Raw genomic sequence first — 143,733 nt, forward strand, 5'->3', positions numbered from 1 at the left:
TTTTGAGATGGAGTTTTGCTCTGTTGCCCAGGCTATGGGCAATGTCGGCTCACTGCAACCTCCACCTCCCGGGTTCAAGCAGTTCTCTGTCTCAGCCTCCAGAGTAGCTGGGATTACAGGCACCCGCCACCACGCCCAGCTAATTTTTGTATTTTTAGTAGAGACAGGGTTTCACTATCTTGGTCAGGCTGGTCTTGAACTCCTGACCTCGTGATCCACCCACCTCAGCTTCCCAAAGTGCTGGGATTACAGGTGTGAGCCACCACGCCCAGCCACCTTTTACTTTTCATTTGGTACCTTTGGATAATGGTTGAAGTTTTAATCGTGTATTTTTTTAATTTTTAGAAAAATTAATTTGAATTCACCAACCATCCACTTAAAACCCAAACACAGTATATTCCAAAATATCTGAACCTCTAATTTATGTATGTTACATCAATCCTTTCCTTTACATCTTTCAAAGTGTGATCCAAGAACCACCTGCATTAAAATCACCTGGAATATTTGTTTATAATGTGTGTCCATGGGTCCCAATTCCAAAGATTGTGTTTCAGAGGGCCTGCAATAGAAGCTAGGACTCTATTTGTTTCCTTGATTCTTAGGGGCAGTAAAGTTTGTCAGTCACATAGTTTTCCTTTTTCGCTAGTTAATGAGTTATGTGTTGGCTGAATGAATTTCAACTAACCAGCCTTAAGACTTCCAGCAGTGCAGAGCCTTGGAAAAAACTCTAGTAACATGACATTTTGGCTGCTCTGTGGACAATGATCTTACTCAATTTTTCCTTCAACATTTAGAAAATACTGGATCTGAGTGGAAGAGGGTTATTTCATGCCTAAACCTGTAGTTGGGCCCCAAAGAGAACTATCTTTCATGTAAATGACAAAGAAAGGCCAGGGACAGAAAATTTCTAAGGATTTGGGAGGAGCTAGGAGGATCTAGAGGATCTTGTACATTAACAGAACAACAACTTCTTTAGCTTTTAAAGGCCAAGTAAATGCCCAAAGGATAGGTCAAAATGATAGATCTGTGGAGATGAGGGCACAGGAAAAAAAAAAATGATACCAGAGTGAGAAAGACTTTTTAAAAAATCAACTCTTATGACTATATGACAAGAACTACAGCTGCAATAAGTCAATTATACCATTTATTGATGGAATTATACTGGAAAACAATCACTGAAAAAAGAGTAGCCTTTTGAATAGAATAGTCTACCAAGTGAACCATTTATTTGAAACACAACATGCAAAAGATTGTGAAATACGTCAGTATAGAAGCCTGTGGGTTTATATATAGACATCTCAGCAGTGCTTTTCACAAGTTCCACTCCATGTCACATCAAGCAACTGTTTGGTGATTTTGGGGGACTTAATAGTACCTGTGTCTTGGAATAATTAACCATATCTTAGTTGGGCTTCTTAGAGTAGATGTGTTCACATTGAGATGTATGAAAGAAAAGAGTTATTTTTGTTCAATGGGTGAGCAGCACTTATCCTTAGCAATAAGGGAAGGCGACAAACAGTTTAGCTTCTGAATAGAGAACAGTCTATTCAACACTATATTTTGTCAGTAAAGTTTCTTTTTGGTCCCAAAGTTTCTCTTCGGTGCCTTAATTTCTTCCTTCTGATTTTCGGGAAAAGTCAGAGGTATAGGTGAAACTGGCATTGGAGACCTCGATGGCAGACATCTTGTGGAGACCATTTTAACCATTGATTGATTTGTATGGCCAATAGTAGGTTTGAATGAGAGTTCTTGGCATGGACTTAAAATAGAACTTTTGGGATTCTTATCATAAGTTTCAATCAATTGTTTTGTGGTGGAGGAACTTTTTAGAGACAGTGGTCTAGAATTCCATCTATATTTGCCAGCATTGCTCCAATTCCGTTTTAAAGCATTTTGTTCAAGCTTACAAGAACCAGAGTTGTTTTTACTTTTTTCTTGACTTTTATCTACACAAGGTATCTGAAGACTCAAAGAGTCGCAAAGTTTTGGCTGTCTTACTTTTGGTGTAGCTTTGGAGGAAGAGGGTCGTTCAGTAACTGCTGGAGTACAGAAAGTCATTTGTAGTCTTGGCCTCTCTTTTTGAATAGTCATATGTTGTAATCGTTCTAGTTCCAGTAAACGAGTTATCAAGTGTTCAACAGAGGTTTCTGCAGGGTCCACTGTCGCTTTCCAATTGTCAGATTTGGAGAGGGCTAAATTGTGCAAGTCTAGAGTACTGAAAGGAGGAGGGAGAAAATCAGGATATGGAAATACTTCATTTGGCTCCTCGGTGAAAGGTTCCTCAACATTTTTTATTGTTTCTGGCTTCAAGTTCAGGTCCACCTTTTTAAAATAGCTGAGTAAAGTATCATTTGTCTTCTCATTTTCTGATAAATCACTTTCATCTGTGAAATTTTCTTCCACACTGCTGTTTCCATGTTTCAAATTCCAATTTGGAGCAGGTAACGTTTCACCATCATTGTTTTCTATAGTTGAACATGAACTAATATGAATCTCATTTCTGTTCTTAAAAAAGTCTCCATCAGCATAGGGCCAGCAGAGACCTAACGGCATTGGCAGTCCAGGGTAAGGACCAACTTGCTTATCAACCGAAGCAATTGTTAATGGGTGGTTCAGAGTGAAGACCCTTATAGGATGATTGATTACATTAAAGCCAGTTTCCACTGAAGATTTTTTGAATTCCCTTTAAAAAATAATTTAATTAATGAATGGTTTATTGACTAGAATTAAAATGCTATTAAAATGATACAGTTAAGTACCCTTTATCAAAGATTGGTTAATGTTTAGTTCCCAATGGCATATGTGTATCTAGCTACCTGTAACAGAAATATGTTAGTTTCCAAAAATGCTCTAATATACAACTACATAAATTTTAAAAATATAGATTAAAATATTAACTGGGCATCCCTTTGTGCAAGCACAGGTGACTAGATTATGATACCTAAGACGGCTAACTGTAGCTGTGAATAGACAAAGGTTAAAAGTGGCTAACTATATGTTTGTCTATAGTGTACATGCAATTATTATGTTTGAAAATGAGGATATCTAACTCAAACTGAAATTAAAGTGAAATGTTTATTGATCCAGAATTAGATAAAAGGAAACTCAAAAAATGTAATTAGGTTACTTTAAAAAGCCTTCTATGTTAGCCACTGTGGTTTTTAAAAATTACTGTAACAAAAACGGAAGCAAACAATACCTATTAAAAATTATCCCAGATATAGTCCCTAGTAATTTTCATATAATGATGCTCTTCTATTTTAGGAGTAATTCTAGGTATTATGTTAAAATGAAAACTACAAAAAAGCCATAGAATACTGAGTTTCTAGTTAGTTTTTGTTTTTTAAAGATAACTAGAAATACTGAGATTAAAAGATTTGATGCATTAGTTGACATATAGTCTTGATATCCTCTTGTTTCTTTTTAAGCCAGTTGACATTAAAGATAACAAAGTAATCTGGAAAAGTTTTGAAAAATACTTTCGAGGCCAGGCACAGTGGCTCACACCTGTAATCCCAACACTTTGGGAGGCCAAGGCAGGCGGGTTGCTTGTGCCTGGGATTCTGAGACCAGCCTGAGCAACATGGCAAAATTCTTGTCTACAAAAAATTAGCTGGGCATGGAGGCATGCACCTGTAGTCCCTGCTCCTCTGGAGGCTGAGTTGGGAAGACTGCTTCAGCCTCAGAGGTTGAGGCTGCAGTAAGCCATGACTGCACCACTACACCCCAGCCTGGGTGACAGAATGAGGCCCTGTTGCAAAAAAAAAAAAGAGAAAAAGAAAAAGAAAAAAATACTAATTTAGCTAAATACTAGGCATACTGCTTTGCCTTTGAAAAACCACAGGAAAATCACTTTAAATCTACAACTGTTAATAGACACATACCTGTAGTATGAAGAGTGTGAAATCTGGAAAGGGAGGGCCTAGGTTTGAACCCCTTTGCTACCAGTGAGTGAGCAAAATGGAAATGATAATACCTACCTTGGAGGTAGTCTGAGAAGCAAGAGAATTTATATGAATATGCTTTGCAAAATGTTAAACACTAAGTTATCATTACTTTTATTCTTTTTACTTGTTGATGGTATATTGAGGAGAAAAATCTTTCATTGATACCAAACTTCCATCTCTGCAACATTATTAAACCTACCCAATATTAATAGCAAATGCCTGCCAAACACATTGTTCTGTTTAGTCCTCACAGCCTCATGAGATAGGCACTTTTATTTTCCACCTTTTGCAGATAAGGGAACGGGGGTGTAGAGTGGCTGAGGGCACACATCTAGGAAGTGGGAGAGCTGGAACTGCACGTGGTGGACTCCCATGCCCCGGGTCCTAACCGCTGCATTCTACCGCCTCCATTTGTTCGCTCCTCTGCTACTGCGATAAAATTCAGTTCACTTCATTTGACCACTTACCTTGAAATACTTTTTCCCAGCTGAGGTTTTTTCTCATAAAAATAGCCTTTCTTATCCCCATCAGCACCAATATTCCTTTAGGTCATCAGTCACCACAACTGCCATAGAACTTGATTTCCCCCTTGAATTTTAACATAAAGTGAACTGTATCCCAGGCCTCACAGAGGTAAAATTCTCTGACTAGGAGATGGCTGATATCAAGTGAACCACTCTCCTGCTAAATAAACTACACAAAAGAGCCATGGAACTCAGGATCCATGAGCTAAGACACTATGTAAAAGCTCCACAAAGCAGCCCTCAAAAAGCATTCATTTCCAAATACTAGTAACCTGTGTTTCCAAGAAGCCTTCTAGCTCGTCTTAATGCACGATAAAGTTTAAGAATCAAAAAAATAAGAATTAACATTCAGGGGCCGGGCACGGTGGCTCACGCCTGTAATCCCAGCACTTTGGGAGGCCGAGGCGGGTGAATCACAAGGTCAGGAGTTCAAGACCAGCCTGGCCAAGATGGTAAAACCCCATCTCTACTAAAAATACAAAAATTAGCCAGGCATGGTGGCAGGCACCTGTAATCCTAGCTACTCGGGCAGCTGAGGCAGAGAATTGCTTGAACCTGGGAGGCAGAGGTTGCAGTGAGCTGAGATCGTGCCATTGCACTCCAGCATGGGCAACAAGAGTGAAACTTTGTCACAAAAAAAAAAAAAAAGAATTAAAACTCAGGTAAGGTTGGGTGCAGCAAACCACCATGGCACGTGTATACCTATGTAACAAACCTGCAAGTTCTGCACATGTATCCCAGAACTTAAAAAAGTATTTAAAAAAAAAAAAAAAGCGGCCTGGCATGGTGGCTCACACCTGTAATCCCAGAACTTTGGGAGGCCGAGGTGGGTGGATCACCTGAGGTCGGGAGTTTGAGACCAGCGTGACCAACATGGAGAAACCCCGTCTCTACTAAAAATACAAAATTAGCTGGGCGTGGTGGCCCATGCCTGTAATCCCAGTTACTCCAGAGGCTGAGGCAGGAGAATTGCTTCAACCCAGGAGGCAGAGGTTGTGATGAGCTGAGATTGCATCTTTGCACTCCAGCCTGGGCAACAAGAGCAAAACTCCGTCTCAAAAAAAAAAAACCTCAGGTAAGGTCTGAGAGGCTACTTTCATATCCTGGCTCTCCCTTTCATTAATATTGTGTGACTTTGAGCAAGTTACTTAACTTGTCACCATGCCTCAGTGTCCTCATCTGCAAAACAGGGATGATGATAACTACCTTCCTTATATGGTCGGTTGTGAGTTAAATGAATTACTACATATAAGGAATTAACATAGTCCCTGGAATGCAATACTACTTTCCTATTACAGTTCCTTTTGCTTTCAACAGGAAGTCCATACTTCATCCATCTAAAACCTTCATTGTCAGAACATGGTCAACTCTTGACTCCTACCTATCCTAATTGTCTCGTGGTATCTGCAGCCACTTCCTTGCCCACTATTCCCACAGAATACTATTTTCTTCTGGTTGTTCATGGTCCTTGTATTTCAAATAGTTATCTCATGTGTATCTAAATTTATTTCAGTAATTTAGGGTGTTACAAAATAACTACTCGCTTACCTCTTCTCTATGGTACTTCCTTCATTAAGAAGACAATTCCATAATTGAAAGATCCCTTGTTTACTATTCTGATGACAGAAAAATAATGGGTAATAGTTTAGTAGCTGCATATATTTTTAAAATATAATATTTTAAGGGTATGAAGAATAAAATCCCACCTGTGTACTTTTTTGACTATGCACCGACAAATTAGGTTCTAGCATCAGTTGCTCCACTGGAATTTCCAAATAGTTCTATAAGGCAGCAGAAGACTTTTAAACATAATATATCTCTGTTCCCTATTCTTGTTCTAACAATGTATAGTTCTTGTTCTAATCAAGAAATGTATGGTAAAACTGAATGACACTTTGTTTATATACAAAGAAATCATTTGTTTTTACTGATTTCAGCAGAAATTAGTAAAACCTATTTATTATAAATACCAACTAAACTGTTAACTAATAAGACTTGAATATCATTAAGATTGTCTTTATTTTGCAGTGAAATGTTTTATGTTTTGATCAAAAAGGATAAACAAAAAGATTAGTTTTCCACTACTTCAGAACAAGATATTGGTCATTTCAACTGCTTCAAGACGTTTTGTTGTTGTTGAGACAGGGTCTCGTTCTGTCGCCCAGCCTGGAGTACAGGGGCATGATCTCGGCTCACTGAAACCTCTGTTTCCTGGGCTCAAGCGATTCTCCTGCTGAGCTCAGCCTCTCGAGTAGCTGGGACTACAGCCATGTGCCACCATGCCCGGCTAATTTTTTTGTATTTTTGGTAGAGATGGGGTTTCACCATATTGCCCAGGCTGGTCTCAAACTCCTGACCTCAAGTGATCCACTTGCCTCAGCCTCCTAAAGTGCTGGGATTACAGGCGTGAGCCACTGCACCCGGCCTGCTTCAAGACATTTTAAAGGACAGGACTACTTCCCTTTCGGCAATGACTAAAAAATACTATACTCAATTTTCATTTATACTATTGTTATACTGAAAAATACTTAATATAACAAAATATTCATTTAATAACCAACTTGAAACTCTAAAATATTTGACTTCGACTTGTGTGAAGAACTCTACAGAAATGAAATTTAAAGTTTAACTTTCAGGAAGAAAATTTTTTTAAAGAACATACTTATTTTAAAATAGTATGTTTTATGAATACCTTAAAACCAAACATTCATCCTTACCTTGTTAATTTTGCCTGAAATGTGTATAAAAAATGACAATTAATAGTTACATAAAACTGATTATATTCAAAACAAACCCCCTTTTAATATGAGTGATTCTTTCAGTATAAGTATACACATCTAGGATTTCTTACCACCTGCTGCTCCATCCCTTCCAGCTGGGAGGTTTTTATTTTCAGAAACAGGTACTTCTGAATCCAAATTCCAGTGAGATAAGTTCTAAAACAATATTTGTTTTAGGATAAACTTAACATTAAGAAAACATAAAAAGCTCAATAATTTCACATGTTCTTGGGGTAAAGTATGACGAAAGGCACAAAGCTTCATGACTCTCACCCCTCATTATAAAGAACTTATCAGCATCTTTGAGGAGAAAGCAATTTTCTCTTAACCAAGCCCTTATCAGTTTGATAATGCCTATTGTTGAGGAATTAGAAAGGCTTTTACAATAATTTGTGGTTTCATTCACATTTTCTTAAATATAATAACACAGGTTTTCAAAATTGATTTTTAAAATGTAATAAAATGTCCTGTTCAGTGTGCCTCTGGAACACAATGGTGCATTCATCAAACTTTCTATATCTGAGTATCAGATCTAAAAGTCTATAAAAAGCCAGGTGTGGTGGCTCATGCCTGTACTCCCAGCACTTTGGGAGGCCGGGGCAGGTCAGGATCACCTGAGGTCTGGAGTTTGAGACCAGCCTGGCCAACATGGTGAAACCCTGTCTCCAATAAAAACACAAAAATCAGCCAGGTGTGGCGGCACGCACCTGTAATCCCAGCTGTTCGGGAGGCTGAGGCAGGAGAATCGCTTGAACCCAGGAGGTGGAGGTTGCAGTGAGCTGCAATCACACCACTGCACTCCAGCCTGGGCCACAGAGTGAGACTCTGTCTCAAAATAAATACATAAATAAATAAAATTAAAAAAATAAAAGCCTGTAAAAATCTTTCCATCAACCACAGGAAGTCTCTAACCCTCATATTATATTCAACATTAACCAGCCCACTACTCATTCTGGCTTCCAGATGTGGAGGAACACTTAGGAAATATTCAAAAGAAAGCCAAAAATAAAACGGGAAAGGTGCTAATAACAACTGAGTATTTATGTTCCAGACATTGTGCAGAGTGCTATGGGGGAAAATGTGGGAGGTGTGTAGAAGATTATAACAATTTATTCTGGAAAACAGAAAGTGAAGAGGTGATTCATTTATAAGAAAGTAACTTTTTAGGAATGAACCCAATTGTTTTCTGTCTCAAAAAAGCATTGTAAATTAAACTCTAAGCAAATGAAATGTTAGGTATTATTAGATACAATCTCTTCACTAAGGAGGAACAGAGAGAAATAAGCTTCAATACAGCATGAGGATTAATTTATCCACAAAGAGATATACCTCCTGATAGGAAGGGTAGTTGAACATTGGAAGGGAGACTGCAGATTATCATTCTCTATAGATTTATGAAAAATATAATTAATAAAATTAATTCTCTGCTCTCTGGCATGATATGTACAAGGGCTAATCTCTACATGAGAATCACCTGGGGAGCTTTTTAAAAATAATAGTTGCAAAAAAATGCTGCAAATCCTGATTTTAAAGAACGAGGGTGAGGGCCGGGCACAGTGGCTCAAGTGGCAGTAATCCCAGCATTTTGGGAGGCCGAGGTGGGCAGATCACCTCAAGTCAGGAGCTCTAGACCAGCCTGGCCAACATGTCAAAACCCCATTTCTACTAAAAATACAAAAATCAGCTGGGCACGGTGGTGGGTGCCTGTAATCCCAGCTACTTGGGAGGCTGAGGCAGGAGAATCACTTGAATCCAAGACGCAGAAGTTGCAGTGAGCCACGATGGCACCACTGCACTCCACCCTGGGTGACAGAGTGAGACTCCGTCTCAAAAAAAAAAGAAAAAAAAAAAAAAAAAAAAAGAATGAGGGTGAGGCCCAGTTATTTGTATTTTAAAGATCCTTTTGTAGTTCACAGCACGATGACTGGGTTTTTATGTTCATGTGTGAGATGCACCCCTTCAGACTTTTTTACGATGTCTGGTGGATTTTTAAGCTTTTTTCAGCTATATAATCCTGATACTTTTGTATGAAATGCACGTGAGAGAAATATCCTCAGCTGATGAAACTGTGTTGTTGCAATTCTAAAATAAAATTAATGAAACCAGGCCAGGCATGGTAGCTCACACCTGTAATCCCAGCACTTTGGAAAGCCAAGGCGGGTGGATCACTTGAGGTCAGGAGTTCGAGACCAGCCTGGCCAACATGTCGCTACTAAAAATACAAAAATTAGCCGGGCGTGGTGGCACATGCCTGTAGTCCCAGCTACTCGGGAGGCTGAGGCAGGAGAATCGCTTGAACCCGGGAGGTGGGGGTTATAGTGAGCTGAGATCGTGCCACAGCACTCCAGCCTGGGAGACAGAGGAAGACTAAGTCTCGTCTCCAAAACAAACAAACAAAAAACACCAAAACAACAAAAAATTAACATAACCAAATTGATCAACTGGTAAAGAACGCTCATTAACTAAACATGAAGTCTGACAGTTTGCAAATTTCTTAAGAGTTGGGACTTGATTATGCTTTGTGATATCCCACCTGCCTTACCAATATTTTTCACAAAGGGTGTGTGTGTGAAAACAAAAGAAGTGAGCACTGCCTGGTTGATAACAAGGCAGCACCTTCAACAAAGCCAAATTGCAATTAGAAATGTTTGACATTTGGAGAAGAGCTGGCTAATTTTCCCTTTGTTAAAAGAAATAGAAAATTTCCATTTGCTGTTCCAAATGTGCCAAAAGGAAAACACAGGATAAACTGCCCACGATGCAAACGCAGCAAGGGCATCACTACAAGAAAACTCCATGGGAGTTACGTCTTAGCAACAGGAGCCGCTGCCCAAACACTCAAGTTCAACAGCGCCTGCCATACCTCCTGAGAGATGTTTGACACACGTAGGCTGTTAGCACAGTTCTCATTTCTTCTCCCCATTTTGTTGTAGCTGTTGCTCTGTTTCCTTAAAATCCTACACAGATTGTGGGATAGGCACATTTATGGGTAAGGGTCAACATTTATAAAAAAGAAAGTGTGAGTTTTGATTTCCCATCTAAAGGAGGTAAGAGAATGCTTAGAAAGCAGAAGAGAGGGGCTAGGAGAGCAGGGTGGGGGTGACAGTACGAAACCAACCAGAAGCAAGGGGCAAGCCTGACTCAAAAGGAGCACAGACAACAGCAAACTGGCAGATCTCAGAACAGAAGATTAGGAAATTGAGATCAGAGGTGAGAAAGCAAATATCAGCTAAGAAGATGAAATACACATTGGAACAAACTATGGTGAATTATCTGGAACTTAGAAAACAGGGGCACAAAGTCTCCTTTTATTCATTCAAAACAATTGCTCCATTTGAAAGCAGGGTTGAACCCTTACAACTAGGCCAGGCAAGCACCCCGTGCATATTTCGGAGACAACAAAATGCCCCCAGGACCAAACAATATTTTCCGCACCAATCAATCAAGGTACCTAAAGGGTTTTAACCCACTGCCGTTTAAGGTAAAAGAATTAGAGAACTCTAAGGTAACAAGCAAAACAGTCACTGGATTAAGGTATGGCTATCTGGAAAGAATCACTTTTTTTTTTTTTTTTTTTGAGACAGTCTCGCTCTGTTGCCCAGACTGGAGTGCAGTGGCACGATCTCGGTTCACTGCAACCTCTGCCTCCCGGGTTCAAGCGATTCTCCTGCCTCAGCCTCCCGAGCAGCTGGGATTACAGGCCAGCACCACTACGCCCAGCTAATTTTTATATTTTTAGTAGAGATGGGGTTTCACCATGTTGGCCAGGCTGGTCTTGAACTCCTGACCTCGTGATCCACCTGCCTCAGTCTCCCAAAGTGCTGGGATTACAGGCGTGATCCACTGCACCCGGCCAAGAATCACAAATTAAAGCCATCGCAGTAATCGGTCTATCTGCTAATCGTTTACAATTGATTGTCTCCTACAGAAAAGTGTATGAAGAAACAGGAGATTTAGTTTAGGTAGGTTTTCAGCCAACACCGGTTATTGGTCCACGGGTGTGTGCATGCCAGACACTGGGTCTGAATGCAGGAGGAAGGCGGTTGCTGAGCAGGTGGCGCTGCCTGGGGCCACCGGGTGTGTGTCAAGAAGGAGGGCATGCAGCTCCTGGAAAAGGCCACCGCACCTGAAGGACGGCCCTGGGGACAAAGGACGCCTTGGGGACTGCGAGTTGGGGGACAGGAGCTTTAGGGGCCAGAGTGCTTGAAGGCGCGTGTCTCAAGGGAGCCGCAAGGCCCCCGTGAAGAGGAATCCCCTTTTCCTCCTGAGCTGTGGCCGGACTGGGTGGGGAGCCCAGTTCCAGGGGTAGCAGGAGGGGGCTGCGGGATTCCCCGGGGCCGGGGCTCTTAACCCACCGCGCCAAGGCCCACGTGTCCTCCCCGGCGTGCTCTCCCAGTGCGCCGCCCCGAGGCCCGAGCGCCTCCGCGTGCGTGGCTGACGGCTTGGAGGGCGCCCCCTGTGCCGCGGCCTTCCTGCAGCGGGGGGACAAAGAGGGCGGCGGGCGGCTGGCGGCCTTGAGCGCAGCCCGGTCGGCAGTGCAGGGCCTGCGAAGCCCGCGGGCCGGCGCAGGGGTGGGAGTCGGGCCCGGGGCCCAGAGAGACCTGCCGGGGCCGGGGCTGCGGCTCCGCGGGCTTCCCCACCGGCCGGGTCTCCCGGCAACTACCAGAGAGCGGGGGCGCCCGGGGAGGCCCGGCGTTCCACAAGGTCCACGCGTATTCGCGGGCCGCGGGGTCGCCGCCGGCCGCCCAGGCGCGGAGCCTCTCGGGGGTCACCCGGCCGCCGGGCCCTCGGGACGCACGGGGCCGCCAGGGGAGGACAACAAGCCTCAGGCCCTGTCCCTGCGCCCCGCCCGGCCTCCTCCGGGGTTGCGCAGCCCACTCGGCCATCCTGGCCTGAAGGGGCCGCCCCCGGCCTCGCGGGAAAGCCTGAGCCTCCCGGGCCTTCTCGGGCCTTCTCGGACTTTCCCCCAGGCGTCCTGGACCTTCTTCGGCCTTCCTGGGCCTCCTCCGGCTTCCTTGACCCTCCCCGGGCCTTCCCCGAGGCCAACAGGCCCTTCCCTGGGCCTCTCCAGGCTGAGCTCTCTGCGAGATGGCCAGTAGGCCTCTGGGACCCGGGGCCTGGCCCACCCGCCTCCACTCCCACCGCCTGCTCACATCAAGCCAGGAGCACCGCCCGGTACGTAGTCCTCCAGACTAAGCTAAAATACATACGCATTGATACATGTAAAGTTATATCTATGCTTGTACAATATATTAACATAGAAGAAGAGGCATCCTTGTTGACACCAAGCCCATCCGGTCAGTTTCAGGTCCGTCGTCGGCCTTTCAATAGGAAAAACAAAAGATGATTTTTTTCTTTTTTCATGTAGAGGATACATGTAAATCACACAGCCCAATTTTGTACCCCTAAATGCGTATCTCCTATTACAGCTTCATGAAATAAGTGGAGGGGTGGGGGAAGAATATCTATCTAGTTAGATATATCTACATAGCTATCACCCCCACCTTTTGATATAGAGAAAAATTTAAAACAAAATTAATTATATATGTAAGTACAGCAAATGAATACTAAACATTTGGGGGGATGAGATCACGGCCATGTCCCTCTGAGAATCTCCCCATAAAAATGCACTTATATACCACATGTTGAAAACAATGTCAGGGGTTTCTCAGGTTCTTTGATCCCTGACTCCTGACTCTTTCCTCTGCATTTCCATTTTCTCCTCAGAAAGACCTTCCCTTTAAAGAAGCTCTTCCCACCTTCCACCTACCTTACTCTATTTCATGACACCCCGTTGTTATTCACTTCTTTGTACTCCTCATAATCTTGCTGTTTACTTGTTTGTTTTTGTATTGTCTGTCTCTCCCCAGTAGAATATCAAACTCCATGTGGGCCGGGGCCTTGCCTGTCTAGTTCATTTCTGTATCCCCAACCCTTTAAAACTGTGCTGGGCACATAGTAGAAGCACAGTGGTAGAAGCACAATCGATGTAAGTGAACGAACAAGATTTGTGCAGGCCTCATTCCTTGCAGCCTCCTTGGAGGTTTCCCTTCTAGGCCCTCTCCTCCTTCGGCTGTTTTCCATACTGCTGCTCTAAAATACAGACCTGCTCAACTGCCTCCTAATGCCTGAAGAAGGAAACCCTAATTCTGCAGCCATCCCTTAGGTATCTGCTCATCACCTTCCCAGCGCCCACTACATGTCGAGCACATCGGACATTTTACAATTTTCCTAAACACTCTCCTCCAGGGCATACATCATTGTTACTCTTCCTGTAATACTACCTCCTTTTTATCTCCTTTTCTTTTTTAACCTGCCTAAATTCTAGTCATTACACTTCTAACTCACAAGTCATTTTTCCTGATTGTTCAGGAAGTGTAATTACTAGAAAAAATACAAAAAAAAAAAAGAGAGAAAACAAAAGTTGCTATCTCCTCCAAGATCCCTGCTTCGTTATAATGATTTAATTACAGTCCCTTACTCAGTTACATTGTAATTATTCATTTACAATGTCTCAATCACTTTCTTTTCAACACCTTGAAGGTGATATCTGCCCATATTCTATCTAACAGAGTGCCTGGCATGTACTGTAGTAGGTAAGGCACTCAATAAATGTTTCAATTGATTTAATTATTGCAAAAATAGTATTTTCTGAAATGTATGGTGTGGTGACTATATGCCAGGCATAGTGCTGAACATTTTATATGGATTAACCAATGTATATGCCTAATAATCCAATGAAGCAGGTACCACCAGTTATTCCTATTTTATTTCTTATTTTTAATTTTTATTTATTTATTTTTTTGAGACAGAGTCTTGCTCTGTCACCCAGGCTAGAGTGCAATCGTGTGATCTCGGCTTACTGCAACCTCTGCCTCCCAGGTTCAAGCAATTCTCCTGCCTCAGCCTCCCTAGTTCCCTAGTGGCTGGGATTACAGGCACCAGCCACCATGCCCAGCTAATTTTTTGTATTTTTAGTAGAGACGGGTTTCGCCATGTTGGCCAGGCTGGTCTCGAACTCCTGACCTCAGGTGATCTGCTGGCCTCAGCCTCCCAAAGTGCTGGAATTACAGGCATGAGTCTCTGAGCTCAGCCTAGTTATTCCTATTTTATAATTGAGTAACCTGAGCCTTAGATGTATTATATAACCTTTTCCACCTTACAACTACTAGAAAAATTGTGAATGGGAGTAAATATTGGGGTGCATGTATTTCCAGCTAATGCTTTCTACAAATGTATCTAGCTGGGAAATGTTCCCCGCTCTTGAGACAAATTATGTGTGCTTGTGTGTGCACATGCACACGTGTGTGTAAATTCCAAATATCTGGCTTACACATTTCCCCTCTTCCTTGCTTTATGTTTCTGTTCATGCCTTTTTCTGTTATTTCAGAACTCAAACTGATTCCTGATCCCTTAGAGTCCTTCTGAGATTTGTCATCCATGTATACATCCTCTAAGATTCTTTTTTTTTCTTAACAGAACTTATTCTTAAAAATGTTCCTTTCATATTATCACCCCCACTCAACTGGTCTTCCTTTCTCTGGAGACTTTTGAATGCTTTGACATCAGCATCAAAATCATGGCTGGCCATTCCCTCATTGCTAAATGTGCACGGCTGTGGAGATGTGAAATATGAAAGCGACAACTTGGAAATTGTGCCCTCTCCAAACCCTTGGGTCTGGTCTGGCTCCGGCCCAGCGTAGGAGGTTGGACAGTGGGTCATTTTCTACAGCAGCTCAGACCCAGCTTAACATCAATCCCAAGGCCAAAGAAAATGCACCTTCCTTCTGTTGGGGCTCGGAAAACAGTACCCCAAAATGAAGGCTTCGGAAATAGCCTCAGAAGCACCTTTTTCTCTGACCTTCTTCTGCCCTCCTGTCTCTCAGTCCCAGTCTCCCTCCGAGGCTAGCCTGAGAAACTAGAATCCCTCTTCTCCAATGCAGGTTACAGAAATCAGAATGCTTTTTTCCCAAAGCCAGCCATAAAACCTAAAAATATTACTCCAATTTTCCCTTTGCCTTTCTGTGTAAAAACTGGCCATAAAGAAATTATCTGACCCCCATTCCAGAGAGTGGCCCATACCCAGAAGGAAGGAATGCTGCTCAGAGAGGCCAAGAAGAATCTAGAGAGACAGGCCTTGCTGGGTTCCCCCACTCAGGCTGTTAGTGTTAGATCAGACCTTTTTTGTCCTATCGTATTTCTACACAGCTGTCCATACTTTGTTGAACCTAAGCATAAAAATGGAAACTCTCCCCTGTATTTCTGAGTTTTCATTCTGTACACTCCCATGTATAAACACATGCTAAATAAATGTGTATGCCTTTTCCCCAGTTTCTCTGCCTTTTGTACTTGAGTACTTCTCCTGTCTCAGCCTCTCAAGTTGCTGGGACTACAGGTGCAGGCCACCACGCCTGGCTAATTTTGATTTTTCAGCAAATCTTCAGAGGGCCAAACCCTTGGCCCCTACACCTCCAGCCATCTCATGGCCATGCCCAGGATTCAGATTTTAGTGGTAGCCTCAGCTTGCCTTACTTTAAATCTGCACCTCTTTAGCTGATCCTGAGTGAAACCATTGTTTCATAAACACAGTAGGATGAGGCAGATGCTCTCTATTTCAGGCATTTAGCAAGCTCTTACGTTAATTACAAGGGAGGCAGGCTAAGGAAACAAAGGCAAGCCTTGGGCCAGTCACTTAGTAGTCCAGTAAGCACAGCTTGCTGCCCACCTCAGTTTCTCCTCCTATAACAAAGGCGATGACACTGACTACCACGTAACTACTTTGGAAAGCACCTTGAGATAACGTTCCTTTTCATTGTCCTGAATTATGCAAAGATATGTCAGTAGCAACATTACTTAGTTTCTAATTATTCTGGAGGGAAAAGCCTTCTATTTCAGTCTACCTCCTTCAGTATCTTTCACCTTTTGATATTACCCATGCATTTGTCCTCATCTTCCTTTGTTTTTCCCTTTAGAATTGCCAAGGTCATGGCTGGTCACGTACAGCAGAATCTTTTTGTTTCTTTCTTTTCTTTTCTTTTCTTTTGAGACAGAGTCCCACTCCGTTGCCCAGGGTGGAGTGCAATGGCACATTCTCAGCTCACTGCAACCTCTGCCTCCCAGGTTCAAGTACTTCTCCTGTCTCAATCTCCCAAGTTGCTGGGACTACAGGCGCATGCCACCACGCCTGGCTAATTTTTTTGTATTTATAGTAGAGACGGGGTTTCACCATATTGGTCAGGCTGGTCTCAAACTCCTGACCTCAGGTGGTCCACCCGTGTCGGCCTCTCAAAGTGCTAGGATTACAGCTGTGAGCCACTGCGCCCAGCCTACAGCAGAATCTTGTTCAATATAATTATGTAACATTTTCTGAAAGTTAGGACACTATTTTCTAAATAATAATATGCATTTTTGTTCTCAAATAAGATGCTAAGTCAGTGGGAAACATTTCATTTCAATTATGGGCAATTTGTATTTAGCATATGGTTTAGCGATCTGGTCTTATTTTTGTTTTTCCTTTTTGAGAACTGCTTTGTGTTTCAGTAGTGACTAATTTATCCTGATTTAGAACTCTATTCTATGAGCATTCATCTTAAATATACTTTCTTGTGTTTGTATAATTCCTTTTTAAGAAATATATATGCAAATATTTCTAATTTGAAGTTTTAAAAATTAACCTTTAACACTCTGCTCCCATAGCAATGTCCTATTTGGGAGGCCATTGTTTTGTTGCAAATAGATAAGAAATATTGTTTAAAAACTATTTATTCCTGGAACGTGCGATAGTGATGTATATTAACATATTTCCAAAAGGAAGCAAAATAAACACATCAGTCACTGAATTTCACATCTGCATATGTTGCAGCTAGTGCTTTTGAATACATTCTCAATCATATATTTTCTCCTTTATTTTGATTTAAGACTTGATTTCTGCAATTTGAATTGCTTCATAAGCCTTTCTGTTTTTCAGATGCCTATACACTGTAACTCTATTTTCCTAGCCTTATATCACAAATTCACTTTAAATTTTGGTTCAAGTCTCAGTGTCAGAACTTACTTTCTGGTGCCAGGAAAGGTGTAACCTGAAGTCCCTTTCTGGTCGTCAGACCCCTCCCACCTCATTTGTTGTGAACGGAACACTTTCTTTAGAATGCTTTCCGTAAAAAACTTGGAGCTAATCTTCTCTCTTTGAACATGACTGAACACCTTGCCTTCTGGAAGCCAGCTGATCTTGTCACACCCACCATGGCGAGGGGGAAGAAGAAGGTATTCAGGAGACACAGAAACCCTCTTAGGAACAGAAAAAGGAATTGCATTTACCTAAAAGTCATGAATAAAAGATCAGCCTAACTAGAAAAACAATCCAGAGTCATGCAGCTGCTGCGCTGCGGGATCAATTTAGTTAATAATACACTGCTAGCACCTACGTGGGCTGCTGCTGCCCGGCATAGCAGCTCTCATCACAACAAGAAAAAACTTGCGAGAAAATAATATGTTAGAAGCCCAGTTTTGAAAAGGTAAATATATTATACACTGAATAATAGAATTGGAAATCAGAGGAATACAAAACAAAATACAAAATGAAAGCATTTGTTCCATCCAAGAATATTAGCACCATGGGCTGAGACCTGGTTGGCTCAGATCAAGATCACACAGCTGGTTAGCAGCAGAATATTTGCCAGGCGTCATTCATGACGGGTCTCTCCCATCCTAAACAGTGTTCTTTAATTACACTATAATTAGAGAAAATGAATGAGATTGGTTCCTAGAAGTGTTATTCATTGTAAAAAATATATATATATAAAATATGTAAAAATATATATCCATCTGATAGTTTATTTAAAAACAAAATTTAATAATTGTGACCTACTTCAGATTTCAACCAAAGTCAGCATGCATCAGATAACTATAAACATTCATCAGTTGCTATTGAGAGCAATGACTAAGAACGTATGAGTCAATTTACATGAAGTATAAAGAATTACATTTTAGTAGATCACTTCCTTGGCATGTTGAATGGCTTAAAACATGGTTTGTTTTTTACTATTTATATAAATGAAGGTTTAGAGGAATGCACTCAACTTTGCCTGGAAGAAAGAAGCTGGGGATATGTCTTCCGGCTGCCAGAATATTCTACCCCCTTCTCCCCACCAAAAACACCTGTAAAATTATGAGAATCACATTGAATTCAAGTGGTTCTTGTTAGTTATATAACATATTTTAAATATGTACTTGCATTTAAGGTATTTTTTTTTAAGTTTTACTTTTTGAGTTTGCAAGTTGAAAGTTAAGAAAAGGAGTAGGCCAGACATAGTGGCTTGCGCTTGTAATCACAGCAGTCTGGGAGGCCGAGGCAAGAGGATTGCTTGAGGTCAGGAGTTTGAGACCAGCCAGGGTAACATAGCGAGACCCTGTCTCTACAAAAGAAAAATAACAAAAATTAGCTGGGCGTAGTGATGCACACCTATAGACTCAGCTACTTGTGGTGCTGAGGTGGGAGGATTGCTTGAGCCCAGGAGGTCGAGGCTACAGTGAGCTGCACTGCAGCCTGGGCCACAGAGCAAAATTCTGTCTCAAAAAGAAAGAAAAAAGGAAGGAAGGGAAGGAAGGGAAAAAAGGAAAAAAGAGAAAAGAAAGAAAGCTAGGCGAGGTGGCTCACACCTGTAAACCCAGCACTTTGGGAGGCCGAGGTGGGTGGCTCACCTGAGGTCGGGAGTTCAAGACCAGCCTGACCAACATGGAGAAACCTTGTGTCTACTAAAAATACAAAATTAGCTGGGCATGGTGGTGCATGCCTGTACTCCCTGCTACTCAGGAGGCCAAGGCAGGAGAATCGCTTGAACTAGGGAGGCAGAGGTTGCAGTGAGCCAAGATCACGCCATTACACTCCTGCCTGGGCAACAAGAGCAAAACTCTGTCTCAAAAAAAAAAAAAAATCGATCTATCTATATATATGCATATATGAATGGAATTTTATATCTGCCACTCTGGCCACTAATGTATCATATGGTATAATCATGATGCTTTAATAGTCTTGGCCAAAGGTTTTTAAGGTTGGTGAAAAGCTAGCCCACGCTCCCAGATTTGCCATAGCATACTAGGCTCACACGCCTTCTCTGCTTCTCACCAGCCTGCAGTGTGGTTCTCTAGCTGGTTCATGAAGAGTAGAGCAATTATGGGGAACCTGGCTCCTGGTAGAGCATGCTGAAATCTAAAAGTAGCTGTAACAAACTCTATTATTTGCATTTTTGTTCCAAATCTGATACTAGTTCTTGGCAGCTTCTGTCTTGCTCTGGACTGTGCTATCAAGTGTGGTGATTTAAGATTATTTAATACTTCTATTGTTCTCTGCTTTTTGGTCTGCAATGAAGAATGGCTTCTTACCGGGAAAGCTCCGGTTGAGCATTTGTTTACTTTGTTTTCTTGGTATTAGTTTGGATAAGAACATAAGGAGTAACTAGTTTGGCTTCTTACCTGTGTTAATCTGGGCATTTCCTCAGTTTTGGACGATGAAGCTCTTTCCTCAGTTCTGCTGAGGACTGCACTGATGTAACCACTCTCTCTTGGGGCCTCGTAGGTCTGTGGAGCCTTAATTAGGTACATACTGGGAGCAAGGCTTCTACAAAGTACCAGATGGGAAAATATCACTGGATACATGCGCCCCCGCTTTCCCCTCTTCCTTTTAGCAAAGCTCTCAGTTTTCCCCAGAAATGGTCCATGTCCAGACACAAGACTGGAGTTTCTGCCACAAATCCCCAAATGACTTGGCAGGATATTTTCAACGGGCTGGTTTTCTCTGCTTGGAAAATGCAGGATGAACACGCAGGGTTCCGGACCAATACCTGGGCCATTGTGACTCTCAGAATGCCAGGCAATAAGAGATAAGAAAGCTGGTTCCACTTCATCTTGGAGATGGAGGAAAGCTTGCCAGAACAACTGCACACCCCATCCACTCCTCATGTTCTCAGTTTGTTCTTCTCTGTGATACAACCAGCATCATGAGAACAGCCAGCAGCAGCTCCAGCGTGATGAAATTTTCACTCCTTGACAAGTGTAAGAAGCCGAAAAACTATGCCCAGCCAGAAGTTCTGTGTCACACCTTTGAGGTGCTGTCTAACCTCCACAAGCTGCTTCCGAATCACCTGGTGGAGATGCTTTATTCCCACAAGAGGGAAGAGGACAAGAAAAAATGTACGTGGGCCGAGGGTGGGCATGAGTGCTTTTCAGCAAGCATACGCTTTATCTTGATACAAACTGCCTCTACTTTAAGACGCAAGGAAGAACTTTTACTCTTTATTTTACTTAGTGTATTTTTATTATTTTTTGAGACGAGGCTCTCGCTTTATCCCCCAGGCTGGAGTGCAGGAGTGCAATAATCATGGCTCACCACAGCTTCAAACTCCTGGGCTCACGCGATCCTCCCACCTCAACCTCCCCAGTAGCTGGGACTACAGGCGCCCGCCACCACACCCGGCTAATTTGTTTGTATTTTTAGCAGACATGGGGTTTCACTGTGTTAGCCAGGATGGTCTTGATCTCCTGACCTCATGATATGCCCGCCTCGGCCTCCCAAAGTGCTGGGATTACAGGCGTGAGCCACCACACACGGCCAGGCCCGACTCTCTTCTTTAGGCAAAGCTTACCTGTGGGAATATGGAAAGGGTACTGAGAGGGAAATGCCGCTAAATTTACAATTTAAGCTTTATATTTGATTTTAAGATGAGTGAGAGAACTTCCAAGTGGAAAGTCAGGTTTTGAACTTTGTTCCTTTGCTCTGTTTCCTATGATTCCTTCCTCCTATGGCCATGATTGCACCAGGAAGAAGCTGGATATTTTCTTTCCTCCTGGCGATTATAAGCAACCTGTACTGTTTGCAGTATGGAGTGGCCTGACACTCCTGAAATTCTGTCAGGGTCAATGATAATAGGGCCGATTTGCAGCATTGGGTGGAGTCTGCCTCCTGAATTGTTCCTGCTTAAGTGGAGGACAAAGATAGAGGCAGCCACCTGTGCTCATGAACTTAGAAAACAAAATAGCAGCCGCCACAGAGATTAAGATGCAATTCCGAAGCCAGGCGCGGTGGGCTCACGCCTGTAATCCCAGCACTTTGGGAGGCCAAGACGGGTGGATCACCTGAAGTCAGGAGTTCAAGACCAGCCTGACCAACATGGTGAAACCCCATGTTTACAAAAAGTAGCTGGGCATGATGGCGGGTGCCTGTAATTTCAGCTATTCAGGAGGTTGAGGCGGGAGAATCCTTTGAACCCAGGAGGTGGAGGTTGCACTGAGCCGAGATCGCACCACTGTACTCCAGCCTGGCAACAGAGTGAGACTCTGTCTCCAAAAAAAAAAAAAAAAAAAAAAAAAAAAAGGGCAGACTGTCTCCTGGGGGTGTTTGTGTGGGTTCTTTGGCTATTTCCCAGGCTGACAGTTTTCACAGCCTCCTGCTGAGATTTCTTCTCTTCAGGTGCCTTAGTCTGTTTGGGCTGCTATAACAAAATACCGTAGACTGAGGCCGGGCACAGTGGCTCGCGCCTGTAATCCCAGCACTTTGGGAGGCTGAAGCGGGTGGATCTGAGGTCAGGAGTTCGAGACCAGCCTGGCCAACATGGTGAAACCCCATCTCTACTATAAATACAAAAATCAGCCGGGCGTGGTGATGGGTGCCCGTAATCCCAGCTACTTGGGAGGCTGAGGCAGGAGAATCGCTTGAACCTGGGAAGTGGAGGTTGCAGTGAGCCAAGATTGTGCCATTACACTCCAGCCTGGGCAACAAGAGTGAGACTCCATCTCAAAAAAACAAAAACAACAAATACTATAGACTGGGTAGCTTATAAACAGAAAAATTTATTTCTCATAGTTCTGGAGGCTGGGAAGTCTAAAATCAAGGTAGATACCATGTCTGGAGAAAACTTTCTGGTTCATAGATGGCACCTTCTTGCTGTGTCCTCACATAGTGGAAGTGAGAGGTGACAGCATGCTGGTAGCCCTTGCAGCCCTCACTCGCTCTGGGCGCCTCCTCGGCCTTGGCGCCCACTCTGGCCACGCTTGACGAGCCCTTCAGCCTGCCGCTGCACTGTGGGAGCCCCTTTCTGGGCTGGCCAAGGCTGGAGCTGCTTCCCTCAGCTTGCAGGAAGGTGTTGGGGGAGAGGCGCGGGCGGGAACCCGGGCTGCCCGCGGCACTTGTGGGCCAGCGCCAGTTCCGGGTGGGCCTGGGCTCGGCAGGTCCCGCACTGGGAGCTGCAGGCCGGCCCCGCCGCCCCGGGCAGTGAAGGGCTTAGCACCTGGGCCAGCAGCTGCTGTGCTCGATTTCTCCCGGGACTTTAGCTGCCTCCCTGCAGGGCAGGGCTCGGTACCTGCAGCCTGCTGTGCCTGAGCCTCCCCTCGGGCTCCTGTGCAGCCAGAGACTCTCCAACCAGCGCCGCCCCCTGCTCCACGGCACCCAGTCCCATCGATCACCCAAGGGCTGAGGAGTGCGGGCACATGGCTTGGGACTGGCAGGCAGCACCACCTGCGGCCCCGGTGTGGGATCCACTGGGTGAAGCCAGCTGGGCTTCTGAGTCTGGTGGGGACTTGGAGAATATGTTTAGCTAAGGGATTGTAAATACACCAATCAGCACTCTGTATCTAGCTTAAGGTTTGTAAACACACCAATCAGCACCCTGTGTCTAGCTCAGGGTTTGTGAATGCACCAATCGGCACTCTGTGTCTAGTTAATCTGGTGGGGACTTGGAGAACCTTTATGTCTAGCTAAGGGATTGTGAATGCATCAATTGGCACTCTGTATCTAGCTCAAGGTTTGTAAATGCACCAATCAGCACTGCTCAGGGTTTGTAAATACACCAATCGACACTCTGTATCTAGTTAATCTAGTGGGGAGATGGAGAACTTTTGTGTCTCGCTCAGGGATTGTAAACGCACCAATCAGCACCTTGTCAAAACGGACCAATCAGTTCTCTGTAAAACAGACCAATCGGCTCTCTGTAAAATGGACCAATTAGCAGGATGTGGGTGGGGCCAGATAACAGAATAAAAGCAGGCTGCCTGAGGCAGCTGTGGCAACTTGCTGGGGTCCTTTTGCACGCTGTGGAAGCTTCGTTCTTTCACTCTTTGCAGTAAATCTTGCTGCTGCTTACTTTTTGGGTTTGCAGTCCCTTTATGAGCTGTAACACTGGCCGCGAGGGTCTGCAGCTGCGTTCTGGAGGCCACTGAGGCCACAAACCCACCGGAGGAACAAACAACTCTAGATATGCCACCTTAAGAGCTTAGAACACTCACCGTGAAGATCTACAGTTTCACTCCTGAGTCAGCGAGACCGTGAATCCCCCAGAAGGAAGAAAGTACGAACACATCCGAACGTCAGAAGACACAAACTCTGGAGGCTGCGCTGCCTTTAAGAACTGTAACACTGACTGTGAGAGTCCGTAGCTTCATTCTTGAAGTCAGTGAGACCAAGAACCTACCAGTTCTGAACACAGAAAGGGGGGGTGGGGGGCATCTCTCCCACGCCTAGTTTATAAGGCACTGCTCCCGTGACCTGATCACTTCTAAAAGGCACACCCCACCATGCAATGCCATCACCTTGGGGGCTAGGATTTAACATGAATTTTGAGAGACATAAACATTCAGACCATAGCACCACCCTACCCAGCTTTTGTAAGGTTCACTTCCATCCGATTTCAATAGAAATTGCATAATCTTTTGACGGAAATGCTCCTGAGATCCTCCTATATTCAAGCAGACTCCAAATGACTACAGCTGACTCTTGAACAACTTACTTGAACTGTGCAGGTCCACTTGTAGTGTGGCAGAAAATTAAAGAAAAATAAAACCAATTAAAGAAATAAGCTTTCCTGGATTAGGCTGACTTGTCCCAGAGGCAGCGACAGCCACAGCCCAGACACAGAAAAAGTCTTAATAATACTATCTACTGTGCTCTGGAAACACTCCCAGCACTCCCTCAACATAGCGAGAAGAAAAACCAATTTTCCTTTGTTTTATGGAATAAGTTTATAGATTTCTGTTCTCTGTAACTGGTAACTTTAAAGTATTCTGTTTTATCTAAGCAGTAGAGTGAAGGTCATGAGCCTCTGAACAGGCCTGAGTTATGGCCACCTGGGCGCCGTAATGAAGGTTATAGGATAAGCCCGTACCTGGGCAAAGTCTAGATAACAGACATCTGGGTTGCTTAGCGATGGTCATGTGTAATCCTGAGTTATGAACCTGTTACAACTTAATTAACTGTCTTTATCCTGCCTCTGTATCCCTGCTTTCACGCCAGTATACGCTTGCTTCAAGCTAGCCTACCCCCTTTTATGAAGTTTGTATAAAAGGCAAGTACTGTCTTTGTTCTGCGCCCAGTCTTTGGACGTTAAATCTGCTGGGTCTAAGTGCACTCAATAATAAAGATATCCTGTATACACCCCAAGGTCTCTCTCTGGTCCTCCTGATCCGGCAACAATGGGTGGATTTTTTTCAGTAAATATATTGGAAATTTTTTTGAAGATGTGCCACAATTTGAAAAAATTTGTAGACCAATCGTATAGTCCAGAAATAACAAAAAATTAAGAAAAAGTTAGGGTAGTGGGCGTGGTGGCTCATGCCTGTAATTCCAGCACTTTGGGAGGCTGAGGCAGGCGGATGATTTGAGGTAAGGCGTTCCAGACCTGTCTGACCAACATGGTGAAACCCTGTCTTTACTGAAAATACAAAATTAGGCAGTGTGGTGGTACATGCCTGTAATCCCAGCTACTTGGGAGACTGAGGCAGGAGAATTGCTTGAACCTGGGAGTTGGAGGTTGCAGCGAGCTGAGATTGTGCCACTGCACTCCAGCCTGGGTGACAAAGTGGGACTCAAGAAAAATTAAAAGAGATGTTGTGAATGCATAGAATATATGTAGATACTAGTCTACTTTATCATTTAGTACCATAAAATGTACACAAACCTATTAGGAAAAGTTAAAATTTATAAAAACTTACACACAGAAACACTTACAGACTGTACTTGGTGCCATTCACAGTCAAGGGAAATGTAAATGAGAATAAAGATGCAGTATTAGGCCGAGAGTGGTGGCTCACACCTGTAATCCCAGCACTTTGGGAGTACGAGGAGGTAGATCACCTGAGGTCAGGAGTTCAAGACCAGCCTGGCCAACATGTTGAAACCCCGTCTCTACTAAAAATACAAAAGGTAGCCAGACGTGGTGGCCGGCACCTGTAATCCCAGCTACTCAGTAGGCTGAGGCAGGAGAATCTTTTGAACACGGGAGTCAGAGACTGCAGTGAACTGAGATCATGCCATTGCACTCCAGCTTGGGCAACAAAAGCAAAACTCCACCTCAAAAAAAAAAAAAAGATGCAGTATTCAATCATAACTGTAGAAAATTAACTGTAGTAATACTGTAGTGCTGTAGTAATTTCATAGCCACCTCCCGTTGCTCTTGCTGTGAGCTCAAGTGGTGTGAATATCCACTTAAAATGCCATGTGATGCTAATCATCTCTGTGGGAGCAGCTCATCTCTCTAGTAAATTGCATATCACAGTAAAGTGATTTCACAGTTCTCAGGTATTTTTTGTGTTTAGTGCAATACCATAAAACTTGAATAACACCATGGGACCCACAAAAAGTGCCGTTAGTGATGCTAGAAGTACTCCCAAGAAGCAGAGAAAAGTCATGATGTTACAAGAAAAAGTTGAGTTGCTTGATATGTACTGTACATTGAATAGTTGCCTGCCACTTCAGACAGACGATTTTTCTTGTAAACAGATGGTGTAAACTTATAGTGTTGATAAATACAGTGCTGTCAATGTATTTCTCTTCCTTATGATTTTCTTTTTATTTTTTTGAGACAGAGTCTCACTCTGTCTTCCAGGCTGGAGTGCAGTGGTGCTATCTCAGCTCGCTGCAACCTGCACCTCCCAGTTTCAAGTGATTCTCCATCTCAGCCTCCCGAGTAGTTGGGATTACAGGCACCCGCTACCACACCCGGCTAATTTTTGTAATTTTAGCAGAGATGGGGTTTCACCATGTTGGTCAGCTATTCTTGAACTCCTGACCTCAAGCAATCCACCTGCCTTGGCCTCCCAAAGTGCTGGGATTACAGGCATGAGCCATCGCGCCCGGCCATGATTTTCTTAATAACATTTTTTTGCTTACTTTACTCTAAGGATGTGATATATAATACAGATAACATATACAATATGTGTTAACCGTTTATGTTAGCAGTAAGGCTTCTGGCCAACAGTAGGCTATTAGTAAAAGTTTTGAGGGAATCAAAAGTCAAAAAAGTAGCTGGGTGTAGTGGCATGGTACAGGTGCTAGACTACCACGCTCAACTACTCGGAAGGCTGTGGCAGGAGGATTGCTTGAGCCCAGGAGTTCGAGACCAGCCTGGGCAACATAGCAAGACTTTTTTTTTTTTTTTTGCGACAGAGTTTTGCACTTGTTGCCCAGGCTGGAGTGCAATGGCGTGATCTCAGCTCACTGCAACCTCCACTCCCACGTTCAAGCGATTCTCCTGTCTCAGACTCCCAAATAGCTGGGATTATAGGCATGCTCCACCACGCTCAGCTTTTTGTATTTTTAGTAGAGACAGGGTTTCATCATGTTGGCCAGAATGGTCTCGATCTCTTGACCTTGTGATCCACCTGCCTTGGCCTCCCAAAGTGCTGGGATTACAGGCATGAGCCACCGAGCCTGGCCAAGACTCTTTAACAAAAGAAACTTATGTGTTTATTTTCAACTGAGCAGGGGTCAGTGCCCCTAACTTCCATGTTATTCAAGGGTCAGTTGTATTTTCCAAGGGGTTTACATATTTATTTATTTACTTATTTATTTATTTTTGAGACAGAGTCTCACTCTGTCGCCCAGGCTGGAGTGCAGTGGTGCGATCTCGGCTCACTGCAACCTCCACCTCCCGGGTTCAAGTGATTCTCCTGCGTCAGCCTCCCGAGTAGCTGGGATTACAGGCACGCGCCACCACACCTGGCTAATTTTTGTATTGTAGTAGAGACAGGGTTTTGCCATTTTGGCCAGGCTGGTATCAAACTCCTGACCTCAAGTGGTCCACCCACCTCGGCTTCCCAAAGTGCTGGGATTACAGGCATGAACCGCCAAGTCCGGCTGGGGTTTACATTTAGCTCATAGAAAATCTGTGCCCTTGCTCCCCATACCTTCACCCCGTTGATAAAAGCACAGTTGGCTTCCAACACTGCCCTCTTTTCTCTGTGGCCACAGGCAGCTGTGATCCCAGCCACTCACCATTGTGTTTCAAGGTGTTACAGGCTCAACAAAATATATGGCTATATATTGGTGATTTTGCCTCAACAACATATATTGTCCCTCAACAAGATATATTGAAGTCCTAACTCCCAGCACCCCAGAATGTGACTAGATTTGGAAATAGGATCGTTACATGGTGCAGATGTAATTAATTAAACTTAGGTGAACATAATATGTGTAGAGAGGGTTCTTCATCCAGTATGACTGGTGACCTTATAAGAAGAAAGAGACACGCAGGAGACGATGGCCTTGTGACAGTAGAGACAGAGATGGGAGTGATGCATCCATAGGCAAGGAATACCAAGGATTGCAGGCAAACACCAGAAAGTAGGAAGAGACAAAGAAAGATTCTCCCCTCAAGGTTTCAGCGTGGCCTTGCCGACACCTTGATATCTGACTTCCAGCCTCCTGAATCGTGAGACAATAAATTTGTTGTTTTAAGTGACCCACTTTGTGGTACTGTTAGGACAGCCCTAGGAGACTGACGCACCAGTGTTAGGAGACATAGTCCCATTCCGCAGGTACTTCTCTAAAGTCCCCTTAAAGCCAAGGGTGGGAAGGGGAATGACATAGTACACAGCACTGCCCTGACTCTGTGCCTAAAGAAATCCTCAAGTGCCTTAAGGAATCCTGAATGAATCCTCCGTTTTTTCACATATTGATAGGGATGCTGTGCACGCATAGGTGTCTGGCACCTACTCGAGTTTTCTCAGACTTGCGGCCTTGGACAAAACAAGACAACAGAAAAATGTATATTTTCACATCCTGTTACTTGTATATGTCCTTCAACTTAGCAATTCCACTTCTAGTTATTATCCTACAGAAACAACTTGTACCTGAGCCCAAAGATGGATAAATATGGCCGTGCACTGAAGCATTGTTTATAATAGTCAAAAATTTAAACAACCTATGACATTCAGTAGCAGAAGAATTAAACGAAGGCATATATCCACATAGTGGAATACTATCAAAAAGAAGGTTGACATTAACATGTCTACAATACAGATTATAGAGTTTTAATAAGCTGCAAAGGAAGATACACAATATGGATCCATGTATGCCAAAAGAAAACTATACATTTGTACATATATATGTGTATATAAATGCATAGAAAAGAGTTTTGAAGGAGACTTAGGAAATTCAGGACAGTGGCTACCTCTGGAGAAAGGATAGAGCTTGAAGAGGGAAAATGAAGCAAAACTTTCCCTTTTTGCTATGTAGATTTCGCTGAGTTGTTTCATTTTAATTATTCCAATGGAAACCTTTTACTTTTGTAATTAAAATGCAACATTAACACTGAAAATGCAGTAATTATGTGAAGTTGGAGAAATGAGTTTTGATTTTCTAGAGACATTCTCATTCTGTGTTGATTTAGATTTTCTCTCCGTAGCCTTCCAGTGTAGACGGTGATAGACGTCGGTACACGTTTAGCAGCCGGTAATTCCTGCCATGTACAACTGCCAAGCAGCAGTGGGGTGCCTTTGTTTCAGAGGGATTTGGGTGCAGTGATTCTTTGCTATGGTTGGAAGCCAGTTTAAGGAGGTTCATGCAGCTGAGGTGAACAGCATTAAGGGGTAAGAAATGACTCCTCAGAGTTCTGAGTTTGTGCCTTCAGGGAACTGGCCTCAGGATGAGTCCAGTCACTGGGAGCACATTGGCCTTTGAGGTCTTAAATTCATCACTAAAAATGTGCTCCGTTGCCAAGATGCCATTTCCAAACATATAGTGATTTCCTTGCATATGCATCCTGAAGACATGACCCTATTGCTCTGACTTTCATCCATCAGACCAAGAATTTAAGAATAGATACTGCTGTCTTGCTGCTGCTGGGTCTAAAGCCTTCCTTCTAGAAGAAATTTCTTTTGACCTTAAAAATAGGTTTTGTTCCTTTTCCTGTCAATCCCCTCTTCACCTGCAAGATGCTTTGCCTGTATTACACTATATTGGTTACCCAGAAATGATTACATGAAGAAAGAAAGAAAAAGAACTAAACATCCATATTTTTTTTTAAAAAAACCCAGGTTTTTATTTTATATTTTAAATATAAAGTTAACTTTGGGAGGCTGAGGCAGGAGGATCACTTGAGGCTATGAATGAGATCAGCCTAGGCAACAAAGACGCTCATCTCTGCAAAAAATAACAAAAATTAGCCGGGTCTAGTGGTGCATGCCTGTAGTCCCAGCTGCTGAGGAGGCTGAGGTCAGAGGATCACTTGAGCCCAGGAGGTCGAGGCTGGAGTGAGCTATGATTGCACCACTGCACTCCATCCTGGAGCTCTCATGGAGGTGCTGGCTGACCAGGGAGGGATGCCATTCCATTTCTGATAACATAGGATCTAAGCCCCTCTGGTATTGACTTCATCTTCTCCAAGTGGCTCTACCATGCAGTTGTAACTGTACCGCTGGCCATCCAGAGCTCCTACAGTAGGCCGCAACAGTCCAAACCTCAAGTCTCAGTTATTGGAACACCCAAAAGAAGGAAGGCATTTCCCACCGGCATTGCTGAAAATAGACATGCTTATAACAGAGCGAGAAAAAACAGTTCATTTCTGGCCAGAAATGAATTTTGTGGAATCAAAAAGAACGGTAAGTGACACTCCCACATTCTAACTGACAAAGCATGCTGGAAGTTCAGTCCTATGTTGTAATCCTTGCTCAGACAAAATCACCAATAAAACGGGGCTCCAAGTTATGCGGCCTGACAATAATGTTAACATTCACCCTATTTCTTCTGGGAAGTTTCAAAATGTGCATCTCCAATTAAGTATGCAATTAAAGGGAAAATGAGAATCACAATAATAATAATTGTAAGGTAACTTGCCATTAGTTTGAGAATCATGCACACATAACCAACTCTATTTGTGTGGTCCCAGCATGCCTGCTTGTTTGCTCATTCTTTTTTTTTTTTTTTGAGACAGAGTCTCACTGTCGCCCAGGCTGGAGTGCAGTGGCGCGATCTCGGCTCACTGCAAGCTCCACCTCCTGGGTTCACGCCATTCTCCTGCCTCAGCCTCCCGAGTAGCTGGGACTACAGGCCCCCGCCACCATGCCCGGCTAATTTATTGTATTTTTAGTAGAGACGGGGTTTCACCGTGTTAGCCAGGACGGTCTTGATCTCCTGACCTCATGATCCGCCCACCTTGGCCTCCCAAATGCTGGGAGGTGTGAGCCACCGCATCCGGCCTTGTTCATTCTTTTATTTACTTACAATGTATCTGCTAGATGTCTAGGACCAGGCTAAGATCTGAATGATGCTCAGTAATATTGTTGGAATAAAGGAATGACAAAGCTAAATAGGAATTATTATTATTATTATTTTGAGATGGAGTCTCGCACTGTCACCCAGGTTGGAGTGCAATGGCATGATCTTGGCTCACTGCAGGCTCTCCCTCTCGGGTTCACACCATTCTCCTGCCTCAGCCTCCTGAGTAGCTGGGACTACAGGTGCCCGCCACCATGCCTGGCTAATTTTTTGTATTTTTAGTAGAGACGGGGTTTCACCGTGTTAGCCAGGATGGTCTCGATCTCCTGACCTTGTGATCCTCCCGCCTCAGCCTCCCAAAGTGCTGGGATTACAGGCGTGAGCCACCGCACCCGGCCCAATAGGAATTATTAAGCTGCATATATATGTTTTCTCAAATCAGTGCTTTGTTACTCTTGCTATGCAAAGATGGAGAGGAACATTGAATGTATTAATGCTTATTCTATTACCAGGTGAGAATCCTGAGCTCTCTGGCTTAGAAAGAATCTTAGCAAGACATCAGTTGCCAAAAGAGATTAATCTGACCCCAAAGCCGAACAGAATGCCCCCGTGGAAAAGAAAAATCATCAACAATGTAACTGACAGGTGGAAGAAATGTCACTTGTTGAAGAGAAACACGAAAGAGCCTCCAATGTCCACCATAGTTGTCAGGTAGACTCTAATTTCTGCCTTATGTGGATATATTTAGAGATACACAGGGTGATCACAAAATCTCTATATGCCTTAGCTAAAAAATGATAAGCACTGTTCTATATAAAAGCACATGGGCCCCATTTTTACCCACCCCCAAGCTGCTAGAGGAGCCCTCATTGGGAGTAAACTCATGGAAATGGGAGCAGGAGTGTGGATCCTCCATGGCCCATTGCAGTCTACAATAGAGAGCAGAAATCTAGCAAGAACAGAGTGGGATTCTTGGAGAGAAACCCAACCACTGAGCTGTGGGGCTTTTTGGCTGCGTAAGTTGGGAAGCAGCTTGGTTTTTCACACCCACCATTGGCATGACCAGGGGCTAGGATACCATAGCAGGACATGGTGGACCTTTGGCTTTATCCCTGGTCTGCCAGACTGTACATGGAGAGAACTGGAGCACCATTGGACAGTCTTAACAAGAGGAGTGACATCATCTGACCCAAATCCTCTCTAGCCTCCCAAAGAATGCATGGGTGGAGGAGAGCTGTTGGGAGATTTTACAGCTCTGCAGGTAAGGGATGGTGGCCCAGGTGGTAACAGTGGGGATGTGGAATTGGTTGGATTCCGGTGCTCAAAGTCATAAGCTTTGGTTCCTTGGCAAATTATCTTTTTTGGTGCACTTCTTTCCCTGCTTATGCCAGATAGATGGTGTTTCTATATTTGTTTCTTTTCTTTTCTTTTCTTTTCTTTTGAGACAGAGTCTCACACTGTCACCCAGGCTGGAGTGCCGTGGCGCGATCTCAGCTCACTGCAACCTCCGACTCCTGGGTTCCAGTGATTCTCCTGCCTCAGCCTCCCGAGTAGCTGGGATTACAGGCATGTGCCACAACACCTGGCTAATTTTTTTTGGTATTTTTAGTGGAAACGGGGTTTTGCCATGTTGGCCAGGCTAATCTCAAACTCCTGACCTCAGGTGATACAACTGCTTGGCCTCCCAAAGTGCTGGGATTACAGGCGTGAGCCACCGTGCCTGGTCTATATTTGTTTCTTTCGTATTGCTGCATGTATGGCAATGATGCCTACACTTTGTACATAGTAAGTATTCAAGCAATTTTGCCGGGCTGTCAGGATAAATGTAGATGTTGCTACAAAGACAGGATCATTTCTGATTTGAAGGTAACATAACCGGGAGAGAGTTCCAGCTCATGAATTTGCCTGAACTGGAAGCTTCCCCTGGGATCATTGCCCTGGTGAAACAGAGTCCTTGTCTACATTTTTTTCAGTGTCCCCAGTGGCATAATTTGCCAATTTGATTTAAATATTGGTAGCCAAAGAAGGCAAAGGTATTATTATAAAAGAAGGTGGTCAATGGATCCATGGTGTTTTCTGGACAAAGCAAAGACACTACATTTTTGTCCAGAAGTAGGTAAAGGTTATATTAAGTGATGATATCTGATTACTCAAGTGAAGATTATTTGACCATGCTTTGGAAGCCTGATATGATTTGGCTCTGTCCCCACCCAAATCCCATTTTGAATCGTAATCCCCACATGTTGGAGGAGGGGCCTGGTGGGAGGTGATTGGATCATGGGAACAGATTTCCTTCTTGCTGTTCTCATGATAGTGAGTGAGTTCTCAAGAGATCTGTTGGTTTTAAGGTGTTGCACTTCCCCCCTCGCTCTCCCTCTCTCTCCTGCTCCACCACGATAAGATGTGCCTGGCTTCCCCTTTGCTTTCTGCCCTGATTGTAAGTTTCCTGAGGCTTCCCAATCATGCTTCCTGTTAAGCCTGTGGATCTATGATTCAGTTAAACCTCTTTTCTTCGTAAATTACCCAGTCTCATGTAGTTCTTTATAGCAATGTGAAGACAGAATAACACAAGACCTATTTTTAAAAATTCAAGTTTCACAACCATAGAAAGTTTGTACACCTCAATTTTAGGTCCTGATGTCTTCATATGAAGTTATAGATCTTTATATCCTAGTTTGCTTTCTGAAAATATAGCTAGAGTATCAGAACATAGGAAATGATACTTTTTTTTAAACATTTTATTTTACAAACATTTATTTGCTTTCCTTAAAAGCAGGGACTATCAGCCTATCTTATTTATTTTTGTATTCCTAGTGTTACAGGTTGGAGTCTCAAGTGCTGAGATAGCAATAAGAATGCAAAAGGTTTCCTGGGAGTCGTGTTGCATCAAAGTGGAAGCGGGAAAACAGTGTTGGGCAGGGATTCAAGAGGTGGAGAAACAGGCTTCGCCTCAGTGGAAGGAGCTGCAAAGTCATGTTGCAGGGGGCTTGGGTACAGGACAGGTGGGAGGATTAGGCCCATTTTGCAGTCAATCAATCATGAACCTTGTCTTGGTTGCTGTGACTCCAGATTCCTGAAGGATCTGCTGAATTAACTGTTCTAGTTCTGATGATGCCTCCTGGCATTAATGATTCTTCTCCTATTACCTGGTAACATGGTAAATATTGTCATTTGATAACTGTATCATTCTTAATTCTTTGTGACTTAACTGACACCCTTGAGAGAATTCATTCTTTAGCCAAAGCAAGCCTGACTATTATTAAGAATCATCTATAATAGCTTTGTCCTTAAAACTAGAACTACCATATGACCCAGCAATCCCACTACTAGGTGTGAACCCAAAGGAAAGTAAATCAGTATGTCAAAGAGCTCTCTGCCCTCCCATGTGCATTGCAGCACTATTCACAACAGCCAAGATATGCAATCAACCTAGGTTTCCATCAACAGATGAATGAATTAAAAATGTGGTGTGTATACACAAGAGAATACTTTTTAGCATAAAAAAGAAGGAAATCCTGTCATACGAGGCTGCATGGATGAGCCTAGAGGACATTATATTAAGTGAAATAAGGCCCAGAAAGACAAACTTCAAAAGGTTCTCACTCATTTGTGGGCGCTAAAAATTAAAACAGTTGTATTCATGGAGGTAGAGAGTAGAAAAATGGTTTCTAGAGGCTGGGAAGGGTAGTGGGGGTAGTGAGAGGAAGTGGGGAAGAATACTGCATGCTCTCATTCATATGTGGAAGCTAAAAACGCTGATCTCACAGAAGTAGAGAGTTGAATAGTGGTTGCCAGAGGTTGGGAAGGGTAACGGGAAGGGGTGGATAGCCAGAGGTTGGTTACCCGATACAAAAGTACAGCTAGACAGGAGGAATAAGTTCTGGTGTTCTATAACACTGTAGGGTGGTTATAGCCAACAATAATTTTTTGTTTATTTTCAAATAGCTAGAAGAGGGCATCTTGAATGTTCCCAACACAAAGAAATGAAGATTGTTTGAGCTGATGACATGCTCATTACCTTTATTTGATCATTACACATTGTAAACATGCATCAAAACATCCCACTGTATCCCATAAATATGTGCAGTTATTATGTCAATTTAATCGAAGAATAGCTTTGTTTTTGTCTAAGAGCTATTGAACACTACTGATTCGTGTGCCCTTGACCACCTGTAAAATGGTGTTGCTAATACCTCATGTTGTATCAGAAAGAGTTGTGACACTGATAGAAAAATGACTGTGAAATTGAGTTTTGACAAGTATGAAGTACTATTTGAATGCATTGTACAGTATTTTCACATGTTAGATTGAGGCAACTGTAGGTCCTAACCTTGAACCTGCCCTGGCAAACATTTGCTCAGTTTATGCTGTGTATCCCCGCTAGCACAGAGAGGATAAGGCCCCTCTCTCACATGGCAATAGCAGTTTTAGGGCCACAAAACAGGCAGATCATACATGAGGCCTGCTGGCTTTGACAAAGTTCCTTCAGTGCTGTGCTATGTAAACAGATCAGCAGGCACAAAAGCCAGGAGTCCTGGGACCATGCTGGTAAACAGATTTTCTAAGTCTAGAGCTGCAGATGGTGGTGTCTTATCCCTGTTGGTGAACCAGGCAGGATTCCAACCCCCAGCTCAATAATACTATAAATCCCTACTGGATACTGCATGTAAATTATAATTACTTGTAAACTGTGTTTACTGGCTCAATATGCCATATTTATATGGACTCTAGGGCTTAATTTTTTTTCTCTTGATAAGTGTGACAAAAGCAGTACTTGAACAGAAGAGAGCTGTGTGTTCCATGTGAGAACTTTAGTTTAGATTCCATAATGTTTTTGTTGCATCGATGTGGTAGCAACTGAAGACGGGGCCTGGTAGTTGATGGGTTTTATTTTGCCCACCTCTCTGCCATAGACATTTGCAATTTATCCTGACTTGGGGCCACTCCTCCTCTATACTGAAATTCATCTTTTATTGTACTTACCATGTTATAGTGTCTGTGTTGATTTGCTACTCCACTTGTGTGCTGTGTAAGCATTTAAGAAAAACGTTTAATGTTTTCTTTTTCTTTTTCTTTTCTTTTCTTTTTCTTTTTTTTTTTTTTTGAGATGGAGTCTCACTCTTGTTGCCCAGGCTGGAGTGCAATGGCTCAATCTTGGCTCACTGCAACCTCTGGCTCCCAGGTTCAAGCGATTCTCCTGCCTCGGCCTCCCGAGTAGCTGGGATTACAGGCATGCACCACCACACCCAGCTACTTTTTGTATTTTTGGTAGAGACGGGGTTTCACCATGTTAGCCAGGCTGGTCTCGAACTCCTGACCTTGGATGATCCTCCCGCCTCAGCCTCACAAAGTGTTGGGATTACTGGCGTGAGACACCGTGCCTGGCCATTTTTCTTTTCTTTTCTTTTCTTTTTTTTTTTTTTTGAGATGGAGTCTTGCTCTGTCACCTGGGCTAGAGTGATCCCCCCAAAAGTGGGGTCAGAAATCCTGAAGCAGTAGCCGCAAGCCAATCTACATGGAAAGGCAGGAAAACAATGCTTGAGTGCCTGGGTACAAGGGAACCGAGGCAGGTTTGGAGAAAAAGACCTGGCACGTGGTGTGGAGGCTCCTTTTGGAGACTTGGCACTGGATTTTATGTGGGAATGAAGGTGACTGGGCTGGTCAGGGCGTGTGTTATCCCTCTGGAATTTAGAGGCAGGTCTTGGCAAATACTTGCTGACACTTCCTACACCTGCTGACTTTCACGTACCCCTGCTGATTTCAATGGAAGGGACACGTGTATGTTCTGATCTTGGGGAGCATCATTCCATGCCCCTACTAGAAAAGATGTCTCAAACACTTTCTGTGACGTGACTGGTTCACATCTTCTGCTTGCTTTAAATTTTCTTTGCCTTATTAAGTTGTGAGAGTTCTTTTCATATTTTCAATACAAAATTCTTTGATAAAAGCATTGCAAATATTTTCTCCCAGATGGTAGCTTGCCTTTCATTATTTCATGATAACACAGAAGAACAAAGGTTTTACCTTCCCAATGCATCAATTTTTTTCTTTCACAGTTTTTGCATTTTATATTCTCAGAATCCTTTGACAAGTCCAAAGTTGCAAAGACTTGCTCCTATATTTCCTTACTGAAGTTTTGTAGTTTTAAGCTTCAAATTTAGGTTGGTAGGCCGGGCACGGTGGCTCACGCCTGTAATCCCAGCACTTTGGGAGGCTGAGGCGGGCGGATCACAAGGTCAGGAGTTCGAGACCATCCTGGCTAACACGGTGAAACCCCATCTCTACTAAAAATACAAAAATTTAGCTGGGCGTGGTGGCGGGTGCCTGTAGTCCCAGCTGCTCGGGAGGCTGAGGCAGGAGAATAGTGTGAACCCGGGAGGTGGAGCTTGCAGTGAGCCGAGATTGCCCCACCGCACTCCAACCTGGGCGACAGAGCAAGACTCTGTCTCAAAAAAAAAAAAAAAAAAAGTTTAGGTTGGTAGGCCATTTTACTTTATTTTTGTATAGGGTTTGATATTCATTGGTTTGATGTTAATTTCTTTTTTCTATTTGGCTATCTAGTTGACCCATTGGCATGAGTTAAAAAGATTTTCCTTTCCGTATTGAATTGTTTTGGCACTTTTTTTTTTTTTTTTTTGAGATGGAGTCTTGCTCTGTCATCCAGACTGGAGTGCAGTGGTGCGATCTTGACTCACTGCAACCTCTGCCTCCCAGGTTCAAGCAATTCTTCTGCTTCAGCCTCCAGAGTAGCTGGGTTTACAGGTGCCTACCACCACACCCAACTAATTTTTGTATTTTTAGTAAAGACGGTTTCACCGTGTTGGCCGGGCTGGTCTCAAACTCCTGACCTCAAGTGATCCACCCACCTTGGCCTCTCAAAGTGCTGGGATTACAGGCATGAGCCACTGTACCCGGCCTGTTTTGGCACATTCATAAAAAATGAATTTCCACATATATTTGAGTGTATTTCTGAATCCTATTTTGCTCCATTTATCTACATGTCTTTGCCCAAACAAGACTTTCTTATTGTGGCCAGGTCCTGAAATAAGGTAGTGTTAGGCATCTGACTTTGATCTTCTGCTTTAAAAATTGCTTTGATTATTTTAGGTTCTTTGTATTGCCATAAAAATTTAGAACCAATTTGTTAGTTTCTACAAAAGGACTACTAGAATTTGTTTGGGATTGAGTTGAATCAAGATCAATAGGGGAGAACTTCCATCTTAATAACACTGAGACTTTCAACGTGGACAGGATATATTTGCCCTTTGGTTAGGTCTTCTTTAATGTCTCCTAACAATGTTTTGTAGTTTTCAGTGAAGAAGTCGTGGATATTTTTTGTTATATTTATTACTAGCACAGGGGTAAAAGGAGCTTTCCTTTTTCCCTCTGAAGGTTGATGAAAGGCATCTGCTAAACTTGACAACAGACAGATTAACAGGAGCAAAGGCATACAGATTTATTAAGGTGCAAGTGCTGAGAGGCACACAAGGTATGAAAATTCAAAGAAGGGCCAGGTGGTTGACGATTAAATGCCTGCTTCATAGGGGAGAGGAAGGTGAGGGATGTAAGGAATTTTAGAGGAAAAGTAAATTATATTTAGGGAAGATGACTGGGCCTAAACAAGAGACAATAGCCTGGGACAAAGTCCCTCTGAACTCTGGGAGAGATGGCAACAAGTTATGGGAAGGTGAGGGGAGGAACTGCACCATGAACAAAGTTTGCCTTATGCAGATAAAGTCCCTCAGAATAGCCCTCAGAAGAGTACATGAAAAGTCTGTCTAGGGGGGTGTGGTGACAACCTTTATTTTATCTTTGGTGATTAATCTTTCCTGGTTAATGAGAGTTCAGACAGAATATTAAAGGCAATTGTTTTTCTCGGAGAGTAACTTCCCTCAGTCAGATATGGGAACTTCAGAGACAGCCCCTCCCTGCACTTGTGGGAAGAAACAAGGGAAGGTTAGAGAGACCTTGGTTTGGAGGCAGAGTCTAAGGGCTTTCATTTAATTCAAAGCATTCAGCGTGCCAAAGTGCCATACTCTAGAGTATCGTTTTCTGAGCCTCAAAACTAGGTATTTTATAGTTTATAGCACCACTGTAAATGAAAAATATTAAATATAAGGATACAATTGATTTTTGTTATTGTGGTATACTACAAACTTTTACATTAATTTATTAGTTCTAGTAGCTATTTTTTAGATTCCCTGGGATTTCTCTTTTATTGTGATAAGAACACTTTACATGAGGTCTTAACAAACCTCTCAACAATTTTTAAGCGTGCAATACATTATTGTGAACAGTGTTGTAAGCAGGTATTTAGAGCTGATTCATCCTGATTGCCTGAAACTTTAAGCCTGTTGATCATTAATTCCCATTTCCCCCTCCCACAACGCCCTGGGATGTAACCATCATTACGCTCTTTGATTCTATGAATTTGACTGTTTTAGATGCCTCATATAAATGGAATCATGCATTATTTCTGTGACTGGCTTATTTCACTTAGCGTGTCCTCAAGGTGCGTCTACGTTGTCACATATTACAGAATTTCTGTCTTTTAAAAGGCTGACTAGTACTTCATTGTACGTATATACCACATTTTCTTTATCCGCTTCTCTGTCAATGAAGATTTACATTTTTCCCATACTTTGGCTATTGTGAATGGTGCTGCAATGAATATAGAGGTGTTAATGTCTCTTCAAGATTTTGATTTCAATTCTTTTGGATAAATACCCAGAAGTGGCATTGCTGGATCATATAATTCCTTGGGATTTTTTTTTAATGTAAATAGTCATATTATCTGCAAATAGAGAAACATTTTTACATCTTGTTTTCCATTCTTTGTCTTTTATTTCCTTTCTTTGCCTTATTGCAATGACTAAGATTTTCAGCACAATGTTGAACAGATGTGGTAAAAGCAGACATCTTTCATTTTTTTTCTCAATCTCAGAGAAAAAACAATTCAGTGTTTTATTTACTCTAGGTTTCTGCAGATTCCTTTTATAAGTTTGAGAAGTTCCCTACTGTTTCTAGTTTGTTTTTATCACACATGAATGTAGAATTTTGTCAAATGCTTTCTCTGTATCTATTAATAATATGTTTATTCTATTAATATGGTGAATTGCATTGCTTTTTAAAAATATTTCTTATAGTAAAATGTGCATAACATAAGATTTACCATTTTAAGTGCTTAAGTGTAATTAAGTTAGTGGCATTAAGCACATTCCCATTGTTATGCAACCATCGTCACTATCCTTCTCCAGAACATTTTCATCATCCTATAATGAAACTGTCTCTCCTTTAAACATTAATTTTCTACCCCTTTTTCTTCTCAGCACCTGGTAACCATTATTCTATTTTCTGACTCTATGAATTTGCCTATTGAATCATACAATATTTGTCCTTTTGTGTCTGGCTTATTTCACTTGGCATAATGTCTTCAAGGTTCATCCATGTTGTAGCATGTATCAGAATTTTATTCTTTTTTAAGGCTGATAATATTTCATTCTATGTATAGACTACATTTTGTTGATCCATTCATCTGTTGATGGACACTTGGGTTGTTTTTACTTTTCTATCTTGTGAATAATGCTTTGTATGCAAATATCTGTTCAAGTCTCTGCTAGTCAATTATTTGCGGTATATACTCTGCTATGGTTTAAAGTTCTTCTCCAAAACTCATGTTGAAATTTAATTGCCATGTCACTTTACTGTTTGAGTAACGTTGGTGTGAAGCTTAATTGATGCCTTTTGCTTTATGTCCTGCTTAAGTCTGTGTGAAGGATTTGTGTTTTTCTGCCTTACAAACATAATTTAATTTATTGGACAGGAATTCATGGATAGTAATGCTGTCTGCCCCTTTACTTCAGAAAACACAGTGACTCTAGTGGATTTGAATAAGTGAAACTGCTCTGAAATGCTATGGAAAGCCGACTCCCCAAAGAGTGGTTTCTTCTAGAAGTTTGAATTTGTAGCTACAGTTTCCAGGAAGAAAAATAGTAGTTGGATAACTTGGTAAAATAATAACATCATTTTCATTTTCTTCCCTTTTCTTAACTTTGGTTTCCTAAAGGAAGAAAATAAGTGCGTAGCACATAATCTATTTAAATAGATTTAAAGAGAGTTGCAAAATAAATCACCCGGTCTAGCTCTTAAGTGAATAAAACAGATTTTGTTTGTGAATAAAATCTGTTGATTGCCAACACTACCACTACAGTATCCCACCAAGGGCTTCATGTGTCAGCTCAGTGCCACCTCCTTTAACTCTGCAGCACCGCTGCAGCTGCCGATGTAGCCTTGGTAGGTGGCTATTAGAGCTCTACCATATACAGTGGTGCATCTTCAGATTTATGCATCAAACTAAAGACGTGTCCAAGTCCATTTTAATTTCCTCAGTGTTTTTATGAGAAGTTTTATGGACCTCCCCCAGTTGTCTTTTTATTTGGGGTTATGACGATCATGTTTGATAATTACAGTGATAATGTTTCCACGTGATGCTTTTGTTTGAACCTGATAAAATTTAGTGAAACTTTGTAATGATCTATGTGCACTTTTACTTGTAAAATGGAATTTATGTATGTTTATACTTGTAAATATATTGTTGTTAGTGCTCCTGTTGCTCATGGTGTCCTGCCTCGCATTTGTGATTCTGTTAACGACTTGTATCTTAACTAAGTTCTTAGTGGTGTTGTAATAGGGAGATGGGGCAGGTGGGGGGTTATTTGTACCACTGAATCTTCATTAATTTGGTTCTTTACTGTTTTGAGGGGAGAAATAATGTGAAATGGTTTGTGTATTATTGAATTTTAAGCAATATTTTAGAAGCTGTGTGACTGCTTTAATAACTTTTTCCCAGTGTTATTTGAATCATACTACCAGTTTTACTAAAGCCGAATGACAATTGTGTGAAAGTTACTGCCTTCATAAGATCAAGTCACCACTGTTACACAGCTGACATATATTGTATTACCTTTGCAGCTACAGGGTTATTTATATAATGTGACGTTATTCAGTACTGACAGACTACATGAAGTAGTTTTAAAATCTAGTGCTATTTTTATTTTAAAGGTTAGCAATGAGGAGGAAATGTGATCTGGCTGTGTTTGTCTTCTGTACAAAGCCTGAAATGCTTATGGTTTTTTGGTTAACAGCCACAGAGGGCAAAGTTTAAGACTTTCTTGTAAGGACTAACTGTTCTTTTCAAGCCACTGTTTGTTTTTCTAAAAGCAGGATTTGCTTCTGTAGCAGGCAAGTTCCTTGACGTGGAATAGTGCAACCTGTATATGGGCTATTATAATAGGAAAGACATCAGTATTTGCACAGTTTAAATCATTCTTAAATTTTAAACATGTGAAATGTCCCCAAAAATCTTTAATTTTTTGGTAATTTTTACTCTTTTTGTGCACATGTTGATTTCTTAATGGTAAATCCTTCATTTAAAGGTAGTGTTTTCTGTTGAGAATATTTTCATGGAATAAAACAATCTTTTCGTGGCAAAAAAAGAAAAGAAATTTAATTGCTATGTGATGTATTGAAAGGTGAGACCTTTAAGGTGTGATTAGGTCATGAGGGTTCTGCTCTCCTGAGTGGATTAATGCCATTATTGTGGGAGTGGGTTAGTATGTCAGAAGGTCAATCTCCTTTTTCTCTCTGTTTCACGTCTGTGGTTCCTTGACATGCTATGCCTTTGCCGTGATATGATGCAGCAAGAAGACCCTTACCACATGTGGCCCCTCAATCTTGGATTCCCAGGCTCCAGAACCATGAGCCAAATAAATATATTTTCTTTATAAATTACTCAGTTTATGGTATTCTATCATAGCAAGAAAAATGGACTAAGACATACCCAGAAGTGGAACTGTGGGATTGTATGGTAATTATGCCTATCTGGGGTCCCTTAAGGTTCCATATGCATTTTAGAATACATTTTACATATCTGCAAACACATTGTTGGGACCTTGATAGAATTACATTAAATCTGCAAATCACCTTGGATAGTATTAATATCTCAATAATACTAAGTCTTTTAATCCGTGAACATGTAAAGTCTTCCCATTTATTTATATGTCTTCTGTAATTTATTTCAGTAATGTTTTGTAGTTTTCACTAAGTATTATGCCTCATTGGATAAACTCATTCCTAAATTTGGTTATTTTTGATGTTATTATAATTTGAATGGTTTTTCTCAATTTCGTTTTTGGAATTTTCATTGCTAGTATTTATTTATCTTTAATCTTTATTTTTTCCTTCTTTCTGCTAGTTTTGGATTTAGTTTGTTCTTTTTCTAGTTTCTTATGGTGTAAATCTAGGCTGTTTATTCAAAATCTTTCTTTTTTCTTAATGTGTTTGCAGCTGCAAATTTACATTTTAGCACTGCTTTCAGATCCTCCCGTAAGTTTTGGTTTGTCGTGTTTTCATTTGTGTCAAGATATTTTAAATTTTTTCTTTGTGATTTTTCTTGACCCATTGGTTATTTAAAAGTGTGTTAATTTCTACATACTTGTGAATTGTCCAGGTTTTTGCTGTTAACTTCTAGTTTCATTTCATTGTGATGAGAAATGATATTTTGTATTTCAATTTTTAAATCTATTAAGATGTCCTATGGCTTAACATATGGAAAATGCTCCATGTGTACTTAAAAAATACATATTCTGTTGTCGTTAAGTGCAGTGTACTGTATGTGTCTGTTGGGTCCAGTGGGTCTATAGTCTTTTTTAAGTCCTATATTCCCCTATGATCTTCTACCTGGTTCTCTATCCACTGAAGAAAGTGGAGGTATTGAAGTTTTCTACTATTATTGTAGAGCCATTTATTCTTCAATTCTGTCAATGTTTGCTTCATATATTTTGGAGCTCTAATATTTAGTGCATATGTTTATAATTGTCATATCTTCTTGGTAAATTGAGACTTTTAGCATTATATTATGTCTGTCTTTGTCTCTTTTAACAGTTTTTGACTTAAAGTCTATTTTGTCAATTAGTATAGCCATTTCTGCTCTCTTTTTATTACTATTGGCATGGAATATCTTTTTAATCCTTCCACTTTCACCCTACTCATATCCTTAGATCTAAAGTGAGACTCTTTTAGACAGTATATAGTTGATCCTGGTTTTATATCCACTCTGCCAACTTATGATTTTTGATATGTTTTCAATCCAATTACATTTAAATTGCTGAAAAGAAAGCAATTAGTTTTGCCATTTTGTTGTTTTCTCTGTCCCTTACAGGTTTTTTTCTCCCTCATTTCCTTGATTACTGCCTTCCTTCATGTTTAAAGTTGTTGTAATGGCATATTTTGATTCCTTTCTCACTTCTGCTTGCGTATATTTTCTTGGTGTTTACCATGGGCATTACATATAACATCCTAGAGTTATGATGATCTATCTTAATTGATACCAACTTAACTTCAATTGCATATAAAAACTCTACTTCCTTAAAGCTTTTCTCCCTTTATGTTATTGATGTCACAAATTATACCGTTTAATATTATATATCCATTAACATAGATTCATAATTATTTTATGCAATTGTCTCTTAAATCCTGTAGAAAATCAAAAGTGGAGTTATAAACCAAAATTACATTAATACTGTTTTTACATTTGTTCATATATTTACCTTTACTGGAGAACTTTATATTTTCATCTGTCTTCCAGTTACTATCTAGCATTATTTCATTTCAAACTGAAGGACTTCCTTTAACATTTCTTGTAGGGCAAGTGTAGTAATAATAAATTCCCTCAGCTTTTGTTTTTATGGGAATGTCTTAATTTCTCCCTCATTTTTGAAGAAACATTTTACCAGGTATAGAACTCTCAGTTGACAGTTTTTTTTTTTTAATTTTCAGCACTTTAAATATATCACCCCACTGCCTCTAGTCTCCAAGGTTCTTGCTGAAATAATACTCTGATAGTCTTATCGCAGATCTCTTGTACATAGTCACTTTTCTCTTGATGCCTTCCAAGATTCTCTTTATCTTGCACTTTTGTCAGCTTTGATTATGTGTCTTCGTATGGGTCTCTTCAGGTTTGTCCTACTTGGAGACCATTGAGCTTGGATTTGTATATCCATGTCTTTCCTCATATTTGGCAGGTTTTCAGCTATTATTTATTCAAATAGTCTCTCTTCTCATTTTTCTCACCTCCTTCTGGGACTCCCATTATGCATATATTGGTCAGTGTGATGGCATCTCATAAGTCCCTAAGCCTCTGTTCACTTTATTTTTTCTTCTGTATGCTTCTCAAATTCAATAATTTCAAATGAGCTGTTTTCAAATTTGCTTATTCTTTCTTCTACTTATTTGAGTTTGCTGTTGAACTCCTCTAATAAAATTTTCAAATCAGTTATTGTACTTTTCAGCTCAATTTTTTTTTATAATTTCTTTGTTGATATTCTCATTTTGTTCATATGTTTTCTTGACTTTCCTTTGTTCTTTGTTCATGTTTTTCTACAGTTCTGGGAGTATATTTGACAGTTGTGGGTTTTTTTGTTGTTGTTTTGAGACAGACTCTCACTCTGTTGCCCAGGCTGAAGCACAGTCATGTGATCTTGGCTCACTGCAACCTCTGCCTCCTGGGTTCCAGTGATTCTCATGCCTCAGCCTCCTGAGTAGCTGGGATTACAGGTGTGCAGCGCCATGCTCTGCTAATTTTTTTGTATTTTTAGTAGAGATGGGGTTTCACTATGTTGGCCAGGCTAGTCTCAAACTCCTGGCCTCAAGTGATCTGACTGCCTTGGCCTCCCAAAGTGCTGGGATTATAGGCATAAGCCATCGCACCTGGCTGACAGTTGTTTTAAAGTCTAGTAAGCCTGATGCCTGTGTTTCTTCCAGAACTGTTTCTGGAGATGCGTTTTGTTTATTTGAATGGGCCATCTTTCCCTGGTTCTTTGCATGCCTTATCATCTTTTTTTGAAAATTGGGTATTTAAAAAAAATATGGCCACTCTCCCAGTCTTTGCAGACTGGCATGTAAGACCTCACTAATTTGTAAGTCCATGAGGTCTTCACTAATCTGAGATTAGTCCAGGTCTTCTCAGGTCTTTTCTAGGCATGCTTCCTTCCTGTGAATGTGTGTGTGCTCCCTGTCCCCATCACAGGTGATTTTAAAGGTCTTCATTTCCTAAACAGTCTCACTGCAGCTTTTTCTTAGGGCCTTAGATATTCTATTGTATTCCTCTGTAATCTCCTGCCCTCAGAAGTCCACAGGGCAGCAATCCCTGTGTAGTTTTCATGTGCTGCCTTGCTCACCACTGCCTTCTGTGGCTTCCAGCCTGAAATCAAAACTATTTGCTGTCTCCAGTCTGATATCTGAGTCGGACATTACAGACACCATTTCTGTAGGCAGCCCACAGACAGGCCAGGATGTTGCAACAAGTTTCACTCTGCTCCTTCTGTCCAAGTGTTCACATTTCCATGTTTCTTTTTATGTCACATCATTTTGTAAATATTATGTCATATGGATCCTGGATCCATATGACAGCTTCTTCTCAGGGCCTTAGATATTCTATTGTATGGATGGATCCAATATTATGTCATATGGATCCTGGATCCATATGATAGCTTCTTCTCAGGGCCTTAGATATTCTATTGTATGGATGGATCCAATATTATGTCATATGGATCCTGGATATTTACTATATTTACTATATTGTGGCATTGGATGGAAGTTATGTTTTTGTGGATCATGTTACAATCATCTGGAAAATGCCGTTTTTGTTTTAGCAAGAATCAATCTGGTTAGGTTCAGACTACAAGCTGTCTTGATCTTCTGTGGGTGGTGGTGAAAATCCCAGTACACTTCCCAAAGCCTTTGCTATGCTGGTTTGAGTCTGTCTCACTTATGAATCAGACTTATCTAGGTTCATACACAGAATTAGAGCTTCTTTCTCTTGGCTCTGGGATTCTCTCCTTGCTTTCACTCTTTAGCCCCCAGAGGGCCCTTTTCCTTTTCAAAGTGTTTTTGTTTTCCTCAACTTCTATTTGGCTGGCCACTCCACGGTCACCGCAGCACCACCCCACAATAGGGGTGTGCCTCTGAGGCAAAAGTATTAGGTTGGTGCAAAAGTAATTGCAGTTTTGCCTTACTTCTAATACCATGCTCAGGAGTTAGATTCCAGCAATTGTGTTTATTTCTCGTAATCTGGGAAACTTATCCTTGTGCAGTTGCTTCTCTGTATTTTGACACCCTTTCACAATCCACCTGCTTTTGATTAATTTCAGCATGCTCAAGTAGTTCTTTTTCGTATTTCTTCTAGAGATTTTAGTTGTAATTTGTGGGAGGAATGGGCAGTAGTTGGCTTGTGCTGCCATTGTGGAATGAGAACTCTGCCTAGATTTTTATCTTCATTTTGACATTTACTGGGAGTTTGACTCTGGAGAAGCTCGTTTAATCTCCATGCCTCCTCAGGATGCCTACTTGAAAATGGGTAGTAGCAACAGACCTACCTCATTTTTAATTTTTGGCATTGTTTTTGGTGGATAAAATATGATAATGGGCATTAAGCACTAGTAACTGCTCAATTGAAACTAATGCTTATTTCTATTCTTATATTTTCTATAAAACTGAACATCTTGGATTACAATTACTGGAATAAAAAATTTAGAACTAAAAAGTTAAGCGATTTGGTGAGTTAGCTAACTTTGACCTTGAAGGAAAGGTCAAAAGGAAGACTAAGAAAAGCAAAATATCCCATCCTTTTCTGTAGCCCTTGGAATTACACCCTCAGTCCTTGTCAAGTGATAGCTATGAAATCAAAACAGGGTGTTACAAGGACAATCAAGGCAGCTTGCAGGGATGCCTTTCATAAAGTACCACATTAAACAAGAATGGGACTCTAACAAATAAGAAAACAATTACTCATACAGAGCATTGCTTTCCTATGAAATGACCCAGTTTTCCCTTCATGCCTCTTTATTAAATTGTGCAAAAAAACCCAACTAAGATTCTTATTTGGGTTCTTATTCTTATTCTTGATTCTTATTTGTTTTCTAGTAATACTATTCCTTCCATTTTGCTCCCTTGCTAGATGGCTGAAAAAGAACATGCAACCCACTGAAGACCTCAAGTCAGTGATCTGTAGGCTGTCAGCATTTGGCCCAATTCAGTCAGTCACTGTTTGTGGACATCAAAGTGCTATAGTGGCATTCAAAGACATGACTTCAGCCTGTAATGCTGTGAGTGCTTTTCAAAGCAGGACCCCAGGCACCATGTTCCAGTGTTCCTGGCAACAACAATTCATGTCAAAAGACGTAAGTCTCTCTACTACCAAACACCTGTGTGAATTCTTAAGCTTCTTTTACAAAACTTTTTATTCATCAGGGCTGTAGTGAAATATCATCATTGTAATTGATATTCTAGCACTACAAAAGGCACAATGAAGCTTATTTAGTTCCAGTACTGGAAATCAGAGGTAACAGCACATCCTTCCTTGGACATGCTTTACTCTGCTGTAGTGGTCATCACAGTTTTGATTTTCTGGATAAGAAGTTCACCACAGCATTTGTGCATTCATCTGATAGCCATCTTCCCTGAAGGACATTGCATTCTTCAGCATTAACAGTGTGTAGTTTTTCTCTCTCTCTCTTCCTGATTACCTCTTTTGAAATTCTCACGGCCTGGAAAAACAAAACCAACAGTAAGGTTAAGAGTTGACCTAGGCTGGACGTGGGCTCATGCCTGTAATCCCAGCACTTGGGGAGGCCGAGGCGGGCAGATCAGTTGAGGTCAGGAGTTCATGACCAGCCTGGCCAACATGGTGAAACCCCATCTCTACTAAAAATACAAAAATTAGCTGGTTGTGGTGGTGCATGCCTGTGATCCCAGCTACTCAGGAGGCTGAGTCAAGAGAATTGCTTGAACCCGGGAGGCGGAGGTTGCAGTGAGCTGAGATCGCACCATTGCATTCCAGCCTGGGTGACAAGTGAGACTCTGTCTCAAAAAGAAAAAAAAAAGAGTTAATCTAATAGGAGTGAGATTATTCTATGATTCTGGTTCTTGTTTCTCCCATGTTCATTTAATAAATCCTGTTAAATCTTTTTTTTTTTTCTGAGACACAGTCTCACTCTGTCGCCCAGGCTGGAGTGCAGTGGTGCAATCTTGGCTCATTGCAACCTCTGCCTCCCGGGTTCAAGCAATTCTCCCTGCCTCAGCATCCAGAGTAGCTGGGATTACAGGCGCCCACGACCACGCCTGGCTAATTTTTGTATTTTTTAAATAGAGATGTGGTTTTGCCATGTTGGCCAGGCTGTTCTTGAACTCCTCACCTCAGGTGATCTGCCCTTCTTGGCCTCCCAAAGTACTGAGACTACAGGCGTGAGCCACCGTTCTCGGCCCTAATGCTGTTAAATCTTAAGCTGCATGTGTAATATAAGACAGTGCTTCTCAAAATTCAGTGTGCATATAAATCGCTTCAGTAGGTGTGGGGCAGGCCTGTGATAATACATTTCCAAAAAGCCTCAGGTAGCTGCTCAAGCTTCTGGCTCCAGGACTACATTTTGAATAGCAAGAATATAAAAGCTATCACTCACTACCACATACAAAAACAAAAGTGCTATACAATAAGACTCTCAAAGTAGCTAATCCACGCTTCTCACCTGGATTCCAAAGTAAAAGTGCTCAGCAAATACTGCCTAGCATCCTGCTCAAGTAATCCCCATACAGAATTGCCCCTCTGTCCCCACACAGAAATGGAAGGTCTATTTGATAAGTTTTGTAAAAATCAGTACTGTATTTCCAACATTACTACAGTTATTTTTTAATTCCAAATTTAGATGTGCTTAGAGGTAACTAAGATGTGTCTTGTGCTTTTTATGACTTATTCTCTGAAGGCAAATAAATTTTTCCCTTAGGAAATCATTTTCAAGGTTCTTAGAAGTAAAAGATGAATACTAACATTTGGGGGAAGCTTTGCAAATGCCTTCAGCCTGGTCCAGACTTCTTTCTGAAAAGTGCTATCAGGGAAAACTTCAGTAACAAGTCCTTGAGCACATGCCTCTCCCGCTGTTAACTTCTTTCCAAAAATAAGCATCTCTGTTGCCTGAAATGAAAAGCAAGAAGCAAGGTTAAGATACTAACTTAATAAAACAAAGCTTCAGTTAACTGCTTTCAGGAGGCTTAGAGAGATTTACTCATGGTCTTTTGAGGTTGCTGGTATTTCTCAGTAAGGGAGAAGCTGATGACCTCAATAGGCAATGGTTTGCAAACTGTGTGCTGAGACAGGCTCCTGGGAAGGTCTATAAGGGCTGCTGCTTCTGTGTGTCATTGTTGGAGGGGCAAGATCAGGGGGTCCAGGGCAGAAATGATCTGAAGCAGATGCTTGATTCTATAACCCACAGCAGCTATGATTTTCCATTTTATACACTATAAACTATTATTTTAAAGAGGAAAAAAGGAGAGAAAAATCACGGTCATTGGGTCAACCTTTAGAAACTTTCAAAATTCCATTCTCTGGAAACTACCCAGTGATCTGGCTCTGAGAGTTTTCTTTACCTGCATTGGTACTCAAATTAGTTCTATTTGACTAAAGGAAAGCAAAGACTTATAGTTAGCTTCCAAAAAAACTGAGGACATTAAGTGGATATCCTCTCTCCATTTGCAATTTCTTTTCCAGAAAAGGAATGCTCTTCTTTTTTTTGAGACAGAGTCTCACTGTGTTGCCCAGGCTGGAGTGCAGAGGCACGATCTTGGCTCACTGTAACCTCCACCTCCTGGGTTCAAATGATTCTCCTGCCTCGGCCTCTTGAGTAGCTGGGATTACAGGTGCCCGTCACCATGCCCCAGCTAATTTTTGTATTTTTAGTAGAGACAGGATTTCACTATGTTGGCCCGGCTGGTCTTGAACTCCTGATCTCAAGTGATCCACCAGCCTTGGCCTCCCAAAGTGCTGGGAATACAGGTGTGAGCCACTGCACCCAGCCAAGGAATGCTCTAATAGCCAAATGCTCTAAGACTTGTAGAGTCAGTTCTGCCCCCTTCCCAAGTTCAATTCAGGGTATGTGATAGCCTAATGAGAGTAAAAACATACATATATAAGTTTTTAACAAAATCCTAATAGGCAATGAAAACAGGCTCAATTCCCACTGCCCCACTTTGAGATCTTGCAGCAATATTTGCTAAGCCTTTTCCTATAACTCAGCTTCTAGTCTTGTCACAATCCCCTTCGAGTCATGCCACAGGGCGTGGGCAACTAGGAAACACAGTGAAAGACCTGAGCAGCCATTTAACCAGCCTGGGAGAGAATACACCCATGAGCAGGCTGCTGGAAGGGCTGCTGTGATTGGGGGTGGCTCTGGCAGCCGTAAGCCCCCACAAAACCTCCCATCTGTTGGTACTTACTGTAACTCTGAAAGTGAAGACGTCATCATGTCTCTCCTTAGGAGATACTGGTCATCCATAAAGGAACCGAGTGGCCTCCAAACTCAGGGGACCAAGGGAGGCTGGCACAGCCCTGGTCCTTCAAGTGACTAATGCCACACAGCTGCAAGGCTGAGGTGCTGTGCTGCTTGCAGTGCAGCTAGCACTAAGCAGCCAGCTGAAGAGGAGGATCCTAGTTCTGGGAACTGCAGAGAGAATTTCTAATTTTCCTGCATAGCAGATACTTCCCATAGCCTGATTCCTCCATTGGTAAAACTCTTAGAGTTGAAAAGCAAATCATTAGCTTCTCTTTTGTCCATATTACCAAGGGAAAGAAGGGAGAGTATATGAGATTACTCTTCCTTCTCTCTTGAGATGACTCATAAAATTTTATATTTAAACATTCCAAAAGTTACCTTGGCTGGGCTCATTATCTTCGGAAAAGTATAAGAGGAGCATCCTTCCGGACTTTGGCCTAGGTGACTAAATGGTGTATGAAATGTTGCCTGCAGGGGCAGGAAAGAAAAGAAAACCATCTTTTCATGTGTGATTTTTGTTTTTTTTTTTTTTTTTTCAGACAAAGAGTTTCGCTCTTTTGCCCAGGCTGCAGTGAAGTGGCGCGATCTCGGCTCACTGCAACCTCCACCCCTTGGGTTCAAGCGATTCTCCTGCCTCAGCCTCCCCAGCAGCTACGATTACAGGCATGCGCTGCCATGCCTGGCTAATTTTTGTATTTTTAGTAGAGACGGGGTTTCGCCCTGTTGGCCAGGTTGGTTTCAAACTTCTTACCTCAGGTGATCCACCTGCCTCGGCCTCCCAAAGTGCTAGGATCACAGGCGTGAGCCACCATGCCTGGCTTCATGTGTTATTTTTAAAAATCACGATTTGCTTATAACTTCACAATACTTAATAATATTTATTTAAAAATTAAGATTATGTGGTTAATATGCACACACAATTCACCCTTTAAAAGTGTATAGTTGGATGAGTTTGAACAAATAGAGAGTTACATAGCCACCACCACTACTGACATGCGGAACATTTCCGCCACCCTGAAAGGTTCCGGGGGCCCTTCTATAGTCAGTCCCTCCTTCCCACCCCCAAGCAACTGCTAATCTGTTTTCTGTCCCTACAGTTTTGACTTTTATAGAATGTTGTATAAGTGGAATCCTACATTCTGTAGCCTTTTGAGTCTGACTTCTGAGAGTCACCATGCTGTTGTATGTATTAGTAGTTTGTTCCTCGCTATTTCTGAGTAGTATTCCTTTGTATGGATGCACAATAATATGTTTATCATTCACCAGTTAATGCCATTGGTGTTGTTTCTAGCATTCAAATGGTTGTACCATTTGACACTGCCACTAGCAACGTATGAAAGGCTACTATGAAGAAGGCTGCTATGAAAAACAAGTTGAACACCTTAAATATATATAGTCGTGTGTTGCTTAACAATGGGGATATGTTCTGAGAAATGCATAATTAGGCAATTTTGTCATTGTGCCAATATCATGGAGTATACTTACATATACTTGGATGCCACAGCCTACTGCACACCTAGCTATGTGGTATTGCCTACTGCTTCCAGGCTACCAATTTGGACAGCATGTTACTATACTTAATACTCTAGGCAGTTATAACAAATGGCATTTGTGTATCTAAATATATCAAACATAGAAAAGGTAGGCCGGGTGTGGTGGCTCATGCCTGTAATCCCAACACTTTGGGAGGCAGAGGTGGGCAAATCACCTGAGGTCAGCAGTTCAAGACCAGCCTGGCCAACGTAGTGAGACCCCATCTCTACTAAAAATACAAAAATTAGCCTGGTGTGGTGGTGTGCACCTGGAGTCCCAGCTACTCGGGAGGCTGAGGCACAAGAATTGCTTGAACCCGGGAGGAGGAGGCTGCAGTGAGCCGAGATCATGCCACTGTACTCCAGCCTGGATGACAGAGTGAAAAAAAAAAAAAAGAAAAGGTATAGTAAGATATGGTGTTATAATCTTAGGAGACCAGCGTTTTACATGCAGTCTGCCATTGACTAAAATGTTGTTATGCAGCACCTGACTGTACAATTCTTATTTGTCAAGTATACCTCAATGAAACTGAAAAAAAAATTTAAAAATAAAAATGTTCAGATAATGTTAACAAAAAGGCAGTTAGGAACACTTGTGTACAGGTCACTGGGTGAATCTGTTTTCAATTATCATAGGTAAATACCTAAGTGGTATGGCTGGTCTGTGTGGTAAATGTATATTTAGCTTAGAAGCTGCTAGACTGTTTTCTAGAGTGGTTGTACCATTTGACATTCCCACCAGCAATGTATGAAAGTTCCAATTGCTCCACATCCTCACTAAACCTAGCTATTAAAAGTCTTTTTCATTTTAACCATGCTAGTATGTATGTAGTGGGGTCTCACTGTGGTTTTAATTTACATGTCCCTAACCATTAATGGTATTAAGTCTCTTACCATGTACTTATTAGACATACGTATATTTTCTTTGGTGAAGCAACTGTTAAGATATTTTCTCCACTATTTTTTTAAGTTAGGCTGTTTACCTTCCTATTATATAGTTGTAAGATACACATTCAGATTGCAAGTCTTTTATTAGAGCGTCAGGCAAATCTTTTCTCCTGGTCTGTGGCTTATCTTTTCATTTTCTCAGTGGTTTCTCTCATATGGTTTTAATAGCCCTTTATATTTCATTTTGTCTGACCTACTCATTCCTCACCATTGCCCATTTTTATTTTAGCTTGTTGATCTATCGCTTTATAGACAAACTTTAAAAAATATCGTGGAGAGATCAGCTTTTGTTACATGAGTTGAAAAATTGTTTCCTCAATCTGTCATTTGTCTTGATTTTGCCCCAGTGGTTTTTTTGGTTGGCTTTAACTACTGGAATTAATTCAATATTGGTTATTTAGTATATAGTCATTTTTAGTTTTTTTTTTTACATTTAAGACATATTTTTGTGTTTCTTAATGAATAAATTATGAAAGAATGTTAATTTAAAATTCATAATATGTAAAAGAATATTTAGATTTCATTTCCTATAATCAGACACGCTGTTGTTTTCACTACATAACTGTTAGAAGATGTAAATCTATAACATATGCAGCATATACATGAAAATAATCACAATATTTTTTAAAGTTTCTGTTAATGTCATGTATCTTCTTTTTTTATCCAAAAGAAAACTTATTCAAAAAAATGTACCCAGAAGACACAGCCTAAGGAATACAAGCAGGAAACTGAGAAAACTGCCAACAACAGCTAAAGGGACACAAACAGGTACATGCAAAGTTGCCAGTAAGCAGCATTTAAAATGCTGATTTTCAGAAAGAGAGCAGCAGGTGGAGTTAAGGGTTTAGGCTCTGGAGTCAGACTACTTAGGGACGTTGGGAAAGTTTCTTACCCTCTCTGTACCACAGTTTTCTCATTTGTAAAATGGGAACCAATCCTTCTTTCCTTTTTTTTTTTTTTTTTTTGAGATGGAGTCTTACTTGGTTGCCCAGCCTTGAGTGCAGTGGCGCAATCTCAACTCGCTGCAACCTCCGCCTCCCGGGTTCAAGCGATTCTCCTGCCTCAGCCTCCCGAGCAGTTGGGATTATAGGCGTGCACCACCACACCCAGCTCATTTTTGTATTTTTAGTAGAGACGGGGCTTCACCATGTTGGCCAGGCTGGTCTCGAATTCCTGACCTCAAGTGATCCACCTGCCTTGGCCTCCCAAAGTGCTGAGATTACAGGCATGAGCCACCATGCCCAGCCTAGATTGTAAAACTTATTTTTGCCACATTGGAGGAGAATGTTTGTTTTTATAGACAGGGTCTCACTCTGTTGCCCAGCCTTACTCTTGCCTCAGCCTACCAAGTAGCTGGGACTACAGGCGCCTGCCACCACACCGGGCTAATTTTTGTATTTTTAGTAGAGAAGGGGTTTCACCACATTGGCCAGGCTGGTCTTGAACTCCCGACCTCAGGTGATCCACTTGCCCTGGCCTCCCAAAGTGCCAGGATTAGAGGCGTGAGCCACTGTGCCTGGCCAAGTCCTTCTTTCATCGGGCTACTCTGTACATTACGTGAATATGTGTGTGTGTATGCGTATATTTATAATATACATAATGCATGTGAATAGAGTGCCTAAACAGTGACCACTCAAAGATTTATTATTGTTATGATTTCTACCTTTTTCTTAACTCATACAGGAAATGTATCATTTGCTGACAGAGCTAACAGGCATTATTAACCATTGCCCACAGTATAAAATAGATTAAATGTACTGATTAATATTTTGGTTATATGGGTTAAATATTAACCCATCATTTAATATGATATTTATTCTTGAAGCCAATAATGGTAAATCTTATAAAACAATTTTTTCTACAGCCTTTTCCTTTAGCATATTTCCTTTATTTTATTTATTTTTTACTTATATATTTTTTTGAGACAGAGTCTCGCTCTGTCACCTAGGCTGGAGTGCAGTGGTACAATCTCGGCTCACTGCAACCTCTACCTCCTGGGTTCAAGCAATTCTCCTGCCTCAGCCTCCAATGTAGCTGGGATTACAGACACCCGCCACCAAGCCCGGCTAATTTTTATATTTTTAGTAGAGATGGTGTTTCACCATGTTGGCCAGGCTGGTCTTGAACTCCTGAACTCAGGTGATCTGCCCACCTCAATTTCCTTTATTTTAAATGATGCTTGATTTGTTTGGTTGGGTAAACTTTTATCAGAAGACACTATTTGACAAATAAATTTTACTTTTGGCCAAATTTTTTAGCATTTAATATATATATGCAATATACATATATTTTAATATATATAGAATAGATATGTTTTATATATATTATGTATATATGTTCTCTGATTTCAACATTTATTACAATTTATATCATAAGACGGAAGTCATCAAAATTTTTAAAAGGTTGATGCAGGCCAGGCTCAGTGGCTCACACCTGTACTCCCAGCACTTCAGGAGGCCAACGCAGGTGAATCACTTGAGGTCAGGAGTTCGAGACCAGCCTGGCCAACACAGTGAAACCCTGTCTCTACTAAAAATACAAAAAAATTAGCTCGATGTGGTGGCACGCACCTGTAATCCCAGCTACTCAGGAGGCTGAGTGGGAGAATCACTTGAACCCGGGAGGTGGTGGTTGCAGTGAGCCAAGATCGTGCCACTGCATTCCAGCTTGGGTGACAGAGTGAGACTCCCATCTCTTAAAAAAAAAATAAGGATGATGTATATTGAAAGTAATTTTCAATTCAGTGGGAGAATCAGAACAAGATTCAAATACAATAGTTGCCCTCCAAGTATTAAAGAATGAGATCCCCAATTTTAGGTCAGGAACCATTGACCCAGTCCCTGTTAAAAGCAGGTCAATGACTAATCAGTCATCTAATACACAGACTGTGAACAAAGACATTGATTTCTGCCTTTGAACAGAAACCTCTGCCTACAAAGGCCGGGCAGCCTGGCACCTAGAATCTCATTTGCTAATTTTGCGGGAAAATTATTCATAAGAATTAGGTCTGTCAATACATCCAATCTGGTTCAATGGAATCCAGCAAAAGAAAATTCGAAGAATTAAGGATGCTATTATATGGTCCTGTCTATCAGTGGGGAAAATACCTCTGAACAAAACCAGAAATCTCTTCAGTGGTAAAAACCATATGTTTCCTAGAAGGCTGCAATCATCAGCACAGTTTACCATCACATAAGCATAAGTCACTTGACAATCTGATACCCTTAAGGTGGTTATTAGGTGCTTGTAATGATAAAAATTGGAAACAGCCTAGGGTTCCAGCAGTCAGGGACTGGTTAAACAAGATAAGTTAATAACCCAAACGTTAGGACTGGTTATCTCTAGGTGGCAAGATAAGGAGTGATTTTTACCTTGTAGCTTTTCTTGGTACTTTTTCATATCTTTCAAAATTGTATTTTCCACTATGACATATATATTACTACTGTAGTAAAAATAAAAACTAAAATCTGTATAATGCAATGGTGAACACAAGGCTGAATTGTGTTCTGGGCAAGGAACTTCTCAGAGCTTCAGTTTTCTTATCTGCAAAGGAGGGAGTGACAGTAGATAATGCTCACAGTTCCTTCTCGTTCTAAAATTCTAAATCCATTTACTCAGTAAAAAGGATCAACTAATCCCTTGCACAACCTGCAAAGATGCTATTCCTCCCTCCCATAACAAATTTTCAAGTGTCTCCTGAATATTTCAGAATAACATGAAAGCTGTACACCTATTGTGGAATTTGATTAGAATCCGGAACAGTCAGAGTTGGAACAATGTTCACAACAAAATGCAAGTTAATAATGAAGGAAAAATAAAATCAGTCAAATTAGCCTAATGCTTTGGGAAAAATCTAAATTCAGTTAATTCTACCACAAACAACATGTAACCTGCTTATGACTGGCAACGCTGAAGGAGGATTCAAAGGCTCTCGTCTCGCGCTGCTTGCCTGACCTCTTGCTTTCTAGGAGCTGACTTACCCTGTCAGATGCATACACGGCATCGAATAGCCCAAGGAGGGTGACGGAGATGCCCACAGCTGGACCATTGACCACTGCAATCAGAGGCTTAGGAAAATCTATAAAACAGCCCACAAATTCCCTACAGAAATGGAAACACAAAATCATTAAATGTGCCAAAGCAGCATGACTGAAGCATGGGCAAGACAGTCTGACTCTGAGATAAAGCCTTCTGTCAGGCTGGGTATTTCCACAGCCACCACCAGCAGTGCCTCCCTGTCCTGCCACTCCCCTGGTCTTCCGCACCAGATTCATCCAGGGCATCCGTCTGAATGGCAGTGGATGGAAGACCAACCAGTGAGACCTATGGGTCAACCCTGGTTTGAATCTTGTATTCTGGACAGTGAGTTCAGGGCTGTAAACCAGCCGCAGTCTTGGAGATTAGGTTGGGTGAGTGAGCACATGCTGCAATATCACAGCAAGTGGGAATTACAGATTTGGCAGGAATGAAGAGGAAAGCCTTCATGACCTCCTCCTGTGTTTACAAGACTCCTCCGAGTCTCCTACTTTCAGCGTTCATGGAAGTCTCCCATTCCTCTGGCTGGATGAGAATTTGCTAAATTCCTCTGCCTCAATGCAAGATAATTTTGTTTACAACTATAGCTCACTTTTATGTTTTCCAGTCAAATCTCATGAGACCGGCAGGATGAACAGGTAACAGAGGTCAAAGAGAAAGAATGAATGCCCACCTATGGATGGAGGCAGTTTAGAGAAATATGCTTATCCAAAGTCACAATTAACTGCACTGACACAGAGAAGCAGATATTGCACTTTTGATCAACTAAATACCACTTTGATGACTAAGAACGGGCCCTCTGGGATCAGACAAAGGTCAGTTACTCTTACCTCAGTAAAACAGCACTATTTTCAGCTTTCTCCTCTACTCCACCAGGGGGAATATCAGTGAAGTTAGTCAGATCATTCCCACTACTGTAATAGTCACCATTTCCTATAAGTAAGAAAATCAACAGAGCCCTCATTCAACCATCCTATAATTCTTGAGTATCTACTGCATGCCAAACTCTATGGTTAGGCACGGGAAATACATTGGAGAACGAGCGATGGTTCCGAGTACGCTGGACACTGATCTATAAAAACACACCGATAAATGTAGCTAATGCTACTGTTGAAATAGAGGAGCGGTGCGTCATGAAATGAGGGTATGTACCAGGAGGGTTGGTCTCATCAGGGAGTTCAGGAAAGAACCTTCCTAAGGAAGGGACAACTGAATTGAGATCTGAAGGAGAGGCCAGGTGGGCTAGAAAAAGAGGGCTGGGAAGAACAGTTTACACAGAGGAACAGCCTGTGCAAAGGCTCTTTGGAGAGGTTATCCCCACTGTAGATGAAATAAGAGCCAGTGTAGCTGACTCAGAAAAAGCCAGGGGGAAGTCGGTGCAGGTTGAGGACTGGCAGAATAGACCTGACGGTGCTTTGTAGATCCCATGAGGAAGTTTTTCCTTTATTCTAAGAGCCACTGAAAGTATGTTTCTGAGTGTGTGTGTTTAATTAAAGTACAATTTATATACAATAAAACAACCAGTTTTTAAATGTTCATTTAGATGAGTTTTAATAATTTTAAATACCCACAAGATCACCATCCAAAACAAGATACAGAACATCTCCATCACCCCAGAAGTTTCCCGTAGGCTCCTTCCTAGCTATCCCATCCCACCTGCTCCAAGGCAATCACTTGCTGACTTCAATTTCCATAGAGAACTTTTGTCTACTGTAGAACTTTCTACAAATGGACTCATACAGTATGTACACTCCTGTCTTTATTTTGCTGAACTGTGTTTTAAAGATGCATCCACATTCTTGTGTATATCATTTATTCCATTTTATAGCTGAGTATTCCATTGTACAAATAGTCAACAATTTGTTTATTCATCCATGTGTTTTTGAACATTTGTTTTCTGGTTTTGGCCGTTATAAATCAGGTTACCATGTCTGCTCCTGTAAAAGTCTTTTTGTGGACGTATGTGTCTTAATTGATGTTGGGTAATTGCGAAGGAGTGGGTATCTGTGTTTTTTAAAACATTTTTTGTATATTTATAAATCAGAGTATGACAGTACTGGAAAAGATCTTAGAGCCTTTTTTTATTTGAGACAGAGTCTCACTCTGTCACCCAAGCTGGAGTGCAGTGGCGCGACCTCGGCTCACTGCAACCTTTGCCTTCCAGGTTCAAGTGATTCTCCTGCCTCAGCCTCCTGAGTAGCTGGGATTACAGGTGTGTGCCACCATGCCCGGCTAATTTTTATATTTTTAGCAGAGATGGGGTCTCACCATGTTAATCAGGCTCATCTCGAACTCCTGACCTCGGGAGCCACCTGCCTTGGCCTCCAGGTCTTAGAGCTTTTTAACTCAATTTCCTATCTATTAAGAGGCCCCTCAAAATAGAAATTTAATTAGGATGCCTGAGAAAATGTCTTACCTGTTAAAACAGTGATGATTGAGTCATCCTTGCTGGCAGCTTTAAGTGCACGCATAATTTCATGATACATCTGTGTAATGGGAAGACAAGGAAAAGAAAAGAACTCTGAACACAGGAATCATCAATCAATGGACTCACCAAATGTCAGGCTGAAAGCTTGCTCTCAGCAAAGTGCCTAACATTTATTTTGGTTGTATTTTATAACCAAAAAGGTGGACCAATATAATTGAAGGGATTTTTATTCCTTTCACAATTACTTGGTGCATATTATGTACCTGGTGCTATGGCAGGAGCTGCAGGCTATAAACCACTTTTTTTCCAAAAGGGACCAAGAAAGAAATAGTCCTTGAGCTTTTGGAATTAACACAGGACTTAACATGTTCAATTTGGAATTAACATGTTCAAATGAGGAGGGGGTTGGAAAGTACAAAGTAGCAGGAAACTCAGAGGAGGTGCTGAGGCTTATCTAGTGTGGGCAGAGTGGGAGGTGGTCACAGAAAACTTTCTACAAAGCAACGTCTCTGTTGTGACCTCAAGGAAGCCCCTGGCAGTCTGGGAAGTGTTAGTGACTACCAAAAGGCTGGAATTTTCAAGACACTGTAATGGTATTCAAGGAAGGTGCCTCAAAATTTTAAATCAGCAACATTTCTGAAAATCTTGGACATGCAGCTATATAGCTTTTAATGCATTTAAAACAGGTGCAATTTCAACCTTAGATGAGATTTCAGTGTGGGAAAGAAATGATGAAGAGGGCTGATACTTATAGATACAAATATACTGGAAAAGACACATGGACTTGACATAAAACAGCTGGCCCTCCGTATCCACGGGTTCCACATCCATGGATTCAACCAATCACAGATCAAAAATACCTGGAAAAGAATTCTGTATCTATACTGAACATGTACAGGCTTTTTCTCTTATCATTAGTCCCTAAACAATACAGTATAACAACAATTTAATATAGCATTTACATTGTATTCAGTATTATAATAACTCTAGAGATGATTTAAAGTATATGGGAGTGTATATAGAGGTTATATGCAAATATTATGCCTTTTTATGGGGGACTTCAGGTTCCGCGGATTTTGGTGTCCATACGGAGGTCCTGGAACCAATCCCCATCGGATACCAAGGGATGACTGTACATGAATAAGCGTTTAAGCATTTCTCCTGAGGGAAGTGATAAGGAACTCATTCTATCATTATTATAGTTATGATAACACCACACAGCAGGGCGACTGGTGAGACCAGGATTAGGAGATGGATTATCAGGGTTCCTTCCTTCCAACTGGTGAGACCAGGATTAGGAGATGGATTATCAGGGTTTCTCCCTCCCTCCCTCCCTTCCTCCCTTCCTTCTTTTTTGAGATGGAGTCTCATTGCGAGGCCCTAGCAGTGCAATAGCATGATCTTGGCTCAACCTCCACCTCCCCGGTTCAAAAGATTCTCCTGCCCCAGCCTCCTGAGTAGCTGAGACTATAGGTGCACACCACCATGCCCAGCTAATTTTTTGTATCTTTAGTAGAGATGGAGTTTCACCACGTTGGCCAGGCTGGTCTTGAACTCCTGACCTCAAGTGATCTGCCCACCTTGGCCTCCCAAAGTGCTGGGATTACAGGGGTGAGCCACCACAACTGGGTATCAGGGTTTCAATTTAGGTTTTGCTGCTTATTTGTTATGTGAACTTGAGCAAGTTACTTCTTAATCTAATTATTTTATTGTTAAGTAATGATAACAGTAGGCTCCCTGTGAGAATTAAATAAACTTCTGTGTGGAGAGTGCTGGCACTCATTAGACACTCTGTACAGAGTAGCTATTATTATTATAGTTGTAGAGAAATGAGTCAGGGGAAAGTGGAAATAAAGTTTGAGCATTAAATGCTTTATTAGTTGAATGACACATATCCTACTTCATGAAATTCTGAAGATGATTTTAAAGTGAGTATGCTCTTTCTGCCACAATGGAGATTATTGACCCAATGGTCATAGTCCTCTCAAATTTTAGTCCCAGTTGAGCACCAAGCATCCAATTAATTCCCTATAATTTTTTTCAAGAAGAAGGGGCTAAGGTAGTTATTTTATTATCCTTCTAGTTCAGTGAGAGATTCAAAGACTAACGTTACCGAGTGAAGCAGCTACTTTAAAGCGGAGCTGGGTGATAATTTGTTTAAGATGAAGTCCTTCTCTCCTTTCTCCCTATACTTATAAAAAATGAAGCCCCCGTGCAAGCAGAAAGACTTACTTTCATGTCTAAGTGACATGAAGATACTTCTGGGAGCAGTCTACACCAACCTTAGATGGCTTCTATGCAAATTCTCTCATAGCAACATGTTTCATTTATATTCATTTATTTCTGCTTCCATTATTAGGAAAATCACAGTGCCTTCTGGGTATATCAGAACCTACCTGAAATTCACAAACTCTAAACAATGAATGCTCAACTCTGTTGTATGAAGTAGCCACAATTACCAACCTTCCTGCACAAATCAAACAAGAGATACCTTAAAATAGGAATGATGCTGAAACTCTACAGCTTTTGTGTGAAACACATAGAAGAAGAAAGTAAAACAGGACAAACTCCGTGGGCAGGTAACATTACCTCAGTGTTTATGGCATTTTTCTTTTTGGGCCGGTTGAACATGATCTTTGTGATGCCATCTTCGGAGGTCACCACCAGAGTTTCAAACCCAGTTGATTTCCTGTCTGTTCCAGGCTCCACCTGACTAGAGGATTCCAATGAAGGACTCAAACTGGACACCAAATCCACATAGTTCTGCCTGGCAGCTTCCTGAACGGACGATGACAAACAACCTCAGCCCATGGTCAATGAATAAGCACTTTGAGAAAGTTACTATACTAATAACTAACACCTTGCAATGAAGAAAGAATAGAAGCACATCAAGATCTTGAAGACTCCATTTATAATGGCTTAATGAGAAGCACAAACTTCTTTAGAAGTACAGCAAATAAAAGCACAGTAACTAGTAAACTCACCTTGGGCAGGCTGCCAAGGGCATTCCATGCGTCCCATTTGGCCTTGTTGATCAAGTCAAATACACCTGGTTTGGGCATGTTACAAGGTCCTTCAGTGGCCTGTGAAAAGGAGAGGGGCAATATGTTCAAATGTCCATGTAAACTAGACCCCTAAATATTTAAGATCCATAAAATCTGTAAGTGCATGAATGCCTCCCCCAAATCCTTTCACAGGGTATGTAAATTGATCTGAATTTTCCCCTCCAGTCTCTTTGATGTTGTTGCCGAAAATGCACAAACAACAGAAAAAAGACTGGAAATAAATTATAACTGCCTGTCTATGAAAATAATGCAGGATAAAGGTTTTGGGGAAGTATTTTCTAAAACAATCTAATGGTTCATTAGTTTTATATTGGTAATCACATTTTCCACAAACAATCAAAATATTCAAACAAACAATCTTTACAAGGAACTAGTCAACAAATACTTGAAAACCCACAGCATATTCCAAAAGCCCATCTAAAGGTACAAAAAAAACACCACTAATTCAGTGGTGGACTTTTGGTACCTGGGTAACAAAACTGTAGCTGAGGGGCTAGGGTGGGGCTATCAGAGCTACTGGTTCTTAGGAAACCTAACTGAAGAACATGTAAGTAAAAAGCAAAAAGGAATTAAATTTTATTTTTGAGGCTAGGTGGAGTGGGTGTTTTGAGATGAATAAAATATCCCACTCAGCTACTTTTCAGAAATAGCAATTTAAAATTCCAGTTAAAATTTTTAAAATTTTATAATACAGTTAGAGAGGAAAGAAGAAAGAGTCTTTGAAAAACAAGCCAGGTGTGGTGGCTCACACCTGTAATCTCAGCACTTTGGGAGGCTGAGGTGGGTGGATCACCTGAGGTCAGGAGTTCGAGACCAGCCTGACCAATATGGTGAAACCCCATCTCTACTAAAAATACAAAAATTAGCCAGGCATGGTGGCGGGTTCCTGTAATTCCAGCTACTTCGGAGGCTGAGGCAGAAGGATTGCCTGAACCCGGGAGGCAGAGGTTGCAGTGAGCTGAGATGGTGCCGCTGCACTCTACCCTGCGTGACAGAGCAAAACTCTGTCTCAAAAAAACAAAATAAAAACAAAAAAAAAAAAAAAGAAAAAAGAAAAAGGCAGTAAAGGAGGTTATGAATTTCTTTAGACAGAGATAGTGTCATCTGGCAAGAGGTGGCCAACCTAGAAGTTAGAGGGAACACAGTCCACAGGATAAGGGCTTGCCCTTGTCTCCTGACTGTCCTCAATGCTAACACCAATTGCAAGGCTGGAGGGCACCCAGGACCACCCTCAAGTGCAACAATTTGCTAGAAAGACACCCAGAACTCACTGCAAGCTGTTAAACGCACAATTAATAGTTTATTAAGGGAAAGGATAGAGATTAGAATCATCCAAGGGAGGACACACACAGGATGGAGTCTGGGGCAGTAGCAAATGTGGAGTTTCCATTGTCCTTTCCCCATGGAGTCAGCATAGGGCACCTCTACCAGAATTGATGTGACAGTACACAGGGAGTCCTGCCAACCAGAGATGCTCAGCTCATCCAGTCTCGGTGTCCAGAGTTTTTAACAGGGCTCCATCACCTGTGCATGACTGTATAACCTGAAGCCCCCACCCTAAATCACATCATTAAGACAATCCAGGCAAATAAAGACTCCTACCAGTCATTAGAGATTCACTTCCCAGAAGCTGAGGGCAAAGCCACACCTCTTTTGGGGCAAGGTTAAATTTTTTACTATACACACCCATATGAAAGAGAAGCTCATACCCATCATAGAACAGAAAAATAGATAACACAGGAGCCCAGAGAGGCAGACATGCCAGGGAAGTCTTTGGCATTGAAACTTAAGAGCTTTAGTTTTTAAATTTTGTTATAAAAATTTCCAAACATACCAAAGTAGAATACTATAATGAATTCCCAATACCCATCATCCAGGTTCAACAATTATCAAACTGCCTTACTTGCTTCATCTCTCTCTGTTTCTTTTCTTTCGTTTTTGGACAGAGTCTCGCTCTGTCACTCAGGCTGGAGTGCAGTGGCGCAATCTTGGCTCATTGCAACCTGCACCTCACAGGTTCAAACGATTCTCCTGCCTCAGCTTCCCAAGTAGCTGGAATTACAGGTGTGCGCCACCAGTCCAGCTCATTTTTGTATTTTTAGTAGAGATGAGGTTTCACCATATTGGCCAGGCTGGTCTCAAACTCCTGACCTTAAGGGATCTGCCCGCCTCAGCCTCCCAAAGTGCTGGGATTACAGGCGTGAGCCACCATGCCTGGCCTCATCTATCCTTTTCTTTTTGTGCTTAGAGAACTTCAACTATCCATGCTATTTCACCCCTATATCCTTAGTACACATTTCTTAAAAATATCAACATTTTCTTATATAACCTTGACACCATTAACAATGATTTCTAGGTATCTTCTAACACTCTGTCCTTACTCAAAACTTCCCCAATTGTCTTAAAAATACCTTTTTCAGTTGATTTATTCTAATCAAGAGCTAAGTAAGGTCTACAAATGTGAATATTATATCTCGTAAGTCTCTTTTACTCTGGTGTGACACTGAGGCACTTTGTGCCTTAATAGTATTTCAAGGTCTAATATAAAAAACTGGCATATATATATACACACACACACACACTCTTCAGAGAAGAGGGAGCAAGACAAACCAAAATGTTAAGGCCACATTTTAGTAAACACACAGTGTATTTATTTAAGAAGTCATTTGCCCAAAATTCTTTAAATAACGTTCGACCGTAGGCATTTACCTGCTTATATAGCGCGTAGAGTTTTAGCTTCACTTCGTTTCCTGGATCCTTTTTCAAGAGTTTCACTTGATTCATTGAATTTTCAAAGTCCTTCTGACTGGCTCTCATTGCTGTTCTATTCATGTGCAGCTGAACTACCGGGAAACTAGTGACCTGCAGAGAACTACAATTAGGCAGACTGATTTCTATTTGTTCCCAACCCTCACATTTCTGCAGCCTGATTTCTAATTGTTCCCAGCCTATACATACCAAAATGCCATGTTTGTCTATAGATATTTTCTTTATGCTTGCCTCAGCAAACTGGCTGCAAATAATTGGCTGTAAGGATTCCAAGATAATAAGTCAATACAGAAGCTAACAGTAGTAACTTTAAATAAAAGGAAAAGTAACCATCCAGGGAGGTATCTGTAAGCAACTAAAGATAAAAGCAGCCAGAACAGGAATGACCATGTAAATTTTGCCAAAGGCAAGAAGTGAAGTGCATGCAAGACAGTGGACAGCAGGAAACCAAAAGGCTAAAGTGCACAGAATTTAGTGAAGTGTCCCAAAGTCCTGAAACAGCCTCTGCACTCACTGATAAGCCATAAGCTATATCAGGTCAATTCTTGCCTCTCTGCTGGCGAAGCTGGTGTTCCAACATACACACAGGTGGAAGGAGGGGAGAATGGATGTGAACATACAAGAAATATTCAAAAGAACACACGAGCAGTTGCTGGCATTCCAGATAGAGCCACAGCCTTCTCAGCAGATGGGAGGGAATCTACCTGCAGTGGAAGGGAGTCAGTGAAGGGGGCTCAGCAGGCGTGCCCCTTTCTATGGGTACGTTTAACCAGCCAGCCAGGAACAGAGCAGAAACAGCAACCACCGCGGGGGTGATCAGCACGTTTTTAAGCACACATAGTGAGCGGGGGTGGGGTGGCAAACTTGAATGCACAGGACTCAGGCCACAAGCTAAAAATGGAGTTCACGACGATGACACTGAATAGTAGAGTTAATGGCAAAAAAGATGATTAAAATAATACAGGTTACAAAGCCCAAACCTAACACACAAACACAATTATGTAACTCGAAAATGGTGCAATGAACTCTAGGTTCAAACTTTGGACTATTAGTAACTGATTCAGTAAGATCAGCCTAGAGTAAGTTTTACATTAAAATGATTTTCTGTAAAGGGAAAAACTGCATCTTATATGGCAAATTCCACGTAGAAAACGAAAGAAAAATTTAAAATATCCACAGAAAGCCGAAATGTACAAGTTTCCACAAAATATGGAACAAATTTATTTTTAAATAAAGCGTGAGTTTTAAAAACAAATAGCAAAAACACGACCATTTAAGAAAATACATAAAGTCGGGAACATCACTCATAATTGTACCACTTCAAGGCCACCACCGTGTTTCGGTTTTGTTCCCTATACACAGATTCGTGCGGGTTCCCGGGACCCCAGGGAGGTGCAGCGTGCTTCTTAGCCGTTACTCTGTACCCGGCCATTTCACTTTATACGTGTTCTCCAAAAAGCAGAGTGTTAAGTCCACACGAGTGATAACGGCTTGCGTTTACCTCGCTTTTAGCAACCGACGCTTTGCACCCCAGAAGCAGCCCGGCTGGGAAGTGCAGGCCCGGGTGCCCAGGGAACCACCGTGCCCAGCTGGGGCGGCTCACCCGCCCGGAGTCCGGCCCCAGGAGGATGGGAGCGTGCGCGGAGGCAGGCGGAGACCTTGGGGACTGCTGACGGAGAACCATAGCCCTGACCTCCCGACGCGCCCATCCTGGGCACTCCGGGCCCAGCGGTGCAGGAGGGCGCGCGCGTGAGGTCGTCACTTTTTAGCACTACCTCACCGGAAAACCAGCAAAGCAAAATCCTGTTGCCACCTAGACAATAGGGAAGGAGGGTCTTCCAACGGCGGCGACCTTCGCCTGGACAGCGGTATCCTGCGGGCGACCATGGGCCGAACGGCCGGGACTCCAAGCTTACCTCGGACACGAACGCTGCGCCAGTCTCCAAGCCAAGTACGCCATCGCCAGCCCTTGGGCGGCTCTAGGGCTGCGGGGGCTCGGGGGTGGGGCCGGGTCTCGGGGGCGGGGCCTAGGCTCGGTCTGCGGGGGCTCGGGGGTGGGGCCGGGGCTCGGGGGTGGAGCCGGGACTCGGGGGCGGAGCCTAGGCTCTCGGGCTGCGGGGGCTCGGGGGTGGGGCCGGGGCTTGGGTGCGGGGCGGGGCCGAGAGCAGAGCCCAGGCAGCAGCCTGGGGCATGGGCGGGGCCAGGGTTGGGGCGGGGCCAAGCTGAGAGCGCAGCCAGGCCGCGTTCGCCATCGCTAGCCCGTGGCCTCCTCGGGGGCTGCGGGGGCTCGGGGGTGGGGCTGGGGGTCGGTGAGTGGGCGGGGCGGGAGCTCTAGGCGGTTAGGAGTCGGGGCTCAGATGCGGGGGCGGGGCCGGAGCGAGGCCGGGTATCACCCAGGAGTGGAGGAAGTGCGGGGGGTGCGCGGCGCGGGGAGGGTGATCCCGGGAGGACTTGCTCGGCGCGTGGGGCGGGGCACAGATGCTCCCCGGCCTGGCTCCGAGTAACTGCGAGCTGGAGGCGCGGCTGCTCTCTCGGGCGGACCTCAGCTCTGCGAACCCTGCGGCTGCCGGAGCACTGAGCGCCCTGCCCGGAGTCCCGCGGAGCCTGGCGAGGAGGGGTCGCTGCATCCCGAGGGCCAGCCCTGAGCCGCGAGGTGGGGTAACAATTGAGGGCGTATGCTTAAAAGCAGCTAGGTCATGCATCCCCAAATCGAAGGTTTGCAGACCTGGTAGGACGCCTGGGGGTCAGAAGTGATTTTTGGAGTACCCAAGTTTTTAGTGTCAGTGAAGAGTTTGTGGATATTTTTGAGTTCTGCTGAGGCATTTGCAAAGTATTTTCTTTGGGGAAGAATTCTTAAGAGTTGGAAGGGCCTTGGCTGTGTCACCTTGTCCAGTTCCCAGAGAACCAAAAAGCAAAACAGAACAAAACAAAACAAAACCACCCCTCTAAATTCTGTGCCCAAGTTGTCCCATCCAAGCATGCCTAGGAGTTTTAGATTTATGTAGCTGACACCTGTGGAATACCTATAGTGAGCCAGGCTAATTGTAAGTCTTTGGACAACAACCCTGTAAGGAAAATGATATTGCCCTGTTGAGCATATTGCCCTGTTGAGCTGATGTGGAAACTGAGACCCAGAAAGATTAATCAGGTGAATTCCCCAAAGACAGGAGGCTTGCAGGTGGGCAGAGTCCAAGTCTCAAGTAACTTTATCATTAAGTTTCATCAGGTAGATCTGGGTAATAGTGTAGATGGGGCAACACCAAAAGTCAAATAGAACAATTTGGGCTTATCCCAAAGAGATTTTTTTTTTTTTTTTTTTTTTGAGATGGAGTTTCCCTCTTGTTGCGTAGGCTGGAGTGCACTGGCACAATCTCGGCTCACTGCAACCTCCACCTCCTGGGTTCAAGTGATTCTCCTGTCTCGGGCTCCCGAGTAGCTGGGATTACAAGCATGCGCCACCAGGCCCGGCTAATTTTTTGTATTTAGTAGAGATGGGGTTTCACCTTGTTGGTCAGACTGGTCTCAAACTCCTGATTTCAGGTGATCCACCCGCTTCGGCCTCCCAGTGTTGGGATTACAGGTGTGAGCCACCACACCTGGCCTCTCCATATATTACAAAGTGGTAGTTGGTAGGCTGAGCTGCCTCTCTCAGAGACCTTGACTCTCTCCAAGGCTGTTAGGTTACCTCAGAGGTAATGGAAATGCAGTAATCAGATATTGCAGATAATACAAGACTCATTCATTTCCAGAAGATGAAACAGCTGTCATGGAAATATTTTTTAAATCTCATATTGGTAAGCATATTTTGATAGTGAAACCTTTTGCAATGCAAGCAAACTACTCTCAGGCTTATACCTACCACAGAAAAGAGTGGGGTGTGGGAAATTAGCTTTTCTTTTTCAAACTATAATTTTAAAAATATAGAAAGAGCATGTGTCAAAGATTTACTTAGCTCATTAATTAGGGAACCAACAGGGTGCTAAAGAAGAAGTTAAAAGACTAGTTTAATATAGTCAATGTTAAAAAAAGAATGCTGGAATAGATTGCAAAGTTAGAAACAAAACTGGTTAATATCCCATAGAGCAATAAAACCATAACCTCGGGAGGAATGTTTTTCCTATTGGAGAAATCATTTGCATATCTACCAGCTGTCATTTACTAAAGCCCCATTATATCCAGCATTTGAGAGAAAGGAGATGGTTAAAGAGACAGACATTCCTGGTTAAAGAGACAGACATTTAGATTCCTAGATCCTAAAGAGGGTCATCTTGGGTCCGTATTTGGTTTACTAAACTGTTAAGAGGTGTCCAGACCATGCCTTGTAAACATGGCTGCCATGGCCCTGTGGGTGGGAGGGCCAGTTGCAGCAAAAGGGAACCATTGTGATTTTGGTAGATTCTCCACCTGAGCTTGAAGATCATTGTATCTGTGCTAAGGAGTTTGGATTCCGTGCTGAGAGCAAGCAGAGAGCCATTGAAGATACAATTGGCATGCCCAGCTATCCAGTTCTCAGTGAAATCCTGGACTCCAGATATATCTTCAGGGTGTAATGGTTCTGGATAAGAGTAGGAAAGGGAGAAACTCAGTCAAGACCTCTCTAAAGCTCTAATCTTCACCCTGTTATATAACCAGCTTCCCCTGGAGCTTATGAAAATCTTGGGGAGGGGGTCCTCCAGTCTGGTTAGATCCTGTCTTATTGATTGCAGGGGACTGATGCTGCCTGGGAGGGCCGTTGATGTTCTTTGGGTTCAGAGAATCTCAGACTCTCTTAGCAGGTGCCCAGGAAGTGTTGTCTCCGGCTATAATGAACCTTTGGGGTCAGCGTATCGACTTCACAGTGTTGTGCTCAGTGGTAGTGTGAATGTTTCTTTTTTAAGATCATAGAATAGATTATATCAGAGTAGAATGTTACATGATGACTCTGTCAGTCATGATAATTTTTATTTCCGATATTTACATCATCAGATACTGTTGTTACAGCATGTACAAAGTCTGTCACATTCAGTCTTGAGGAACAATTCTGATACACTGTCCCAATTAACAGTGCAAGCTAGAAACCTGGAAGAGTCTTTGATTCCCTTACCTCACTGACACCTCACATCTATCATTCATCAAATACTAGTGATTCTGTCTCCTAAATATATTTTTTAAATTTCCCCCCTCATCTCACATCCCTCTGCATGGTCTTAATTCATGCTCTCATTGATTTTGAGATTACTGTTACCTGGATTCCTGTAGCAGCCACTTCCCAGTTTTGCTAATTCAGTTACCTCTGCAATCCATTCTCTCCCTGCTTCCAGGCTGGTCTCCCTAAATTTTAAATCTTACACTCCACACGATTCTCCCCGATCTCTCCCCTTGGCTGAAAATCTCTTAGTGAGTCCCCTTTGCCTGTTAAACAAACCCAAGCTGCTTAGCACTGGCAAATAAGGCCCACAAGATTTGCCCTTGCCTACCTTCTCAGGCACCTCTTTCCAGCCCCACATGTTAACTTCCCATTTCAGGTGAACTTGGGATGCTCAGTTTCTCTGAGTTTCCAGGTTCTCTCATTCCAGGCATTGGCATATCCAGGAATCTCCTCTGACCCACCCACTGGTTAGTCCTGTCCTGAGTTCCTACAGTCTCCTGGGCGTTTCTTTCTTCTGGCCCCTATGTCACTGTGTTTTATATCTGATTAGTAATCTATTTTATTACGAGGGGCATATCCTGGGAAGAATTCTACCCTGTATTCAACCCCTTTCTCATTTCTGGACACACTGCTTGACAGAAAATACTGTACTCTGTGAAGGTTTGTTGGATGATGGATGAGCTGTTGAAAGTTTCCTTCTAGAGCGTGCTTTTCCACATTTGATAATAAGTTGTGAGTCAGTTGCTACCTTTTCATTAAGTTGTCAGAAGGTGTTAACATGAGTGTTTTTGTGGTTTGAAATGTTGCTTTTTCAGTGAGTGGTAGCTAAAGGCAAAGGACTTTGACTATTGCCAAGTTCCTGTGCCGAAATGAACTGGGAAGAGTGGTACGAAGGCAACTATGGTGTTATTCAACTCTATAAATTTCTGGGTGAAAAATCTATTATAGCTTTTTCCATTAGTCATTAAAATGATTAGTCCATGTTCAACGTTCTGTATCATAATTGTTTCCTGCTTTAGCTGGATGACATTGCTTGAGATAAATTAAACCTGTGGCATTATTATGTCTCCTTTACAAAATTAATCCTCTTTTCTTCTTCCTAGCTAGGCTTTGTATTGCCTTCCTACACAATCTTATATGTCAGAGATATTAAAAATAATATGCTGGAATATTACCTGCTTTGGGGTGTTTTTCTTATTTCCCATCATTATAATTTAGAGAAGAAAGTCATTTCAAAAGTGAACATTTGGCTCATGTTATCACCTCTGTCTAAGTGCTTTACACCTGCGTGATTTGTTCATTCATCCAAGGCTCTTTTATCCACTCTTTCTGTATGTTGCACAAGCATTAACCTGACCTTGTATTTGAGGATACTTTTCAACTATCCTTCTGTAGCAAAAAAAAAAAAATCATTTTTGGAGGACTCTCCCTCTGAAAATGATTGGAACTGATAGATACACTGTGTAAGAAATGGCTGCTTTTCTGAAGTCATTCCATTTCTTCTTGTTTACACCACAGCTTAAATTAATTTACCTGTCCTAATGAATACATAAGAACAAGAACAATACCTACAATTTAGTCAACCACAGAGAGCCACAAAGACAATTATATGTATTCAACACAATGTCACATAATTTACATGCATTTAAGGGCTGAGAAGAATGTTCAAGAATGGCATCCGTGGTTCGTAGGCAGGTGGTATCCTTATTGACTCAGCAAAGGTGCTCCTGCCTTCTCTGTTCTGCACAAGAAAGAAGTAAATTTAAAATTCCATCCATAAATCAGCAGCTTGACTTTAAATAAGATTAGAAAAACATAGTCAATCCTTATTTTTTGTAGTTTGTGTATTTGAGAGTTTGCCTACTTGCTAAAATTTATTTGTAAACTTTATATTTATTTATTTATTTTTATTTATTTATTTATTTATTTATTTTTTGAGTTGGAGTCTTGCTCTCTCTCCCAGGCTGGAGTGCGGTGGCATGATCTCAGCTCACTGTAGCCTCCACCTCCTGGGTTCAAGTGATTCTCTAGCTTCAGGGTTCAAGTGATTCTCTAGCCTCAGCCTCCAGAGTAGTTGACACTACAGGCATGCACCACCATGCCTGTCTAATTTTTTTGCATTTTTAGTAAAGACGGGGTTTCACCATGTTGGCCAGGCTGGTCTTGAACTCCTGACGTCAGGTGATCCACCTGCCTTGGCCTCCCAAAGTGCTGAAATTACAGGTGTGAGCCACTGCATCCGGCCTATTTGTAAACTTTAAATCAATACTCATGGGGCATTTGCAACATGTCTGGAATGTTGGAAAATTTGATTTGCCCGAAGCACATATTCACAGCTGAGGTCAAACAAGGTGACCTTCTGCCTTCTTATTTCAACTGTCATACTGTAAATAAATGTCCTTATTGGGGTTTACTTAATGCCACATATTTTCATATTTTTGTGCTTTTTTTGGTGATTTGCTGTTTAAAATGGCCTGCAAGCATAATGCTGAATTGCTATCTAGTGTAAAAGCAATAAGGCTGTGATGTGCCTCATAGAGAAAATGTGAGCTAGACTTCCTTCAGGCCTGAGTTTATAATGCTGTTAGCAAATTCAGTAGTATTGAATCAACTATATACATATATATATGTATTTTAAATGATGTGTCTTTCCATAGAAACACGTCGGATAAGCTTATGATGAAAATGTAACCAGAGACTCAAAGGAACCTAATCCTGCATTACCTCTGGAAACAATGGCTCACTGTTGACTTATTCAGTGTTTGCTCTGACTTTAGAAAATCTAATTATCAGGAATAATGAGAATTAACTGTATATGCAGCTGTCTTAGGTTAGAGTCTCCCAGAAGCAGACCCCAAGAGAGGAGTTTATTTGGGGAATGATTCCAGGAAACCTTGGTGTAGGAGTAGAGAATTAAAAGAGACAAGGAAAGGCAGGCAATAAAGGGTAAAATCATTAAGCAAGTTACCTCTGTGGACAACTGACACTCAATTCTACTATAGTAGCCTGGGTGCCAGTGAAGAGCATGTGCCTCAGGTGTCCTTCCTGAAGGGAGAGAAAGGTAAGATATTTCTAAGTATTTGGGGATTTTTTTTTTTTTTTTTTTTTTTTTTTTAATGAGACAGAATCTCACACTGGCCCCAGGCTGGAGTGCAGTGGTGCGATCTCAGCTCACCACAGCCTCCTCCTCCTGGGTTCAAGGCATTCTCCTACCTCAGCCTCCCAAGTAGCTGGGACTACAGGCGCCCACCACCACGCCCAGCTAATTTTTTGTATTTTTAGTAGAGACAGGGTTTCACTGTGTTAGCCAGGCTGGTCTCAAACTCCTAATCTCATGATCCTCCCACCTTGGCCTCCCAAAGTGCTGGGATTACAGGCATGAGCCACTGTGTCCCGCTGTATTTGGGGATTTTTCGTGATCTTTCTCTTATTTCTAGTTTAATTCCACTGTATTCCAAGAACATTCTTTGTATGAATTCAATTCTTTTACATTTGTTAGTTTTATATCCAGTAGTATGTGGCCTATCGCGGTGAACATTCCATGTGTTGTCAAAAGAATATGCATCCTATCATTCATTGTCACTTACTGACTTTGTGTCTCCTTGTTCCATAAATTACTGAGAGAGGAATGTTGATGTCGCCATATGTAATTGTAAATGTGACTATTTCTCTATTCAGTTCAATCAGTTTTTGCTTCATGCATTTTGGAGTTCTGTTGTTAGGTGGATACAAACTGATGACTGTATGTCTTCTTGATGAATTGACCTTTATTATTTTGTACTGTCCCTTTTTATCCCTGGTAAGTAATTTTCCTTTATATGAAGTCTATTTTTTATATTAATGTAGACAACACAGCTTTCTTTTGATTAGTGTTTGCATGGTTTATCTGTTTTTATTCTTTGACTTTTAATATATGTGTATCATTATATTTAAAGTGGGTTTCTTGTAGACAACATATAGTTGTTTGTTTTTTTAAAAATCCAATCTGACAATCTTTGTTTTTTAAATGATATATATAGACCATTTACATTTGATGTGATTATTGATATAATTAGATGTAGACCTCCTATTTTGTTATTTTTCTGTTTGTTTTTGCTTTTCTCTTCTCCCTCCTTACCGTCTTTGAATTATTTTTAGTATTCCATTTTAACTTATCCATTAGGATGGTTTGTTTGTTTGTTTGTTTGTTTGTTTTGTTTTGGCTTTATGTCTGTATTAGTCCATTCTCACACTGCTATAAAGAACTACCTGAACTGTAATCCCAGCACTGTGGGAGGCTGAGGCAGGTGGATCGCTTGAACTCAGGAGTTTGAGACCAGCCTGGGCAACGTGGTGAAATCCCATCTTTACAAAAAATACAAAAAAATTAGCTAGACTTGGTGGCACATGCCTGTACTCCCAGCTACTCAGGATACTGAGGTGGAGGATTGCTTGGGCCCAGAAGGCAGAGGTTGAGCTGAGATTGTGGCACTGCATTCCAGCCTGGGAGACAGAGCAAGACTCTGTAAAACAAAACGAAACAAAACAAAACAAAACAAAACAACAACAAAAACCCCAAACCAACAATCTACCTGGGACTGGGGAATTTATAAAGAAAAGAGGTTTACTTGACTCATGGTTCTGCAGGTTGTAGAGGAAACATGGCTGGGGAGGCCTCGGGAAACTTACAGTTATGGCAGAAGGTTAAGGAGAAGTTGGCACATCTTCACATGGCAGAACAGGAGAGAGAGAATGAAGGGGGAAGCACTACACACTTTTAAACAACCAGATCTCATAAGAACTAATTCACTATCACAAGAACAGCAAGGTAAACGTCTGCCCCCGTGATCCAATCACCTGCCACTAGGCCCCATCTTCAACACATGGGGATTACAGTTCAACATGAGATTTGGGTGGGGACACAGAGCCAAACCATATCAATCTCTTTATATATTTTTCCAGTGGTTGTTCCAAAGAATATATGTATATAATATTATGATATTATATATATACACACATATACATGTATATGTGTGTATATATATACACATACTGTTAGTTTATCTGGATTTAATATTTAACAACTTCAAGTAAAATGTTGAAGACTGGCAACCATACAGGTTTCTTTACTCTCTCTCTTTATGTTATAGTTGTCGTCTGTATTACATTTGGATACATCGACACCCTCCCAAACAGTGTTACAATTTTTGCATTCAAACTTCATACATAGTTTCAATAACTTAAAAACAAAGTATTATTTAACTAGGTATTTATCATTTCTACGGTTTTTTATTCATTCCTGAAGTTTCAAGTTTTCTTCTAGGAACACTTTTCTTCCACATTAGCTTCCTTTAGGAATTTTTCTTAGATATATTGGCAATGAATTCTCTTTGTTTTTCTTCATGTGAGAGTATCCTTATTTTACATTCATTCCTGAAGGATATTTTCACTGCATATAGAATTCTGAGTTGACATTTTTTTTTTCTTTCAGCACTTTAAGGATTTTGCTCCCCTGCCTTTATGGTTTCTGATGAGGAATCATTAGCATTCACTAGTATCTGCAGTATTTGAGTTGTTGCTCTCCTATGCAAAATATATCGTTTTACTATGGCTGCTTTCTAGATATTTATCTTTGGTTTTTGGCAGTTTAATTTTGATGTGTGTTAGCATGGTTTTCTTTGAGTTTATTTTGTTTGGTTTTTCTAGACTTCTTGAATCTATGAATTTATGTCTTTTGCCATATTTGAGGAATTTTTGTTCATTGTTTTGTCAAATATTTTGTCTGTCCTGATATCTTTCATCTCTTGTTCAGGGACTCCAGTGATATTGAGATTGTCCCACAGGTTCTGTGGCTATTTACCTACTTTTAATTCTTTTTCTCTTTGTTTTACAGGTAGGTAATTTTTACTGATCTATCTTTAAATTCACTGACATTATTCTCTCTCAATTCTGCTATTGAACCCACTTAGTGCATTTTTAAATTTCAGGTATTCTATTTTTCAATTCTCAAATTTCTATTTGGCTTTTTTTTAATAGTTTCTCTTTCTCTGCTGACTACTCATGTCTTTCTTTTAAATTTGGAAGTGCTTACATTCACCTCATAGAGGAAGGTCATAATGACTGGTTTAAATTATTGACCCCTATGCATTTGGTCTCTTGCACTTGACCCCTTGGATTTTTTATGCCCCCAGTGCACCTGCTTTGGGACTCCACTTGTCCATTGGACTTCCTCACCCTCACTGCTGTGGCCTGCAATTGACAATATCATGTCAAAGTCATGTCTTGAGTCCCCAGCTAGGCTAGGATCCTTGCTGATTCCTCTCCCCCAACAGTATCTTTGATCATGCTAGGCAAGCTGAATTAAATTGTAGTAAGTGCATTCATTGACAGAAAAATTGCAGAAAAATCACGGGTTCAATCCAGCCAATGTAACACTTTATTATCATAATACAATGTGATTATTCTCTTGAATCAACTGTTTTCATTCTAAAGCATCTGTAGAGTTTCATGTAGCAGAAATGTAGTGCACATTTCATACCTCCAAATGTTTTAAGCCAAATTATAATTGCAGACAGCCCTTATGAATCTAATTACATGCCTTACAGTGACTCCACAGGTACCCAGGCCAGATGGAATTAATATATTACTGCTGCTATTAATCACGTGAGATTAAGACAAATAATATAACATGATTATATAAAATGATCTGCCATTTGTCTGCTGTGATCACCTACTTCATTAAGGTATTGGCAGCATTTAGCAAGGCTGGTGTTGCAGTCTGTTTTTGTTGCTATAAAAGAATACATGTAGCTGGTAGTTTATAAAGAAAAGAGGTTTATTTGGCTTATCGTTCTGCAGGCTATACAAGAAGCATGGCACCAGCATCTGCTTCTGGTGAGCAGCTCAGGCTGCTTCCATTCCTGGTGGAAGGGAAAGGGGAGCTGACTTGTGCAGAGATCACTTCCAAGAGGGAAATCAAGAGAGAGAGGTGGGAGGTGCCAGGCTCTTTTTAACGTCCAGTTATCTTGGGAGCTAATAGAGTAAGAACTCACTGATACCTACTACCCCCATCCTCCATCTCTTCGTGAAGAGTCTGCCCCCATGATCCATACACCTCCCATTAGGCCCCCCCTTTAACACTGAGGATCACATTTCAACATGAGATTTGGAGGGGCCAAACAAACCATATCCAAACTATAGAAGTGGCAAATTGACAACATCTACTTATTCATTCAAAAGAAATAGGGTAAAAACATGAGATGATCCATGGATGTTTCAGCTTTTCTGTGACTGACCCTGCATACTGAAAAGCAATAAATTCCTTCCTAACTTAAATAAAGTAATGGCAGATATGCCTAAGGCCACAAATCTATTTAATGTAGTTGGAGTTAATTTGATTAATTGTGGATTTCTAGGCAGTAATCTCTTAAACTTTGTACTCAGCTTTATTAACTTTCAGAAGCTAAGATGAACTTTTCTGTTGCTGTCATACTTTCAGAAACTCACATTAAGTACCAATTGCTGATCTCAAACCCATTTTAAAATATTCCATTGCATTCTGGGTAATTTCATTTCTTTTCATTAATTTCACATTGAAATTTTTGGCTATTGATTGCTGTGATAAAACCTTTCCCCATGAAACCTTCCTAGAAAAATTTTTACTTTATTTCATAAGTTATCAATGCTCAGAATTGAAATTCATTCTTTTATGTCTCCAAGAGGTGCTTATTGAGTGGTTACTATGTGCCAGGCCTGTCCTGGGCACTAAGGAGATGGGGGTGAACCAGATACATAAATGCTTTGCTTCTGTGGAGTTCACATTCCAGTGGAGGAAGGCAAAAGTAATAGGAGGACAAATGCATAACATAATTTCAGGTATTAAATATTATATAGAAAATGGCCAGCTCATTTAAAACCTTATGGGTGTGTTCAGAGTTTAGATTTCATTCTAAGAACAAAGAAGTTACTGGGAATTTAAAGTGGAAAGTGTGAGCAGATTCACTATACACTGGTTATCAACTTATCACCCACCCGCACATCAGGTTACCTGAAGTGGGTTTATTACTCACAGAAACATAGCCAGGAACAACGGAAGCCTAAGGTCCATTGTAAGCTGGTCCCTCAAGGCTCAGGAAAGCTGCCCTGGGCAGATGGAGTCTTTTCTGTACATCTTCTTGCACTGCAGGTGAGGGATCCCAGAAAGCAACCTACTCTATGTTTTACACTCCGGGGTCCTGGGGGGTCACTGGGCCAAAGCACTGAAGGACATCCTGTTTCTGGAGGGGAAATGGAATAAAGCCCAGGCTGTCGTGGCCAGCCTCTGCCTATCTCAGGACACTGCATTCCCAGCACATTTTATACTTATTCTTGAAAACTACAAATGAGAAAGGGAGAAGAACTGGGTTGATTCAAGGTCACCTGGATAACTGTCTGCAGAAAGATGTCTTTAAAAGTCCAAACTGTCTGCAATATTGTAAAATGGATTAAGGCAAGAAAGAGTAATTAAAGGTGATAAATGTTCAGGTGGAAGGTGAACTTGAATCAAGGTGAGAGGAGTGAAGATGAAGAGAAAGAAGGGTTCTCTGTAAACTGTAGAATATGCTTTTAGATCACTAGAAATACTGCCTGCAAACAATGATATATACTTTCTTTTTCTTACTATAAATATGACTATTATTTGTTTCATATATTTTTGTGTTGGCTACAATTTCCGAAATATAAATTAGTAATGGTTATAGAGGATATCCTGTAGGGTTTTAAACGTGATGTTGGCTTTTGGTTTGGGAGAGAGAGCCTTTTCATATTAATGCATTGTTACTCTGGTTCTAATTTTTGACCAGTTTTCAACAGGAATGGATGATGGATTTTATTGAATACTTTCTTGGTGTTAGTGAAAAAATTCTATTTTTTACTGATGGCTTGCATAAAACTAATATATTTCTCAATATTAAACCATTCTATTCCTGTTTCTATAAATTTGACTTTTTTAGGTATCTTATATAAGTAGAATCATACAGTATTTGTCTTTTTGTGACTGGCTTATTTCACTTAGCATGTCTTCAAGGTTCATTTATATCATAGTATGTGTCAGAATTTCAATCCTTCTTAAGGCTAGATAATGTTTGGTTATATATACATATATACATATATATATACGTATATATATATATACGTATATATATATATATATATACACACACCACATTTTGTTTATCTGTTCATCTGCTGATGGACACTTGGGTTGCTTCCACATTTTGACTAGTGTGAAAAATGCTGCTATGAATGTAGGTGTACAACTTTGACTCCTAGTTTTCAATTTTGGGAGGTATATACTCAAAAGTGGAGTTGCTGAATTATATGGTAACTCTATTTTTAATTTTTTGAAGACCTGCCATAATATTTTCCTTAGTTGCTACACCATTCCTACCAACAGTGCACAAAAGGTCTAATTTCTCCACAAACTTGCCAATCGTTATTTTTTTTTATTTATTTATTTGAGATGGAGTCTCGCTCTGTCACCCAGGCTGGAGTGCAGTGGCATGATCTCAGCTCACTGCAATCTCCGCCTCCCTAGTTCAAGCGATTCTCCTGCCTCAGCCTCCCAAGTAGCTGGGACTACAGGCGTGTGCTACCATGCCTGGCAACTTTTTTGTATTTTTAGTAGACATTGGATTTTCCCATGTTAGCCAGGATGGTCTCGATCTCCTGACCTCGTGATTCGCCCACCTTGGCCTCCCAGAGTACTGGGATTACAGGCCTGAGTCACTGTGCCTGGCAATCCAATACTTTTTTTAAAATAATTTAAAAGAAATTAGTTTTTATTTTTCTGGGTGCATAGTAGGTGTATATATTTATGGGGTACATGAGACATTTTGATACAGGCATGCAAAGTGAAATAATCGCATCATGGGGAATGGGGTATTCAGCCCTTCAAGCATTTACCCTTTATGCTATAAACAATCCAGTTATACTCCTAGTTATTTTAAAATGTACAGTTAAGTGATTGTTGACTATAGTCACTCTGTTCTGCTGTCAATAGTAGGTCTTATTCATTCTTCCTAACTACTGTTTTTTTGTACCCAGTAACCATCCCCACCTCCCTGTCAGCCCCCTACTACCCTTCCCAGCCTCTGGTAACCATCCTTCTACTCTCTATATCCATGAGTTCAGTTGTTTTGATTTTTAGCTCCCACAAATAAGTGAGAACATGCGGTGTTTGTCTTTCTGTGCATGGCTTATTTTACCTGACATAATGATCTCCATTTTATTAAAAATGAGCTCACTGTAGATGAATGGATTTGTTTCTGGGGTCTCTATTCTGCTCCATTGGTCTGTGTGTCTGTTTTTGTGCCAGTACTGTACTGTTTTGGTTACTATAGCTGTGTAGTATAATTTAAAGTCAGGTAATGTGATTCCTCCAGTTTTGTTCTTTTTTCTCAGCATAGCTTTGGCTATTCTTTTTTCTCAGGATAACTTTGGCTTTTGTGGTTCCATATACATTTTAGGATTGTTTTTTCTATTTCTGTAAAGAATGTTATTGGTATTTTGATAGGCATTACATGGGATCCGTAGATGGCTTTGGTAGTATGGACATTTTAACAATATTGATTCTTCCAGTCCATGAACATGGAATATCTTTTCATTTTTTGGTGCCTTTTTCAGTTTCTTTCATCGGTGTTTTATGATTTTTATTGTAGAGATCTTTTACTTCTTTTGTTAATTCCTAGGTATTTACTTTTATTTGTGGCTATTGTAAATGGCATTACTTTTTAAATTTTCACTTTGTTCATAGTGGGGATATAGATATGGTACTGATTTTTGTGTGTCGATTTTATATCCTGCAACTTTGTTGAATTTGTTTATCAGTTCTAATAGTTTTTTTGTGTGTGTAGTCTTTAGGATTTTCCAAATGCAAAATCATATCACCTGCAAACATGGATAATTTGACTTCTTCCATTCCAGTTTGCATGCCTCTTCTTTCTCTTGTCTGATTGGTCTAACTAGGACTTCTAGTACTATGTCGAATAACAGTGACGAAAGTGGGCATCCTTGTCATGTTCCAGATCTTAGAGGAAAGGCTTTTATTTTTTCTCCCATTCAGAATGACACTAGCCATGTGTGTGACATATGTGACTTTTATTATGTTGAGGTATGTTCCTTCTATACCCAGTTTTTGGAGGTTTTTTTTTTTTATCACAAAGGGATATTGAATTTTATCAAATATTTTTTCAGCATCAATTGGAGTGATTATTGTTTTTATCTTTCACTCTGTTGATATGATGTATCACATTGATTTGCATATGTTAGACCATTTTTGCATCCCAGGGATAAATCTTACTTGGTCATGGTGAATGATATTTCTAATGTATTGTTGAATTTCGTTTGTAGTATTTTTTTTGAGAATTTTTGCATCAATACTAATCAGAGCTATTGGCCTGTAGTTTTCTTTTTTCTGATGTGTCTTTGTCTGGTTTTGGTATCAGGGCAATACTGGCTTCAAAGAATGAGTTTGGAAGTATTCCCTGCTCCTCTATTTTTGGAAGAGTTTGAGTAAGATTGGTATTAGTTCTTTAAATATTTGGTAGAATTCAGCAGTGAAGCCATGGGTTCCAGGCTTTTCTTGACTGGAAGACTTTTTATTATGGCTTCAATCTTGTTACTTATTATTGGTCTGTTCATGTTTTATACTTCTTCCTGGTTCAATCTTGGTAGGTTGCACGTGTCTAGGAGTTTGTCCATTTCTTCTAGGCTTTCCAATTTACTGGCATACAGTTGCTCACAGTAGCTACTAATGATCCTTTGAATTTCTGCAGTATCATTTGTATTATCTCCTTTTTCATTTCTGATTTTATTAATTTGTATCTTCTCTCTTTTTTCTTACTCTGGCTAAAGGTTTGTCAATTTTGTTTAACTTTTTAAAAACCCAACTTTTTGTTTCATTGGTCTTTTGTACTGTTTTCTTTATTTCTACTCTGATCTTTATTACTTCTTTTCTACTAATTTTGGATTTGGTTTGCTCTTGATTTTCTAATTCTTCAAGATGTATCATTAGATTATTTGAAGTTTTTCCTCTTTTTTGATGTAGACACTTATGTCTATATACTGCCCTCTTAATACTGCTCTCGCTGTATCCAGTAGGTTTTGGTATGTTGTGTTTCCATTATCATTCAGGAGCATATTGTTGCATTTCCATGTTTTTGTATGGTTTCCAAAATTCCTCTTGTTATTAATTTCCAGTTTTTTCATTCATGGTCAGATAAGATGCTTGATGTGATTTCAATTTTTTGAATGTTTTAAAACTTGTTTTGTGACCTAACATATGGTCTATCCTTGAAAATGATCTATGTGCTGAGAAAAAGAATGTATATTCTGCAGCTGTTTGATAAAATGTTTTGTAAATATCTGTTGGATCCATTTGGTCTATAGTGCAGATTAAGTTTGATGTTTTTCTTTTTCTTTTCTTTCTTCCTTTTTTTTGTTTTTTAAGATGGCGTTTCACTCTTGTTGCCCAGGCTGGAGTGCAATGGCATGATCTTGGCTCATTGCAACCTCCGCCTCATGGGTTCAAGCGATTCTCCTGCCTCAGCCTCCCAAGTAGCTGAGATTACAGGTGCCCACCACCATGCTAGAGAAATAGTTGAAAACTATATGGTAGTAAAAGACATTAACTTATGTTTTGCAGTCTATGTCAGATCGTGTAGATTAGACAAAAAATTAGTTCCTTTTCAGACCTCTCCCTAAAGCCATCACAATGCCGACTCCCCAGAGCCAACCATTTTCAACACTTTCAGTTATTTTTAAATGATAAAAATTCAAATGCAGTGATTCTAGAAGTATGGTCCAGTGGTTTCTGGAAGTCTCCAAAATCTTTTAGTTAGGATTCCTTAAAGGGAGATCAAAGTTGAGGTAAAAACTAGATATTGTTTAGACCATTTACATTTAATGTAATTATATGTTTGAATTTAGGTCTTCCATTTTATTATTTGTGTTTTCTTCCTGTCTGTCTTCTCTTTCCTGCCTTTTGTATTATTTGAACTTTCTTTTTTTTTTTTTTTTTTAGCATTCCATCTGAATTTATTTTGATTTTAACCATATCTTTTCATATAAAATTTTAGTGGTTGCTCTAGGGATTTAAAAAAATACAAACTTAACACTTTAATGGCAATTTATAATCAGCATTTTACCACTTTAATTGGAATGTGTAAAACTTACCAGTAGGTTTCCTTTCTCGTTTATGTATTACATCTGCACACATTGAAAACTCCATCAGACAATGTTATACCCTGTGCTTTCAAACATCAGATATGTTTTAAAGTACTCAAAAAGAGAAGAACAGTCTATTACATTTACCCAGATACTTGCCATTTCTGTTGTTCCCTTTTATTACTGAAGTTCTGAGATTTCTTCTTGGATCATTTCCTTTCAGCCTGAAGAACTTGTTTAGCAAATCTCTTAAATAGGTACACTGGTCATGAATTCTCTTAGTTTTCCTTCATCTAAGAATGTATTTATTTCACAGAATTCTCAGTCTATAGTTCCTTCCCTCCTTCCTTCTTTCCTTCTCTCCTTTAAAATGTTGTTCTTCTTCCTTCTGGTCTCCACAGTTTCTGATGAAAAATCTATAGTTATTCAAATTGAAAATCCTCTATTGACAATGCACTGTTTTTCTGTGGCTGCTTTAAAACTTTTTTCATTCTTTTTATTTTTCAACAATTTCATTGTGATGCATCTATGCATAATTTTATTTGTATTTATCCTTTTAAAAGTTCACTCAGCTTTTTAAATCTGTAGGTTATATCCTTTGCCAAACTTGGGAAGTCTTCGGCCATTGTTTTTTCAGACTTTTTTTCAGCACTGCACTCTTTCTCTTGTCCTCTAAAACTCCAGAGACACAAACATTAGAACTTTTATTATTGTCTTATATGTACCTGAAGCTCTACTAGATTTTTTTCAACCTTTTTTCCCTCTTTTTTTGATGTATCTTCAAGTTCACTGTTTCCTCTGTCACATCCTTTGTGGTACTGAACCCAGCTAATGTGTTTTTTTTTTTTAATATTGGTTATTGTACTTTCAACTCTAATTTTTGTCGTGTGTATCTTCTATTTCTTTAATGATACCTTGTATTTTTGCTTTTTCTTCAAGAGTGTTCAAGATTGCTCATACAAGCATTTTAAAAGCTTTGTCAGATACTTCCAACATTGGTGTCGTCATGGCACTGGCATCTGTTGATTGACTTTTCCCATACATGTTGAGGTTTTCATGGTTCTTTATATGCTGAATACTATTTGAGTGTACCCTGAACATTTTGATTATTATATATAAGACTTCAGGTCTTGTTTAAATCCTACGGAAGATGTTGACATTTTTGTTTTGGCGGGCACTTGACCTGGTTAAGTTCAGGCCTCACATTTCAACCCACCTTCTCTGAGCTGCAATTCCAATGTTAGTTCAATTTGCAAAGCCTTTCAATGCTACTCAGATCATTCCCAAGTGGGTGCCCCCCCGTGAGTGCTCCTTACCCAAAAGGTCAGACTGGAACCTGGGGAGACCTGTCTCTTAAGCTGAGTCCTCAAGGTCTTTTGAATGCCAATTAGGATCAGACTTAGACATGCTCAGGCCAGGGGTTAGCCAGGAGTTCATAAACCTCTTTATGGAGTTCCTTTCCCAGACACTCTTATTTTATTTATTTATTTATGTTTTTTTTTTTTACTTCTCTGGGGATAATGCTGTATGCTTTCCCAAACTCTTCTCTCTCTGCTGTCTCCTTAGCACCTCTGGTTCCCTGAGGCTTTATTTTATGGTTGTCCAGCCAGTAACTACCCACTTCTGTGACTGCCTTACAGCAGTGCTGGGAGAGAGAGGGTGGGAGAGAGAGAGAGGAAGAGAGAGAGGCAACAGTGTTTGTGGCACCTTCTTGGAGCTGCAGTTCTTCTGAACTGAGAGCAAGGTTTCTCTCCCTCAGAGTTGTAGCTCCTGCAGATTCCTGTTGCTGGCGTCTTTCGCTGCTGCACCGAGCCTGCTGTGCGTTTGCCTGAGGGTTGGGGCACCAGAGAATGGAGAAGAAGGAGAGAAAAAAAATACTGAGGGATTTCCCACACACTCTCTTTCCCTTAAAAGACTAGAGCTACTACCATGCCATAATTAGCTAAAACTTCCACTTTCTGGAAGAACTGTCATTTTCTTACAGCTATTCACTTTCTTTCAACGTTCATCACCAACATAAACACTAGACTCTCTTTGGGTGCTGTTTTCATTAAAGAAGTGAAACTTTTATCACTTCATGATGGTCGCTGAGTATGCTAAGGGAAGCAGAGAAAAACAGGGCTGCCTCTCCCTGTGGAGACTGGAGGTGGGCAGGCCCATCGATTGGCCAAGCGGCTCAGCGTAGCATCTGCTACTAAAATCGGGCCCCAGAAAAGTTACCCATTGTGCCATAATCATGTAGGCCTCTGGAAATCCTTGAGGAAACTCCAAATAGTGAATGTTAAATTAAAAAATGACAAAGTTCCATTTGATTGTTATCATTCTTGAGAGGTAATTTCACTATGATCTGTCAGGAAACATCTATAAGAGATTCAGCCATAATGTGTTAAGGAGAAGGTTAGAAAATCTAGGGAAAAGCTCCTATCATTTTATAGTTTCTTTGGGGATTGAAATATATCTACTAAAGCAGGCTTCAAACTAGTGTGTCTAGAAATGGGATATCTTCACCTGGGATGGGGTAGTTGCCCTTGAGCCACATGACCCAGGCATAATTACAGATTTTCAGGAGTGGAAGAGACTTGAGATGCTATCTGACCAAACCTTCTGTTTTTACAGATGAAGAAACTAAAGCCAACATGTGAAGTAAGAACCTGTCAAGGGTCATATTAGGTCACATCAGGTCATATCCTAACATGTGTTGGCATCCTTTCCCCCTGTGCTGTCTGATATGCCTGGGAGACGCCCTCTGTCCTGCTTCCCACTAGGGCTACACTGGTATGTGAGTCCTTTGGGGGGCAAAATCACCCCTTTTGGGAATTTTGGAAGCAGAACAAAAGCGGCAGTGTTCTGATGGTTGTAATTAAAGATGGAGAGGGACGTGTGTCTATTGCAGACATAAAGAACTCTCTTCTGACTGGGAGGGGCAGCCCAAGACCCTGGAATTACAATGTGATGGGACAGTTCAAGTCAAGTCTTTGTTTTGGCAGGTCAAACGGTGTAAACTTTGCTGGAAGGAACCTTACTCAGAGGGCCAATCATCTGCTTCTCTAGAGTTCTCATGCTCTCCTGTGAGCACCAGGTTGAGCTGCAGAAAGCCAGGACCAGCTCAGAAACTGAGAAATGGACATGAAGATGCCCAGGTCTGCAGATGGTTTCCATTCTGAAAAGTGATAGGCCCGAGGGGGACTGGCATGCAGTAATTCATTCAACAATTGTGCTCCTACTCTGTGAAGTGTTGGGGATACAGTGCTGAGCACAGACAGACCTAGTCTCTGTCCTTTGCACCTTTCAGTGAAGGATAGGAGGTAGACATTGATGCAACAAGCACCCGAGTAAATGTAAGACCATGCAGTGATAAAGGCCATGGAGGAAGGGCCCATGCCGGGGCGGAAAACAGAGGAAGGGGCTGGTGGAGCAGCTCCTCTAGCTCAAGGCTGAGTGGTATAAACTGTAGCTACTGCATGATCTGAACGTGTCTTAAGGAGGGTATCCCCAAAGCGGGCTCATTGGGAGTCACTGTGGAGCACTAGTTTACTGTAATTGCCATATGTTTATAAGTAATGGAATCCTAGAATTAGAAGGAACTTTGGTCACCTTTTAGTTTAATATTTATCTTTCTCAATCCAGGAAACATCTCTACAGCATCCCTAACTGGGGGTTGATCCATTCATTTCCAGACACAGAGAACAGAGTCACATTCTGCTGTTTCCATATGTACTATTTTAGTAAGACTTCTTGGGGCACAAGGCAGGAAGTTGGGGACAATACATTTGTCTGCACCAAGGCAGCCTGAGAAGAGAGAAGTGAATACTCCTGGGGGTATTCTATATTATTCACTTAATATTCTAAGTGAGTCCTCTAGGGGTACCTGAGACATGGAGTATGAAAGTACACATTCACAAAAGTACCAGCTTTAAAACTAGATTATCTCTACTATTCAAAAACACCAAGGAAAGGCCACACAATGGAGACAAAGTGCATCTGAGATCTAGCAAATTTCCCTGTTGGCCACATACTGATAATGATGTATTAAAATCAATTCTATACTGTGGGGTACTTGTTTGACATTAATAGATACTATGGTGGTTTAACATAGTTGCTGCCCAGAGAAAACGCCGCACACTCACCTACACTAAAATGAAGTCTGAGTCAGCTGCCTCCCCTCCGCTATCCCTTCCAAAGCCAATGGTTGAAAGTCACAGAAGTTCCTCTGCTGCCACCTAGTGACGACAATGTGAATACAACTACACAGCCTCCTGGGAAAGAAGTTTTGAACCACGTTTACTTCTAAAGGAAGCCTGTAATTACCTCTGAGTGCTCTATTTTGGCTATAATTTAAAAACATATATATTTTAAAACTCTATAAACTCTTATTCATATCCCTTTTTAAGAATCTGACCTGTAATGGATGTAGCCTCACTTTCAAGAACCTAAAAGCTATGCCCCCAATTCAGGGAGTAGAACAGACAGGCTTAACAGCAGTGCCTAAAAATGCTACTAAATTTATCTTTAAAATGCCTGTGGTTCCTTAGCACTTGAATTCCGTTATGCCCCTGGGTATAGTCACCTGGATGTTAGGGGCTGTCAAAATTCAGCCCTCAGTTGGTGATCAGTAGGTTTTCCCTTTAAGTGGTTTCTGAAAGGATTTTTTTAAAAAATCTTGAAATTCTCATGTCTGGATGATGTTTCCAGTTTTGTGGAAGAATAAAAGAAAAGGGACATGAAATTCTGGCTCCCTGGGGGCAGTGGCTGTGTCTTATTAATCTCTGTGCCCATTGTACCAACACCGGTCAGTCACAGCATGTACTCAACCAATGCTGATGAATGCAGAGGGGCGAGGGGCTGGCACGCTCTTGACCCCTTATAGGGGCTGCGTCGATGGCCAGGGTTCAATGGGAACTTTCTGGTACAGTCTTGCTCTGCCAATCTTTCAAATTAAGTGCAGCACAATTGGAAGCCTCACATTCTCATAGACGGGTTGAGGAGGGCATTAGGGGCAGAAAGGCTCACATAAGGCCTGAGCGTGAGGTTTCCTGCCCAACACTGCTGTGCCATTGCAGCCCACCTTCTTCTCACCTTTCCTTCCACACCACGGCACGGCAGGTGCAGAAACCATGCTGGGATTGAGGCCCTAGAGGCTGACTACAGGTCTTGGGGGCAAAACATCTGGACACACAGCTGAAGATGAGCCAAGTATATTAGTCAGAGTTCTCTAGAGAAACAGAACCAACAAGATAGAGAGATGCAGAGAGAGAGAGAGAGAGACAGACAGATTTAAGTAACTGACCCATAAAATCTTGGAGGCTTGGCAAGTCCAAAATCTGCAAGATGGAAGTGGGCTGGCACATTGGAGACTCAAGGAAGAGTTGCACGTTGAGTTCAAAGGCCGGCTGCTGGCAGAATTCCTTTCTGCTCAGGTGAAGTCGGTCTCTGTTCTATTAAGACCTTCAACTGATTGGATGAGGTCCACCCATATTATGAAGGGTCATTTGCTTTACTCAACATCTACTCATCTAAATATTAATCTCATTGAAAAAAAACCCCAGAAACATCCAGAATACCATTTGACCAAATGTTTGGACAATGCAGCCTAGCCACATTAACACACAAAATTAACTGTCACAGCAAGACACCAGGGAAGCATTGGAAGATGTTAGCGGCTGTCATTGAAATGGGTGCCCTCAGGTGGACGGCAGCCATCCATCGGGCAAGAGCGGGGCAGCTGGAAGGGCCCTCCCCTCCCGTTTGCTTTCTGCTCTTCACAGCTCACGGATAGAGGAATTTTCTCAGCACATTTCCCAGGAGGAGTTTGGCACCACCATTTCTTGAAAACAGATGTCTGCAGGGATGTGTGTGTGCCTGTGAATATGAAGTCCAGAGCCTGGGACTGAGAACAGCAAGGGGAACAGGTGGCCACGGGGGAGTTTCCAGATTGCTGACTTAAGATGTGCTCCCAGGGCTGCACTGGTGTCGGTCGTGAGAGCGATCACGGTTTGTGCAACATCTGAACTTTCTATCAACTTATGGTTTAATCAATTTGCTGTTTACTCCAGCTATTTGCAACCTCTCCTCAGTTACTTGGTGTTCAGCAGTGTAATATATCTTCATGTGTGAATATAAATATACTATTTAGTGGAAACTAAAAGGAATTGTGGAGGAAGAACTTTTTTGGATAATTTTATGTTTTCATAATTAAAAATTAAAGATATTTGAAGAGTTGAGTATGTCAGTTTTGGGGATGCAAGAGAATGACTTCGGGACTACCATAATATTTAAAATCATCACTACTCTTTCTTTCCACCTAAGTCTCATAGCAAAAGAGGAAATTTACTTCAGTCTCTTTCTGTAGCAGAACATTATCGTGCTGTATTCCTGTGTTCACTTATCTGCGCTGGATTGTGAGTCCTTACAGAGAGAAGTTGTTATGTGCTATATTCCCAACACCTGCACATTATAGGTGGTCACTAAATGCTTGATGAATAAATGAATGAGGGAATAATATTGTTTATTATTTTTTGCTGTTATTTATAATTGGGAGTGGGTAGGATTTGGATTATGAAGACTCTGGGAAGCCTCATAAGAACCTCAGACTCGCCGGGCACGGTGGCTCACACCTGTAATCCCAGCACTTTGGGAGGCCGAGGCAGGCGGATCACGAGGTCGGGAGATCGAGACCATCCTGGCTAACACGGTGAAACCCGGTCTCCACTAAAAATACAAAAAACTAGCCGGGTGTGGTGGCGGGTGCCTGTAGTCCCAGCTACTCCGGAGGCTGAGGCAGGAGAATGGCCATGAACCCGGGAGGCGGAGGTTGCAATGAGCCGAGATCGCACCACTGCACTCCAGCCTGGGCGACAGAGCAAGACTCCATCTCAAATAAAAAAACCTCAGACCAGACTCAACGTGTCCAGAAAAGAGCTCACCTTGTACCCCTAGATCCTGAAGCGGCTTCCAGTAGCTCAACCTCCTCCCATCCAGTTCCATCTCTGCCAGGGATCTTTTAAAAATGCAAATCTCATTATGTCTCTTTCCTGCCTCAAACCTCCCAGTGGTTCTCCAGTCTGTCGGGAGAGGGTATAGACTGTGGCCTGGCCCGGGAAGTTCTTTGAGGTCAACCCCTGCCTACTCATCTTGCTAACTCTTACGGCTCTCTGACACTAGGCTTTTGCTCCAATCATATAAGCAACTGTATTTCCATAAAATTGCAATGTTCTTCCCTACCTCCTCACTTAACTAATTTTCACTTTACTGATCATTTCTTATTTTACTATCAGCGTCTCTTTCTCCTTATTCTTCAGGGAACATTTCTCTCCACCATCCTGTGCCACACTGTGGGGGTGTCAGTAACACCCTCTGTCCTCTCCTGGCCAAAGGAAAGGGGTGTCATTCAGCCCAGGCCCCTGGATCCTCATCTCGGGATTTGGAAATGTGACTGAAGTGACATAAAGAAAGACATGAAGTGCGAGGAGCTCTTTCAGTCAGCTCTGCAGCTCCAGCTGGGTTACCTGTGAGTCCTTGCTAGCCAGATCCCTTGTTTTGCTGTGACTCCTGCCTTTGCCAAGTCTGTCTTCATAGATTCTTTCAAATGTGGTTCCATCTTGCCTGAGTTCACCAGAGCCAGATTCTGTGCTGTAATAAAAAAACCCAAATCAACTCACCTCTCACCCTCCACAATGCAGCTTCTGGAAGATTCCAGATGCCCCAGCCTGACTGAGAATTCTCTCTCCTCTGCTCTCAAAGTCCCTTTGGGTGCTTCTACCAAAGCACTGACAGCGTGATTCTGATTTGATCGCTGGTGTCTGAGAGCTGTGAACGTCTTGATGGTTTTGGCGCCCAGCACCATTCCTGCCTCATAATTGGCACGTGATAAAGGCTTGTCGCATTCCCTCATTCAAAATAAACATAGAAGACAATCCAGAGATTGCAGCTTCACAGAAATCACAGAAGGAAATTTATATTTATAGAGACAGCATATAAAATTTTAAAACAATTTTAATGAAAATCTTGAAAATAGACATTCTCTTCTTTAAACAACATAAACTGAACAAACTCAGTCTGTTTTGGTGCCTCTGTGAGTACCCTCGGTTGCTCTGGGTTGGTGTGCGATGCTGACCAGGACTTCCTCAGAGGCCTCATCTTCTGCACCCAGTGGCCCGCAAGCCACTTTACACTTCCTGGGTGATAAGGTTTGGATTTGTGTCCCCGCCCAAATCTCATGTCGAATTGTCATTCCTAATGTTGGAAGAGTGGCCTGGTGGGAGGTGATTGGATCATGGGGGCAGAATTCCCTCTTGCTGTTCTCTTGGTAGTGAGTTCTCACAAGATCTGGTTGTTTAAAAGTATGTAGCACCTCCTGCTTTTGCTGTCTTCCTCCTGCTCCCGCCATGTAAGACGTGGCCTCCTTTCCCTTCGCCTTCCGCCATGATTGAAAGTCTTCAGAGGCCTCCCCAGCCATGCTTCCTGTACAGCCTGTGGAACTGTGAGCCGATTAAACCTCTTTTCTTCATAAATCACCCAGGCTCAGGTATGTCTTTACAGCATGTGAGAACGGACTCATACTGTGGGTCTGTAGCCTCTTTCCATGGTATTATCTCATATTTTTCAATGTTTCTTTGATGCATGTTTTAAGAAATGTTAATTGAAAGCATGTCATGGGACAGGCACTGGATTACGTCTTAGAAATGCCAAGATGCACAGCCACAGTTGCTTTCTCCAGGACGGCACAGGTGAGGAGGGGGATCAAAAATAAAGGCTAGAGATAGGTGCCTGTGCTGGGGGCTTGGGGCATGTAGGTAGGGTACCTGATCCACTGGGGTCAGAGAAAGTTTTCTGGAGGTGTTACCTGAGAAGAGCCTTGGGGGAAATGGGCATTATCCAGGTGAAGAAGGATTTTCTGAAGGTTCTGGACAGCTGTGTTACGAGACACCCAGCTTCTCTGCTTCTCCTGGGAACACGCGTTGTGCTTCTACTCCATGGCGCTCCTGGGAGCTGCCGCATCCATGGCATGCTCTCCCCTGGCCCCACAGCTAACTGGCGTTATGGGTGGGCTAAGTGGCCAAAAGTGAGCGTTCAGGTTGGCACACTGCCACACTGAGCCTGGAGAATCTTCCCCCAGAAGGCTTTGAATTATTAGTCAAACAGAGAGTTTCTTTCTGGCAGTAAGAGCAATAAAATGTGAGATTCACGAGTTGGCCTTCGTGTTTCTCGCCTTTGGAGAAAGCTGTCCCACAGAGAGGGAGAGTGCAGGCTTCTGAAGAGAGTCACAGTTAGAGATGAGGAGTCCTGGGGGGATCTAGACCCTGACTCCGGTTATCCCTGAGACGCAAACACATCCCCATTTTTCTCACAACTTGCCGGTCTACCCTTCCCTGGATCCCACAATGCACTCTAATACCTTCCAATAATTTTGTTTTCTTTTTTGAGAGAAAGTCTCATCCTGTTGCCCAGGCTGGAGTACAGTGGCGCAATCTTGGCTCACTGCAACCTCCACCTGCTGGGTTGAAATGTTTCTTGTGCCTTAGCCTCCCGAGTAGTTGGGATTACAGGCATGCGCCACCACGCCTGGCTAATTTTTGTGATTTTAGTAGAGACGGGGTTTCATCAGGTTGTCCAGGCACGTCTCAAACTCCTGGCACCAGTCTCCCAAAGTGCTGGGATTACAGGTGTGAGCTACCACACCCGGCAAACTCATAATTATTTAATAAAGAATTTATAGTAAATAACTAAATTCCTAAGAAATAGCTTAAGCTATTCTTTGTGGGGTTTCTGTCATCCATAACCAAAAAAACATTTAGATAAATGTAGTGTCCTCATCTCTGGGGCATCACTTGCCACGAGTCAGTAAGTGCTGGAGGACAAGCTCCCTTGCTTAGAAAACTAGGCTGCATTACAGAGGAATTGTTTTAAGGAACAATGCTTGAGGTTTCTAAGCAGATGGATTTAGAAATCTGAACTATGAGAGCATATTGAGAATATTAAGAATATTGGAGGCAGTAATCATGCAGGCTAGATCACGTAAAGACCATCAGAGGATGGGCTATTGGATGCTGGGTCAGACGACTGTGCCTTTCCTTCAGTCCATGCACTGGCCACCCCGTAGGAACCTCCTTCTCTGCCCTTCCACCTTCTTGAGCCCTGTCACCTCTGTTCTCAGCCTGCCCTTGGCCTTGGATTAGTGCAGCGGCCTCCTTCAGATCAGAGCTGTCTGCTATTAACTCAGTTCTTAGCGTCGACCTATTTCTCTGGCATAGCCGTTAATGACCTGCTTACATTTTTCCTAGTACAGTCATCCCTTGGTATCCGTTGGGGATTGGTTCCAGGACCACCTCATAGATACCAAAATCTGTGGATGCTCAAGTCTCTGATAAAAAATGGCATAGTATTTGCATATAACCCATGTAATTCTCCCATGTATTTAAAATCCTTTCTAGCTTATTTATAATACTGAATACAATCCCTACACATTACTTCATTCATGTGGATTCAATGGAGTACTCGGCATGCAGCAAATTCAAGTTTTGCTTTTTGTTACTTTGTGAAAACATTTTTTTCTGCATATTTTCTAACTGTGTTTGGTTGAATCTATGGATGTGGAACCTACAGAGAGCCAACTGTATATGACTACTCTCTGAAGTGTGTTTTGCCTTTTTGTGTCCAAGCTGAAAACTTGAAGGGCCCCCTGAACCACAAGAGGGCTCAATCAAGCGAAGGAGTTACTCAAAGACCAGCCAGATGGCACTCATTGGCTGGAAAGCCTGTAATGATTTAAAGGAATTCTTCTTGGCTTTTAGGATTAAAAAAAATCTTCTTGACTTTTAGTATTTAAAGGAATTCTTGACTTTGAGGACAGCAGAGGCCCACCAGGCCCTGGGCAGAAGGAATGATAATAAAACTTCTGAAAAGTGAAATGCAAAAATAGCTGAAAGGAGAAACATTTCAGGTTCCCAACTGTGGGTAAGTATAAGGCAAGGGATGGGGGTGTCTAGGTGGCTGCTGGCGACAAACCCTAGTGGGATTGTCATCCAAGTCCTTGATTGTCCCAAGACAGGCATGGTCTGGGAAAAATGAGGCTTAGATTAGTCTATGTTTTGATATTTTTTCCCCGGGCATCCCGGAAAGAGCACCTACTCTCAAAGCTAGAGCTCAGCCCCGAGTCCTAGTTAGTGACAAAGTTCAACAAAGGCAGTGGTCCCAGTCCTGATGGTGGGAATGACGCCCTGTCTAATTTCAATACCAATATCAATGCTAGTTGTCCTTGAACTTTGCCGTCCCGCTGCAAGCCTCTCAGGGACACTACCAGGGTCAGGGAAACAGCAGGTCTTCAAGACACTCATCTCAAAGTGCCAAGCCGACAGGTTTTCAGCGGTGACATTCACCCAGATGGAAGCATGTGGCCATGGACACCCCTGTTCCTTTTCAGTCTGTTGTAGGAAAACATTAAAAGGTTCCTTACTGCTTGGAAAGGTTTTCTGGAAAAGCACCTTAATGGATAAAATGAGGAATAACAGAGATAACTGACCCAGCAACTTGCCCTCTATTTTCCTCAACACTTTTAAGTTTCGGGCAGTCTTATCTGATTCCAGTACACGGCCAAGTTCATTCTTTTCCTGCTGTAAGAAATTTGGAGGAGAGAGCAGAAACAAGTTATTTTTGATGACATGCCTTTTAAATATAGAGTCAGCTCTCCCTTTTCTGAGGTGGGAGGAGCCCAGGCTGGACTCTTCTTGGGCTAGAGTGCAAATGCAGACTTTGTGCTCATTCACCCCTTGGTTGTCAGCAGCCTTGACCTCCGACCCAGAAACCAGGGGCCTGCTACAGGAAAGCAGGGAGGTCTCCTCCTGGGTGATGGCCCTCAGCAGCACTGAGCAGCAAGGCTGGAAGACGGCAGCTGGAGGGAAACAGAGGCAGCTGAAACAGCCTGGGTGTCTCTCAAATGGAATCAATCCTGGAATTAATGAAACGCTGGTGCTAGAATAGGTTATAAAAAGCTGAATAATGCTGAATTGCTGAATAATGAATGATCACCATGAAAAAAGTCAGTAAAACAGATTCCAAAAGTCTCCACAGAAGCCTTAAAGGAGGTGGGACAGACAGTGTGAGCTCATCCTCACCAAGGGTCTGCAGCCTGAATCGCGTTGAAAGAAAATCGGTCTCCATTAGCACTGGCTGCAGGAAGCCTGATAGTTCTATATTGGTGAAATCTAGACATGATGGCTCCAAGTGACAAGATCTCTTCTAATTTCCAAGGGAAAGGGACAGTTCCAAGCAGGCCGCGAGAAAATCTATAGAACATGTTTCCAGTACAGATAAGGGCATCTTTCAACATTATTACTTAAAGTATAGACAGGCTTATCTCTTGCAATATTGAGACTGGAGTGTAGAGGGTGCAGGTGCATAAAAGGCCAGAGGCAGCTGGAGAAGCTGCCTTCACTGCAGTGGATAACTCTATGTGTCCTGGGTTTGTCTATCAAGAATAGCAGGTGACTGCCTGCATCTCTGCAGGTTAGAGTGCAATTGGAGGCTTTGTGCCTGCTCACCCTCGGTTATGAGCAGCCTGGACTTCCAACCCGGAAACCAGTGGGGCTGCTACAAATGACATCAGAGGCATTCGGGAGACACTGCTCCTGGGCAAGAGGCTGAGACAGCAACAGTGGGGACCCAGGGTCCCCAAATCCTTGGACCAGAAGCCAACTCAATCCACAAGCCTTTAGCAGAGTTATCCAGGGAGAATGAATGAGTGAATGCCCAAGGCCAAATCTCTGTTTATTACTTTGTGGCTTTGGCACCAACCCTGTGAGTAGCCCCTGGCCTTGGCCTGCTGAGTCCCAATTGGTAATTGTGAGTCCCAGTCAACAACTCAGCAAATCGGCTTTTAATGACTCAGTCCTTTGGTGAATTTGGTCATTTGGTAAATTGGTTTTTGAAGCATTGATTTTTGGAGGAATGAGCAGGAACCCTCCGGGGCCTGTCTCACAGTCTAGCGAACGCAGTTTAGGTAGGAAAGGGTAGATGGACAGAGCAGCGCTGCTCAGCCTCTGTGAGCCGCCATTGAAAAGTGCTGTGTGGCAGGTGGGCAGAATTTTCCCGAGGCCTGTGTGCCCTGCAATCTTCCACCCCCGAGGGAGGGCTGGGCTGCTGCACAAGTCAATGGGCAAAATCTGCAGGTGAGAAGACGGCCTCTGGGAAATGACACCGTGAGGGTGTTGGGGACAAGAAGAAAAGGGACTGTTTTGAATGGCCACTGGGAGTGGGAGGGTTCAGACAGAGCATGCTGTGTCTCCACTGCTGTGGTGGGTGTGTGGCAAGTCACCTGTGGCCCTGCTCAACATCCACGCATTTGCTGTCCTTTGCTTGCCAAGACCATCATTATCTGAGACAATCTGGCTGCCCAAGCCTTCCCTAAGGGAAAAGGCTCCTCTGGTCAGATGGGCCCTGCCAGGCTTGCCTGGGCTCCCTTCTTGCTGTCTGTGTGGGCTCCCACTAGCTGGCCTCAGTATTGATTCTGCTGCTCCACCTGTCATCACTGCCATTTATTCATACACGGATGTTTGCCACTGGATCACCTCTTCACATACCAGTTCTCTTCTATTTGTTCTGGGGTTTGTTGCTGTCATTTTCTTTGCAAAGAGATGTTTTCTATTCCCCAAAGCTTACATTTCCCCCACTCATTCCTCCTCTCATCCGGTAAAGTTCAGACACTTCCAGTTAAAAGATTCTCCCACTTATACAGCTGATGAATTGATGACAGGGGCAGGAGGATGGCTTTCTCTGTTCGTCTTCCTTCTCCTTTGTAAAATGATGGCAGTAGATTCATATCATCTTTACATTCCTGTTTTTTTTATAGTCATCCCTGGGTATCCAGAGGGGATTGGTCCCAGGACCTTCAGGATAGCAGTATCTGCTGATGCTCGAGTCCCTGATATAAAATGATGTTGCATGTGCGGATAACCTGTGTCCATCCTCTCTTATCTTGCATTCACCTCTAGATGACCTATAATACTTAATACAATGTAAATGCTATGGAAGTATTGTTTTCTATTTGCTTTTTTTTTGAGACTGAGCCTTGCTTTTTCGCCCAGTCTGGAGTGCAATGGCGCGATTTTGGCTCACTGCAACCTCTGCCTCCCGGGTTCAAGTGATTCTCCTGCCCTAGCCTCCCGAGTAGCTGGGAATGCAGGCACCTGCCACCACGCCTGGCTAATTTTTGTATTTTCAGTAGTGATAGAGTTTCAGCATTTTGGCAAGGCTAGTCTCGAACTCCTGACCTCATGTGATCTGCCCGCCTCAGCCTCTCAAATTGCTGGGATTACAGGCGTGGGCCACCACACCCAGCCTGCATCATTTTTTAGTGTTGTATTATTTTTATTCTTTGAATATTTTTGATCTGAGGTTGGTGGAACCTGCAGATGCACAACCTGCGGATGCACAACCCAAGGATAGGGAGAGTCAACTGTACCATTGTTTTTAAGCAGCTTCATGGAAGTACAATGGACTGTTTCAACCAAACTACCTTGGATGAGGTATGATGCCAGACACAGATTATGGGAAAGGAAACAGAAAGTGTTACAGGTTTGTATGAGTACAGGAGGGCTGCCTGAGGGAAGCACTGGGGTGGGTCAGAAGGCAGAGGGAGGGGGGCTGTGAGCAAGCACCCTTATTGTGGTTTCTGCAGGAAGCAACGGGCGAGACAGTGCTGGCACGCTTAGGATTGACCAGTTGGAATAATTTCAGGGCTCTGTGGCATATGGGCTGTCCTTGGTTGTCTGGTACTTAGCCTTGGGTTAATTAGGGAAGAGGAATAGTGGCCTGGAGTGTGAGATCCCATTAAGGGAGTTGGTTGGGGTGTGGAATTAAATTAGCTGCTCAAGAAAGGGAAATGACAGGCCTCTAGCTAGGGCCTAAAAACTGGATCAAGGGCCAGGTGTGGTGGCTCACGCCTGTAATTCCAACACTTTGGGAGGCCGAGGCAGGCAGATCACAAGGTCAAGACATTGAGACCATCCTGGACAACATGGTGAAACCCCGTCTCTCCTAAAAATACAAAAATTAGCTCGACGTGGTGGCACATGCCTGTAGTCCCAGGTATTTGGGAGGATGAGGCAGGAGAATTGCTTGAACCTGGGAGGCGGAGGTTGCGGTGAGCCGAGATCGTGCCACTGCACTCCAGCCTGGCGCTGTCTCAAGAAAACAAAAAACAAAAAACAAAACAAAACAAAAAAAACCCCCAAAACTGGATCAAGACAGCATTTTAAAAGACTGAATGACATTGACATATAATAAACTACATATTTAAATTGTACAATTCAGTGATGTTTATATCTGTAAATACCTGTGAAACCATCACCACAACCAAGATAATGAACACATCCATTACCCCCAAAGGTTTCCTCATTCCTTCTGGAAATCTTCCCTCCCCACGCAACTACTGGTCAGCTTTCTATCACTTTAGATGAGTTGGCATTTTCTAATTTTTTTTTTTTTTTTTTTTTTTTTTTTGAGACAGAATCTCACTGTGTCACCCGGCTTGAGTGCAGTGGCGCAATCTCGGCTCACGGCAGCCTCAACCTTCCAGGTTCAAGCAATTCTCATGCCTCAGCTGCCTGAGTAGCTGGGACTACAAATGTGTTCCACCACGTCCGGCTAATTTTTGTATTTTAGTAGAGATGGGGTTTTACCATTTTGGCTAGACTGGTCTCGAACTCCTGTCCTCAAGTGACCCTCCAGTCTCGGCCTTCAAAAATGCTGGGATTACAGGCATGAGCCACCGTGCCTGGCCTCTAAAATTTTATGTAAGTGAAATAATACAGCATGTAGCCTCTTTTGTTTGGCTTCTTTCACTCAGCATTATGATTTTGAGATTCCACCATATTTTTACATGTATCAATAATTTATTTCTTTTTATTGTTGAGTAATATTCATTTATGGATACTATACTGCTGTGTGTTTATCCATCCATCTGTTGAACATTTGGGTTGTTTTCAGTTTTGGCTGTTATTATAAATAAAGTTGCTATGAACATTCATGTACACTTGTGCATGGGTTGAATGGCTGGGTTATATGGTATGTGTATGCTTCATCTTTTAAGAAAAAACTGTCTTCCAAAGTGGTCGTACCATTTTACATTCTCACCAACAGTGTATAAGAACTTTAGTTGCCCATGTCTTTGCCAGCACTTAGTATGGTTAGTCTTTTATCCATTCTAGTGGGAGTAAAGTGGCATCTTATTGTAGTTTTAATATGCACTTGCCTAATGACTTTGGATAATGATCATGTTTTTAATGTGTTTATTTGCCATCAGTCAATCTACTTTGTTGAGGTGTATGTTCAAATTTTTTGGGTATTTTTTTCTTATTGATTTACTTGAATTCTTATTGAATTGTAAGGGCTCTTTATATAATCTAGATACAAGTCTTTTGATGCATACGTTTTGTAAATATTTTCTCACAATCTCTGTCTTACTTTTTCACTTTTATATTCATATCCTTTAGAAGGGCAAACATTTTAGCTTTGATGACATCAAACTTGTTTTCTGTTTCATACTTTGTGCTTGTTGTTTCATATTTAAGAAACGTTTGCCAAGACCAAGGTCAGCAAGATTTTCTCTTCTGTTTTCTTCTAGAAATTTTATAGTTTTAACTCTGACATTTAGGTGTACAAATGGGTCCATGCTCCATTTCCAGTTAATTTTTGCATACGGTATCAGGTAAAGGTTGATTCTTTTGCATATGACTATCTCATTGTTCTAGCACCATTTGTTGAAAAGACTATTCTTTCCCCATTGAATTTCCTTGATACTATTGTCAAAGTCAACTCACCATATATGTCTTAATCTATTTCTGAGATCCTCTGTTCTAGTCATGAGTTTGTCTGTCTTTCTATAAAAACTACAATGTCTTGATTATTGTATATTTATAATAAGGCTTTAAATTCGGTAGAGTGAGTCCTCTAACTTTGTTCTTTCTTGATGAAATTGTTTTGACTGTTCTACATCATAATCCTTTGATCCATGCCAATAGCACATTGTTTTAATGACTGTGGGATTGCAGTATTTTTTAATGTTTATTAGGGCTAATCTCATCAGAATGTGCTGTTAACCATTCTGAATAAGGGGCTGATCCTGAGTGGGCAGAGCTGTCTCCCAACCCCATTTCCGGCTCTTACCCACTCAACTCATGCATTGCCTGGATTCGCCTGTCCCCAGATGGGGTCTGGAGAAGCAGCCCTTAGGGCAGAGCAGAGTGTGTAGGAGGGGCAAGGAAAGAAACAGCCTGCTCTTTTCTCATGGGGAGTTTTGGACTGGAAGGTGCCTGCTGAGTAGCCTGTGTGCCAACTTCCAAAAGGAAAGATACAGTCAAATTCTGCCTCGAGTTCTCAAGCTCTGAACGTTTCAGACATAAAAACAGTTGTTTTGAGAACAACGGTGAATCACAGGGGGAAAGGGTGGGAAAAGTTCCCATGGCTTTTCTTTGAAATTTCTTCACAGCAGGATGACAGCATTTATATAAAAAAGAGAGTTTATTGGCAGGTTTCTGGAAGAGAGAGGGAAAAACAATGCTGTTATTTCAGGGCTGCCAATGATCTCACATATATCCGGTGTCTTTTCTTCAAGGATTACAAAATACTTTACAAATGTTACATTTCCAGACAGTTATTAATCCTTCCAGCACCCCTGTGAAATGAAGAATACAGTCTGGTTTGGATGAATGCAAATGGCCTCCCACCTAGGCTCACTCATCCCCAAACTGAACAATGAATGATGGTGGAGTTCATTCGTAAGTGCTCGTGGGCTATTGATGAGTGCTCCAGAGCTTTTACCCAAGAACACGGGTCATCCACATGATTCTGAATCCTGGTCATCCAGAAGGCTCTTGTTAACAGGCAGACAGGTATTTTCTTACAAACTTAAACATTTGTTGAGAAAGACATCCTGCAACTTCTCTAGGTAATCCTGTTCAGATAGAAATATTTGTTTTTCTATAAAAATCTCTTTTTCTTTTATGTACAGCTATGCACCTATATGTAAATTTAATACATTTATACATTGTTTCTCAGTAGAAAGGAGGAGTAATTCAATTATTTTCATTATAAAAGCCACAGGCCCAGCCATGCGTCTCATGCCTGTAATCCCCACGCTCCAGGAAGCCAAGGCAGGAGGATGGCTTGAGCCCAGGTGTTCAAGACCAGCCTGGCCAATATAGTGAGACCTTGTCTCTACAAAAACCTTAAATAATTAGCTTTGTCGGTGGTGTGTGCCTATACTCATAGAAATAAGGAGGCTGAGGCAGGAGGATTGCTTGAGCCTGAGGGGAAGAGGTTGCGGTGAGCCCAGAATGTGCCACTGTGCTACAGCCTGGGCAACAGAGTGAGACATTGTCTCATTAAATAAATAAATAAATAAAATAGCTATATAAAAGCCATAGAATTTTAGGGCAAAATGGAAATTTGAAATCATCTTCTTTTTTTTTTGTTTAGTGAGTGAGGCCATTGATACACAGATGAGTGGCACCTGTAGCCCATAAACTGAAAGTCAGGTCAAGAGCCAAGCTCTCTGGAGTCCTTGTCGAGAGCTCTTTCCACTGCGTGGCATAGACACAGCACACACACCCCAACTTCCCACATTCCTGTCCATGGCAGACATCCACAGTCAATCCCAGCACAGCCTCCATTCAATGTCGCTTCTTCTTTCAGAGATCCAGGCAGCCATTTACTTCAATGGGAATCCACACAAGCAGAGTGGCTGTGGTGAGCACAGGCTTTAGAGCCAGACAGACAGACAGCAATCCCGTATTATGTCATTAATCACTGGTGGATTGACAAAACTACTCAATCTTTCTGAGTCTCAGTTTCCTCATTTATGAAAAGGCGGATTGCAAACCTTGAAAGGCCAATCCTTCAAGATGAATCCTGACTGGGTGACTGGGCCTAAATTCAGTAAGAGCCAAGTGACCATTTGCTGACTAGAGGTCACATACGTGTTCTGAGTTCCATGAAAACCTGCATGTCTGCATAACTTTGGGACTTTCATAGTTGCCTGTTCCTATTTTTGTTGCCTGAACCAACCAATAGGCTGTGACCTACATTAACCAACCAGAGCTCAGTAAACGTCAAACAATCATAACTAAGCACATTTAAATGTTTCATGTGTATATGTGGACTTTAGTGAGAACCTGGGTTGGAACTTCCTCTATAAAAGTCAAATTTCCCATTGTTCTCTGGACTGCACCTTCACTTTACATGAAAGCTGTGTCTCTTTGGTATGAAAACTTTTACGGGAATAAAGTCTCTTTCCTCTACATTCCTTTTCAGAGAAGTTTTGTTCACATTCTTTGGAATCAGAAGTGGAATTCAAGCAACACTGATTCTTCTCCTGATGCTGTCCTGAACCAACACATTGGGATCTGCAAGGGTCCTTTGAGTTCAGTTGTCTTCTCAGAGACGCCAGGAAGCCTCAGGTAAGCCCTCTTGAATTCAGACCTCCCACGCCTTTTTTTTTTTTTTTTTTTTTTTTTGAGATGGAGTTTCACTCTTGTTGCCCAGGCTGGAGTGCAGTGGCATGATCTCGGCTCACTGCAACCTCTCCCTCCTAGGTTCCAGTGATTCTTGTGCCTCAGCCTCTAAAGTAGCTGGGATTACAGGCATGTGCCACCATGCCCAGCTAACTTTTGTAGTTTTAGTAGAGACGGGGATTTGCCATGTTGGTCAGGCTGGTCTCAAACTCCTGACCTCAGGTGATCCACCTGCCTTGGCCTCCCAAAGTGCTGGGATTACAGGTGTGAACCACCACGCACTTCTCCCACGCTTTTGATCTAAGCCTCAGAGCCTTTATTTAACCTCCTCAGCCAGTCCTCTTGATCTGGACCCTGAAAGAGACCTCCCCAGGAAGGGGGGCCTCTCCATCTGGTTTGCAGAGGTAGCCTCTTCATAAGGTTGCAGACCCAGCTGTTCCATCAGGTTTTGTGAGGACACTCTAAGGTGCACTAGAGGGATGCCCTCATCAGGTTAGTGCAATGGGTAACCCGTGATTTCTGTGTTTCCCTGATGATCAGCTGCCCTCTGGCACTCCAACTGGCTTTATGAGCAAAAATTATGGTCCAGAGAGTTGTAATTGGCTAGGTCTCTGGACAAAAATTACCTGGGATGATCTAAAAACTTTGTTGGCCAAGATGGGGATCTTTTGAAATTCTTAAACTTGCCTATCTGTGCTCACAATTAGAACAAAGAAAACACTGAACTTCCCAGAGATAATGAAAAGCCTTTTGCAGTTGGTACTTTTAGAGTTTCGAATAAAATCAAGAGCTACTATGCTTCCCTTAAAGAAAGCAATTCCAAATTAGGCAAACATCTTAATGAATTAAAAAGAGATTAGCACTTGGGAGACTGAAACTAAAGCTGCAGAAAAACGTCTCTAAGACCCTTCTTCTGCTAGCTCACCTCTCCTGTCACCTTGCCTGTCTGCTGCATCTTTTCCAAGGCCTCTACTTTACCTTTCACTCCCTCCTTCCTCTTTCACGCTTTCTGAATTCCTCTTTTTCTCTTCTGACATTTCCACTTCCTCCAGACTCAGCCCCTTTTAAGGCCCAAATAATGGGGAGTAGAAATTGGCAAATTCCACGCTCCTTAGTCCATGTCAGAACTTTTGGCCCTAGTAAAACATTTCCCTAGTCCCTTGAAGACTAACTTCCTTGAATTTGAGTAACATTGTAGCCTAATCATCAGGGCTTATCAATCTTGATCAGCTGTTAGCTGCTGAATGGGAAAGATTCTTTGAGGACTTTAAGCAGACTGGTGCCCAGGGATTTGATAAGGCACAGAAACAGGATACCAAATTACTAAAAGCCATTCCCCTATTTTTTCCCCATCAGATAAACTGAAAAGCCATACACTGTTTACACAAAAAAAGGATGAGACCATTCTTGATTATTTTGATAAATTTGAACAGACTTTCCAACAAAATTTGGAGATCAAATATTTAAATGATGAAACATTCCATTTATTTAATTCCATTTTTTTTTTTTTTTTTTTTTTTTTTTTTTTTTTTTTTTTTTTGTGGCTGGTCTTTCTGAAGCTCTCACTACCCTGGTAAAACAGCTTGACCTTAACTGGGCTGTAAAGTAACCTTATGAAATAGCCTCTTTGGCCAATTCATTATCCATAACTTTAGAAAAGAATAAAGAATCTAGGGCTACTTGAGCATTAGACTGTCAAGAGAAGGCTGCTAAGTTAATGGTCCTTCAGTTACAACAATTAGCAAGGGACACCTCAAACATGCCCATTCTTCAAAACCAAAATTTAAAAAAAAAGTGTGTTTTCAGAAGATGTTCCAGACATTTTAAAAAGGATTGCCCCAAATACAAATGATGGCTGCAATTAAATCTTGATAAAGTCCCTGGCCCTCTACCCTCAAGCAGGACAAGGGATGATCCAGGGACATTCTGGGAATAGAGCTCTAGTTGACATTGAGCCACTCTGTCCTTAACCCTGATACTCTGGAGTGTCCCTGCCAGAGTTCTGAACTCATCTGGATGGTTGCAGGAGCCGACCAACCTGTGATGGTTCCTAAATCTCTATCCCTCCAACTGGGGGGTCCTGACTGACAATCATTGATTTTCATGTGTTCCATCGGCTCCCATACAATGCACCTCCTGGAAAGGAACTCCTTAGAGACCTATCAAGCCCCTATTTCCTTCTCTTGAAGTGGGGGGCTAATGCTTGAGTTGGCAGCCCTGAGCTCAGCAGTACAGTTAGAAAATGGAGACTAAGTTAGAAATCACATAACTAAATTGGTCTCCAGGATATGATTTTTTTTTTGGCCTTCAGCTGATTATTTTGAAAAGATTTCTAAACTTTGTCTAGGCTCATCTTTATTTTTCCTCATAAAATCCTGTGATAAATTCCTATAATTTTAGGTTATCTTGGCACCCATTGTAATCCTCCTGTAACACACTCAAACTCCTTCTTGACAAAGCTTAGGTTCTCTCAGTTATTTGACACGTAAATTGCTACCCTGTTTTCTCTAAAACTCAGTAAGGGCTTTGGTCATGTGAGACATAAATTTTAACCTGTTCCATTTACAGAGACACAGTTAGAATCCAACCGTCTATTTAAACAAGTAAGTTACACCTGACACATGGCTAAAATTTTAAAATTAAAGCCATACAATCTTTATTTGTGTCTGTATATATTTTTATGTATACAAGTGTGTGCATGTCTGTTCTTATGTTGTCTACATAATACCAAGTTGACTTCGTTTGTTCGTTTGTTTTTGTTGAGCTACTGCGCCTGGCCCCAAATTGACTTTTAAATAAATGTGAGTATTCATAAATTAAGTAAATAAGCCCAAATGCTTTTCAAGTTCATGTGACTTTAGTCAACTTTTGGCAACTAACACTAGTTTAGTACTGTTTGTTTAATAAAAGTAACAAGATCTTCTGAGTTATCAGCAAAATATGCATGTATTTAACGTTAAGATTCTTGCTTTCATGATATGTGCCTAACAGACAAGTAATGTAGAAATGGTTAATAGAAAATTTAACTCGAGATGATGGCTAGAATTGTCTAACGTCTCATGGAATTTTCCAAATTGTTAAGAATGAATACATTAAGGCCAGGAGCTGTGGCTCACGCCTGTAATCCCAGCACTTTGGGAGGCCAAGGAGGGCAGATCATGAGGTCAGGAGTTCTAGACCAGCCTGACCAACGTGGTGAAACCCTGTCTCTACCAAAAATACAAAAATTAGCTGGGCATGGTGGTGTGCACCTGTAATCCCAGCTACCAGGAGGCTGAGGCAGGAGAATTGCTTGAACCCAGGAGGCGCAGGTTGCAGTGAGCCGAGATCACGCCACTGCACTCCAGCGTGGGCGACAGAGCAAGACCCCATCTCAAAAAAAAAAAAAAAAATTGCAAGAGGTTTTGATTTTTAATTCTGAAATCTGTTTTTTAACAGCCACCCTCTGAACTACAACAGTTTCTATTTCTGCCACATTTCTTCCTGAGATCTATCTAACTTCTCTAGTTTCAGGTTAGAAATGCAGCTCTTCGGCTGGATGCAGTGGCTCACACCTGTAATCCCAGCACTTTGGGAGACTGAAGCAGGCCAATCACCTGAGGTCAGGAGTTCGAGACCAGCCTGGCCAACACAGTGAAACCCCGCCTCTACTAAAAATACAAAAACTAGCTGGGTGTGGTGGTGGGCGCCTGTAATCCCAGCTACTGAGCAGGCTGAGGAAGGAGAATCGCTTGAACCTGAGAGGTGGAGGTTGCAGTGAGGCGAGATCGCGTCATTGCACTCCAGCCTGGGCGACAGAGCAAGACTCCGTCTCAAAAAAAAAAAAAAAAAAAAAAAAAAAAAAAGAAATGCAGCTCTTCTTTCTAACCTTGAAAAGGTCTATCTTTTTGCTTGGCTCGGGTAATATCTTTTTTCTTCAACCTTTTCTTCAGCTACTGTAACTTTTTTCTCCAGTTCTAACTGCTGCTGTGGCCTGATGCTGAAACGTTTACCTTGAAGGTCTAGAGAAACAATGTTACCTTCAGTGTAACTTGATTCTGTATTGTTGGGTTTTCTTGATGTGTTTGAGTTGTTCCATGTAACCAGGAAACTTCCCATGCTGTCACTAAAAGCCATGAGTTTCCCTGCTCAAGGTACTAGTTTTCTTGTTTACATCCCTCTATAATATAAGTACATTCATAACCCTGGACACACTCTTCCTGTGTCTGATTAAATTCAAGTACCAGGTTAACTTTCAGTTTATCTAAAAAACCTACAGGAGGTTTTTTCTTTACTTTTAGGTAACTGACCTAGAAAACAAAGACTCTGTGTTTACTAAGATAATTTCTTATGTTTCATGTTATCTTTATTGAATTTTTGGTTACTTAGGAAAACTAATAGCTACTTGGGAGGCTGAGGCAGGAGGATCACTTCAGCCTAGGAGTTTGAGGCTGCAGTGAACACACCACTGTACTCCAGCCTGGGTGACAGATCGAGACCCTGTCTCTAAAAAAAAGGAAAACTGGCCAGGCATGGTGGGTCACGCCTGTAATCCCAGCACTTTAGGAGGCCAAGGTGGGTGGATCACCTGAGGTCAGGAGTTCAAGACCAGCCTGGCCAATACGGCAAAACCCCATCTCTACTGAAAATACAAAAATTAGCTGGGCATGGTGGCGTGTGCCTGTAGTTCCAGCTATCTGGCAGGCTGAGCTCAGCAGGAGAATAGCTTGAACCTGGGAGGCGGAGGTTGCAGTGAGCCGAGATCATGCCATTGCACTCCAGCCTGGGCTACAAGAATGAAACTCTGAAACTCCGTCTCGAAAAAAAAAAAAAAAAAAGAAAAAGAAAACTGAGCTTTAAAAGGTTAGAGTTTTTATATCCATGTAACATTCTTTATTGCTTTTTAAGTCTTTTTATTATCACTCTGGTTAAATGAATAACTACTATTTAGTAGTGACCTGTGATTCTGTTTTGATCAAGTATTTTGAACCGTTTTACATATTTGGTAGGTTTTCCTCAGGAACAAGATTCTAAATTAAGTATTTTTGATCTAAAATTAACTTTAGGATTTGCCAGTAGGGTCCCTGGAGAGCATCAAATAATGTATTTTTCATCTTGTAGAGATATTAAATGATTAGGCTTATTGGGCAAGTCATGTGGGAAGCATTATCAAACAAGAAATAGTGTTTAATTTCTTTTAAGTTATATTTGTATAATGCATTATTCATATATGTTCCAAAATTATATGTGATTCCTAAGATTCTGATCTGTTATGATATGTACCATCAGTCATAATTTTGATTATTATTAACTTGTATGTCACAGAATTAATCAAATTTCTTTCTCAATTGCATCTTTAACTATGGCCATTCTAAGTCTTATGTAATCCACTGACAATTATGGTTTTACTTTTATTCTTCTAAAAAAGCTATTTATAATCAGTTACAGCCTAAAAATTTGCTGCTTTGTCAAGGAAATTCATGGAAAAGACACCAAGTTAAGAATTCCCTCCATCCTCATGGGAAGGGGACCCTATCAGGTACTTTTAACCAATCTATGTGCTGCTAAATGACAGAGCATTGAGTCATGGATCCATATTTCTCATTTAAAAAGAAGGCTCTTGATCCTTCTACCAAGTCAACCGCCCAACTGGTCACTGATGTCGAGCTCAAGTTAATCAAACTACAGCCACCAGGACAAGAAGAAGACAACATCTGAGGTAGACTGCTTTCTCCCAAGATACCAGAGCAGGCCTGTATAACCTCTTTCTTATCTTGAGCTAACATGCCTAGTCCTTATGTTTACTTTGCAATTATTTTAATTATCATAGCTTTGAGAATCTTATGCCTCCTGGGTGTCTTATGCCACTCTGGGGTAGTTCCATATATTCCACTATTTAGACACGCGATGGGACTCACTGCCTTGCTGGACTCTCTGTAATCCCCTCTTTTTACACCATGCTGTACTTCTTCCTTTTCCTTTCTTTCTCAACTCTGCTTTCCAGTTCTTCCTACTCGTGGGAAGATAATGCCTAGGTACAGCAATCCCAATCCTTGCCTCTGCAGGCAACCTGAGTGTTGGATACGTCACCTTTCCCCCTGCCGAAGTCATCGGAGGAAACAGGAATCCTATAATCATCCCAGTGACCAGCTTCCCTAATGTGCTCAGTTGCTTGGTACTCCTGTTTGATTCACTTGCTGTTGCCTATTGGGTGCATATTCATGCTCCTGAGGTTCATCCTTGTTTTCTCCTCACTGGTATATCCCATAAATACCTTCCTATTACCCTACCTTGCATTTCCTCCCCTTCTTCTGAATACTCACCACCCCCCTCCTCTGTGTCTTGCAAAATCCCATAGAAACAGAACACTTAGTAACACTCCTCTCTGCAGAATATACCAAAGAAAGCTTAAGAGTCTCCTCTGTGGCTCCCCAAATCTGCCGGTTGGATCATACCACTCTGTCATTACCTAAGACAGGTACTTGGTTTGACCACATACCCTCTCTTGCCTGTAAACAGCTCCTTGAATTTTCATAACCTCTCAGGATAATTATGTGCCCCTTCAGGTTGTGTTTTTGGCTGCAGCTACATCAGCCAAAAAGATTTTTTCTACCCCTGCCTCAGGTCCTGAGAAAACACAGGCATTTGCTTTCTGGGTCAAGCCGTTGCTCCTGTCACTGTTATTAAGTCTCTAACTCAGGGAATATAGAATCTACATCCCAGGGCCAAAAGAGCTCTACCAATAATTGATGACTATGCTGGTGATAGCCCCTCAGATTATAAAGATGATAGCTGTGGATACTCTCAAGGATGTGATTTACCTGATGGGCTTAACTCTAGTGAAGGATCTAAATGGGAAAGGATTCTGGGGTCCTGGTTTGGGCTAGACCCTGCTCGGAATGAATATAGGATCAGAAACCTTTCCTGCATGGTTCGCAGAATTGCCCACTCCACTGCCTGTACCATCAGGGCACAACAGAGATTTCCACATTCCCTTGCCCGTGCGATCCTGCACAACCACATTGCATTAGACGGTCTCCTCGTTGCATGTGGTGGTGTTTATGCTGTCACTAACACTTCCTGCTGCACCTGGGTAAATACTTCCATTCAGGTTGAATTAGAAACATCTGAGATCCAAAGTTGGCCAAATCCTACAGCTGGCTGTCTGAAAAGGACACCTTCAGAAAGCCTCTTGGCTGGGCTTGCTGGATTAGAATTCCAGTTTCCAGATATTTTCAGCCGGCTTCTTCTGGTATAGGATTCCTTCTGTGTTCTGCCCTACAAATTGTAACGAATCTCCTTGGGCTAAGCATTTGGCTCCTCTTTAAAATCATTCTAGCCTGCTTTAACAGATGTCTGCATGAGACCCTCACCAGGATCGTGCTGACCCCAAGACCTTGAGACTTTAGACTCATTCCAGCTGGAAACGGAAGCCAGCTTAAGCCAAGAGATGTTAATTCATATTTAACAGGTGCCTGAGTGCCTCTCATAAGTAAATGGCTCTAGTTGCTCAGTTGATCACTGCCTTGTCAAAGGATCTCTGCACGGGACTAGAAGAATCTGGAACAGGTTGCCAGCCACTCTAGCACGGTGATGGGATGCAACCAACCTAATCAATCATCAGAGCTGTCTGCTGACAGGTTTTGATAAACGGGGGGCGTGGGGGGAATGTGAACCTTGAAAGAGCCAATCCCTCAGATGAATCCTGAGTGGCTAATAGCCTAACTTCAAAAGAGCCAAATGGCCATTTGCTTACTAGAGGTCACACACATACTTGGAGTTCCTGGAAAACCTGCATGTCTGCTTAGGGGCTTTCATAGCTGCCTGTTCATGTTTGTGCTGCCTGAGCCAACCAATAGACTGTGACCTATGTCAACCCATCAGAACTCAGCAAGTGTTGACCAATCAGAACTCACCAAACATCAACCGGTCAGAGCTAACCAAGTTTGAATCCTTTATTTGACTAAGTGGACCTGAGTGGAACCTGGATGGGATCTTTCACTATAAAAGAAAAACCTTCCCTTTGCTCTCTGGAACATACCTTCATTTTACAGTGAAGGCTGTGTCTCTTCAGTTTGCCAACTGTTACTGGAATAAAGTCTCTTTCCTCTAAATTCTCTTTCAGAGAATTTTGTTCACAGGATAAAAGTCATACCCATCCCACTGGTCCAAGTTGAGGATTAGCTGTGTCGAGTGATGTAAAATAGCTCATTTAGGTAGGTGCTGAGGACTTGCTGGCTGTGATTTTGATGATGATCACAGCAGTGATGCTAATGACAACTCCTTTGTGTCATCCTACTGTACCATACTTCCATGTCACACCTGAAGTCAAATGGGTAATACTATACATTCGTTCATTCTCATATATGCACCGAAGGGTGGTATATGGCTTTGCTCTTTTATTCTGCCGCGGTTTTCCTCAGCTCCTTGAAATTGGATCCACTGGTATGCCCCACTTTCTGTTTGAGGCTGAATCCAAACTCTAATACCTATATCACTCTGGGACTGTATTATGGGTTGCATTGTGTCCCACCTCCCCAAATTTATATATTGAAGTCCTAACCCCCATGACCTCAGAATGTGACCTTGTCTGAATATAGGGTTACTGTAAATATAGGGTTACTTCATTAATGTGATTAATAAAGTTAAAATAAGGTCATACTGAAATAGGGTGGGCTATTAATCCAAATATGACAGGTGTTCTTATGAGAAAGTGAAATTTGGACCTGAAGACAGACAGACAGAAACACACACACACACACAGAGGGAGAAAGAGAGACAGAGAGAGAGGGAGAGAGACAGAGAGAGAAAGAGAGAGACGGAGAGAGAGAGACAGAGAGACATAGAGAAGGAAAGAGAGATAGAGACAGAGGGAGAGAGAGAGAGACAGACACAGAGAGAGAGAGAGAGTGAGCAATCATGAAGATTGCAGTTATGCTGCCACAAGCCAAGGAACTACCAGAAGCTAGGAGAGGTGCCTGCAACAGATCCTGCTGTAGCACCTTCAGAGGGAGCATGGCTCTTCTGACACCTTGATCTTGAACTTCTAGCCTCCAGAACGGTGAGACAATAAATTGCTGTTGTTTATATGCTCCGTTTGTGCTACTTTGTTACAGCAGCTATAGGAACTAACACAGGGTATAATGAATTGACAACTCTGGGCATAGTTCCCAGGGGCTTGGTTGCAATGGCTGGGCTCCCTGAGTCACCCCCAAGTCTCTCACTGCCAGGAATCCCAGAGTTTGGACCTTAGAGAGATCCCCCAGTTTCCCATGTTGGCTTTTTCTGAACTCATTCAGGGCAGACGGGTTGCTTGCCTAACCATCTAGTTTCTCCTGGTAAGACAGCAAAGGAAAGATTTTTCTTTTATAGTGAAAGATCCCATCCAGGTTCCACTCAGGTCCACTTAGTCAAATAAAGGATTCAAACTTGCTTAGTTCTGACGGGTTCATGTTTGGTGAGTTCTGATTGGTCAACACTTGCTGAGTTCTGATTGGTTGACATAGGTCACAGCCTATTGGTTGGCTCAGGCAGCACAAACATGAACAGGCAGCTATGGAAGCCCCTAAGTTAAGCAGACATGCAGGTTTTCCAGCTTAAGCGAAGCTCCCTGAAATCAGATCCTGCTTGGGCGTCTACAGCCTGAAAGGCAGACCCTCTTGTGTATGTGAAACGTGATTGTCTGCTGCTGGGCTTCTAGGTGCCCAGCTTCTGCCCAGCTTCCACATGTGCCCACCCGCACTCTGTGCCCATGCCTCCCCATCAGACTTGTACACTGACCCCTTCGGAAATGAGCGCCTGGCCTGCCCTTATGGACATTGCTTGGATCACTTGTTGCCCTGTTCTGGCCCAGCAGTGTCACTTCTGCCAGGCCCCAACTTGGAGCTTCCTGGGCTCTGATTTCATTGCTGAGCAACCTGTAACAGTTCCCTCGGGAGTTCACAGAAAACAATTATGACCTCACATAAATAAAATATTCTGCTTAATAATAAACTGGATCTTTTAATTGTTAAAAATGTTCATTGTAGAAAAATCAGAGGAGAAAAAAGAAACAAAACTAATGACTTATAATCACATTACTTGGAGACACTGTTACTATTTTGGTTTATGTTCTTTTGGACTTTTTTCTCATTTCATTTATTGTTTAGTTACTTGATTTTTATTTTATCAAAGTAATGTCAGCACAGAATTATAAAAACTAAAATAGTTCTAACAGGCTTTTGTAAAATGCAGTGTTTCCATCTCTACCTTCCCCACTCTCTCCACATTTCCACTCTAAGGACAAGCACTTTCAATTCTTTTATCTGTCTCTCTGGCCCTTACACATCTAATTATTTCCAAAATTTAGACATTATCTACTGACTTCCTATTGTAGCAAATGAAGATTTAGCTTTCTTACAATGTCCCCATCTCCGAATACCTTTCTCTATCCTCCCAACATAGTCCTTCCAAATTGTTGGAGGCAATATTCAGAATATTAATATACATATACAAATACTCTTCACAGCTGAAGTTTGGAGTGTGACATTTCCTTCTTTTCGTTTCTTTTCCTGAAAGTAACAATGGCCCATGCCTTTATTTAGTTAGTTTTGTTTGTGCTCATTGCTTGTTCTTTGCACACATCTCACAGCCCACAGTGTAAGTTTCCTCGAGCTGACTTGCATCAGGGAATCCATCAATCCCATTTTTCTTGCCTGAAGGCACTCCCTTGGAAGCTTCCATTCTCCTCCCTGTGCCGCTTGCTTCCTGGGATCCCTGGGCAGCTCTTATCCTGGGATTTCTGTTTGCTATAATTCTTGGAATTCCCCTTATCTTTGTCCTGTGCTGTATTTGTTTTTCTGGATCTCATGCCTTTCTTTCTTGTTGTACAGGTAATGTCGTCATGAACATTAATGTGTATGTCTTTTGGTGTACATGTGGGTGCATTTCTGTTGGGTGGATATATAGAAAGGGGATTTCTGGGTCTTAGGGGATGGGTTTTTCCAGTTTTAGTTGATACTGCCAGTTTTCCAAAGTAACTGCACCAATTTATGCTCCTACTGGCAGTTTCATTGGCCCCCACATCCTCACCAGTAATTGATATTGTTGGTTTTAAAATATGAGCCATTCTAATTGGGTGCATACTGGTATTTCATTGTGATTTTAATTTGCACCTCTTGATGACTTATGATAATAAATGTTACTAGTCATTTGTATATCTTATTCAGAAAGTGCCTATTTAAGTTTCTGTCCATTTTTCTATTGGCTTATCTGTCATTTTCTTACTAATAATTATTTTTTCTAGATAAAAATTTTTTAATCAGATACATCATTGTAAATATTTTTCTGCCTTTTGATGACATGCTTTTTCACAATGTACACAAATTCTTCACTTTTCCAATTCATTAATCTTTTCCTTTAGGGATGATTTTTTAAAATGTCTTATTTAATGTCTTTGTGTACTCAAGAGTCATGAAGATATCTCCTTATTTTATTTTTAAGAAGCTATATTTGTGTTACCTCTCAGATTTAGATTTACCCAGATTTTAAAAAATTCTCCCTGGGCCTGATTTTGTGTATGGTGTGAGGTAGTGGCCCAGGTTAATCTTTTTCCATAAATATATGCAATATTAAAGAGTTTGTATTTGATTGGCATTACTTCTTCCTAATTAGTCTGGAAGACTTCACTGAGGAATTTTCTGGAGTTTTCATTTCATTGTATTCTGCCATTGTTGGACATAGTATTCTGTATGTGCCCATCTGGTCATCTTGATTGTGTTGTTTAGAGCCTCTACATTTTTACTGATTTTATTTTTGTCTGCATGTTCTACTAGTTTCAGAGACTGTGTCAAAATATCCTACTTTTTTATTAGTTTTATTTATTTCATTTTTAGTTTCATCAATTTGCATTTGTGTATTTTTTTTTGGTTTCACCAATTTCTTCTTTATATATTTTGAAGCTATGTTATTGGATGCATATGATTTAGAATTGGTAGACGTGATATCTTCATGGTGATCTGAGCACTTCTTCATTATATTATGATCCTCCTCATTTCCTGTGGTGTTTCTTGCTTTAAAGTTGACTTTGACTGTAACATAACTACAAGGCACTCTTGAAAACAGTATGTAGTTCTTTTAACTTTTAATCTAATCTGATTATTTTAATCTTTTAACTGAAATATTTAACCCAATACAGATATATTCAGATTTATATCTGCCATCTAATATTTCCTTTGTATTTGACTCAGCTGTTCTGTTTTTTTCTTGCTTTCTTTTAAGTGAATTGATTTTTTAAATACTATTTTCTGTTATACATCTTCTTTTAGAAGTTATGCTAGAAGTTACAGTAAACATTCATGACTAACTACAGTTGAGTATATTTTCAACTTCCCTGATAATGCTGGAACTTTGGTATATTTTAACTCCACTTATTTTTTTCCTCTCCAATGACTTTTCTTGCCTTGAATTTTTAATTCTAGATAAATGTTATAGACTAAATTGCATCCCCTCAAAATTCATATTTGAAGCCCTGACCCACAATGTGGCTGTATTTTGAGAAAGCGCCTTTGAAAAGGTTATTAAGGTTAAGTAAGGTCATGATGGCGGAGCCCTAATCCAATAGAATTGGTGTATAACCTTATAAGAAGAGCAAGAGGAACCAGGGATGTGCACATGCAGAGTAAAGAACATGTGAGAGCTCAATGAGAAGACAGTCCTCTGCAAGCCAGGTAGAGAGGGCTCAGAAGAAACCAACCCCATGACCCCTTAATCTTGGACTTCCGCCTCCAGAACTGTGGGAAAATAGAAGATATCTCATTATGTATATGCAAATATTCCAAAATCCAAAAAAACAAATCCCAAATATGGACCAAAACACTTCTGATCCCAAGCATATTGAAAAAGAAATACTCAACCTGTATTTGAAACTTCAAAGACATAATTACTCTTGTTTTGTAGGGTCAATATTCATTTGTATTTTAAATACATATACACTATTCGGTGCTCCTCATTCCTACCTGCATTTTTTCATTTCTGTCTGATACCATTTTTCTGAAGAATTCCCTTCAGTGTTTTTTTCAGTACAGGCCAGCAGGTGATTGTTTATTTTGCTTTATTTTTAAAGGATATTTTTTGTTGAGTTTGGAATTGTAACTTGGCAAATATTGTCTTTTAAAATACTTTAAAGATACTCCTTTGGAATATTTTAGAGAAACTATCCAAATATTTTGGAAAAACTATTCCAAATATCTTTTCCTGCTTCCTGCATTTCTGTTGAGAAGTAAGCTTTCAGTCTTATTGTTGGGGGTTTGAAGGTAATGTGTTTCCCGGCACCCTCTACCCCCACCCTCAGCAGTTGTTAGGATTTTTCTCTTTATTTTTGGTTGTTAGCTCTTTTATCTTGATATATTTATATGCAATTTTCTTTGACTTTATTCTGCTTGGGGTTCCCGAACTTCTTAAATCTGAGTTTTGATTTTTTTTTTGTCAGTTTTGAAAATTTCTTTTCAAATCTTATTTCTGCTCATCCACTTTTTCCTCTTCTTTTGGAATTCCCTTTACACTAATTTTAGACTGTTTGTGTTTCATATATACTTTTACCTATATTTTTATTTTTTCTTTCTCTGCTTCGATTTGGATATTTTCTATTAACCTATCTTCCAATTCAATAATCCTCTTCTCCGCTTTCAAAACCACCTATTACATTTTTAATTTTAGATGTTTTATGTCTCAGTTCTAGAACTGGCATTAGTTTTGATATGTTATACTGTCAGAAATGAAAGTGGACATTACCATCTGCTTTTACATGTCCAAATTTTTTTTACTGTTGTTTCTTCTCTTGTATTAGTCACCTCTTTTCACAATGTTACTGAATAACAACTGAAAATTTTGGTGGCTTAAGAAAACAATCATTTATTTTCTCTCAGATGTTTGCACATTAACCTGGGGTCATTTAATCCATGTTGAGCTTAGCTGGGATATGTTCTAAGCAGCAGGTTGTCCAGATCTACTCAATGTCTTTCCCATTCCAATTGGACCAGAATGCTAGCCAGTGCAGCTCTTCACATAGTGATGGTAGAAGCATAAAAGACAAGATTGTAACTGTGCAGTGGGCTCACCTTGCCTGCTGCCTAGACAGAGACAATTTATCAAGACAGGGGAATTGCAATAGAGAAAGAGTTATTCACACAGAGCCGGCTGTGTGGGAGAACGGAGTTTTATTATTACTCAAATCAGTCTCCCTGAGCATTCGGAGAGCAGAGTTTTTAAGAACAACTTGGTAGGTGTGTGGGAAGCCGGTGAGCCAGGAGTGCTGATTGGTCAAAGATGAAATCATAGGGAGTTGAAGCTGTCTTCTTGTGATGAGTCAGTTCCTGGGTAAGGGGCCACAAGATCAGATGAGCCAGTTTATTGATCTGAGTGGTGCCATCAAGTGCAGGGTCTGCAAAATATCTCAAGCATTGATCTTAGGAGCAATTTAGGGAGGGTCAGAATCTTGTAGCCTCCAGCTGCATGATTCCTAAATCACAATTTCTAATCTCGTGGCTACTGTCAGTCCTACAAAGGCAATCTAGTCCCCAGGCAAGAAGAAGGTCTGCTTTGGGAAAGGGCTGTTATCATCTTTGTTTTAAACTATAAACTAAGTTTCTCCCAAAGTTAGTTCAGCCTACACCCAGAATGAACAAGCACAGCCTGCAGGTTGGAAGAAGACGGAGTTGGCTAAGTTAGATCTGTTTCACTGTCTCAGTCATAATTTTGCAAAGGTGGTTTCATGATCAGTGATGAGTTCTAAACCTCTGGTCACATCACGTCTACCTATAACTCATTGGCCAAAGCAAGCCACATGGCTGAGTTGAAAGTCAAGGAGCAGGGAAATGTACTTCTCAAGTGTGAGGAAGTTCAGTTATATAACAAAGGGAGTGAGGAAGAACCAGCCCCTATTTCAAGTATCTCTGCTTGTTGTTCTTATCTTGTAAAATTAAAAAAAATTTTTTTTAACTACTCATTTCCTGGGATTTTGGAGGGAGGAGGAATTATATGTCCAGTCTCTCATTTTAACTCAAAATTTTACTTGTTTCTAGAGAGATTCTCATCTACTAATTTCATTATGTGATGCACTTCAAATGTCAAGTTTTATCTCTATTAGTTTTCTACTGCCGTGTAACACATCACCACAAATTTAGCATCTTAAAACAATATACATTTATAAATTCACTATTTTCATGAGTCAGGAATCTGAGCACAGCTTCTCTGGATCTTTGCACAGGGTGTTGGCCAGTATGCATTCTCGTGTGGCGCATGGTGTTCTCTTCCAAGCTCACATGCTTGCTGGAAGAATTCAGTTCCGTCATATCTTAGGACAAGGCCCAGCCTGGATACCTCTCCACTTGCAGGGGGACAACAATGAAGAGAATCCAGAATCCAGTATTTGGCCCTGTCTTTGCCCTCTGGGATATTGCAGGTGCTGAGAGGACTTCAGCAGCTGCAGGTCCTGGGGGAAAAAAATCCAACTGTAGAAATAAAACAGCAAGAGCATGGAGACAGGGAAGAGGTATCCTGGGGGTTCTCACCCAGTATGGTAAAGGGCCTTGCAGGGGGACAAACCGGACAATGGGAAACTCAGGAGAAGGTGATATTCAGAAGCCCAGACAACACAGAGGGGAAGCCTGATATTCACGATAGCTACAGTCTAATAACAGCTAACACCTAATGAGTCCTTCAGTGACAGGCATTGTATTGATAAGCACTTTCCATCCCTATGTATTTACTCCTCACAATAAGCCTAGGAGGTAGCTAGCATTACAGTCTCCATTCCCAAATGAGGAAGCTGTGGTCCAGAGAAGTGAAGTAACTTGCTCAACATCACAGAGCTCCATTAAATAAAGTTTATGGGAGGCCATTGTTTTGGACTGAATTCCTGCACTAGGTCCCAGCAGACCTACCCAAAATAGAGTTACTCATACTACGATTCCACATCACCAAACCAAATGCTAAGCTGTTTACTTGTAAAGTCTGATCTTTTGAGAAATCAGGAGAGATATGATAGCCAAATCTCACTAAGCCAACACGACTCTCTGTAAGGAAAGTAACTTTGAAATGGCAAGTCCACCTTATGTTCCTTGTTTCGGCTTTCTCCAGCCTTTTCTGCCTATGAAACCTGCCCTCTCTGCTCAGCTCAGTGGAGCTCCCTTCCATTTTGTGGGCTGAATGCTGCCTGGTTTGTGAATCACTAATAATTGTCTGTTAGATCTTTTAATCTCAGTTTGTTGAAAGTTTGTTCTTTCACACCTTGTAAGTAGGAATAAAAACCCAGAATAAAACCTAAAATGTTCTTGTCCAAATCTGGCTCATGAGCAGCACCCAGTAGGACCTATGAGCAGATGAGGTACCCCAGATAAAAGCCGTCAGGCCCCAGGGTGCCTGGCAGGGTCTCAATCACAAACAAGACAGCTTTCAGTCTTTGGGGACACGTGCTGGGCTGTGGTGGCAGCAAAGTAGGATTGTTGTTGAATAACATGGTGTTGGAAAAAAGCTTTCAAAATTCTGCTTGGGGTAGGAATTGCCTCAGAGTTTGGAAAAGCCCTGAGTTGTTAGGGGAACAAAAATGGTGTCATGAGGGAGAAGAAGGGATAAGATTAAGGTAGGAACTGACGGTTTAAATGTTCCCTGTCGTCAGGTTCTAGGTTCTAAATCGGACTTTTCTTACCCGGAGGGCTTGGGTCACTCCAGCCCCTAAGCCTAGCGTGGAGTAGAGGTAGTCAGGAGCAGCAGTTCCAATTCCGCCTTGTCGGCCGCTGATAAGGACAACAATTGCCAATGCTACTCTTGTTTAAATTGAGACACGCCCTCATGAGCTCTTCATCTCTTTAGCCAGACTCTGTTATTTTTTCTCCAATACACATTCCCTAAATAAAAAACATAAAGTGATAAAAAATTGAGGTTGAAGATTGGAACTGAGCTTCTCTGAGAATGCTCTTCCTACATTTTTATTTTACTTTTTTTTTTTTTTTTTTTTGGTGAGACGGAGTCTGTCGCTCAGGCTGGAGTGCAGTGGCACGATCCCGGTGCAGTGGCGTGATCCTGGTTCACTGCAACCTTCACCTCCCGGGTTCAAGCGATTCTCCTACTTCCACCTCCTGAATAGCTGGGATTGCAGGTGCAGGCCACCACGCCTGGCTAATTTTTGTATTTTTAGTAGAGACGGAGTTTCACCATGTTGGTCAGGCTGGTCTCCAACTCCTGGCCTCAGGTGATCCACCCGTCTCGGCCTCCCAAAGTGCTGGGATTACAGGTGTGAACCACTGCGCCTGGCCTGAGAATGCTCTTTCTATAGAGTAGCTTGGTGTAAAGAAGAGGACTCTGGCTTCAGAAAAAAGGCAGACTGGTTTAGACCCCGGCTCTGCTCCCTGGTACTCACGAGAAACTTATGAAGCTTTGTAACTCCCTGGTCATCATTTACCTCTCCGTGAAACAGAGATAAGGATAAACTATAATAATTATATATAATTCTATAGGCTTGTAAAACAAAAAATTATAAAGTTATAAATAGAATTAAATCATAATATAATTTACAAACAAAATTATATAATAAACGTGTACATCCAGTCAGCCGTCTATATCCACAGGCCCTCTGTATCCTGCATCCGTTCATTTAACCAACGTGGCCCGCGAGGGGGCGCGAGTGGGTGCCAGGGCGCAGAGGGAAGGGGGCCGCGGAGCCCGCGAGGCACATGCGCAGTGCAGGACCCCGCCATTTTGTCTTCACCGCAGCCACGGCCGCAGGTCGCGAGTGCCTGACAGCAAATGATTGAGGGAGGAGCTGAGCGTCGCCGTCGCTGCTGTGGGGAGAAAGTCGAGCAAAGCTAAGGAGAAGAAACAGAAGTGGTTGGAGGAGCCAGCAGCCATGGATGCTGTTTGTGCCAAAGGGGACGCCATTAGCAGGCCTGGAGACCCTCTGGAGGCTTTCCTGCTGTTCAGGAAATCTGATCAAAACCGGGTTGAATGTCTCTACTGAGTGTAGGCCAGGGTCTGGACTGGAGCCAGCCACCATGGATTGGGCCTTCCACCTGACCAAAACCGATAGGCAGACCACGTATGAGTAGAGGGAGTGGGGCTGGAAGGACAGAGAGAAACGGGAGAAACGGTAATCACCCAGCCTGGTGCCTCCTCACTTGAGAATGCATTGCCCACCTGTTGCATTTTTTCACTTCCCGTTTGATGTGGAGTGCAGGGGATGAAGTCCTGCATGGGAAGCAAGGTGTGGTGGAAAGGCCTGGGGGAATTTCCTCCTACAGAGACTGCAGCTCATGGCCAACAGGACACAGATGATGGAGGTTATGTTAATGGTGTTCAGGCACAATCATAGCGCCTACCAATTCTTCAGAGAAGCCTGCAGTTTGAAATTGATGACTCTTCCCCCAGCATGTCTGGTTGTTGTGGGGAGGACTGCTCCTATAAGATCCTGAGCTGGAGGACCAAGTTTGGGGACAGCCAGCATGCCCATGCAGGTGGGCACTGTGGTGGCTGCTGCCACTGACCTCCTAGAGCCACTTGCAAATCAGTGTGCTCTCTTCTAAGGCCTGTCATCTCCCTTGGTCTCACCATTTGCCAGGTGCCCTCAGAGCTGTGGCCTCCTCAGCCCTGCACCTGTCGGGCTGCACCCTGAGAACACGGAACACTGCCTCCCCTCTTCTGGAAGACCAGCATGCCAGGAGAGAATGAAGAGGAGAGGGAAAAGTGAGTGGAGGGCTGACTGTGAAGCTCATCCTCACAGTGAGGCTCCTGGGCCATGGGGTGGAGGTTCTGAAACCACTTCGCTGCAGCTCCTAGATACTCCCCTCCCCCACACATACACACTTGGGAAAATGGAATGTTTATTTTCAACTTTGTGAAAATCTTGGAGTCCTGGGTCTGTGGTTTGGAACCCCAAAGAGGAATGCATTGGGTGTAAGATCTGGGCGTAGAGAGAGGCTTCAGAGAGACTAAGGCTTTCGCAGGTGGAATGCTCTGACGGAGACTGTGGGAAGATATTTCGTGCCAAGATGCAGGGAAGTGAGGAAAGCTCTTTCCTGATATTTTTAATGAATCCATGGAGTGGACTCAGCTTGGGACCAGTAGCCGCTGGGAGGAAGGCTGGCTGTCTTCATCGCCACTCGTCATTGCCATCGCCACCGCCACTGACAGTACGAGAAAGGCTGAAAGTGTGTCCGGAATTGGTGGGTTCCTGGTCTCACTGACTTCAAGAATGAAGCCATGGACCCTCACAGTGAGTGTCACAGTTCTTAAAGGCGGCGTGTCCGGGGTTTGTTCCTTCTGATGTTCGAATGTGTTCGGAGTTTCTTCCTTCTGGTGGGTTCGTGGTCTCGCTGGCTCAGGAGTGAAGCTGCAGACCTTCGCGGTGAGTGTTACAGCTCTTAAGGCGGCGTGTCTGGAGTTGTTCGTTCCCCCCGGTGGGTTTGTGGTCTTTCTGGCTCAGGAGTGAAATTGCAGACCTTTGTGACTAGTGTTACAGCTCTTAAAGGCAGCGTGGACCCAAAGAGTGAGCAGTAGCAAGATTTATTGCAAAGAGTGAAAGAACAAAGCTTCCACACTGTGGATAGGCGACCCAAGCGGGTAGCCACTGCTGGCTTGGGCAGCCTGCTTTTATTTTCTTATCTGGCCCCACCTACATCCTGCAGATTGGTCCATTTTACAGAGAGCCGATTGGTCTGTTTTACAGAGAGCTGATTGTTCCATTTTGACAGGGTGCTGATTGGTGCGTTTACAATCCCTGAGCTAGACACAAAAGTTCTCCACTTCCCCACTAGATTAGCTAGATACAGAGTGTTGATTGGTGCATTCACAAACCCTGAGCTAGACACAGAGTGCCGATTGGTGCATTCACAATCCCTTAGCTAGACATAAAGGTTCTCCAAGTCCCCACTAGACTCAGGAGCCCAGCTGGCTTCACCCAGTGGATCTCGTACCAGGGCTGCAGGTGGGGCTGCCTGCCAGTCCTGCACCGTGTGCCCACACTCCTCAGCCCTTGGGCGGTCGATGGGACTGGGCGCCGTGGAGCAGGGAGCGGTGCTTGTTGGGGAGGCACGGGCTGCGCAGGAGCCCACGGCAGGAGGGCGGGGAGGCTCAGGCATGGTGGGCTGCAGGTCCTGAGCTTTGCCTGGCGGAGAGGCAGCTAAGGCCGGGCGAGAAATTGAGTGCAGTGCTGGTGGGCTGGCACTGCTGGGGGACCTAGCGTACTCTCCACAGCTGCTGGCCTGGGTGCTAAGCCCTTCACTGCCCAGGGCCAGCCGACTGCTCGGAGTGCGGGGCCCGCCAAGTCCACGCCCACCCGGAACTCTGGCCCGCAAGCGCCGTGCACGGCCCCGGTTCCCACCCGTGCCTCTCCCTCCACACCTCCCCGCAAGCCGAGGGAGCCGGCTCCAGCCTCGGCCAGCCCAGAGAAGGGCTCCCACGGTGCAGGGGCGGGCTGAAGGGCTCCTCAAGCGCGGCCAGAATGGGCGCCGAGGCCGAGAAGGCACCGAGAGCCAGCGAGGGCTGCCAGCATGCTGTCACCTCTCAAAAGGACCAGGAATGAGGTGTTATATGGGACCTGCCATGGGGATGACTGCTTGTGTACGCTTTTGGATGTTGCTGCATTCTAAGCTTAACCTCTTGGTCTCATGGCAGTGACTTGAGGTTTTTATTCATAGAAGAAAACCAGAGGTTCTGCTTGTTTCTCTCTGCCAGTTCCCACCATTCATTATCCTCTGCTTCTTGCCTGTACCCCAGATACCTCTGTTCTTAGTCTCCAGGGTAGAATAACATCAGGGGGCCCCTCATCTTCCCCCAGAGCTATCAGCACCAAGAGACGAGAGATGCCTTTTTCACTCATCTCTTGGTGCTGATAGCTCTCTGAGGGTAAGGGCATCACTTCTCACCACCACCCTCTCTTCAGAGAGCCCTCAGACAGCAGCAGTCCCCCTGCCCTCACTCTCCAGCCTTGCCCCTTACTGCCTCAGTGAGGCACTAGTGCCACTGCCATGACCCAGCCAGGCCATAGTTAAGGCTGCAGCAGGAATGCCTTTCTGTGGCCAAAACAGCTGCTTTTCTTTCTGAGGTCACCCTGTGGCAACAGGCTGGAGCAGGGGGAGAAGGCCTTCCTCTTCTTTAATAGGATAAAGAGGTTGCAGCCTCAGAACTAATACTCATCCTGATCTCTAGGCCTTGTTCCTCTTCCAGGGAAGATAAAACAAATCCTTATCAAGGAAAAATCCCAACACTTCCCCTTGGACATTCCTGAACTCTGCTTTGGAGAGGATCGTAAAGGTTCTAGCCTTCATGAAGTTGCTCTCCTGGAGATCTGTTGGTCTCTCTGATCTCAGTATCTGCTCACATCTCACCCTCTGCTCAACTCAGGCAGTCTGTCCTGGTAGATCTCCCCAGAGTGGTCCTTGATTCTCACCTGGATTCCTACTTGTGTAGAGGCCTGCTTACACAGGGCCTCCCGCACCCAGCCTGGTCCCTCTGCTAAACACTCTCTGCTGCTCTTGACTCTGGCAGTGGTGGGAGTGGACACTCTTTGGGAGAGGGCCTTGTGGCTTTACACTGGAATAAGTCTGCATGTCTCACCCTGCTGTCTCCCTGGGGTGTCACCCAAGGGAGAGTTGAGGGTGCTGGGAGGTTTTTGGTGGACTCCTAAGACTCATGAAACCACAGAAGCATGTTTAAGAAGAGATTTTCCTCTGGTCCTTGTCTGTCAAAAGGACACAGAACGAAATATTTATTTTCTTAGATCATAGATTTCTGATACATCTCACTCAAGGCGACCAAAAGGAACCCCCCAGTGTACATCACACTTAAGGTGAGTTCAGTGTACATATTCTCCAGTCACTGGACTCCTGGCACTAACTGGTAAATGAGGGCTTGGTGCCATTCCCTGCTCACTGAAGTCTCGGCAGGCCGTGTCAGGAAGGGCTCCTCAGGAGGTCGGGCCTGGAGTGGGAGAGCACTGTCTGAGATCTGCAGTTGCTCTCGTTGGTGTTGAGCCCATTAATTTCCAAAACATCAGTCTTTCTCCACTTCCCCCAGGTCTTGCTTTTGAGAAGCACAGCAGACCTTTTGTACCAAACTTTTTGTTGTTTTTTGTTTGAAGCCTGTTAATGTATTTTGTAAGATTTTAAAAGTTTTAGTTTTTTTTGTTTGTTTTTTGCCCTCTTGCTGAATTGACCACTTTATTACCTTATAATGACTTTGTCTCTTTTTATTTTCTTTTTTTTTTAATTATACTTTAAGTTTTAGGGTACATGTGCACATTGTGCAGGTTAGTTACATATGTATACATGTGCCATGCTGGTGCACTGCACCCACTAACTCATCATCTAGCATTAGGTATAACTCCCAATGCTATCCCTCCCCCCTCCCCCCACCCCACAACAGTCCCCAGAGTGTGATATTCCCCTTCCTGTGTCCATGTGATCTCATTGTTCAATTCCCACCTATGAGTGAGAATATGCGGTGTTTGGTTTTTTGTTCTTGCAGTAGTTTACTGAGAATGATGATTTCCAATTTCATCCATGTCCCTACAAAGGACATGAACTCATCATTTTTTATGGCTGCATAGTATTCCATGGTGTATATGTGCCACATTTTCTTAATCCAGTCTATCATTGTTGGACATTTGGGTTGGTTCCAAGTCTTTGCTATTGTGAATAATGCCGCAATAAACATACATGTGCATGTGTCTTTATAGCAGAATGATTTATAGTCCTTTGGGTATATACCCAGTAATGGGATGGCTGGGTCAAATGGTATTTCCAGTTCTAGATCCCTGAGGAATTGCCACACTGACTTCCACAATGGTTGAACTAGTTTACAGTCCCACCAACAGTGTAAAAGTGTTCCTATTTCTCCACATCCTCTCCAGCACCTGTTGTTTCCTGACTTTTTAATGATTGCCATTCTAACTAGTGTGAGATGGTATCTCATTGTGGTTTTGATTTGCATTTCTCTGATGACCAGTGATGGTGAGCATGTTTTCATGTGTTTTTTGGCTGCATAAATGTCTTCTTTTGAGAAGTGTCTGTTCATGTCCTTCGCCCACTTTTTGATGGGGTTGTTTTTTTCTTGTAAATTTGTTTGAGTTCATTGTAGATTCTGGATATTAGCCCTTTGTCAGATGAGTAGGTTGCAAAAATTTTCTCCCATTCTGTAGGTTGCCTGTTCACTCTGATGGTAGTTTCTTTTGCTGTGCAGAAGCTCTTTAGTTTAATTAGATCCCATTTGTCAATTTTGTCTTTTGTTGCCATTGCTTTTGGTGTTTTAGACATGAAGTCTTAAAAGTTTTAGTTGTATCCACCCTATTTCAGGTTATTTTGGTTGGTGTCTCATAGGTATAGGACATGTGAATGGTTCTTTTAATTTTTTTCTGGGGTTTTTTTTTAGAGAAAACTTGGAAGATAAACTCCTTGATATATATATGTATATTTTCTTTAGCAGCTTGTTATCACTGGAATCAAAGGGAAAATGATCTCGTTTTGTATTAGTTGTATTTGTATGTCAAAAAAGACACTTTGTTAAAAAAAATTAATGTGGATTGAAAGTATTATTTTTTTAAGTAGAAGGCCGGGCACGGTGGCTCACACCTATAATCTCAGCACTTTAGGAGGCCAAGGCAGGTGGATTGCTTGAGTCCAGGAGTTTGAGACCAGCCTGGGCAACATGACAAAATCCCGTCTCTACTAAAAATACAAAAATTAGCCAGGCATGATGTTGCACATCTGTAGTTCCAGCTACTTGGGAGGCTAAGATGGGAGAACCACTTGAGCCCGGGAGGTAGGCAGTGAGCTGAGATTGCACCACTGCATTCCAGCCTGGGTGACAGAGTGAGACTCCATTTCAAAAAAGAAAAAGAAAAAAAAAAAAGGGTGGTTGAGTCTCTACTGAACATGTACAGACTTTTTTTCTTGTCCCTTTTTTCTTATCTCCTAAACAATACAGTATAACAACTATTTACAAAGCATTTAGATTGTATTAGACCTTAAAACTAATCTAGGAGATGATTTAAAGTATGTAGGAGGATTGCATGGGTTGTATACAAAGGTTTTATGCAAATATGATACCATTTTATATCAGGAACCTGAGCATTCATGTATTTTAGTATCCACAGGGGTCCTAGAACCAATAACCCATGGATACTGAGGAACAAATGTAATATATAATTATACGTATAAGAATTGCTAAGAGGAGTCATCTTAGCTGTTATCATTTGGCTACTTATTAATAATTTTATAAATCACAAGATTAGCTTTTTCCAAGCTTAGCAAATAAACCTGATTTACACTAATCTGCTTTTGGGGATAAAGAATGATCTTTGGCAAGGTTTTAGACATGTGTACCAGGGACCTTCATAATTGACAATAATGGTGACATTTTTGTGGGTAATTAACACCATAGACCACTATGATAGACTGCTCTAGACTTCATAGCTGCTGCTTATAACTTATTGATACTTTATCTTTTGCATTTTAAACTATGAAATATTTCAGACACCTCCCAAAACACAAAAATAATAGACACTTATATGAAGAGTCTACAGAAGGTTCATGGAAAATGAGTATTATGAAAAAACTATCCATGGATTTCAAAATTGTTTTGCACCAAAATAAACTGACACTAACTTGTTATAACATGTCTGAACAGGATCTAGTTTGAGGCACTGAAAAGAATAAGGCATCAGTTTGAAAACAGCACCTATCAGAGCAATATGAATTCTGCTAAAATTGATGCAAGACCAAACATCAAATTTATGGTGAAGCTTGAGTGGAAGAATAGTGAAATCACTGATGACTTAAGACAATCATAATGAAGATAATGCCCCAAAGAAGTCAGCAGTTTACAAACAGATAACTCATTTCAAGAAGGGATGAGAATGTTGAAGATGAAGGTCACAGCAGCAGACCATCTACATCAAGTTATGAAGGGGATTTAATGGCAGAAACAATAGCCAATGCCATAGACATCTCAATTGGTTCAGCTTACACAATTATGACTGAAAAATTAAAGGGTGAGCAAACTTTCCACTTGATGGATGCCAAAACCATTGCACTTAGATCAGTTGCAAACAAGAGAAGATCTTTCAATAGAAATTTTAATTTAGTGGGATCAAGATCCTGAAGCATTCCTTCAAAGAATTAGAACAGGAAATGAAACATAGCTTTCATGTCAATCCTGAGGACAAGGCACAATCAAAGCAATGGCTACCAGGAGGAGGAAGTGCTCCAGCCAAAGTAAAAGCAGACCAGTCAGAGCAAAGGCCATGGCAAAAGTGTTTTTGGATGCTCAAGGAATTTTGCTTGTTTATTTTCTGGAGGGCAAAAAATGATAACATCTACTTATTATGAGAGTGTTTTGAGAAAGTTAGCCAAAGCTTTAGCAGAAAAATGCCCAGGAAAGCTTTACCAGAGAGTCCTCCTCCAACATGACAATGCTCCTGCTCATTCCTTTCATCAAACAAGGGCAATTTTATGAGAGTTTTAATAGGAAGTCATTAGGCGTCCACCCTACAGTCCTTATTTGGGTCTTTCTGTCTTCTTTTTGTTTCCTAATCTTAAAGTTGTAAAAGGCACCCATTTTTCTTCAGTTAATAATGTAAGAAAGACTGCATTGACATGGTTAAATTCCCAGGACCCTCGGTTCTTTAGGGAGGAACTAAATGGCTGATATCATCACTTAAAAAAGTGTCTTGACCTCGATGGAGCTTATACTGAAAATAAGTGGTATTTTTAAAAGTTTTTAATCTTTTAATTTCATTTTTTCCATGAACTTTCTGAAGTCCCCTCATATGTCCACCAACTGATGTTAAATATATATTTTTTGCCACATTTTTAGATCCTATTAAGAAGCATTAAAACATTTCTAAACATTGTTTAGGCTCTTTTGTATCCATAAACAATTACACCATTTGTTTGATTTTTTAAAAAAATTTAAATAGATGGTATAATGATATATAATCTAAATATACTTTGCAAATTATAATTTTTCACTCAATATGCATTTGAGACTTAATCATGTTCATATACATATAACTACCTCAGTCATTTTAATTGCTGAACAGTATTTCTCATACAGCTCAATGTGGTTTATTTATCTATTCCTCCATGAGTATGAATAGATAAATTATGTTTTATTTATGTATTCCTCCTACTCATAGACATTTAGATCCTTTCTTCAACCCTGCTTTCTACCTTTTTTTCTCCTTCCTTTTCTTTCCTTTTCTGTTATGCACAGCAGTGGACATCCTCTTGGATGTCTCCTTGACTACGTGTCTAAGAGTTACCCTAGGATGTTTCTTTAGAAGTGGAATTGCTCAGTTACAGAGCCTCTTAACTGTTCATCTTCACCTCACTGGCTACTGTGAAACTACTTTCCAGAGTGGTTGTTTCCATTCACTCTCCCACCAGCCATATATGGAAATGTTCACTTCTCCACATTGCTAATGCTTTATGTTATCAGACATTAATTTCTGCCCATCTGATAGGTGTGCCATGTTATTTTATTGTCATTTTAATTTTCATTTCCCTGAGTTTTATTGAAGTGGAACATTTAAAAAATGTAATTATTAGACACTGATTTTCTCCATGAATCTTGTTTATATCCTTTGCACACTTACCACCTGGCTCATTGCCTTCTTCTTATCAACTAAAAGGATAACTGTATATTCTAGATATTAATCTTTTATCATTTGTTGGCTGCCAATAACTTCATTAAATCTGTAGGTTGATTTTTTCAGGCTGCTTATGATTATTGTATGTATTTATTATGATAAAACACATAACATTAAATTTATCATCTTAACAATTTAAAATTTTTTAATATTTGTGGTTATATAGTAGGTATATATATTTCTGGGGTACATGAGATGTTTTGATACAGGCATGCAACGCGTAATAATCACATCATGGAAAATGGAGTATCCATCACATCAAGCATTTATCCTTTGTGTTACAAACCATCCAATTATACTCTTTTATTTATTTTTAAATGTACAGTTAAATTATTTTGACTATAATCACACTGCTGTGCTATCAAATACTAGGTATTATTCATTCTGTCAAACTATTTTTTCATACCCATTTAACCATTTTTAAGTTTACAGTTCAGTAGTGTTAAGTAGAGTCACACTGTTATGAAATGGATCTCTAGAACTTTTTCTAGACATTTTAATTTTTGAGAAAGTCAAATTAATATGTAGTTTTTCTTTTTTTTAAAATTTTATTATTATACTTTAAGTTTTAGGGTACATGTGCACAGCGTGCAGGTTTGTTACATATGTATACATGTGCCATGTTGGTGTGTTGCACCCATTAACTCGTCATTTAGCATTAGGTATATCTCCTAATGCTATCCCTCCCCTCTCCCCCCACCCCACAACAGTCCCCGGTGTGTGATGTTCCCCTTCCTGTGTCCATGTGTTCTCATGGTTCAATTCCCACCCATGTGTGAGAACATGCGGTGTGTGTTTTTTTGTCCTTGTGATAGTTTGCTGAAAATGATGGTTTCCAGTTTCATCCATGTCCTTACAAAGGACATGAACTCATCATTTTTTATGGCTGCATAGTATTTCATGGTGTATATGTGCCATATATTTTTAATCCAGTCTATCATTGCTGGACATTTGGGTTGGTTCCAAGTCTTTGCTATTGTGAACAGTGCCGCAATAAACATACGTGTGCAGGTGTCTTTATAGCAGCATGATTTATAATCCTTTGGGTATATACCCAGTAATGGGATGGCTGGGTCAAATGGTATTTCTAGTTCCAGATCCCTGAGGAATCGCCACACTGACTTCCACAATGGTGGAACTAGTTGACAGTCCCACCAACAGTGTTAAAGTGTTCCTATTTCTCCACATCCTCTCCAGCACCTGTTGTTCCCTGACTTTTTAATGATCGCCGTTCTAACTGGTGTGAGATGGTATCTCATTGTGGTTTTGATTTGCATTTCTCTGATGGCCAGTGATGATGAGCATTTTTTCATGTGTTTTTTGGCTGCATAAATGTCTTCTTTTGAGAAGTGTCTGTTCATATCCTTTGCCCACTTTTTGATGGGGTTGTTTGTTTTTTTCTTGTAAATTTGTTTGAGTTCTTTGTAGATTCTGGATATTAGCCCTTTGTCAGATGAGTAGGTTGCAAAAATTTTCTCCCATTCTGTAGGTTGCCTGTTCACTCTGATGGTAGTTTCTTTTGCTGTACAGAAGCTCTTTAGTTTAATTAGATCCCATTTGTCAATTTTGGCTTTTGTTGCCATTGCTTTTGGTGTTTTAGACATGAAGTCCTTGCCCATGCCTATGTCCTGAATGGTATTGCCTAGGTTTTCTTCTAGGGTTTTTATGGTTTTAGGTCTAACATGTAAGTCTTTAATCCATCTTGAATTAATTTTTGTATAAGGTGTAAGGAAGGGATCCAGTTTCAGCTTTCTACATATGGCTAGCCAGTTTTCCCAGCACCATTTATTAAATAGGGAATCCTTTCCCCATTGCTTGTTTTTGTCAGGTTTGTCAAAGATCAGATAGTTGTAGATATGTGGCATTATTTCTGAGGGCTCTGTTCCATTCCATTGGTCTATATCTCTGTTTTGGTACCAGTACCATGCCGTTTTGGTTACTGTAGCCTTGTAGTATAGTTTGAAGTCAGGTAGCGTGATGCCTCCAGCTTTGTTCTTTTGGCTTAGGATTGACTTGGCAATGCGGGCTCTTTTTTGGTTCCATATGAACTTTAAAGTAGATTTTTCCAATTCTCTGAAAAAACTCATTGGTAGCTTGATGAGGATGGCATTGAATCTATAAATTACCTTGGGCAGTATGGCCATTTTCACGATATTAATTCTTCCTACCCATGAGCATGGAATGTTCTTCCATTTGTTTGTATCCTCTTTTATTTCCTTGAGCAGTGGTTTGTAGTTCTCCTTGAAGAGGTCCTTCACATCCCTTGTAAGTTGGATTCCTAGGTATTTTATTCTCTTTGAAGCAATTGTGAATGGGAGTTCACTCATGATTTGGCTTTCTGTTTGTCTGTTATTAGTGTTTAAGAATGCGTGTGATTTTTGCACTTTGATTTTATATCCTGAGCCTTTGCTGAAGTTGTTTATTGGCTTAAGGAGATTTTGGGCTGAGATGATGGGGTTTTCTAGATATACAATCATGTCATCTGCAAACAGGGACAATTTGACTTCCTCTTTTCCTAATTGAATGCCCTTTATTTCCTCCTCCTGCCTGATTGCCCTGGCCAAAACTTCCAACACTATGTTGAATAGGAGTGGTGAGAGAGGGCATCCCTGTCTTGTGCCAGTTTTCAAAGGGAATGCTTCCAGTTTTTGTCCATTCAGTATGATATTGGCTGTGGGTTTGTCATAGATAGCTCTTATTATTTTGAGATATGTCCCATCAATACCTAATTTATTGAGAGTTTTTAGCATGAAGCATTGTTGAATTTTGTCAAAGGCCTTTTCTGCATCTATTGAGATAATCATGTGGTTTTTGTCTTTGGTTCTGTTTATATGCTGGATGACGTTTATTGATTTTCATATGTTGAACCAGCCTTGCATCCCAGGGATGAAGCCCACTTGATCATGGTGGATAAGCTTTTTGATGTGCTGCTGGATTTGGTTTGCCAGTATTTTATTAAGGATTTTTGCCTCAATGTTCATCGAGGATATTGGTCTAAAATTCTATTTTTTTGTTGTGTCTGTACCAGGCTTTGGTATCAGGATGATGCTGGCCTCATAAAATGAGTTAGGGAGGATTCCTCCTTTTTCTTTTGATTGGAATAGTTTCAGAAGGAATGGTACCAGCTCCTCCTTGTACCTCTGGTAGAATTCGGCTGTGAATCCATCTGGTCCTGGACTTTTTTTGGTTGGTAAGCTATTAATTATTGCCTCAATTTCAGAGCCTGTTATTGGTCTATTCAGAGATTCAACTTCTTCCTGATTTAGTCTTGGGAGGGTGTATGTGTCAAGGAATTTATCCATTTCTTCTAGATTTTCTAGTTTATTTGCATAGAGGTGTTTATAGTATTCTCTGATGGTAGTTTGTATTTCTGTGGCATCGGTGGTGATATCCCCTTTATCATTTTTTATTGCGTCTATTTGATTCTTCTCTCTTCTTTATTAGTCTTGCTAGCAGTCTATCAATTATGTTGATCTTTTCAAAAAACCAGGTCCTGGATTCCTTGATTTTTTGAAGGGTTTTTTGTGTCTCTATTTCCTTCATTTCTGCTCTGATCTTAGTCATTTCTTGCCTTCTGCTAGCTTTTGAATGTGTTTGCTCTTGCTTTTCTAGTTCTTTTAATTGTGATGTTAGGGTGTCCATATTAGATCTTTCCTGCTTTCTCTTGTGGGCATTTAGTGCTATAAATTTCCCTCTACACACTGCTTTGAATGTGTCCCGGAGATTCTGGTATGTTGTGTCTTTGTTCTCATTGGTTTCAAAGAACATCTTTATTTCTGCCTTCATTTCATTATGTACCCAGTAGTCATTCAGGAGCAGGTTGTTCAATTTCCATGTCGTTCTGCAGTTTTGAGTGAGTTTCTTAATCCTGAGTTCTAGTTTGATTGCACTGTGATCTGAGAGAGTTTGTTATAATTTCTGTTCTTTTACACTTGCTGAGGAGTGCTTTACTTCCAACTATGTGGTCAGTTTTGGAATAGGTGTGGTGTGGTGCTGAAAGGAATGTATATTCTGTTGATTTGGGGTGGAGAGTTCTGTAGATGTCTATTAGGTCTGCTTGGTGCAGAGCTGAGTTCAATTCCTGGATATCCTTGTTAACTTTCTGTCTCATTGATCTGTTTAATGTTGACAGTGGGGGGTTAAAGTCTCCCATTATTATTGTGTGGGAGTCGAAGTCTCTTTGTAGGTCACTAAGGACTTGTTTTATGAATCTGGGTGCTCCTGTATTGGGTGCATATATATTTAGGATAGTTAGCTCTTCTTGTTGAATTGATCCCTTTACCATTACATAATGGCCTTCTTTGTCTCTTTTGATCTTTGTTGGTTTAAAGTCTGTTTTATCAGAGACTAGGATTGCAACCCCTGCCTTTTTTTTGTTTTCCATTTGCTTGGTAGATCTTCCTCCATCCCTTAATTTTGAGCCTATGTGTGTCTCTGCAGGTGAGATGGGTTTCCTGAATACAGCACACTGATGGGTCTTGACTCTTTATCCAATTTACCAGTCTGTGTCTTTTAATTGGAGCATTTAGTCCATTTACATTTAAGGTTAATATTGTTATGTGTGAATTTGATCCCATCATTATGGTATTAGCTGGTTATTTTGCTCATTATTTGATGCAGTTTCTTCCTAGCTTTGATGGTCTTTACAGTTTGGTATGTTTTTGCAGTGGCTGGTACCGGTTGTTCCTTTCCATGTTTAGCGCTTCCTTCGGGAGCTCTTTTAGGGCAGGCCTGGTGGTGACAAAATCTCTCAGCATTTGCTTGTCTGTAAAGTATTTTATTTCTACTTCACTTATGAAGCTTAATTTGGCTGGATATGAAATTCTGGGTTGAAAATTCTTTTCTTTGAGAATGTTGAATATTGGCCCCCACTCTCTTCTGGCTTGTAGAGTTTCTGCCGAGAGATCAGCTGTTAATCTGATGGGCTTCCCTTTGTGGGTAACCCGACCTTTCTCTCTGGCTGCCCTTAACATTTTTTCCTTCATTTCAACTTTGGTGAATCTGATGATTATGTGTCTTGGAGTTGCTCTCCTCAAGGAGTATCTTTGTGGTGTTGTCTGTATTTCCTGAATTTGAATGTTGGCCTGCCTTGCTAGATTGGGGAAATTCTCCTGGATAATATCCTGCAGAGTGTTTTCCAACTTGGTTCCATTCTCCCCGTCAATTTCAGGTACACCAGTCAGACGTAGATTTGGTCTTTTCACATAGTCCCATATTTCTTGGAGGCTTTGTTCGTTTCTTTTCATTCTTTTTTCTCTAAACTTCTCTTCTTGCTTCATTTCATTCATTTTGTCTTCCATCGCTGATACCCTTCCTTCCAGTTGATCACATCAGCTACTGAGGCTTGTGCATTCGTCACGTAGTTCTTGTGCCATGGTTTTCAGCTCCATCAGGTCCTTTAAGGACTTCTCTGCATTGGTTATTCTAGTTAGCCATTTGTCTAATTTTTTTTCAAGGTTTTTAACTTCTTTGCCATTGGTTCGAACTTCCTCCTTCAGCTTGGAGTAGTTTGATCTTCTGAAGCCTTCTTCTCTCAACTCGTCAGGGTCATTCTCCATCCAGCTTTGTTCTGTTGCTGTTGAGGAGCTGCGTTCCTTTGGAGGAGGAGAGGCGCTCTGATTTTTAGAGTTTCTGGTTTTTCTGCTCTGTTTTTTCCCCATGTTTGTGGCTTTATCTACCTTTGGTCTTTGATGATGGTGACGTACAGATGGGGTTTTGGTGTAGATGTCCTTTCTGTTTGTTAGTTTTCCTTCTAACAGTCAGGGCCCTCAGCTGCAGGTCTGTTGGAGTTTGCTGGAGGTCCGCTCCAGACCCTGTTTGCCTGGGTATCAGCAGTGGTGGCTGCAGAACAGCAGATATTGGTGAACCGCAAACGCTGCTGCCTGATCATTCCTCTGGAGGTTTTGTCTCAGAGGAGTACCCGGCCATGTGAGGTGTCAGTCCGCCCCTACTGGGGGGTGCCTCCCAGTTAGGCTACTCTGGGGTCAGGGACCCACTTGAGGAGGCACTCTGCCTGTTCTCAGATCTCAAGCTGCGTGCTGGGAGAACCACTACTCTCTGCAAAGCTGTCAGACAGAGACATTTAAGTCTGCAGAGGTTACTGCTGCCTTTTGTTTGTCTGTGCCCTGCCCCCAGAGGTGGAGCCTACAGAGGCAGGCAGGCCTCCTTGAGCTGTGGTGGGCTCCACCCAGTTGGAGCTTCCTGGCCGCTTTGTTTACCTACTCAAGCCTCGGCAATGGCGGGCGCCCATCCCCCAGCCTCGCTGCCACCTTGCAGTTTGATCTCAGACTGCTGTGCTAGCAATGAGGGAGGCTCCGTGGGCGTAGGACCCTCCGAGCCATGTGCAGGATATAATCTCCTGCTGTGCCATTTGCTAAGCCCGTTGGAAAAGCGCAGTATTAGGGTGGGAGTGACCCGATTTTCCAGGTGCTGTCTGTCACCCCTTTCTTTGACTAGTAAAGGGAATTCCCTGACCTCTTGCGCTTCCCGGGTGAGGCGATGCCTTGCCCTGCTTCGGCTCATACACAGTGCGCTGCACCCACTGTCCGGCACTCCCCAGTGAGATGAACCCAGTATCTCAGTTGGAAATGCAGAAATCACCCATCTTCTGTGTCGCTCACACTGGGAGCTGTAGACTGGAGCTGTTCCTATTCGGCCATCTTCCAAAGTCCCAATATGTAGTTTTTCTTTATTGTTTGTGATCTTCATCCTTTGAGAAACCCTTCCATATCTGGAGGTCACAAAGATATTTGCCCATAATTTTTTTTACATATTTTCTTTCTTTCTTTTTTTTTCATCTAGCTCTTTAATCAATCTGGACTTCATTTTTGCATATGGTGTGAGATAGGGAACTAATTTTATCTTTTGCCAAATGGGTAGTCATTTGTCTCAACATCATTTATTGAAGAGTCCATTGTTTTTCTCACTTGTTTGTAGGGTTACCACTTTCATATACCAAATGTAACATACATGTAGTCTACCTTATCATTGTGTTCCTGATGACTTCCAACTGCCATTATTTTAGCTCTCTTCCTGAAGACTTTTACAGAACCACACAGGCTAAAAGTGCTGGGATTCAGCATCCCGTGGGAGCAGCTCATAGCAAAAGCCAAAGAAGGGTTGGCTCATGAAATCACAGCTCCCGCCTCCTCAGGTGGGGTAATTCTAAGACAAAATTTAGACCTTTTCCCAGAGTTTTCCCATGGGAAATAGTTCCATAGCCCATTGTTGTAGCTGGCTCAGCTATTTCACCCTTTACAGGCTACTCCCTTCCTGTCTCACTTCCCTACACCTCCCAAATAATCTCTATTCTGTTCCATTGTTCTATTTGTCTGCCTTTGAGGCACTCAGCTTTTTTTTTTAATGTCCCCAGGCTGGAGTGTAGTGGTGTAGTCATAGCTCACTGCCACCTCAAACTCCCAAGCTCAAGCAATCCTCCTGTCTCAGCCTCCCAAATAGCTGAGACTACTGGCACATGCTACCATGCCTGGCTAATTTTTAAATTTTTTGTAGAAGTGGGGTCTCGTTCTGTTGCCCAGGCTGGTCTCAAACTCCTGACGTTAAACAATCTTCCCACCTCAGTCTCTCAAAGTGCTGTGATTACATGCATGAGCCACCATGCCTGGCCTGAGGCATTCAGCTTTTTAAAGTCATTGAAGTCATTCAGCTTTTTAAAGCGTCACATAGCAGGTTGACATAAGAACAGACCTCCAAAACCCTCCAGTGATCCTGAACGTTGTCTCCTGCTATGTGCTGTCACATCTTAGCCTTAGCATTCTGCCCTTGTTTTGATTCTCCTGGCTCCTGCACCTAGATTCATGTCACCTGGTCCTTTACCCTCACACTCAGCACAGCATCATTTTCCTCCTGTGACTTTAGACCTGCTACACTTGAGATAATGTGGATTTTCCTTCACACTGTGGTCTTTAGCTCCTTGCTTAACTATCACACAAACAGGTCCATCATGAAAAAAATGAAACAAAACTGGAGAAGGAAAAGAGTGCAGACAGTCGGTTGTTATTTACATGGTGCCCCTTAGGGTCCTTCTTGGGTTTTATTGCACCTTGCAGAAAAAGTTGTGCTTCTACTGTAGCAAACTGAGGTACTATGCATTGATTTCACAGTCTACTTAGTTGATTTCATAATTAGTTAATTTCATGTATTTTTCTACTTTTCTATCAGTCTGAAAGGTTATATGTTCCTTTCACCTTCCACTGCTTTACCTCACTGAAGCAATGTGGCCTAGAACTTTCTGACCAGTCATTCTTCAGATCATAGCATGGGGGAACAATGTGGGTGATAAACACTCGGTAGTCACTCAGGTAATTATCTCTAGTTCCTTTGGAGGGATTAAAAATTCATTTCAGAGCTTCCTGTATATTTCTTATAATCATATTGAATGAATATAATTCTTATGACAGTTGTAAGTGTAATCATTGTCAACTAATACTTTTATTGTCTACTTAAAGTCTTGAGTTTTTTTTTTAATTGCTATGATAATTATTATATGTAATGTCTGGATCCTACAGACCCTACCTCTACAATTATAGTTAAAAATGCTAAAGTCCCGAGTAAGCAAAACCAGGAAAATAGCCTTCACATAGATTTCTTATCTTAGTACTTTGTATTTCTGTCTGTCTGAGAGAACTACACATTACTAAAATAGAGGTGAAAAATATAAAAAAAGAAGTGACCATACAATTACAGAAGGTGGTATTAGTATCAGGGAGGACGCCTGATACAGTGAAGGCCAGAAAAATTAAAGGTCAAGAAGAACCATCTAATATATCATTTGGTGAAGTTTTGAGCATATTGGAAATAGCTTATCCTTTAAGAACTCTGATTCTGTCTGATTTTTGCTTTCAGTTGTTTCTGAACTCTACCATGTGCTCTTCCTCTGCCCTGAGTGTAGCTTAGCTAGGCTACAGAGAGTATAGAATAAGCTGTGACTCCAAACTATGTGGTAAATCTTTGACAGAATCAGTTTTAAGCTTTTCTCTTAACTGTTTTTTATAGGTGGTTATGTTGTTGTTAATCTGCCATAAACATTATTCTTGACATGGACGTATGGGTTTTGCTTATTTTATATATGTGTGCAAAGTTAACTTCAGTTTCATCCTCCCTCCTTTCCTCCCTCCCTTCCCCCTCCCCTCCCCCTCCCCTCCCCTCCCCTCCCCTCCCTCCCTTCCTTCCTTCCTTCCTTCCTACCTTCCTCCCTTCCTTCCTTCCTTCCTCTCTTCCTCTCTTCCTTCCTTCCTCTCTTCCTTCCTTCTCCCATTCTGCTTATTTTTTCTCTTCTGCACATTTTGCTGGAGAATCTGTTCATGTACCCTGCTTTCCCACAGTTGCTTTCAGACTTTTTTTTTTTTTTTTGAGACAGCATCTCTCTCTTTCTCTCTCTGTCACCCAGGCTCAAGTGCAGTGATACTGTCTCAGCTCACTACAGCCTCAACCTCCTAAGCTCAAGCAATCCTCCTCCTTCAGCCTCCCAAGTAGCTGAGACTGCACGCACATACCACCACACCTGGGCAATTTTTAAATTTTTTGTAGAGATGAGGTCTCACTATACTGCCTCAGCTGGTCTCAAACTCCTGGGCTCAAGGGATCCTCCTGCCTCTGCCTCACAGTTGTGAGCCACTGTGCCTGGCCATTTTCAGACTTTTAAAAAATGATTTTCATTTACTTTTTCCTGGGAAGGCTCTTGGGTACAATGTTATGTGTTATTTAAATCTAAACAGCAAACTGGCCAGCATTGCCCCTTCGAGTTTCCTCTGTGGGGAGGTCATGGATCCCCTACTTGAACTCTTCTGTAGCAGGCACAGCAGCGAGTGCCTAAGGGTGCAGAGCTGGGGGCCCCGTGGCTTTCCTAGCTCCCTTTCCTGTTCCTAGTGTTTTAAATTACACTTTTATTCCAAGGAATGGCCCTGATTCCAACCACATGAAGTAACTATATTGGAAAGCCCTGTGGACTCCAAAGCGCTGTAATTAAAGAGCAGGGGATTCCTTTTCAGATAATTGAAAGGTGGTGGCAGAGACCCAGGAGTTAAATACTTTTAGGCCATGTTTGCTTGTAGATTTTCCTCTTTAAACCTGTGCTTCTTGCCTGTGAACACTATTTTCCTGGACGTCCAACAGCAATTTTTGTAAGAGTTTGAAACAGTAGGTTTGCCTTCACCTGAGCAACTCTGCAGGCCATTGACAGATCCCATGGTGCCACAAGCAGTATCTGTGCAACTTTCTGAGCAAGTCTCATCTGCCTCCTGGGGTTCCACATGGCCATCAGGGGCCATCACTGTTAAATGCAAAACTCATGACTTTCTTGCTATCTTCTCCCTGAGGATGAGGGAATAACTTCTCTTCTTTGTGCTCGCACACCACCCTGTTCCTGCCTCTGTAAATAGCACTGGCCACACTGAGTTAGAATTATCCACTTGTCTCCCATTTCCTCAGGCCATCTGGACATACTCAGAGTTACCCGTGGCACCACTCTCCAGGGAGCTCCAGCTTCTCTAAGCCCTTTTTTATCTTCCATTTATTCTGGGTTCTTATTTTGCCTTGCCTCTGCAGTCTTAAAAATGTTCTTGCTGTACAGTTCTTGACTTTCTGCTTTCTTATCAGCCCAAAGTGACAATTCTGTGGCCTCTGGTACCTACCCAGTGCCTGGCATAGAAAGTATGACTGGCCAAATGAGAGTTCTGCTATTATCTTTATCATTATTTTCTTTCTCTTTTTTCCTCCAGTTATTACCAATGGGGTGATTTGGTGAGGGCCAGACTTTCCTTCCAAATTAATAAGTGCAACTCTTCTAAGAATCAGGTGGCAAGAACTTACAGTTCCTACGCAGTAGTCAATATATTCTTTCACTTGTGCAGCCCCTGCTTATAGCTGATTCCTATGAGATGGAATTTCTCAACAGTTGAATTGAAGGAAATTTGGATAACACCACCTAAGGTCACTCCCATAACTATCCCTCCATGCCAATCTCATGGCTAGATGGGAAGCCTTCAGGAATATGTTGGGCAAGTAGGTTCATGTCAACCAGAAAAATCTTCAAAAGGTTCTTCCCCTAAACTATGTATTGCTAAGTCCTCAAATCTAGTAGATTTGGCTTTGCTTCACCTGTAAAACACACAGATGCAGGAGATAGAAGGATACCCAACCACCCTTTGGATTTACTGAATCTCAGAAATAGATGAAATGGCCCTAGAAGGCATGCTAAGAACCTGTAAGTTTATTGTAGCCAAATCTTGGTACAAACATGTTTCAGTATCACCATGGCAATATCTCCTCAATGAAATGGGCCCAATAGTCCCATAGACAGTTGTTTTGGGATAAACATAGAAACACCCTTCTGCTGTTAAAGCTTGAAACTTGTATCTGTTTTATGAGTTCCTTCCTCAGGAAAGGACCTTCGGGAAGTATCAAAGAACTGAAACTCAGCAGATCACTGCACCAAACACCTCCTTGCCCCACCCTAGTTCCTGTTTTCTTACACATTGTTACATTTCCTCGGTGCTCTATAAACTCCTAGTTTTGGTAAGTCAAGGAGATGGATTTGAGACTGAGCTCCCATCTCCCTGGCTGCAGCATCTAGTTAATACTTCTTCCTTGGCAATACTTGGCATCTCAGTGATTGGCTTTCTGTGCAGCGAGAAGCAGGGCCTAGACCAAACCCCTGGAGTTTTGGTAACATCAACAGTACAATAATAAATGGAAATAAATAAAATAAATAAAAACATTGTATATAGTAGACCAAATGGTCATAGTTACTGTGAGAATGGGAGAGCAGAAAAGGCAGTTGAAGGAGGAAGCAAAACAAGGGGTCAAAGAGAGGCAGAGTCAATTATATTAAAATCCAGTTAATTTTAATATAATATATAATTTAATATGATAAATACATAAAATATATAAAAATCAGGACTTGGAATTTGAGTGTTAAAGATTTAGAACCTATTTGAGGTCCACTCCAGTTGACTATTTTATGCATACTAAATTGAATTTTGATTTCTAAACTTTAGTCTCCTGACTTGCTAAAGTGCTCAGGCCTTACATGGTACAAAGGGCTTAAAAAATGAGGCTTAACTGATTTGGTGTCCAAAGTCCCAGCTTGTTTGGTGGACCATTGGAATATTGCTGGGAGAACAATAACAATTTTGGGAGACCAACACAAGACCTTGTGTCACAGTAAAGCTTATGAACCTTGACATCACTTAAAGGCAAGTGTGTGTTTTTTTTTTTTTCTAGGATAGTTCCCCAAATTAGGAACATCTCTTGTGGACCCTTGTTTGAGAATAAATACTAGTGCTCTAAGTCATTGTTTCCCTTCAGGAGTACTCGTGCAGATAAATAGGTCACCCCAATAGCTGAGTGATCCCACAACCATTACCATCTTTGGTTGTAAAACGATCTCCACATTTAGATTTTGAGCTCCTGGAGGGGAGGTCTCCAATATTCTTTACTTTCTTTAATTTCTCAGCATCTTGCACATTGCATGTGTACGGTTAGGTGGAAGCGTCACGAGTGTTTATTAAATGATTGATCAGAAGAAACAGGGAGAGTAACTTCATGTAACTGGAGTGGCTTATTGAAAAGTTTGTCACCAATCCCTGTTCCTGTGTAGTAAACTTGTAACACATCTGTGGCATTCCATCTTAAATTGTGGCTCCTACTGAATAGTACGCACATCCCAAGTAGACTTGGAGGCTCTGCTCACATGGCCTCTGCACCCCCTCTCATAGCTTGCTTTCTAATGTACCAAGGAGATTCTTGTATCTTTGAAGGCTGCCAGCTCTAAGGCAGTTTCTTGTTTTTTCTCATGAAGGCGGTGAGGAATAGCCTTATTTTGAATCACTGTGACCCCTTGTGGGCATGTGTGGGGACTGCACCCCAACCTCTGTTCTAAGTAGTAGGCCCCATGCCTTGCTTGGGGCCACCTTGGCTCACTCTCCACTGACAAGTCTCAGTATAATCTCCTCTCCTCCTACCGCCCCCTGCCCCCCGCCTCACCCACTGAAGACTGAGTGACCTGGAATAGGAGTATTCTAAACTGGAAGGCTCAATTCAGTGTGACAAGGCAACCCTATTAATTTGCCTCTGCCTTGAGTTGGGATTTCAGATCTCTCCCTGTGTCTACAGGATTGAACTGGCATGAAGTGCATTAGCTTCCCACTAGAGTTGGTGCAATTCTGCCTCAACTCTCTCTCCATCTCCCTTGGTGACTTCTTTACACCAGGAGGCAACTTGCCTTTATGGTTCTCCTTCAGCAAACACACACTTTTCTCCCCCAGAGACAGGTTTCCATGGAAACCAATCCAAGGGGGAACATTCTGGAGAGGTAGAGTTTGTGGTGTAAGGTGTGGTGAAAACCACAAGAGGGGT

At 41.8% G+C, this 143,733-nt stretch overlaps 3 protein-coding genes, 1 long non-coding RNA gene and 2 pseudogenes across 13 annotated transcripts; 4 read left to right on the top strand and 2 right to left on the bottom strand.

The window, feature by feature from the left end:
* Window positions 1-1,134: 1,134 nt before the first annotated feature.
* Window positions 1,135-19,997, bottom strand: FAM217A (family with sequence similarity 217 member A). 2 transcript variants are annotated; one of them, XM_055113152.2, is made up of 5 exons: window positions 19,723-19,997; window positions 7,323-7,407; window positions 6,178-6,252; window positions 6,020-6,087; window positions 1,135-2,683 (listed from the first exon to the last, which is right to left on the bottom strand). In XM_055113152.2, the coding sequence occupies exons 2-5, from the start codon at window positions 7,335-7,337 to the stop codon at window positions 1,564-1,566; spliced, it is 1,278 nt and encodes a 425-aa protein (XP_054969127.1). In that variant the 5' UTR covers window positions 7,338-7,407; window positions 19,723-19,997; the 3' UTR covers window positions 1,135-1,563. The 2 variants fall into 2 exon arrangements, with proteins under 2 accessions (XP_054969127.1, XP_054969126.1); XM_055113151.2 differs by lacking the exons at window positions 7,323-7,407; window positions 19,723-19,997 and adding exons at window positions 10,115-10,208; window positions 11,607-11,886.
* Window positions 9,149-9,239, top strand: LOC112440297 (small nucleolar RNA U13; annotated as a pseudogene).
* A 112-nt stretch (window positions 19,998-20,109) lies between the features above and the next one.
* LOC100975257 (testis expressed protein 56) lies at window positions 20,110-63,066 on the top strand. Of its 4 annotated transcripts, none has more exons than XR_008625554.2 (7): window positions 20,118-20,439; window positions 31,243-31,441; window positions 47,745-47,967; window positions 54,259-54,356; window positions 58,231-58,438; window positions 62,411-62,630; window positions 62,754-63,028. XR_008625554.2 is itself a non-coding variant. In XM_003806710.5 (5 exons), the coding sequence occupies exons 1-4, from the start codon at window positions 20,247-20,249 to the stop codon at window positions 54,340-54,342; spliced, it is 699 nt and encodes a 232-aa protein (XP_003806758.1). In that variant the 5' UTR covers window positions 20,110-20,246; the 3' UTR covers window positions 54,343-54,356; window positions 62,411-63,035. The 4 variants fall into 4 exon arrangements, 1 of the variants encoding a protein (XP_003806758.1); XR_008625553.2 differs by having other exon boundaries at window positions 20,152-20,439; window positions 57,298-58,438; window positions 62,754-63,055; XR_008625552.2 differs by lacking the exon at window positions 58,231-58,438 and having other exon boundaries at window positions 20,110-20,439; window positions 62,754-63,066.
* On the bottom strand, window positions 48,010-67,941 carry ECI2 (enoyl-CoA delta isomerase 2). 6 transcript variants are annotated; one of them, XM_003806705.5, is made up of 10 exons: window positions 67,802-67,941; window positions 65,826-65,988; window positions 63,036-63,134; window positions 62,641-62,829; window positions 60,040-60,109; window positions 58,454-58,556; window positions 57,569-57,689; window positions 51,487-51,576; window positions 49,611-49,754; window positions 48,010-48,333 (listed from the first exon to the last, which is right to left on the bottom strand). In XM_003806705.5, exons 1-10 carry the CDS (start codon window positions 67,843-67,845, stop codon window positions 48,178-48,180), a joined length of 1,179 nt encoding a protein of 392 aa, XP_003806753.1. In that variant the 5' UTR covers window positions 67,846-67,941; the 3' UTR covers window positions 48,010-48,177. The 6 variants fall into 6 exon arrangements, with proteins under 6 accessions (XP_003806753.1, XP_008954780.1, XP_063461199.1 ...); XM_008956532.3 differs by having other exon boundaries at window positions 65,826-65,978; window positions 67,802-67,938; XM_063605129.1 differs by having other exon boundaries at window positions 66,075-67,894.
* Window positions 67,942-103,254: 35,313 nt separating this feature from the next.
* On the top strand, window positions 103,255-109,120 carry LOC134730568 (uncharacterized). The gene is made up of 2 exons (XR_010112372.1): window positions 103,255-103,646; window positions 107,208-109,120. It is a non-coding gene; the product is annotated as an uncharacterized LOC134730568 (long non-coding RNA).
* Window positions 109,121-121,503: 12,383 nt separating this feature from the next.
* On the top strand, window positions 121,504-122,193 carry LOC100987035 (N-alpha-acetyltransferase 40-like; annotated as a pseudogene).
* Window positions 122,194-143,733: the final 21,540 nt, after the last annotated feature.

The sequence above is a fragment of the Pan paniscus genome, chromosome 5, assembly GCF_029289425.2.
Source record: "Pan paniscus chromosome 5, NHGRI_mPanPan1-v2.0_pri, whole genome shotgun sequence".
Classification (NCBI taxonomy): Eukaryota; Metazoa; Chordata; class Mammalia; order Primates; family Hominidae; genus Pan; species Pan paniscus.

Bases quoted from the DNA above. Each gene is read 5' to 3' on its own strand.
- FAM217A (XM_055113151.2), bottom strand. From the start codon at position 10,174: ATGGGGAGAAGAAATGAGAACTGTGCTAACAGCCTACGTGTGTCAAAC. The intron at 6,253-10,114 runs GTATGGCAGGCG...GCTGCCTTATAG, and splicing joins TGTCAAACATCTCTCAGGAG to AACTATTTGGAAATTCCAGT. The intron at 6,088-6,177 runs GTGGGATTTTAT...TTCTGTCATCAG, and splicing joins ATAGTCAAAAAAGTACACAG to AATAGTAAACAAGGGATCTT.
- LOC100975257 (XM_003806710.5), top strand. From the start codon at position 20,247: ATGAGAACAGCCAGCAGCAGCTCCAGCGTGATGAAATTTTCACTCCTT. The intron at 20,440-31,242 runs GTACGTGGGCCG...TTCTATTACCAG, and splicing joins GGAAGAGGACAAGAAAAAAT to GTGAGAATCCTGAGCTCTCT. The intron at 47,968-54,258 runs GTAAGTCTCTCT...TTTATCCAAAAG, and splicing joins AACAATTCATGTCAAAAGAC to AAAACTTATTCAAAAAAATG.
- ECI2 (XM_055113153.2), bottom strand. From the start codon at position 67,569: ATGGTTCTCCGTCAGCAGTCCCCAAGGTCTCCGCCTGCCTCCGCGCAC. The intron at 65,979-67,386 runs GTAAACGCAAGC...AGTTCTCTGCAG, and splicing joins CGTCGGTTGCTAAAAGCGAG to GTCACTAGTTTCCCGGTAGT. The intron at 48,334-49,610 runs GTTAGTATTCAT...TTGTTTTTCCAG, and splicing joins TTGCAAAGCTTCCCCCAAAT to GCCGTGAGAATTTCAAAAGA.